This window comes from Phoenix dactylifera, unplaced genomic scaffold (assembly GCF_009389715.1).
Source record: "Phoenix dactylifera cultivar Barhee BC4 unplaced genomic scaffold, palm_55x_up_171113_PBpolish2nd_filt_p 000178F, whole genome shotgun sequence".
NCBI classification, from domain to species: domain Eukaryota; kingdom Viridiplantae; phylum Streptophyta; class Magnoliopsida; order Arecales; family Arecaceae; genus Phoenix; species Phoenix dactylifera.
Window position 1 is genome coordinate 2,010 of NW_024067711.1, and position 107,685 is coordinate 109,694.

General features: G+C 42.4%; 1 protein-coding gene across 3 annotated transcripts; it reads right to left on the reverse strand.

Annotated features, from left to right (window-relative positions):
* Positions 1–7,464: 7,464 nt before the first annotated feature.
* LOC103720749 (DNA-binding protein SMUBP-2) lies at positions 7,465–84,901 on the reverse strand. 3 transcript variants are annotated; one of them, XM_039117076.1, is made up of 15 exons: positions 84,524–84,901; positions 83,085–83,189; positions 82,936–83,004; positions 79,340–79,429; positions 79,140–79,223; positions 66,184–66,348; positions 56,724–56,911; positions 39,952–40,024; positions 39,161–39,214; positions 38,685–38,942; positions 25,989–26,195; positions 25,735–25,838; positions 8,442–8,586; positions 7,965–8,099; positions 7,465–7,832 (listed from the first exon to the last, which is right to left on the reverse strand). In XM_039117076.1, the coding sequence occupies exons 1-15, from the start codon at positions 84,617–84,619 to the stop codon at positions 7,656–7,658; spliced, it is 1,950 nt and encodes a 649-aa protein (XP_038973004.1). In that variant the 5' UTR covers positions 84,620–84,901; the 3' UTR covers positions 7,465–7,655. The 3 variants fall into 3 exon arrangements, with proteins under 3 accessions (XP_038973004.1, XP_038973005.1, XP_038973006.1); XM_039117077.1 differs by having other exon boundaries at positions 82,936–83,000; positions 84,524–84,897; XM_039117078.1 differs by lacking the exons at positions 39,952–40,024; positions 56,724–56,911 and having other exon boundaries at positions 84,524–84,900.
* Between the last annotated feature and the right edge of the window lie 22,784 nt (positions 84,902–107,685).

Sequence of the window (107,685 nt, forward strand, 5' to 3'; positions counted from 1 at the left end):
TATAACTTGTGTATTTTTGATTCACTAATATGACCTAGACGGCAATGCCAAAGGATGGTGTTATTTACCTATTCTCTCTTTCTTTTATTACTTTTATCAATATGATAAATATTGTCATTAAGGGATAGAACTAGAAGACCATTTTTCATAATGCCATTGCAAAGATGCTTATTAGAAAAAGAAATAGAGCAACCATTGCCCTTTCCATTAATCTCAAATTCTTTCTTTAACAACAAAGGAATGGAAATTACATTTCTAATAATCTTGAGCATGTAATAACAATCTTCTAACTCTAGGAGCTTGCCCGACGGCAACTCCAATAAGTAGGTTCCAACAGCTTCAGCCTGGATGGACTCTCCTCCAGCGCCATAAAGCTCGAAGTCACCTTTCTTCAAAATTCTAATTTTCTATAGTCCATGCAATGTCTTGCATATATGAAAACCACAGCCGGTATCCAATACCCATGAATTTGAATTTAAAGAACTTAATGACAAACTGGCATGTAACATAAACATACCTTCTGATGCAACTCTTGCATCAGGCTTTACAGTTGCAAAAAAACTCTTGCAATTCCTTTTTCAGTGGCCTTCCTTGCCGCAATAGAAACAGGTATTTGATCCGGAGATTTTCTTTCCTTTCTTTCTCTTTATCTTACTACTTTTAGTAGCATCATCCCCTATTGATCCAAGATCAGGGGTTTTAAGGATGTAAGAAAGCTTCTCCTGAGTGAGAACAATTTTAAGATTTCTCAACCAGTCCACATAGTTCGGACCGGTCAACTTGTTGGCATCTAAGATGCCTCTTAGTGAAAGTGAAGAAGCCATTTATGCAGAATTTTATTCTACATATATAAAGAACAAAACTAACATAAACAGACCAATCATGATGACATATATACAATTAGACTAGAACTTTATCTAATTATTACTCCCACTATTTTATCGAATATCATAGCCCTCTCCTATGATAAACGAGAAAACCTAATTTTTCTTAGTAGGGTTGAGATCCTAATTCTTCATAAAAGCCTTGTGGTTACACAACAAACCCTTATGAGTTCAAAGGTAGGAAACTCTTTCCAATTGCATCTCATGCAATTCTCAACTTTATCCTGTCCTCTTAAAACACTTATAGCCTTGTGGTTGCACAACAAACTATAATGTTTTAGTTAAGTCAAACCCTTCATTTTCATACAGTCATATTCAAATAATATTTTTGACCCCATATTGTTGTGGTTGCACAACAAAGCAACATATTAAAATATGCCATAAGCATCTCTATGCACCAAGACAGTATAACATCAGTCCCCATTGCAAGTCTTATGGTTGCACAACAAACTAGTATGGATCTTGACATAATAATGTCGAGGCATGAAGGAAGGCTATTAATAGTGTTATATCAACATTAAACTTATCCATAATAGGCAATCAAACAATTGGCCAGGTAAGCAGGTTGGAGGCTCCCCTTACTCAGAGAGTAAGGTCCTTATTAGAGAACCACCTTTAGTGTTTTCCTTAGACACCAATTAGATTAATTGTTCTAGAATGGGTCAGCTCAAAGTTTTTCAACACTATGACTTAATATAATTTTTATTGAGGGCTAACTGGTCTCTAGCACATTCTTTAATTGTAACATATTGAATATGTCTTTGTATATGCTACAACAAATTATATATCTATCTCATAGCATATATAAATCATAACCAACTATCATGCATCATGGCTATCTCATAGCATGTATAAATTATTATCAATTAATATGACATTTATAACATAATACTATCTCATAGCATATATACATCATGCATAATCATTTGATTGAACCAATTAAGGACGGCTCTGATACCACTGAAGGGTATTTCGATCATATCATAATATGCAGCGGAAGCTAGGGATTTTAAAAATTTCTTAATAAAGTCCATTGACATGAAACCCTTATAAAGCCTAGATCACCTTAATGGTAACAATCAAACAATATAAATATAAATACTGAAATAGAAGAATACATGTAACGCTAAATCCAAGTTTGTAGAATCTCCATGACGCGTCCAAGTGTCCACCCTCCAACGGTGATCCACACAGAAACTCGATCAAGACTTTAGCTCCAAAGATTTTTGATTCTTAATGCTGAATCCTTCCAAAGGATTTAAATTGGTTTGCTTTCTCTCCTCTCTTATTTTTCTTTCACCTTTCTAAATCATTTCTGATATTTTTTTGTCCTAAAGAAGACCTCCTTGTCTTGGCTTAGGATACTCTAGAAGCAATGCTAGAAAGAGACAAAGGGTTGTAAGAAAGAAGGGATAAGGGAGAGAGAATGCGGTGGAGTTGGAATTCAGAATACGGTGGAATGGCTCCCTATTTATAGATGTGAAGGGATGCATCCTAGCCATCCCTTCATGCATCAAAGGGTGTGATAAGAGGGTGCTAACAAGAGAGAGAGGGAGGCGTATCAAGCTTTAGAAAAAGCCGTCTCTAATGATACGCTTCTTTCTCACGTCTCCCTCTTAAATCCTGATGATCCAAGGGCCCAAATGCAAGGAACCAAAGCCAATGGTCCAGATCTAGGCGTCATCTAATGGTCCAGATCAAGGCATCATCATCCAGGGTGCCATCCAATGGTCTAGAAGCAAGATGCCATCACCAATGGTCCAGATTCAGGCGCTGAGCAATGGTCCAGATTCAGGCGCTGAGCAATGGTCCAGATCTTTCATCCAGGGAGCCATCCAGTGGTCCAGATTCAGGCGCTGACCAATGGTCCAGATTATTCATCCAGGAAGCCATCCAATGGTCCAGAATAAGGCGCCAACCAGTGGACCAAATCCTTCATCCAGGAAGCCATCTAATGGTCCAGATGAAGGTGCCAACCAGTGGTCCAGATCAAGGCATCATCATCCAGGGTGTCATCCAATAGTCTAGAAGCAAGATGCCATCACCAATGGTCCAGATTCAGGCGTTGAGCAATGGTCCAGATCTTTCATCCAGGGAGCCATCCAGTGGTCCAGATTCAGGCGCTGACCAATGATCCAGATTATTCATTCAGGGAGCCATCCAATGGTCCAGAATAAGGCGCCAACTAGTGGACCAAATTCTTCATCCAGGAAGCCATCCAATGGTCCAGATGAAGGCGCCAACCAGTGGACCAGATCCTTCATCCAGGGAGCGATCAATGGTCCAGAAGTGAAGGCCCTATCAAGCCCAATCCAATTGGATTTAACCAACTTAAAGGAAACATTAAACCTAATCAAATCAGGTCTAATTAAAGCCAAATGAGTTTCAACTCTTGGCTAACCCATATTAGGTCACGATCTAATCATATTAGATCAACCTAATCTAAGAATCAGATTCGAATTTAATTTGAATCAGGAGCTAGGGTTTACAACACCTGCTAGGATGTTTATCTTGCTAACATGATCTAATCCAATTAGACCCTTGATAAGTTTTCTTGTGTGTGACCCATTAGGTTCCATACTTAGCCAGCAATAGGTGTGAGTGCGAATTGACCCAACTTGATTAGAACTCTTCTAATCGATTTAAGTCCAAACTGCGCGAACCCGAACTTAACAATTAGAATCCTTTCTAATTGGTGATTGAATTAAACTCTTTAATTCGATCAAACCTATAAGACAAGATTGACATCTAGCAACGTGTCATGTCTATCCGAAAAATATGGAATTTGGTGGAATTACCAAAAATATCCTTCAGTGGCAAGTTACCGTGCAGTTCAATCTTTTAATCAAACTGCATCCCGAATATGTATATGAGTATGAATATATGTCAAACTCAATTTCATATTCATATATTTCTCAATCTTCTAATGATTATTCGAATAATGAAACATTAGAAATTCTTTCTAATTTTTATTATGCTTTGATCAAAGGCTCCGTAAATTATCATATGATTAGAATAAATAGGATGCGATCTTCTCTTACTAGAAGTAATTAATTCCTTGTTGACCTACTCACAACCTTCGTACACAATCCACCATATCCAGAAGACCTCGTATACAACTTATTATCATGAATGAGTGGAAACCAAAATATGGATTTATGTGCACGAGATACTATGGTGATCTTAGGTCAAAGGATCAGTTGCACAACTTCCACTAAGAGAATCATCTTTTGACATGTAAGTAAGACTTCATAAGATTTTTCTTTGTAGGTCAATTCAGTGAACTCATTTCTCTAATGAGCACCCACATCTTTGTATTAGTGTCTCCACACAAGTGATTGTGAGATCAATCACCCTCTACATCGAGCATACATAAGATGTGCCAGTCTTTCCGGTAAACATTGATCCCCGACTCAATGTACCAATGACTGAAAATATTTAAGATTAGAATTTTAGGATTTTAGGTTTCACTAGTATGATCTCATCATAGCCTCAAAACCATTGCCCTAATCTAAGGGGTTTATCACAAATATAATCAACAGCATATGATAAAACACAATGCCTTTATTTATATTTAAATGTCATGTACATGATTTGAAAAATCAAAAGAAAATCCTTCGCAATGCATATTGTGATTGGCTTGTAGGGCATCTATTCTTTCAGGCTAAACATTCTGTAATCCTTTATTGATCTCTATAGCTATAACTAGCATTGATGAGGCCCCACTGAAGTTTCGTCAAATAGGATTTGATAAATCTCGGTACTTAAAATTTGTTAATATTTATGGAAGAGATTAGGCATCAAACTTATAAGGTTGTTGTGGTAGATAGTGATGGCATGATATTCCTCTTTTACCAAGGTCAAATCTTGCATGGACACCTAGATGTGCCATCACACTATAACAGTTAACACTCTATCCAACTCACAAAAGCACCGTTAGAAATAGAAGTGTGAACCAAATACACAAATTTACAAGGACTCCCTTGACCTAAAGGACAAAATTTGTTGTATTCTCGAGGATAATAAATGTACGACCAAACAGTGTATCAACCATGATACCCTGGACTTTATCCTTGATATGTAGCATAATGGTTTACTGGATTTAGATACAAATATCGGACTATACAAAATAGAAACCATCATAATTGGTAGCGTTGATATTAGAACATAGACATGCTCAAACATATAAGTCCTAGCGCCTAAGTTATAACTTGAAAGGATTTTGAAAATAATTATTTTCATAAATTGTTATGAATAACATTAATTATTTACACAAGAAAATTTCATGTGAATAATTTTCACAAAAAATATGTCGAAGATGACTTACTGTTCTAATGGGCCATCATATTTTATAACTAACGATCGAACAGTGAAATACTCAATGACCATACAAGAACACTGGAATGGAGGATTGAGTTGCAAGACATAGCTTGTGCAGGAACATGGAGATCAATTGGTTTCATTTTACATACCAAGAGGTTCAATAATACAATATGGGCTCTATATTGCCATACTAGATCATGTAGCTAAGTATAAATAAGTGGACCTCAAGGGGTGTATGTATTTGGTGATCATGAATCCAAGTTGACTTATTCAAGTAACACATCTATCATGTGCCATATGTCTCCAGCTCATTTGGAATTATATTCCACTTAAGGATTCTCTCATCAATTGGATCATGAAAGATCCAAATTTCATTAGAAAAGAGATTGGGCTAGGGAATTAGCTTGGATACAATGATCGGGCTATGTTAGGTCAAGTAAGAGCTGGCCTAGTTTGACAAAAGGCACTTGAGTTAGATCCAAGTGGAAGTCGGCCAACTAGGGCTGATGCCCTTACTTGGGGCACCCCTAGGGGCGCCATCCACTAAGGAAGTGGAGCACTATCCCTTCCTTTCCCTCTCCAGAGTCCAAATTCAAGGACTTCAGAGAGCGGGTGGCTAGGATGAGAATGCTGCCCCCTTCTTTATCCCTCTCTTAACGCTCTCTTCATCCTAGTCTGAGGGTGGGCAGCCATGAGGGGACCCCCTCTTCCCTAGCCTCTGTGGTTTCCTATGTGTTCCTCTGTTGTTGCACTCTCTCTCCCTCTCTTTCACTTCCTCTTTTTCTTCATAATATTTTCATACAAGCTAGGCAGCTTGCAAGGTGATGCAAGTGCAATTTAGCAAGTGCACAAGGGATGGAAAGTTAGAAACCATACCCCGTCATATATGAATTCATATTCTATTGTGAGAAAAGGTTCCAATCAAGTAAACTTGGTTTATTTGATAAAGTAACTTCTAGATTCATTTGTTTATTATGAGAAAAAAATATTATACATAACCTAATTTCTGAGTGCATGATTTAACTGTCTTCCTTCGCATATTCTCCATGATCACACTTTCTATCCTAAAGGGACAAGGCTTGTTTGCTGATTGTTGTTGCTACCTAAATGTTTGACATTATAATGCTACATTTTTCATGCCGTTAATAATTTAAATCTATCATGCAAAATCTTCTCATCTTTCAATCCATGTTACCTTGAAAAAGAACTCTTAAAGTTTTTGATTGCATGCGTATCTGCATGTCCTGTCCTTGTATTAGGATTGATTGCTCTGTATCTGCATGTCCTGTCCTTGTATTAGGATTGATTACTTTGTTAAAATTCTTCTCTTCCCGCGTTCCGATGGTATATTTGTGAGGGTTACTTGGAGTAGTAGTTAGATCTAATGGGGAAAACATAGAAAATGAAAAGAAAAGAAAGGGGGCAAAAAAGAAAAAGAAAAAACAAGCAAACATGGTCGTAGAAGAACATTGAGGTACTTCACACTAGATTTGTCTTGAGTTGTACTTTTGGCTTTGAGTTATACCCTTCGCTTGCAAAAATGATTAATCCTTTTTCACAACGCTAACCATTAGATTAATCCCCGCACATATTCAAAGCATATCAAACTCCCTCATTAATTTAGCTGTACAGATCCCGAAATAGTTATTGCACAATCAAACAGTGGATTCATGCTAAGGTAGATGAATCCTTCTTTCACGCCAAAGATACAACCCTTGTCCCTTCACAACTGGATCCTTTTTGCTTCTACCGCATCTGAGAATGTAAGGCGATATCATGGAAGTCTTCTTCCGTAATTGATGAAGTACCAAGGCAACAAATCGGGAATAGTCCATTATATTGGTTTACTGTGATTTAGCCTTGTGGTCAGCCCCTTGCTGTGGGGCCCAAATACTTGCCAAGCAATACTGGAGATGCTAACCATAATTCTCCGTACATACATAGTTTATGCTGAGATGTAAGAACACAATGTGTAAAGATCCGTATTAAGTATCGTTGAATTATTATGCTTTTTGTCTATATAGAAGTTAATTATTTGAATGTTAACAAGAAAAATTGGATTTTGATACCTTGAATTATTAAGCTTCTTGTTCAGCATGGAAGTTAATTATTTGAATGTTTAACAAGAAAATTTGGATTTTGACACCTTGGAGATAAACCGCGCTCAGGGATGGATTTTGGTTCCTCAAGACGGACCAGTTCTTTCATCTTCTTTTAATCAATTACCATCCCGAGGGCTGTTTTCCCAACAAGCCGCTAGCTTATTAATATTTCTTAACCATTGATAGAATTAAACATTTCTAATAATACATCAAGGGAACGTGTCCCAGCATCATATTTCCATAGTTTCATCTGCTGTCCCAGCAAAGAATGTGCAAGGCCCGTTGCAGAGGCCATGATTTAACAGCTAGCTTGACAATTTAACACGTAGATTTAAATGGCAGATGCTTACTCATGTCCATACTCAGATGCACTCAAATACTCGCCATGCTCTCCAAAATATTCAACTAAACGTTTTAAAAAGCGGTCATTACTCACGGTTTCAGCATCACATACAAGACAGCATTGTCTTCGAGAGCGCGTCACAGCCACATTCATTCGCCTATGGTCACTCAAAAAACCCACCTGAAAGGCATGCAAACTTGTATCAGATAACCCTAGCGCAGCATCATTTCTATGCAAAAAGCACTACGCAAAATAAAGAGGCATTGGAGTATATGTATTTCAAGAAAATACTTGATTTCCTTCTAAGGTTACCTCCTTTTTTGAATTAGATCGAACCATTGAAATGATAATGGCTTCTTTTTCCCGACCTTGGAATCCATCAACTGTAGAAATTTCTACATCCTTTAGACCGTCTTCTTTGCTTCTCATCATCTTAAGATAGGTTACCTGTACCAGGCCAAGCCATCAAGACAATAGTCAGAAGGAAAACCATCCAGTTGGAGGGACAACAATGTGAACATGAAGTATGGCTTCAAGAAAAATTAAGCATATATATCAATAAAAGGGAAAAAGTATAGGAAAAAGAAAGGACCTTACACACACACACACACACAGAGAGAGAGAGAGAGAGAGAGAGGCAAAATCCATAAATACTCAACATAATCAAGGTGATGTAAGTCAAGGTGCACCTGATTTATATCTGAACATAATCATTCCATAAATACTAAACATTATAGAAGTCGATAATTTTTGTACAAAAATGGAAGTGGCAAAGGAAATGAATAAAACCTGTGCAGCATAAGGAGTGATAATTCCAATATCAGATGCATTTACTCCACTCTCAACAAGTCGCTTTGCATGAGCTATGGTAACTGCAGCCTCCCCCTCATTCATAGTGCTATCTTCTTCGTCTTTTTTTTCTTCCATGTCACAACTGAACCACAAAGGGATAATCGCAAGTAAAATAACAAACAGGTAAAGAAATAATCAACTCAAGACTATGCAAGGTAGATCAGACTATAAATTTCTAGCAAAACTAATAAATCATTTGTTATGCAGATGCAACTTCAGGCAATGTCAGAAGCAAAAAAAAAAAAAAAAAGAACTTAAGTATGGCAAAAGTTGGATATATTCAGCTCTATGCTCTATTCAGTTCTTGAAATATGCACTGACTATCATTTTTAAATTTGCTAACTTATCATTCTTACTTGTTATGTGCAACTTTACAAGGATTTTGCTATCTAGTTCTCAAAGAACCAAAAATTGTTTGGCCATATTTCCGGCTAAAATAGCTTTACTAAGAGTGATTATCTTCTGGTTTCATTTCCAAGGAGTTAGATGAGATAAAATTCTTAAGGGAAACATTTTAAAATCTTATGCAATTAAGCAGAATAAGATAAAATACACAATGCAGTATGAACAATGATGGTTATTGAATCCAGTGCATCAAATTTTAAAATAAAGGCCAAAACTAGAATGTGGCAATGGGTTAAATAAAGTTGTTAGGTCAGTATTTGCTACTATGGTTTAATTGGCCCTAACCATAACACAGCACAACCAGCCAGGAATTCAGACCGTTTCAACCTGAACTTTCTAGCACATCAGCAAGATTGCACAAGCCCCAATCTGGAGGAGGGGCTGAGGAGAACATGGTACAAAGTACAAAACAAGAGGGACAAAAGGTGGCAGCCATGCAGGGCAGCTGGCCAACAGTGCGGGACCAATAAGATGACAAGCAATAGTACAGCCAGCATAGTGGTGGGGACCAAGTGTCGGTCACTCACTTCCCACACTAAAGAGTCCCTTCCAGCTTCTTGGCGTTGGCCTAAACAAGGTGTACCGCCTTGACTGAATGTAGATAGCGCCAGCCAAAGGGAAATTCGGCACTATGCTCCTTCCAAGTCCAAGTTATACTTGGCTAAGAATGAAGTCTTGCACTCCTCTTCGGAATCTTAAGCTTTGGTAGCCAATGAAGACAACTCATATGAGAATGCTGAGGCATCAAAGGCAGCTTTGATTCGATGGTGAAAAGGAAATACAAATATTCTAAGGAGGGAAGATGGTCCCTTCCTTAGCCAAATCCAAAGAGGGTTGATGTACCCTGCCTTGGCCCAAGTCCCTAAGGACCGAATTAGGCAATATGCCTACCCAAGCCTCTTGGCCGAATACACTTTACAAGTGGCTAACTGATACAATGTCCAAAAGTCCCCCCCCACTCAATTCGGATCTATTTGTAGACCCTTACATTGGCATGCATTGGCTTCTCCTTTTGGCTGGCTGTTTGGATCCTTTGGCAACTCCTTTGGAACTTCCACTGCAGTGGCTGCTGTCTTAATCCGGTTGCCATTTGGTTGCTAACAGTTGGGCCGGCAGTTCAAGGGATTTCTGGTGGTTGGCCGGCTGTTGCTTGTCTTGGTGGCGGTTGCTTGCAGTTTCTTGCTGTTGATGGCATTTGACTGTATTTGTGGTTGCTGGCGGTTCCTCGCGGTTGGCCCAACTTTGGCTACTACAGAGGCCTTTGGTTGGTCGGTTTTGGCTGTTGGCACTCCTTTGGGTTTGCCTTTGCAGATGGTTGATCATGTGGCTAGGGCCTGGTGTGCTGGCCAAGCCCCTGTTGCGCGCAGTCTGGCGGACTGCGCGTGGACATGGGCAAGCCAGGGGCCGCCCTTGATTTCCCACGCCTGACCCTTTGGTTAGGCCAGACGTTTGCTGCTGCGGCTTGACCCTTTGGCCGCTTGGGCATTGTCGGTCTGGCCGCTGGGCGCCTGGGCGCTGGTCGGTCATGGCTGCTTGAAAAGTTGACGGTGCATTACATAAATCGAAGGGCATTACCAAATATTCATAATGGCCTGAGTGTGTTCTGAATGTTGTCTTATGAATGTCTTCATCCTTCATTCTAATTTGGTGGTAACCGGCTCTCAAGTCTAGTCGAGTAAAGATTGTTGCACCATGGAGTTCATCCAACATTTCATCCACTGTTGGAATTGGAAAACGATCCTTGATAGTGGCTTCATTTAGAGCTCTATAATCTGTGCAAAACCTCCAAGTACCATCCTTTTTTCTTACTAAGAGCACTGGTGAAGAAAAGGGACTAGAACTCCTCCTAATCAACCCTTGATTGAGCATTTCTTCAACTCGTTTTTCAATTTCTCCTTTCTGAAAGTGGGCATTTCTATAGGGTGGAACATTTATGGCCTTGGATTCGTCCTTAAGGCGGATGGGATGGTCATACAATCTTTGTGGTGGCATGGTTTTTGGTATTTCAAGTATCTTCTTGTGCCTCTCTAACAATTGTCTAACCGAACTAGGGATTCCTTCAAACTCGTCCTCCATGGAACTTGGCTCGGTTTGATCTTGAGTGGTTAACAAGATGGCTACATAGGGGGGCACCTCCTTTGCATAGTCTCTCCATAGTATAAGCCTCACAAGGTTTAACCTCATTACTTCCAATGGCAGTCCATTTCTTCTTTTGGCTCCCTATTTTGAATTCCATTGTCATAGAACCAAAGTCTGTGATCACATTTCCCACCCTCCGAAGCCAAGCATTACCAAGGACTATATCAAGACCTACTAACTGAATCACATGTAAATCAACCTTGATTCTTACCCCTTGGATGTTCATTTTCACCTCTTGTATGACTTCCTTGCATGTAAGTCTCTCACCACTTGCCACTTTAACTTCAAATGGCTGTATGTCAATAGGATGCAGTCCCAACTTGGCCACGATTGAAGCATTGATGAAGTTATGGGATGATCCACTGTCAACCAACAATGAAACCTCATGTCGTCCGACCCATGCAAGGAGCCTCATAGTGCTGGGTTTTGGCACCCCAGTTAGTGCATGAAGAGAAAGTTCTGCATCACTATCTTCCGCCCTTGTATGATCTTCATGGGTTGGAGTCGACTCCTCTTCATGTTCACTCGGATTGGTGGCTTCTTCATCACCCACTTCTGCCTCCAGCACATCAATGAGAAAAGATTGGCCTGATCTGCATTTGTGTTCACAGCCCCACTTCTCTCCACACTTGAAACACAAGCCCTTCTTGATGAAATCTTGGACTTCTTCCCTTGAAAGCTTCTTCACTTGCTGTGGCTGATTCCTTGGGTTGGTGCCGGCTGCATCCTTGCCTTTCCAAAGAATTTTGGGTGGAAGTGACTTGGTCTCCTGGCTGATTGTCTCCTTGATCATCCTCTTTTCGGACTGGAATCCTTCCTCCAGAATTTCAGCCATTCGCATGGCTTCTTGCATGGAAGAGGGTTGCTTTAACTTGATCTCCTTAGCAAGTCAAGGCTTCAAGCCATCAATGAATGTGCCCATCAGTGCTTCCTCCAACCAACCTGTCACCAAAGTTTGAAGATGGCGAAATTCCTCTACATAGGACCTCACTCTTCCCTCTTGTTTTATTTTTGCCAATTGCCCATGGTAATTCACAATAGGGGAAGGCCCCCATTGAATCATAAACTCCTTCACAAAGGCTGACCATCCTAATCTCCTCCCTTCTTTTTCATACATGGTTCTCAACCATCTCCACCATTTACTTGCTTTGTCTTCAAGATGAAAACTAGCAAGGGATACTTTCTCTCTATGTGGAACCTCATAGACATAAAAGAATTGTTCCACTTTATCCATCCATTCAAAGGGATCTCCACCACTATACTTAGGAAATTCAATTTGTGGCTTCCTAATCTCCCTTCTAGGCTCTTCCTCATCATCACCAAATTCACCATGTTGAGGCATTTTTCTCCTCTCATCTCTTCTTCTTCCTCTCGGTCTAGTGGTAATCCGGGGTTCCTCTTCGGACTCCCTTATACTAAGGACTTCTTCATATTCAACTCCTTTCCCAAATCGATCCACACACACCCCAAATCCTTCCACTCGACTTCCTCTTCTTACTCTTTCACTCTTTTTTTCTCTCACCCGAAATCCACTATGATTGCTTGCTAAATCTTCTTCACTATCCCTTCCTTGGTCCTGCTCACTAGCATGCGGCCAAGGCTCCTTGTTAGAATTTTTTTCTCCACTTGATACCCTCCTTTCCAATCTCTCCAAACTTCGATTTGTTTCTCTCCTCATTTCAGCCATTGAATTGGAAAGTTCTTCTAAGATTTTACTCACTCAGTTGGACTGACTTTCAAGGGCTTCTAATCTTTGGTTATCCCCGGAATCCATGGAAATTTTTATATGATTTCAGAACAATCCTTCAAAGGGGGAAAACTAGTAATGAATCCTCACTTCCCACAAGGTCACTCATGTGGCCCTTCCCTCTTTTACCACTCGGAAATGGTAAGCTGAATGAAGGTTGACTTGACTTACTTGTAGCAAAGTTCAAAAGTTGTTAAGTGGCGCTACCTTCAAGATGTTCTTCACCGGAGTAGGGTTGAACCTCGCAGTGTCTTCCTTGATGAAGTTCTCTCAATGAAAGCACCAAATTGGTGGGGACCAAGTGTCGGTCACTCACTTTCCACACCAAAGAGTCCCTTCCAGCTTCTTGGCGTTGGCCTAAACAAGGTGTGCCACCTTGAACGAATGTAGATAGCGCCAGCAAAAGGGAAATTCGGCACTATGCTCCTTCCAAGTCCAAATTATACTTGGCTAAGAATGGAGTCTTGCACTCCTCTTCGGAATCTTAAGCTTTGGTAGCCAATGAAGACAACTCATATGAGAATGCTGAGGCATCAAAGGCAGCTTTTGTTGCCCAAGGTGACAAGCCAAGAGGGGGGGGTGAATTGGTTTCTATTAAATTTAAACTATCTTACTCAAGTCAAATAGATGGTTAGTAAGCTAAGGCAATTCACAACACAAACAACACAAAGTATAGTGGTTCGGTGCTCTCCTTAGCACCTACGTCCACTCCCCAAGCGACCCCTTGGGAATTCACTATAATCTCGCGGATTACAGTTGGATTGTTTTCCGGGCTCACAATCCAAAAACCTTTGTTGGTTTTACGGGCTCACCAACGAACCTTTACAATTTGGTTTTCCGGGTTCACCAAAAACCTTTGTTGGTTTTATGGGCTCACCAACGAACCTTTACAATTGATTTTCCGGGTTCACCAATCAACCTACTTCGTTGGTTTTCCGGGCTCACCAACCAACCTTTACAAATAGTTTGACAAACAAAAAGAAAGATTCAAACTCCTAAATGAGCAAATGAAACAATATTAACTACAAAGAAGAGTTAGAAAGTATTTATCGCTTTGAAGTGGCTTTGCTCTTCTTTGTCAAGGATGCTTCACTCTTCAAGGAAGGATGGAGCTCTTGATGACTCTTTGAATCTGCTCAACCCCTTTCTTTGATTCTTGAATGAAGCACTTGAATGAAGAAAATTAGGACACTTTTGTTTTCTTGTGTACTCTTTGATACCTCTTTCAAAAGTTATTCTATCTGATGAATAGTGCCCCTTTAAATAGCTTCCCACATTCTTTGGACAAGTCCCAATGGTTAGATTTGAAAAACTAGCCGTTACTGACCTTGGGAAGGACAAAAAGTACATCTGCAGAACTAGCCGTTATGCTTCAGCCCGTGTTTGGGTCGGCTCAACCTGTCCTTGGGTCGACCCAACTTTCACTTGGGTCGACTCAAACATTCCTTGGGTCGACCCTCTCAGAAAACACAGAAACTTGAAATTCAACCTTCCTTCCCTTGGGTCGACCCAACCATTCTTTGGGTCGACTCAAAGTTCACTTGGGTCGACTCAACTTCTTCTTGGGTCGAGACTCTCTGTAATTCCAGAGAACCATTTCCTGACTTCTTTTTCTGTTTTGCCTTTGGGTCGACCCTCTCAGGGTTTGGGTCGACTCAAGCTTGGGTCGACTCAACCACTGTTTGGGTCGACCCTCTCAGTAAATCCAGAGAGCCATTTTTCTGTTTTGTTTCAAGAATCTTGGTGTTTGGGTCGACTCATGCTTTCCTTGGGTCGACCCAACTCACTGTTCATCTGTGCCAATTTTGCAGAAGTGTGCCAAATGACTTCTTGATGTGCCGGGGTCGACCCAATCAATCTTTGGGTCGACTTAATCCACTCTTTGCTGCATCTCAATGTTAGATTCATTCAAATGAACAATGAAACATATCTATGTCAATTCATACAAATATACTGAGAGTAATGGACTTATAAATGAAGTATTGATTTAACTTATAACATACTCTAGATAATTGCTTGTTAATCATCAAAATAACACTATCATCCTCAATCTCCCCCTTTTTGATGATTACAAAATAAAGAGTATGAACCTATTGTTATTTGTCTTTGAAATCAGTTTTTGAAAGGGCTTAACTTGCTGAATTTCAGCTTTTCATATATAAGAGTGAAATCTCCCCCTATATCATTTAAATGTTGCCAATTTGACTTTTTGAATTGCTCCCCCTTTCATTTATAATTCATTAGCGATGAAACTTCAAAAATTTGAGATAAAATATGAGTTTCAGGTTATGTATCGGGGTGCGAGATGTGCGTGCCAAATTCTGAAATTTGATATAAATTTTTGACTTGATCATTTTCATTGTTGCAAATTGCTCCCCCTTAGATGTATATGCTTTCTTATATGATTCCCAATTTGTTTTACAAGTTATTTCTCTTTCTTTCTTTACTTATCCTTTCTTTACTTTCTTTACTTCTCCTTTCTTTACTTCTCCTTTCTCTACTATTCCTCTTTCTTTACTTTTACTCTTATCAATCTTTCTTTACTTACTCTAAAGATATCTTTACTTCTCCCCTTTTTGTTACTTTATCTAATCTACAAAATCTTTACTTCTCTCCCCTAAGATCTTTACTTCTCCTAAAATAAATACTCTTACTTTACTTCTCCCCCCTTTTTGTTATCATCAAAAAGATACATGGGAAAGATGCAATAAATAGCAAACTTCAAACTTCATTGATCAAAATAGGAACATTTTTAATACAGTCATGCCCAAAATGAAAACAAATACAATGTTCCTCAATCAAAGTTTAAAGATACATGATAAAAGCAAAATACACATGAGAACTAGATATCTGGCCTAGGCTCTAAACATAAATGCTAAGATCAGCCTAGGGAGACTCTAACGGCTGGGATCTAGTCCTCATCCTCCTAGTGTATGTGGCGAGGGGAGGTCGTGCCTGGTGAGACTGTCTGGCGTGGAGCACGACGAGCTGGATGACTCTGTGCCGAAATCTCTGACTCAGCAGCCTGTGGCACAGATGGTCCATGGGTCTCTCTCTCTCCGGAGTGCTCCTATCTGCTGCCTCAGATCACTGATCTCAGCAGACATGACATCCAACCGGGCGTCCAATCGGCTCGTCAGCCCGTCAGTGATAGTCCTCGCCTGAGCTGACATGAGCTCAGTCATCCTGCTCCAGAACTCATCCGTATCTCTCGGAGGAACGGATGATAATGGTCCAGCCTCTGAAGGTGCAGGAGGATGATCCATATGCTCCTCATCCTCATCCTCTGGTGCATCTCCCTCTGGTGCCTCACCCTGAATGCCTGCTCCAGTGTGAATCCACTGCCCGTTCACTTTCTCATATCCCATGCGTATAAGTGTCCGTGCAGTGTATGTGTCAGTATGATGCAGACTCTTGGATGCCTCCTCCTCGAGAGCTAAACCGTGCTGTCGAAAAATCAAGGTGAGTATCATACCATAAGGTAGTGATACCCTGTTGCTGCACATCACCTTCCTCATCTGTCTCAGTATCATGGCCGGAAGATTTAGGAGAATCCCCTGAATCATACACTCCATCACTGCTAGATCTCGCTCTGTGATGAGATCGAATCTTCCGGTCTTTGGAAATAAAATCTTATTTATTATACTGAGCAGTAATCTCATTTCAGCGGAAAGAGAACTAGCTATTACCTTCGTGGAAAAGTCGAAGTTCTCATTTTCCATGATCAACTTTAGAGCTCTCATTTTGTTTTCTGGCTTTTCCGGAGTGGCTCCTATGCAGGGTAGATGAAGTAGCTCACTCAAGCTCTCCTCGGAAACTCGAACTCGAACCCCTCGAACTTCCGAAACAAGCCCTCCCATACCAGTTTTGAGGAAGGCATAGAACTCCTGAACCAATCCGGGGTAGATTACCACATCTAGGGAGCAAAGATACTCCCAACCTTGCCTTTGGATCCATTCCCTCAACCGAAACCCTTCTTGATCAAAGAACTCGAAATGGATCCTTCTCCCCGTTGTAACCGGCCTTCCCGCAAATCTTGCAAGTATCACTAAGGGGGAAGGAGGAGGGGCCTCCGCACGTGCCTCACGTCGTGGAGACACGGGAGATGGCTCCGTAGGTTGCCTTTCCTCCCGTTGAATCCGTGTGACTCTTCCGGATCTCTTGGCTACGGCTCTTTTGGGTCCCATTTCTCTAGGATCTCAAGGAAATCTACTGTTTGGAGATGATTGGAGAAGATTTGAGAGTGGGGAAAAGGATTTTCGGAAGAGGACAAAGGGTAAACAGTGCCCTAGATATGCTCTCGGGTCCCCTTTTAACAGTGGGGTCCCGACGTTGGGTTGACTCAAGATTTTTCTTGGGTCGACTCAACGTTGGGTCGACCCTATTCTGGGTTGGGTCGACCCAAGTGCAGAATTTTTCTTTTTCTCTTCCTTTTTGCTTCTAAAAATTTTCTTTGCTTCCAATCCTTATAACTTCTTTCTGGGACAATGATATATGAGTAAGAAATCTATAGATAACAAGTTTGACTCATGTTTCATGGAATTTTAGAAATTAGAGGAATGTATCATGAGACTACTAGCTCCCTTTTATATTTCTTCAATAAAAAGGATCACATATGCCTAATTCCCTCCTTAGCATGCAGAATCTATCTTCACTCAATGGTTTCGTAAATATGTCGGCTAATTGTTTTTCAGTGCATATATGCTCAATACATATATTTCCATTTTGCACATGATCCCTAATAAAATGGTACCTTATTTCTATGTGTTTGGCTTTAGAGTGCTGAACTGGATTTTTAGTAAGATTGATGGCACTAGTATTATCACACTTAATAGGAATATTATCTAGTTTAACTCCATAGTCCTCTAGTTGTTGCTTAAGCCATAATACTTGAGCACAACAACTACCAGCAGCTATGTATTCAGCTTCAGCTGTGGACAGTGCCACTGAATTCTGCTTTTTGCTGAACCATGATACTAAGTTGTTTCCTAAGAATTGACATGTGCCACTTGTGCTCTTTCTATCTAATTTGCATCCGGCAAAATCAGCATCTGAATATGCAAGCAAATCTAGACATGAGTCTCTTGAGTACCATAAACCTATATTGGTAGTTCCTCTTAAATATCTAAGGATTCTCTTAACAGCACTTAAATGTGACTCCTTAGGATCGGATTGGTATCTAGCACATATTCCTACACTAAATACGATGTCGGGTCTACTAGCAGTAAGGTAGAGCAAGGATCCAATTATTCCTCTATAGAGCTTAATATCAATACTCTTCCCTTTTTCATCTTTGTCTAGCTTACTAGTAGGGTTCATTGGAGTGCCAACTCCCTTATGATTTTCATTCCCAAACTTCTTTAGTATTTCCTTTGTATACTTAGTTTGAAGAACCGACTTTCACCTTGAAAGCCACTAGAGCATGAATGAAAATGCCTTCTTTAGTTTGTTTGATTTGTAATCCTAGAAAGAAGCTTAGTTCTCCCATCAAACTCATTTCAAATTCTCCATGCATTAAATCAGCAAATTCTTTGCAAAGAGTATCATTTGTGGCACCAAAGATTATGTCATCTACATATATTTGTACCACTAATAGATTTTTGTCCTTTCTTTTGAGAAATAGAGTTTTATCTACATTTCCTCTACTAAAGTCATTATTAAGCAGAAATTTACTTAATCGATCATACCAAGCCCTAGGTGCTTGCTTTAATCCATATAATGCCTTATGTAGTTTAAACACATGATTTGGAAATTCATGATTCTCAAAACCTGGAGGTTGTTCTACATATACTTCCTCCTCAATAAAACCATTTAAGAATGCACTCTTCACATCCATTTGATATAATTTGAAATCCATAAAACATGCAAATGCTAGAAGTAATCTAATAGCCTCTAATCTAGCTACAGGAGCAAATGTTTCATCAAAATCTATTCCTTCTTGATTGTATCCCTTAGCTACAAGTCTAGCCTTATTTCTTATAACTAATCCATTTTCATCTAATTTATTTCTAAATATCCATTTTGTTCCAATTACTGAATTATGCTTTGGTCTTTCAGTTAATGTCCATACATTACTTCTTTTGAATTGATTTAATTCTTCTTGCATGGCATTTATCCAGTTATTATCTTTTTCAGCTTCTTCATAATTCTTAGGTTCTAATTGTGAAACGAAAGCAAAATAATCATTTAAATTCCTAAGAGATGATCGAGTTCTTACCCCTTGAGATGGATCACCAATGATTAAGTCTTTAGGATGTCCATGTGCATACCTCCATTCTTTTGGCAAGTTTTGGGGTTGTGGTGGCACGCAATCATCTCCCTTATCTTGATTTGGCACGTCATCAATATTCAACTTTTCAAAGTCGATAATTCCTGTATCATCATCAACAATATTTTCTTTCCTAGCAGACTCACTATCAGACTCATCAAATATAATATTGACTGACTCTTCCACTACTAAGGTTCTTTTATTGAATACTCTGTATGCCCTGCTAGATGTGGAGTATCCTAAGAAGATACCTTCATCTGACTTGGCATCAAATTTACTTAGATCCTCCTTGCCATTGTTTAAGATAAAACATCTACATCCAAACACTTTAAGATATTTAGCAGTTGGTTTCTTATTCTTCCAGAGTTCATAAGGAGTTTTCTTGGTTATAAGTCGTATTAAAACTCGATTTAGAATATGGCAAGAAGTGTTTATAGCTTCAGCCCAAAAGTACTTTGGAAGATTTGACTCACACAACATTGTGCGTGCCATTTCTGCCAATGTCCTATTTTTCCTTTCAACAACCCCATTTTGTTGAGGCGTTCTAGGTGCTGAAAATTGATGTGATATTCCATTTTTAGTGCAAAATTCTTCAAAGTGTTGATTTTCAAATTCCGTACCATGATCACTTCGAATTGCTACTAAGGTGAGTTTCTTTTCATTTATGATATTATTATATAGTTTCAAAAATTCTGAAAATGCTTCATTCTTATGTGCCAAAAATGAAACCCATGTATACCTTGAGAAATCATCAACAATAACTAGTCCATATTTCTTCCCTCCTAGACTTGTAGTTCTAGTAGGTCCAAATAAGTCCATGTGTATGAGTTCAAATAGTCTAGTTGTTGATACTACATTCTTCGATTTGAAAGATGATTTAGTTTGTTTTCCCAATGAACATGGTCCACATATTTTGTCCTTTCCAAAGATTAGTTTTGGCACATCTTTTATTAATTCCTTCTTGACTAGTTTTGATATTAATTCCATACTAGCATGTCCTAATCTTCGATGCCAAAGCCAACTAGTTTCATTTTTCTTTTCTTCATTAGTAATTAAGCATAAACCATTTTTCTTGCCTAACTCATGAAGATCTACTAAGTAAATATTTCTTTGCCTTTGTCCTACAAGTACAATGCTATTATCTTTAGAATTAGTGATTATGCATAAAGATGCTTCAAATGTAACTTTAAACTCTTTATCACAAAATTGACTTATGCTAAGAAGGTTATGTTTCAAACCCTTAACTAATAAGACATTTTCTACAAAAATAGATGGAGCAATGAAAATTTTACCCTTTCCAATGATATGCCCTTTACCATTGTCTCCATAGGTTACTACTCCACCCTTCTTTGATTCCAAGGTGACAAATTGATCTTCGTCACCGGTCATGTGTCTTGAACAGCCGCTATCTAGATACCATCGTTTTTCCACTTTATCAGCTGCAAGACACACCTCATCGTCATTGGCCATATGACACATTTGGGCCATCTCTTGATGATCTTCCTCCTCTGAGCTTGATTCCTCACTTTCACTCCATTCAGCCATGAAATTTTTCTTTTTCAACTTTCTTGCCATCCACTTCAAATCTGGGCAATCTATCTTATAATGCCCGGGTTTGTTACACTCATAGCAAATGGGAGTTTCTTTTTCCTTTTCTTTGTCCTTACCCTTTTCTTTGCTTGAGTTACCTTTAAGGAAGGGTTTCTTTTTATGGAACCTATTCTTACCTCTCATAAATTTTCTGAATCTTCTCCCAAGCACAGCCATCCCTTCTTCATCGATTTCTTCATCATCATCCGAATCTTCCGATTCAGTTAGTTGTTTAGGGGTGGTAGTCTTTAGAGCAATGGGCTTTCTTCTCTTGACCTCATCTTCTGAATTTTGCCTCATTGTCAACTCATGGGTCATGAGTGATCCTAGAAGCTCCTCTAACTGTAGTGTGTTGAGGTCCTTTGCTTCTTGAATAGCGGTTACCTTGGCCTTCCAATTTCTTGGTAGAGACCTGAGAATTTTTCGCACCAAATCAGAGTTAGAGTAAGATTTTCCTAAACTCTTAAGCCCATTTATAATGTCAGTAAAACGAGTAAACATTTCAGTTATGGACTCAGTAGATTTCATTTTAAACAATTCATACTTGTGTACTAATATGTTTATCTTTGACTCCTTAACTTGATTGGTCCCTTCATGTGTGACCTCAAGTCTGTCCCAAATTTCTTTGGCAGTAGTGCAAGTAGATATTCTATTAAACTCATTTACATCTAATGAGCAGTAAAGTACATTTATAGCTTTTGCATTTAACTGTGCTAATCTTCTATCACTTTCATTCCAATCCATTTCTGGTTTGGGTATGACAGTGCCCTCTATGTTAAGTGTGGGTGTGTGAGGTCCTCTAGTGATGATTTGTCATAGTTCATAGTCTGAAGCTTGAATGAATATCCTCATTCTAGCTTTCCAATATGTGTAGTTTGTGCCATTAAATAGAGGTGGTCTATTTGTGGATTGTCCCTCACTCATAGAACATCCCACTTGGGTTGTCATGATCTTTAACTCTTGATTGTGAGATCAATGAGTACTATTAGAGCACCTTGCTCTGATACCACTTGTTGCCCAAGGTGACAAGCCAAGAGGGGGGGGTGAATTGGTTTCTTTTAAATTTAAACTATCTTACTCAAGTCAAATAGATGGTTAGTAAGCTAAGGCAATTCACAACACAAACAACACAAAGTATAGTGGTTCGGTGCTCTCCTTAGCACCTACGTCCACTCCCCAAGCGACCCCTTGGAAATTCACTATAATCTCGCGGATTACAGTTGGATTGTTTTCCGGGCTCACAATCCAAAAACCTTTGTTGGTTTTACGGGCTCACCAACGAACCTTTACAATTTGGTTTTCCGGGTTCACCAAAAATCTTTGTTGGTTTTACGGGCTCACCAACGAACCTTTACAATTGGTTTTCCGGGTTCACCAATCAACCTACTTCGTTGGTTTTCCGGGCTCACCAACCAACCTTTACAAATAGTTTGACAAACAAAAAGAAAGATTCAAACTCCTAAATGAGCAAATGAAACAATATTAACTACAAAGAAGAGTTAGAAAGTATTTATCGCTTTGAAGTGGCTTTGCTCTTCTTTGTCAAGGATGCTTCACTCTTCAAGGGAGGATGGAGCTCTTGATGACTCTTTGAATATGCTCAACCCCTTTCTTTGATTCTTGAATGAAGCACTTGAATGAAGAAGATTAGGGCACTTTTGTTTTCTTGTGTACTCTTTGATATCTCTTTCAAAAGTTATTCTATCTGATGAATAGTGCCCCTTTAAATAGCTTCCCACATTCTTTGGACAAGCCCCAATGGTTAGATTTGAAAAACTAGCCGTTACTGACCTTGGGAAGGACAAAAAGTACATCTGCAGAACTAGCCGTTATGCTTCAGCCCGTGTTTGGGTCGGCTCAACCTGTCCTTGGGTCGACCCAACTTTCACTTGGGTCGACTCAAACATTCCTTGGGTCGACCCTCTCAGAAAACACAGAAACTTGAAATTCAGCCTTCCTTCCCTTGGGTCGACCCAACCATTCTTTGGGTCGACTCAAAGTTCACTTGGGTCGACTCAACTTCTTCTTGGGTCGACTCTCTCAGTAATTCCAGAGAACCATTTCCTGACTTCTTTTTCTGTTTTGCCTTTGGGTCGACCCTCTCAGGGTTTGGGTCGACTCAAGCTTGGGTCGACTCAACCACTGTTTGGGTCGACCCTCTCAGTAAATCCAGAGAGCCATTTTTCTGTTTTGTTTCAAGAATCTTGGTGTTTGGGTCGACTCATGCTTTCCTTGGGTCGACCCAACTCACTGTTCATCTGTGCCAATTTTGCAGAAGTGTGCCAAATGACTTCTTGATGTGCCGGGGTCGACCCAATCAATCTTTGGGTCGACTTAATCCACTCTTTGCTGCATCTCAATGTTAGATTCATTCAAATGAACAATGAAATATATCTATGTCAATTCATACAAATATACTGAGAGTAATGGACTTATAAATGAAGTATTGATTTAACTTATAACATACTCTAGATAATTGCTTGTTAATCATCAAAATAACACTATCATCCTCAGCTTTGATTCGATGGTGAAAAGAAAATACAAATATTCTAAGGAGGGAAGATGGTCCCTTTTGATGTACCCTGCCTTGGCCCAAGTTCCTAAGGACCGAATTAGGCAATATGCCTACCCAAGCCTCTTGGCCGAATGCACTTTACAAGTGGCTAACTGATACAATGTCCAAAAGTTCCCCCCCCCCCCCAAACTCAATTCGGATCTATTTGTAGACCCTTACATTGGCATGCATTGGCTTCTCCTTTTGGCTGGCTGTTTGGATCCTTTGGCAACTCCTTTAAAACTTCCACTGCAGTGGCTGCTGTCTTAATCCGGTTGCCATTTGGTTGCTAACAGTTGGGCCGGCAGTTCAAGGGATTTCTGGTGGTTGGCCGGCTGTTGCTTGTCTTGGTGGCGGTTGCTTGCAGTTTCTTGCTGTTGATGGCATTTGATTGCATTTGTTGTTGCTAGCGGTTCCTCGCGGTTGGCCCAGCTTTGGCTAATGCGGAGGCCTTTGGTTGGTCGGTTTTAGCGGTTGGCACTCCTTTGGGTTTGCCTCTGCGGATGGTTGATCATGTGGCTAGGGCCTAGCGTCCTGGCCAAGCCCCTGTTGCGCGCGGTCTGGCGGACTGCGCGTGGATATGGGCAAGCCAGGGGCCGCCATAGATTTCCCACGCCTGACCCTTTGGTTAGGCTAGACGTTTGCTGCTGCGGCTTGACCCTTTGGCCGCTTGGGCATTGTCGGTCTGGCCACTGGTCGCCTGGCCGCTCGGTGGTCATCTCTTGCTCGCGCCCGCGTGCACACGGTCCTGGCTTGCCAACAGACCGCGCGCGCAGGCGGTTGCCTTATGTTGCACAAGCGCGCGCGCTGGTCTTTGGCACCAAGGGCCCGTGTCGGTTGCCCCTTGCTCGCATGCGTGCTGGTCTTTGGCGCGCGCCGGCCGTTGCCTCCCGTTGGTTGCCCCTTGCGCGTGTGGGCGCTGCTCTTTGGCGCGCGCCAGCAGTTGCCTCCCGTTGGTTGCCCCTTGCGCACGCGTGCGCTAGCCTGGGCCGAGGATGCCATGGCCGCGCACGCGCTGGTCCTCCTGTCGATTGCCTGTGGGTGCGTGCGCGCACTGGTCTGGACCAAAGGCATCCAGACTATGCGCGCGGCTGGATATTTGGTTTGGCCCTCCCGGCCACTCGGTTTGGCCTGCGTCTGGCTCTCCTGACAAAACGCCTGTCCCGATTGCGGAGGCGCCCCAGCCGATGGTCTGCGGTCTTGGGCGTGCCTTTGCTGTGCCTTGTCGATGCTGCTATTAGCCCAGCCTTTGCCTGCCAAGGCTGGCCGACCCTCGGTTGTGCCCCCAAGAATGAAAGATGGCCACTAGGCGGACATGAGCTTTGCTCTTGCTTCGCCTTGGCCCCCATGATTTGGATGTTTTGGTGAGGAGATATAGAGGGAACCTCACCACATAGGTGATGGTGGGCTGGGCGGCAGCATCCAGCTGTTGGCTGGGTTTAAGAACTCGCAATACAGATGAGAAAAGAGAGAGAAAAAATGGAAGGAACATGAGAAAGGAGAGGAGAGAGGAGATGGAAGTAGATGAGAAGGGAAAGAGGGGGGAGAGAGAATGCAATGGATAGAGATTCACATCATTGAGAGGTGAGGAGAGGGATTCTGGGGATATAAATACACATTTATTTATATATGCACATACAGATGTACATTCATGGATAGATAAATACATAAACATAACCTAGCACAAGGGCATGTACAACTTATTTGGTGACATCAAAAGAAAAAAAGGAAAAGATCATACTCACTTGGTTGGACATAGAAAAAGAACATAAGAGTGAGATAATCAATTGAAAAATGGATTAATAGAAATAACAAACAAATATGAAATAAAGAAAAATATAAATAGAAATGCAGTTAGTGTGTAAGAATTAGAAGAGAGATAAAACGAGAATATATGGCTTAAATTACAAAATATGAATAAAAACTAATTGACATAAAACAATGAATATAGTAATTTATTCCAAAGTAAAAAAGAAAAAACAGAAATTATGATAACTTAAAATATAAAAAATCACATTTCAAATTAAACATTTCCATGAGTAATGTAATGCATGGAGGTTTTCAGTGACTCAGATTTTTGTGAGCTTGGCAGGGGGCTATATCGATCAACTGAAACTGGACAAGATAACCTTTTGAACTGAGATACCGTTGCCCAATATTGTCACAATTGACATATCAAAATATGGGCCAAGATGGAAATTTGGTTTTAATAATCTTTCTTAATAATACGTATATATCTTATGAAATAGTAAATAGAGATCAATTTACTGAAAATTTGCAAAGGTAATTTTTGCCTTTCCTACGTATTAAATAATTAAAGTATTGTTAATTATTATTACTAAATAAGCAACAATAATACAAAGTAAACATTTTCATAAGAAGAAAAAGATAAGATAAAGTAAACTAACTAGGCTCCTAAAGTATAAAATTATATTATCAAATGAATTCAAGCATATAAATCAATCTATTAGTGACTTTACTCACCATTAGCGTGACAACATTGGTGATATACAAAAGGAACACTTACCCTGTTGTGTCTATGAGAATAAGGGTGGACTCTGTTGAAGATGACTTTTTCACAGTTTCAAGATCATAAAGCATATGTTGGGAGACACTTGAATGGGCTTCTATCTGTTCAAAACAAAATGAGAAAATGAGAATTGTACAGAGATAAAATGTAGGGAAAGTATTCGACCATCTCAATCAACAGTCCTACATACTGAATTTCTTGTCTCATATTTGATAACAGTATCTTCATAAGCCAAAAACAGATAAAATCACCTTGCTACCATAGAGTTCTTTCGATGACCAGTTCATTATCAGCTCATGCATCCGGTACTGGACAGTGAGCATAGACATAACTTCCTCACCGTACAAACTTGCCAGACGTTCAAAGAGAGTTTTACCAAATCCCTTCCTCTCTGCTTCAACACTTTGTATTGTTGGAGGAAGCTGGAGATGGTCTCCTGCAAGTACACACCTAGAACCCTGCAACAAAAAAAGGGAATTTTTGCAAGATTAAAATAATGAATCAAGTGTATTCCTAATGATACATATCAGTTGGAACAAATGCAAAAAGTGCCACACCTGACCACAAGAAACAAGTTAAATCATTCCTAAAGGTAGCTGGAAAGAAATTAGTAGAAAAATGAATAATCTTTTCTTTGCAAACCTAGCTGGCGCAAACGGGGATGGGTGCTTGCTGAAACTTAGATGATGGTGGCTGATCTCTCTATCTTTTTTTTTTCTTTCTTCTTCAATGGCGGCTAGGGCTCTTTGCGGATGGAAGGGAGGTAGAGGAAGGGGATGGCTAATGGGCACAATTGAGCTCAATGTGAGGTGGCCGAATTGGCGGTTTGGGCTTGAAATATTAAGGGCGGATGGACCTTGGTTGGAACCCAAGTTGATTTGGGTTTGGGCGTGAGACTTGGAGGCGTGAATGGAGGTTTAGGAGTTCTAATGAGACTAGAACACTAGGTGGGCGTGCGCAAGGTATGGCGTGAGATAAGTTGGATAACTATGAACTTGAATGAGAGAGTCTCACCCTCATTCAATCTAAGGGTTGGCGTGAAAGGGAGTTGGCGTCTCACCTATCCCTTCAGCCACTTTTTGGCATCGCACCAAGGGAAGAATCTCTCTTCTCATGTGAAAGGATCTCAAACTCAATGAATTAATCTCTAAATTTTATTCTTCAACTTCTCCTTTATATAGAGTAATAGGTTGGGACAAAATAGGACTCTTACAATCTGAAACTTAAAAAGAAATCAAACTCCTATCTTAACAAGGACTCCTACTAATCTTGGACTCTTCCAAACATTAACTAATTCAACCACAAGACTCCTACTCATGCTAGGACTCTTCATGCCGCATGGACTAGAGCCCAAGTCGGCTAGGACTCCTTCCCACATGCCATGAAACAAAATGAAATAGACTCCAACCAATCTAGGACTCCTCAACGCCATGGACTCAATGGAATTTTGGACATTGGACACTAGGACTCAAAGGGGACTTGACATGCCCCAACAAATGGACTCAATCCTCACACGCCCAATGGGATTGGGCTCAATGCTCCTACATCAATTCCCCCCTACTACGAAAGAACTTGGCTCCATCGAGTTACACGACTGATAGATCTCGTATAGGTCCGGATTCAGGCACTGGACCTCTTCCATCTTCAGCCATGAACAGTTTGAAAGGGGTCGGTTCTTCCACTTTACCAGAAACTTCTGATATCCTCCTCGACGCGTAGACACGATCTGGTCATCAAGGATGTCTTCGATTGCATCTTTCGGGGCTGATCGTCGAGGGAGTGCTGGTACTAGCGGAGTGTCTTCAATTTCAGCATGGTGACCTTTATATGGCTGCAAATCTTCAACATTGAAGATGAGATTGATTTGAAGATCCTCAATCAACTCTAGCACATAAGCATTCAAGCCCAATCGCTTCAGCACCTTGAATGGCCCGGCTCTTCTTGGATGAAGCTTCTAAAAATTTTTGCGAGGGAACCGTTCAGCGCGCAGCTGCATCAAAACTAGATCACCTACCTTGAATTCCAGGGGATGCCTCCTCTCATCAGCTTGTTGCTTGTAGAGCTCTGTGTTGGTGGCTAATCGGCATCTAACTTCAGCATGTAGGTCTTGGATGTGCCTTGAAAAGTCTTCTTCACTCTCCCTGATCCGTGAGTTGTTGGGTAGTGGAACTAAATCAATTACCTGTCGTGGCTTCATACCTAGAACAACTTCAAATGAAGAAAGACCAATGGTTCGGTTGATGGAGATGTTGTAGGCGAACTCGGCATGCGGTAAGATCAGATCCCATGTCATCGCATTATCACGAACCAAACAGCGAACAAGGTTGCCAAGGCTTCGATTCACCACTTTAGTTTGCCCATCGGTTTGAGAATGATAGGCATTGGAATAAGATAGTTGTGTGCCAAGCTTCGCCCATGGTGCCTTCCAAAAATAACTAACGAACTTGACATCACGATCTGAAACTATAGTCTTTGGTAGTCCATGTAAACGAACCACCTCTCTCAAGAAAATGGCAGCCACTCGAGAAGCATAAGTTTTGAAACAAGGCACGAAGTGTGCCATCTTTGAAAACCGGTCAACAATAACAAAAATCGAGTCATGACCACGTACCGTCTTTGATAGTCCTAGCACGAAGTCCATGCTAAGATTTTCCTATGGAGAACTCGGAAGAGGCAAGGGAGAGTAGAGCCCGGCATTGGTCTTGGTGCCCTTGGCGAGTTGGCATGTCCAGCGATGCTTGATGGCTTCAACTAACGCCCTTCCGCAGGGTCCGCCAGAAGAAGCGATCCTTTACTATGGCAATGGTCTTATCACGACCAAAGTGTCCAGCAAGTCCTCCACCGTAGATCTCCCTACTGATGTAGTCACAAAGAGAAGTTTCCGAAACATAAAGCCTTGTGCCTCAGAACAAGAACCCATCATAAAGAGAATACTTCATGTGCTACCGCTGGTTCCCTGTAGATAGATCTATGTAGATCAGCTGAAAATAAAAATCTGATGCATATAAATTTTTCACATCTTCAAATTCCGTTACTTCTGCATTTAAAAGAGCTAGAAGATAGGCTTTTCGGCTTAAGGCATCAGCAACTCGATTCTTCACGCCCAATCTATGCTTCAAAACAAAAGTAAATTGCTGCAACACATCTACCCATCTGGCATGTCGTGCATTAAGTTTCTTTTGAAAGTTGATGTACTTCTGCGAACCATTATCAGTATATAGGACACACTCTCGATGAAGAAGGTAATGCTTCCAATGCTTTAAGGTTCGAACAACAGCATAGAACTCAATGTCATAAGTAGAATACCTCTTCTTTGCATCGTTGAGTTTCTCACTGAAGAAAGCAATGGGTGTCCGTCTTGGCTCAGAACTCCTCCAATGCTGACATGGGAAGCATCACACGCAACCTCGAAGAGCTGATCAAAGTCTGAAAGTCGAAGAGTAGGAGCTTGAGTGAATCTTTCCTTGATCTCCTCAAATGCCTTGGTAGCTGCTGGTGACCAATGGAACAAGTCGGCCCTCATGCAATTGGTAATTAGCGCCATGATCGTGCTGAAATTTCTGATGAACTGGCGATAGAAAGTGGCTAAGCCGTGGAAGCTCCGTACTTCATGGATGTTGCTCGGAGTAGGCCAATCACGTATGGCTCGAATCTTCTTCAGATCCGCTGCAACGCCTTGATCTGAAATTATGAATCCTAGGAAGGAAACTCGAGATTCAGCAAAGGAACATTTTTTCAGATTTAAATAAAGCTTCTCCGATCGTAGAACTCGAAGCACTTCTCGAAGGTGCTGTTTGTGCTCCCTTGGCTTCGACTAAAAATCAGAATATCATCAAAATACAAGACCACGAATCTTCCAATGAACGGTTTCAGCACTTGGGTGATAACCCGCATAAAAGTGCTTGGTACATTGGATAGACCGAATGGCATTACCAACCACTCGTAGAGGCCATCCTTGGTCTTGAAGGTGGTCTTTCATTCGCCCCTAGGTTTGATCCAGATCTGATGGTAGCCGTTTCGCAAGTCCAACTTGGAGAAGATAGAAAAACCATGAAGCAAATCAAGCATATCATCCAATCATGGAATGGGGAAGTGATACTTCACCTTTATTTTGTTGATGGCCCGGCTGTCCATGCACATATGCCATGTACTATCCTTCTTCGGAGGGAGCAACACTAGGACGACGCAGCGGCTGAGGCTCTCCTTGATGAATCCCTTGTCCAAAAGCTCTTGGACTTGGCGACGTAACTCCTCATGCTCCTTAGGGTTCAGCGGGTATGCAGGGAGGTTTGGTAGACTAGATCCCAGGACGAGATCTATGGCATGCTGCATGTCGTGCATCGATGGAAATTCTTTGGGGAGATCCTCAGGTGTTACATCAGAAAAATCATCTAAAATAGTCTAAAAATCAGATGGTATTACTTCTGAAATTTCAGACCTAACTTCCCTCGAAACCAATGTGTATATGACTCCGAACTCATGCTTGATTTTCTCAAATCGCCTCATAGATTAAACCCTTTGGATTACTAGATTTTCAGGTGTAAAATCAGCAATCCGAAGTGGTTTTAGAACAATTTTCTTATTGGCATACATCAAGGAATAACATTTAGAATGTCCATAATACTTCACCCGTTGATCATACAACCAAGGCCTCTCATCCTCAGTCACATTACATCGCATCACGTATTCATCAAATTGGGCAATATAGTCAGTAGCTGATCGGGTGCCTTGTCTCAAGTTGTTCTATCGGTCAAGGAGATCATCTTGGTAGTTAATGGGCAAGTATTTTTCCTTATGTTTTTCTTTCATTTATATCCAGTCAGTTATGGCAGGTTGACGTCTGCTAGCCAGAAACTGTTCAGTATTTTGCCAGAAAAGCTTAGCTCGATCGATGAGCTTCATTCTGGCCAACTGGACCTTTTTTTCTTAAGATAAATTATACCACTCAAAGAAGTAGTCTATTTCGTGCAACCAGTCTGAGAAGACCTTTGGGTCAAGGCGACCATCAAAAGGTTGGGGCTTCAACCCAAATGCCTTTCATCACACCATCATGCTCACGAGGCTCTCTGGATTCTACATTATCGTGATAACCCCTATCGACATTAGGGACTGCACCCGGTCCTCTATGACGAGGGTAGGTTGGTGGATGGCCTGGAAAAGGATTAGTGTCAAAGTGTGCCTTTCGAACAGATCCTAGATGGTCTAGAGTTTCATTTTCAATCTCTAGGCCTTCCAAATAGGAGGCACTACCTTCTTTGGAACCCATAATCCTCTAAAGGAAAGCCTCAATTGAGTCTAATCGGGAATGGGCCTAGATGGACACTGTAGTCAAGTCTCGGACAGCCTTTAGCAAGGCTTCGATGTTGGGATCCATGGCAAGTTGGGGATTCTAGCTGCAACATAACCACTACGAAGCTGCATATAATGAGTTTACAAAGTTGTGTGTGGCCCTATAATGCTAAGACAGTGGTGGTTCCTAGGCAGACTAAATGCATGAAAATAATGCCTAGAGCTTAATGTAAATGCTTAAAATAAATGGAAAGCTAATCTGTAGCAAATGAAATCAAGCAGGGGATCACGTAATAAGTGCAAGCAAGTAATTGCAGTCAAATAGTGCTAGTATTCTGTGTTGTCGAGTATCACGGAGCCTCGAAGAACTCCCAAAGATTAGGCAGCCCTACAATTAATAGCAAAGATGGGCCACTACAAGGATTTTAGAATTGTTTGGGATGTATATGGTAAGTTCACAGCAAGATAACTCAATACAGCACACGAGTTTCTCGACCTAGGCTGAATGTAGACGAACAAAAACATTTTGCAGTAAGGGAAGAAACTTGACCTAGGCTGGAGAATGACCAGAAGCGCGGCGCAGCAAGTAGGCTCGTCGAATGGCGTGAATCGGGTCTAATCACAGCAACTCGACAGGTCTAATCTCAGGAACTCGTGGGGCCTGAGTGGCCTGCGAACTATAGGAGGGGCGGTGTTGTGTGGATCGGTGTGTAATTGGCCTGATGGACCTGCTGGGCCTCAAATTAGGAGGCTAGAAGGGGGGGTGTGGATCTGTATAAGACAAGGCCTGTTGGGCCCTTAAATTGAAGAAGGGGTAGTGGGGGTGGCTTGGGCCGGTGGACATGCTGGAGGTGGTGTGGATCGGGCCTATTGAGCTGTGGGAGGGGCGGGATGTGTTCTGTGGTTTTGGCCCGATGAAACGGGGGGAACAGGGTGTTAGTTTGGTGTGGAGGGTGTGGTGGAGGCAACTGTGACGAGGGAGGCAGGGCGGAGATAGAAGCGGCGCTGGCAGAGGCGAAAGCGGCAATGGAGGTGGCAAAGCAAAGAGGCACTACGAGTGGCCGCGGAGGTGGTGATTGGGTCGTCGGGACCCTTGAAGGGGTGGCAATGGGTTCGGGCGGTGATAGGTGCATGAAAATGTACATTTTAACACTACCACTTTAGGCTAAATTGTTAAGACTTAAGCATGATTTGGGCATTTTTATAATATCTTTCTAATCTGAACTTTACTTCACAAAATGTCCAAGTCTTAATTGATTTTGGTGATTTTATTGTAGGAATGGAGTTATGGAGATGAAATAGACATGTTGAGGTTTCATATGCATCAAGAATCAAGTCAATTGGAGCTCCGGAGAAAACGTTATGAGGTTGCAAAATTAGGTTTCCCTAAACCTCCAGCCTGGGCCCTGATAAATTGGACCTTTGTGTAGTATTTTGATGATTTCGGGAGCTACAAAAGTCTAATTGAGCTGATTCAAATTTTGTTGGAAACTAGACTTCTAGAGCTTTCCAATGACTGTAAGAATGTGAAATTTGGAGATCGGATGTGATCTGGAGAGCCTTCCAAACTTCATGCTGATGTTGGTGCTCGAGGATAAAGTCGGAAAAATGCATGCAAGTGTGTCTAAGCCGTGTTTCCTAGGGTTTTTAGTCCTTAAACCCTATATATACTTGGGGGGAGCTCGCCGTTCTGAGAAGAAAAAGGTCGCATTGCAAAGAAATCATGAAGAGGAGCCACAAATTCATGGAGAGCTAATTCTTTGGTGAAGATAAAAATGAACTTGCTTGGATGATGGTAGTTTTAGTTATATTTAATATATGTAGTAGATTCTCATATTGATAAAATTCTTGTTTATTATCTCTCATCAATAGATCTTTTCTTGTGTTGGGATAATCTTGAACTAATTCCTTCAATAGATTCAACCGTCTTTTTCTATAAAATTATTGAGGTGCTTGATTATGTCCAGATTTGATTGTTTATCTAGTTAGTATGATTCTCTGTTGAAATATTGCCATTGGGTATATTTTTGTCTTTGAATCCGAATCTAATAGGATAACAATCCTTGATTTTAAAAGAGAATGATTTCTTAAAATTACCACTAAATATTTTGATTGTGATGCTATATCTTCCGATTAGAGAATCTGATGCTATGATCTCTAATTGAGTTATCCAATGGATCAAATATGAATGAAATTACGTGATTCAAGTGAGGAATTTCCGATGCTTTGCTGCCATTAATTCTAGTCACATCTTTTTACTACTACAATCTGATTATCAATTTACTGTTAAACATTCACATTATGTTTTACTGCTTTGATATTTTTTCTTAGTTTTGTAGTTTCTTTTAGTGTTTCTACCTTCTAGTGGAATCAACACCCCAATCCATACTTCAATAGCCGCTTTATTCTTTGGGCATAATCAGGCGGTGAGCGAAGGGAAAGAGAAGGTAGAGGTGGTGCCGGCGAGGTGGAGGCGGCGGTGGTGCTGCGTGCAATCGGAGGAAGGTGGAGGTGGCGGTGATGTTGCAGGTGATCGGAGGAAGAAGATGAATAGGTAAGGATTTTTTTGTAACTCGGATCCGTTAGGATTCGGGTTATATGGCGCGTCCGCTCCGATAACCCGTTATTGGTCCATCACGTGCACTCTTTTTTTTTCTTTTGTTTTTTCTTTTTTTTTCTTTTTTTATTGAGTGGGTTTGAGTTAATGGGCACGACCCGCTCTGCTCAACCAATACGTACCCGCTAGGCCTTCTCCTTCGCGGGTTGCTGTTGTTGGCCATACCGGCTTCTGCGGCGATCGGCATGTGGGGCACGGCGGCGGTTGGAGGCGGTGGGGCGGCAACGGAGAGGGGCGGCAGTGCTCCTCTTCCGGATCCAGCCACGAACGGTGGCGATAGGGACGTGGCCAAGGGGTTCCCTCCTTCAGATCGAGGGCCACGTGGTTGAAGTGAGGGGCAGCGTGAGGGGCAGCGGACCTCGCGACGGCATTGGAGACGTCTGACAGGGGGAAGGGGAGGGAGAAACAGGGACTGTCCACGGGGAAAGGGATCTCTTTTTTTTTAAAACCCAACTGGATTCGAGTTAGCGGGCCTAGCCGCACCACTAACCCACTAAGGGCCCAGATCCTTTATGGGCTTTGAGGGGAAGGGTTACCTGCCCTGCGGTGGTGGTCGAGTGCGAAGGCGCAAGCGGCAACGAAGCGGTCGCGGACATGGGATGCTCCTTTTCTCGGACCTGGCCTCGGGTGGCGGCTGCGGCCAGAGATCAGGCCGTGGCGGCGGTCTTCTCCATTGGGTCGTGGGGAGAAGAAAGGAAATTGCGGCTGTCCACAGGAAGAAGAGTTGTTTTTTTGTTGCTGCTTCCGTATGAGGCTTGATCTCCACGGGACGGCCACGGAGGATTTGGCAGTACGGCTTCAAAAAGAGGGATCGGGACCCTTTCTCGGCTGAGGGGGTCGACGCCCAAATCATGTAAAGTCTGAGCCCTCACGTGAAGGCCAAAGCCACAGCAGCCTAGAAAGGTGTTTTGTTTTCTTTGCTCTGATACCAATGCTGATGCCGAACAGTAGGGAAGGAAAGAAAGAGAAGAAATTGAGAAGGAGAGGAGGAAGAAAAAACTAGGCTTCGCACCTAGCTCTGCTTAGGGATTCACGCCGGAGCTAAAAGAAAGGAATCACAATTTCATTCATAGCATACCCTAAACGATATACGGTCCAACATATTTATAAAACCTAAAAGGTGCAAAAAGATCCCTAAAAAAAACTAATCTCACAAAACCCTCAATGATAACAAAATATCAAAATAAGCCCGAAAGGCTATCAAATAACAAAATACCCTAATAAGCCCAAATAAAATAAAATCACTCCAACCATAATGAAACTGGCTGAACCATCCTCCTGCGGCAACTGTAGACCCGAGTGATGAGCAATCTGGCACTGGTATCCGCATCACCTCTTGTTTGCTAGCCATAAAGATCCTGCGAACAACGCAAACGGGCAAATCTAAACCTTCTAGCTCCAACGCAGGTGCCTCTTCTTTGTTGCATTCCTCCTCTTCACACACCAATGCAAAGCGCTGGTCTATAGTAGGGCAAACGACGGCGAAGTGCCCTCATCCACCACACTTGTAGCATTCGGATTGGCTCCCTCTTTGCGCCATAGGTCCCTTTTCTTTTTCGCTGGACCTTGCTACTCCTCGCTCCATATTTGGACCCCTATTTGCAAATGTATCAGATCTCATAAAAGTGAGGTTACCCGAGGGAAAGAAGTGCATTTGGTGCTGCATTCTAGAGGTTGTCGCCCAACTGATGAATTGGCAGGGCGGCGTTGTTGCAGCTATGCCTCCACGCAAAAAGCGAGTTGATACCAACTCTCTTTGGATGTCCTCCATCAGTCCGGATCGGTACCGAGCTAAAGCTTATCGCTCCATCTCCGTAACATTGCTGTGGATCGTCGATTCATAGAATTGGGTGATGTAGACCTGCACAAATGAACTTCCTTGGTGGTGCTTCAAAAGATCTTCGAAGAGTCTTTTCATAATCAAGGGGAAGAAACTTCTCTTTCAATCGAAGTTTCATGTCTTCCTAATCGGTGATAGGAGGCTGACGAAGGTGATGAAGCTTTTCCTCCATGCTGTACCATCAAACACGCGCTTGGCCCTTCCGCTTCATCTTCACAAATCGAACTTTTCATTCGCTGGTCATGTTGTACCATTGGAAGTAATCTTCGAGGAATATCAGCCAATTCTGAAAGGGGCTCGGATCCATGCTTCCGCTGTAATCAAAAACATTGATACGTACCCATTTTGATGCATCATCGAAGTCGTCATGCTCCCGCTGTTGTTGCTGCCAATATGGATTCCCAAAATTAATTCCCATGCGAGGATTGATTGCGGGAGGTATTCGAGGACCCCTTGGGTGGCGTTGGGGTGGAAGACCCCTAGGAGAATGGATCTCGGTGTTAGGATCTCCTCGTGGCGCTTCTAAATTTTCTGGGTGTTCATAGGCGCCAAGGTCATCTTCATAGTTGTTTGGCTCGAGGAAAACACGCTCCCAAATGGCCTCCATCTTTTGGTTCAAGGCGACCATCTGATGGAGAAGTTCAGCCATCTCCTCAGCACGTTTCCTCCCGTTGTTGTAGGGGCGGCCGCTGCGGGTACTCATGGTGATCAAGGATCTTTGCACTAATACCACTTGACGCAGATGGAGATGGGTGCTTGCTGAAACTCAGATGATGGTGGTTGATCTCTCTCTTTTTTTTCTTCTTCAGTGGTGGCTAGGGCTTTTTGCGAATGGAAGGGAGGTAGAGGAAGGGGATGGCTAATGGGTTCAATTGAGCTCAATGTGATGTGGCCAAATTGGGGGTTTGGGCTTGAAGTGTTAAGGGCAGATGGACTTTGGTTGGACCCCAAGTTGATTTGGGTTTGCGCATGAGACTTGGAGGCATGAAAGGAGGTTTAGGAGTTCTAATGAGACTAGAACTCTAGGTGGGCGCGAGCAAGGTATGGTGTGAGATAAGATTGGATAACTATGGACTTGAATGAGAGAGTCTCACCCTCATTCAATCCAAGGGTTGGCATAAAAGGGAGTTGGCATCTCACCTATCCCTTCAGCCACTTCTTGGCGTCGCACCAAGGAAAGAAGAATCTCTCTTCTCACATGAAAGGAACTCGAACTCAATGAATTAATCTCTGAATTTTATTCTTCAACCTCTCCTTTATATAGGGTTGGGACAAAATAGGACTCCTACAATCTAAAATTTAAAAAAAAATCAAACTCCTATCTTAACAAGGACTCCTACTAATCTTGGACTCTTCCAAACATTGACTAATTCAACCACAAGACTCCTACTCATGCTAGGATTCCTCAACGCCAAGGACTCAATGGGATTTTGGGCATTGGACACTAGGACTCAAAGGGGATTTGACACGCCACAACAAATGGACTTGATCCTCACGCCCAATGTGATTGGGCTCAATGCTCCTGCATCACTATTCATTCAATGTTTTGAACAGTCCTTATTAATGCAACCTTTCAAAATATGTCTTCCATAGCTAATTAAGTTTGGTGATGTCCTGATATAGTGAATGAAGACATCACATATCTGAATTTTTTCATTTTTATTTCAAGAACTCAGAGTTTAAAACAGGTGGAAGACTGCCCGAATACCGGAAAGAGTGTAGGGTCTAACCTAGACCTGTATTGATACAAAAGATTTTACCAACTCAGCCAGTTGACACCCTCGACTTTACTTTTGTATTCAAATTATTATTTCTGCAAGAAACAGAATCAGATAACTTCGATGATCCATATAAGAAAAATGAGTGATCAGCCACAAGTTCTATAACCCATCATAAAATAGTACAGCATGTAAGCAGAAGTACACGAAACATTTAGATGCAATGCAGCAGGTCTAAGTTGACGGAGACATATTGATGTAAACAAGACCTTACTAACCTATTTTGAGATGGTACTAACATTAAGCTAAACCATGACTGATCAGTTACAGGGAAGGTTAGATCTTGGAACCTCTAGTTTCTATGTCTCAATCAGCCTAGGTTCTGAAACATCTCAACAAAGAAGATATAGTCCAGACAATACTGAATGATACCAATCCATCACTCAAGTGGCTGATATTGAATGGATTTAGCCAGTTCTGACTTCAGGAAGAACTAGAGCTTTTGAGCAGAACATAGGAACAGGGCTTCACAACATGGTGCAAGTTATATCAGCATCCCAGGTCGGATAATTTTTTTGAAATCCTGAATCATTTGACTTAGATTGTGTACAACAGTTTGAAGGCTGTGATATCCCTACGTTAGACCAAATATCTGTATATCTTTTCCAAGATGGACACTCTTCCCATAGCACAATAGTTAATATTTTCATAGACAATTTCTACCGAGGATAACCATAATCACAACCATCAAATCTTATTTCAGCTATATGATGTCGGCTCTGTGAACCCTTCTTCACCAATCATCTACACTAACAGATTAAAGAATCAACCCATACTTTACCACATCTTCTAGATGTACTCTGTCAGCAAGTTTCAACAGAATACAAGAATTCATACCTTTATACAATGGGTCTCTTCCATCCATACTATGAATATCTATTCATAACAATATTTCTTTTCTTGACATGGATCAACAAGAGATGATACATAGCAGAGCAAGCTCGTGCCCACCATCCCTACAGTATAACACTGCCTCCAGAAATCAAAAATATTCTGAAATGTCCTTTGCTTTATTATGCTCTGAATATAACAGAAACTTGATGTTTCCAAAGAAAAACAGTCAGCTAACTTGACAGATGCATATTTCCAGCTTTGAAGGCCCATTCCCACTTTAACAAGTACACTAAGACCAGCTTCAATTATTTTCTTCAGTTCCTAAATCTCATACCGAATTGTCAGACCTTTTATCATATAATTCCATCAAACGCTAATCAGGAAAGAAAGCTTTCCCATAGGAGAACCATGAGAAACAATATACAAAGAAAGAAACAGGAATGCGTAGTAAGATTTCCTAAACAAAAAAAGAAAGTGAACATATTCATGTCGCTCAAATAGTAAAACAGACAGGAAAGAAACAGGAGTTTAATAAATCAACACTAAACATAGATGAATTGATACAAATGAACAAGAAGAGATAACAGACCTTTAGCAAAGCTATCCAGCATGCTACCTCAAGTGCCTGAGCAGCCTCATCAATTATAACCAAATCAAATGCACTGCTCTCTAGTTTGCGAGTAAATGCACCAGTCAAAGTTGTCAACACAACGTCTGCATTTTTTATAACATCTGTGACTGCAAGCTGTTGTCTCTTCCTCTCTTCTCTGGCAAGGGTCCTAAGTTCTTTCCTGATATCCCTTTTTGTGTTCTTATCTTTGGCTTTCAGCAGCTTCCCATTCAATACCTGGGAAAGGAAGCTAGAAGCCTATTAAAAGAGGAACAGGACAAGGAGCATATGAAGAACAATCTCTATATATAGAAAAGTAAATTTTAGCCCTGTTGGAAGTCCATGTCATCATTCTGACTTTGGTACATCTATGATTCAAAGACTAACACAATTTAGCAAAGAAGGGAGTAAATCATCTTACAAGATGTACGATAAAACGAAGTTGTGAAAGTTACCTTCATTTCCTTGCGAATGTCATTTGCCAAGGTACAATTATCACCTCGTAAAACCTATTCGTGGTTATATAGAAAGAAAGTAAGAATGTAAGTCACAAAAATATAATAAAATTGTATTTCATCCAAATAGATCAAGATACCAGCTGATAGTTGCAAACCAATTGTCATGCACATTGTTGAAATGTGTCATTCATATAAAACCATGATCTAAACAAGGTTAACAAGATTCCTTTAAGTAGAAGGATAATGTTATCTGCTTACAACTAAATAATTAGTTTTGTAAATGTTATTTGCTTGCAGCTAAATAATTAGTTTTGTATACACATCCATGGTCAGCGGAACTATCCCAAACCGAATGGTTCGGGAAGTACCAAGCCGTGCAGATAGCAGACCGGGATGATTCCAACAACCGAAACAAAAAGCCGTCGATGGAGGGGGAGAAGGAGAAGAAAAGAGAGGAAAAGAGAGAGAGCGAGGGAGGGAGGGAGGGAGAGGGAGAGGAAAGACGTGAGAGGTCCGCCAGCCTCTGCCACCCTCTTCTCTCTCTCCCTCTCTTCCCCTTCTCTCTCTCTCTCTTTTCGTCTCTCCTGTTCTCCTCTCCCCCAACGCCTCCTGTCCTGTGTTGGTAGGGCCCGACATGGAACGATACGGGGGCGTACCGACCTATGCCGCCAGGCCTAGTTCCGGCACATTAGACCTTGTACACATCCATGTAAATGGTTAAGAAGCACTCATATAAATTGCCTGCCATGAAAATACAAACTTTATGGAGGCAATATGGAATTCAGTACCTGTGCATCAAGCGCACTCTCCAACACCTGTGGTAGTAAGCGTGCAGGATGCCCCAATCTCACCAACTTCACTCTAGAGGACAAAATAATTACTACATCAAGCCATTTAACTCTGTACTCAATGTTTGAAACAAAACAAAATTGCAGAAAGAGAAAAAAAAATCAAAAATAGAAGATTCATAACTAGAGACAGAGAAAGAAGAAAAATCACACACCATATACTTGCATGATAAATACATTGTCAGCCTTGTGAATTAGAATCTAGTTATTCATCAAAGCATGATAAGGAGGAGCTGGAGAATTGGATTGACTCCTACAAGAGCAAGTGACCCATATATGGACTAACCATCATGTGCGATGGTTGGACCGGTCCGACCAGGCGGAGCATCAACTTCCTGACATACTGTGATGCTAAGACCTTCTTCCACAAGTCGATTGATGCTTCGGCTTATGTGCACAACACCTCGTACATGCTGAAACTTATGGAGGATGTGATTGATCTGGTAGGAGAGGAGAATGTCGTGCAGGTCGTCACTGATAATGGGCCGCAATATAAGGCTGCCGGGCAGGTCTTGATGGAGCGGCGGCCATATATTTTCTGGACCCCATGTGCTGCACATTGTATCGATCTTATGTTGATGGACATTGGAAAGATCCGTAGGGTGCAACAAACGGTGGAGACAGCCCAACGCATTACGAGGTATATTTATAACCATAACTGGGTTCTTTCATTGATGAGAAAGTATGCAGGGAGAGAGATTCTGAGACCAGGAGTCACACGGTTTGCTACCAACTTCATCGCACTTGATAGCATACTCGAGAAGAGAGGAGCCCTACGTCAGATTTTGCCAGTCCCGAGTGGTATGATAGTAGATATTCTTATGCCGGCACTGAAGGAAGCAAGATAGAAGACTTGGTGACGAGACAGCCATTCTGGCAGCGGGCTACTACAATAGTCAAGGCTATCAAACCATTATATGAAGTGCTGCGGGCCGTAGATAGCGAGATCTACCCCCAGATGGGGTTTTTGTATCACATGATGGTCAAGGCAAAGGATCAGATTATGGAGGCAGATCCAGCACATGGCCGGTCATACATCAACATCATTGAGCAACGGTGGGGAGCGCAAATGGGTACGGAATTACATCTAGCAGGTAAACTAAGATATAATTATAGTGACAATTATAGTGATGGATATAATTATATAATTATGCTAAGATAGTCTCGTATATGTGCAGCATACTACCTAAACCCCCGATTTCAGTACAGCATAGATGGAATTGGTATGGATGAAACACTTCTGGATGCTTTGCGTAATGTGATTTACAAGATGGAGGCAGATCTAGAAAAAGCGGCCCTATGTCTTGAAGAGGTAATTATGATTTAGTAATTACTAGCATGTGTAAGTATATCAGCATCTTCAATTATTAACATGGTTTTCTTATGCTTATTTTTCACAGAGCAAATTATTTAGAGAGGGCAGCTACAGTTTTGGCCAACGAGCGGCTGTCGTCAGCAAACACAATATGAATCCAGGTACGTGACACATCAGGAAAACATTCACCTGGTGTTACTTAGTTACTATTATGGAACTATCATATATGTAATTTTCATAAATATTTTTGCAGCTGAATGGTGGGTGCATTTTGGCGGATCCGCGAGAAATCTAAAGCGGATAGCTATCCGGATCCTCTCCCAAACAGTCTCCTCTAGTGGATGTGAGCGCAATTGGTCCACCTTCGCCCTTATCCACAGCAAACAAAGAAACCGTTTGACGCAAAAGCGCCTCAACGACCTTGTTTATGTGCATTACAATTTGCGGTTGAAGCTAAAGTGCATCCAGGAGGAAGTGGAGCTCAAGTATACAGATCCGATTTACGGGTCCTTCACCGCTGATGACGATGATCCACTACTCGGCTGGCTTGTAGGCCAGCAGCAGGAGCCCGAGCTTGACGAGCCAGGATCGCCTCCACGACCAGCTACCTTCATAGCCACCGAAGCTGGGGTCGATCCAAAGCAATGGGCTGAGCGCAATATTCCACGCACTCCCAGAGCTGATCAGCCGCAGGCACAGGGGAGCCAGACAGAGAGGGCCAGGAAAGGAAAACAAAGAATCCCAATGGAGAGTGTCGAGGAAGAGACTTGGACTAGCAGCGATGAAGGTTCTGGTGGTGATGGATCTTCTAGCCATGGAGGGAGCGGAGGACAGTATGGTACTCATGAGACACAGCCAGAGGGTGGTCTTTATTTCACCGGTGAGTCCCAATTTATGGGTGCTACACAGGATACGGACCACGGTCGACCACCTGATAGAGATCGTGAGGATATTATTGGATATAGAAGACGGGCTCCTCGAGGTCGTTCAGGAAGACAGGATACGACTGCAGATCCGACAACATACGGATACGGATTCTATTATCCACAGCCTCAGCCTGACGAATACGGATATGGTGCATTGGATTTTGCTTCCGCCATATTTGGATGGGCCCCTACACAATCAGAGGACACCTCTCAGAGCCAGAGCGTGAGCGAGAGATCCGACAGTTCTTATAACCTGGCGCGCGTTCCTTCTGATTGGGTTGATTTGCCTCCTCCTGATTATACTTATGATCCAGATATCTACGAGAGCCATCGGCACTCGTTCCGATTTTAGATATCCTAGAGTACTTTAAATGTATGTAAATGATTGTATCTTAATTTGAAGATATTTTATGTGTATGATTTTATCATTTGGAACGGGAGGAAAACATAACATGCAATCATGCATCATATATGTTTCAAATTTCAACCCTAAATTTAAATATGAAAATATCAAAAATCATGAAAAAAGTAATAAAAAAACATCAATTTTCACTTAATTTAAGATCCAACAGAGACAACATTAAAAAAAAAAAGTCTAGCTCGCGGAGCCCGGCCAGTACCGTACCGGTCCGGACCGGTACCGTACCGGTCCGGCCGGCCACCGGTACGCCGAGCCGGACCGGTACGCCGGACCTTGGGTCAATTCTTCTTTTTGTGAATTCGACAGATTCGTGGAGCTTTTCGACATGATGGAAGTCACCGAAAAAGAAAACATTGAGCCTTTTTCTTGTCATGCTGAACGAGGTGCAGGAGTCGGTCAATGTCCCTCGCTTGATGAGGACCCGAGGTTTTGCCAAGCTACTTCGTGAGGTGGCTTTAGTAAATGCCAAATTGACCTTTATAATTAGGCCTTTACATTGATCAATTGATCTAATCACTTGACCCAATAACTAACCAAATTGACTCAAGTAACTAATAATGCAATAAAATAAAAATGACGCAAACTCGATTGGACCCAATCCAGGGCCCGACCCAGGATAGTGGCTCAAGATTATCTTCCAGCCACAATGATGTCAATCCTCGGTGCGAACGCGAGTGAGTGGCTCTGATGGCTCGATCATCTGACTGAATGGCTCTGATGGCCCCATCAATTCCTTCCAAGTGGAAAAAACTCGACCTCGTCGAGTGCAGGTCTGGCCGGCTATCATACTACTCTAGAAGGCCAAGGTCAAGGCGCTGCAACTCTACGCACATGATATTTTGGGGGTGGCAGCTCAACAACAAGTAACGGGTCAGGGTGATCAACGAGGACAGGTGTGTCAACAAAGAAGTCAGAAGGAATAAATGTTGTCTTTTTGTAGGAGACTAAATCTTCAATATTAAATGTCGCACTAATCCCATAATCCTCAGAAAGATCCACAACATAAGCATTCGAACTGATTTTCTTTAGGACCTTGAACGGTCCCGCACTACGAGCATGCAACTTCTTGAACGTTTCCGAAGAAAGTCGTTCAGGCCTAATTCTTACCATGACAGTCTCCTACACTTAGCTCGCGAGAATGTCTGCGCAAATCAGCAAGAAATTTATATTTTAAGTTATTAAAGTAAATGCATTTGCTGATTTCTTGATGCAATGAATGCAGATGCGATGCAAATGACTGTGCAAACTCAAATATTCCATGCTGATGAGACATGAAAATCAGGTCTATGGGCTATCTAGGTTTGTAACCATGCACCACATTGAATGGACTCATGCTTATGGACTTATTGACCGAACTATTATATGCAAACTCAACTGTCGGTAACACTAAATTCCAGATCCTAGCATGTTTACCTACCAGATATCTCAACGGGTTTCCAAGACTACGATTGATAACTTCAGTCTAGCCATCAGTTTGAGGATAATAGGCAGAAAAAAATTTCAGTTTGGCGCCCATCATGTACCAAAGGATTTTCCAAAAATAGCTCATGAATTTAACATCCTTATCAGACACAATAGATTTGGATAGGCCATGGAGTCTAACGACTTCGTCAAAATAAAGTTTGGTAATTCTAGAAGCATCGGAAGTCTTAGAACATGTCATCATCCGTCCACTTATCATGTGTAGCATGCTGATCAGTGGTCGGACGTGCTGGTAACGTGGAAATATCATTGTCGAGTACATAGCCTATTTTCTCGCAACTCAAAACAATTTTCAAGTTTCTTAACCAGTCTTTATAATTGCTTTCGATCAGATGGTTGGTCTCGAGAATTCGGATCAAAGGGTTAGAAGCTGACATTGTGATCTGTAGAGAGTAAATATTCTAGTTAGATTTTGTACTTGATCTTAATTTATTTTAGGATCTTTTAAAACAAATACACCTCCAACTATTTTCTCGAATCTTTCACACTCCTCAGGTAGAGAAACGGAAACCCTTCGCGACTAGGATTTCAAGTGGGTACTGCGGTCTCATCGATTTACATGCCACCTCACCTAACAGTTATTGGCGACACATAAAAGGATGAATGTACAACTCTTGTACAATGCTTCTCAAGCAAGTTGCAGCGCTATCCGGTCTCTAAGTCATGAAGGCCTCACCTAACAGTTATTGGTTCCATTCCCTATTTAAGTCAAACCCACCGTATATCCGCAGAAACAAAGCTGTCATTGGGTCCTTCACCTAACAGTTATTGGGCCCAACCCCATCTTTACCCCGCAACATCTCATGCTAATAGAGAGGTCCTGCCCCCCGATGCAACTGACTACTGTAACCAGCCGAGACGAGTCATCATCGAAAAGACGTTAGCAGCTCTACTACGGTGGAAGACCGCTAGACTTAATATTTATTCAAGGAGATTTAATTTAGATCTCTTTCATCATTTTAATTATTTACATCTTATGCAAATAATAATCAACCCGCTAAAAATAAATATAAAACAACTGATGATGTTCATGAATCCAAGATGAGGGTCATAAAACAAGCACATGCACGTCAATTAGTTAGATCGTCTTCAACTCTTAATTCGATCTTGACCACCCTTAATCCAATCGCGATCAACTTCTTAATCCATCTCCAATCAACTCTTGATCTTAATCCACGCAATTCGCGCTTGTAGAGGTATGCATCGATCAACCATTGACGTGCAAATACATCACAAATTACATTCTAGAAAACTATGCTATTAAAACAATAGTTACATTCCCTTTTTTATTAGACTCGCATGTCTTTAATACATCAATATAAGATGCACGCAGGCATCTGAATTTCTGAATTACATGTCATCACATAACATCACAGAATATTTCAGCACATGTAAAGGGTCCATCCATGATTATCACCACATGCATCTCATGCATTAATTAAAATTACAGATCTGAATATTTAATAGATTATGTCATCATATGAGTTGCTGATCATGCAAGACATGATTCTAATTACTTGTAATCTCATTAATATAGCAATAGAATCATTAATCTATATGCATAAAAATCAGCAACCTGAAAATTCTGCATGCAGAAAAATACAGCAAGCATAATCTTTAAATTTTCAGAACTATCATGCCTTTAACCATTAATCCTAATCTTAATCTACGCAACCATGGCTCTGATACTACTGTTGGGATGCCGTGCATGACGCAGAAAATCAGATCCGCAACGGAAGAAGCATCCACGGATCCGTTCATCGCATGAACGTATTTTAAAACCGTTCGTAGATAGATTAGGATTAATTACTTTAAATAAGATCAGATCTTCACCTTGTACGGATAGATGTTCACCGCAATCTGATGATCGTTGTAATATTGAAAGGCTCGCTTGAAGCCGCACACGTGTCCAGCCTCTACGGGTATCCACACGAGGATGTAGATTGATCCAAGCGCGTAGATCTCACCGGGGTGCTAGCTCCCTTGCAGAGATCGCTTTTGATGGCTGAAATCCTCTTGAACAATCAACTCTTGATTGCTCCCAAGAGGAAAAGGAGAGAGGGAAGAAGAGGAGGCCACGCCCAAGAGAAGGGAAGGGAGGCCGCACGCCCCAAGAGAAAGAAAAAGAGAGCCGTCGGCCCTTTTTATTTTTTTTCTTTCCTTTTCTTACGATCCAGATTTGCCCCCAAAGCCCCTAGGGCTTCCTCTCATGCACACCCCAAAAAAAATCCAAAAATAAAATAAAATAGTGAGGGGCGCACGCCCCTCCTTTTATTTTGTGCGTGAATCCTCCTCTAAGGAGAATTAGGTGGCTCAATCCAATCATAACTCAATTTGGACTATAGGACTCTTGATCCTTATCTAATAAGATGTCCTATTGTAATTAGGATTCATCAATCCTAATCTAATTAGGAGTCCTTTTGCAATTAGGATGCTTTAACCTAATCTAATAAGGAGTCCTTATTTAATTAGGACTCTAGGAGTCCTAATCCAATTAGGACTCATATAATTTTAGTCCTAATCCAATTAGAACTTTAAGAATCCTACTCCAAGTAGGACTCTAATAATTTGCAGTCCTAATCTAATTAGGACTCTAGGAGTCCTACTCCAAGTAGGACTCTTGAATCTTATCTAATAAGATCAAGCCCAATTAATTAAGTCCAATTGATTCAATCAAATTACAATCCAATTGCAATTATTCCTTCTTCTACTCACTAACTCTTAGTGGGTTAAACCAATTATCAATCAAATTAATAATTATAAACTATTGTGATTCCAAATCACAATCCAACCATCGGATCGGTCAATACCTCTAATGTGTGTGACCCCATAGGTTCTATTCTATCTGGTAGTTAGATATATTGTGATCTCTATCACAATATCATTGAAAACTCCCTTCAATGAATTGGAACAATTCCAACTTATCTTATGAGGGATCATTAACCATCACGATAGTCCCTATGAGTCTCACCATCCACCAGTGACACCTAGCAGCATATAGTGGCAACTCAGCAGAATGGAATGAATGAACCTCTAGGTGCAGTTATCGTATGATACAGTCCTTCTATCATAGATCCCTACAAAATGGAGGTCATGGATAACTCGTCAAACTCCATCGTCTGTCATATGTCAAGATTTATTCGACTTAAGTTCAAGAGTGAAAAACTCTTTTTCCACTTTACATACTGCCTTGGCCAAGGTCTTACGAACTCAGCCTCATAAATCACATAAGACCACTCCTTATCTACCAAAATCGATAGATTCCATATTGGTACATACCCTACTCCTACAATGAACCTACTGCAGCCAATATGCACCACAAGAACCTATATGGCTAGAGACCATGTATATGTGCAGTCAAACTACAACAACCTCACTGTGAATAGTCGAAATATCGTAGGTCAAAGGACCAGTCATAATACTGCAAATCAAGTCACTGACGAGTCGATAGACACCCAAGTGACTTCTTACTTTGGTCACGCTCAGTACCCTTTTTCTCTAACAAGCACCTGCACTATCACTCCAGTGTCCCTATACTGTGGACTCGAGACTCGTCCAATCAAAAGAATAGTGATTTGTGCACTAATCTCATCGGATCAATCACCGTTCTCGTGATGATCCATCGATCAGGAGCATTTAGGAATTAATCATCAATGACACATGGCTCAAATTCTCAACTCTTGAGAATATGCATCTTATTAATTTCTTGGACGATTCATAGACACAATATGAATAAAAAAGATGCACATTTATTATTCAATAATAATAAAGTCAAGTACAAAATTATGTCCTAGAATAAATTATGTGTCAGCCAGATTGGCTTCTAGGGCATACATCTAACAGGCACTACATTCTTTGGATCTCATAATCCTCTGAAGGGAAGCCTTAGCTGAGTCTAGTCGGGCGTAGGCCTGGGTGGACACTGTGGTCAAGTCTTGGACAACCTTTAGCAAGGCTTCGATGTTGGGATCCATGGCACATTGGGATTCTAACTGGGAGACAATACGACCACTACGAAGGTGCATATAACGAGTGTGCAAAATTGTACATGGCCCTACAATGTTAAGACAGTGGTGGTTCTTAGAAAGACCTAATGCATGAAAATGATGCCTAAAGCGCAATGTATATGTTCAATATAAACGGAAAGCTAATCCGTAGCAACTGAAATCAAACTTAGAATTACGTAATAAATGTAGACAAGTGATTACAATCAAATAGTGTGAGTGTTCTGTGTGTTGCAGGATTGCACGGAGCCTCAAAGAACTCCCAAAGATTAAGTAGCCCTACAATTAATGACAAATATGGGCCACTACAAGGGTTTTAGGATTGTCTGGGATATATGTGTTGAATTCACAATAAACTAAGTCAATAAAGCACATAAGAGTTCAACGATGTTGAATTTTAGACAAACAAATAGATTTTCTACAAATAGAGGATCTGACCTGGGTTAGGCGACAACCAGAAGTGTGGTTGTGACAAGCAGTCTCTTCAATTGGCACAAATAGGGCTTGATCATAGCAGCTCGGCGAACCTGGTCTCAGTAGCTCTGAAAAGGATGTGGCGGGCTGGAAGAGCCTGATGACTAGAAAGGGAGGGGGTTGGGTGGTGTGGTTGGGCCTGATGGGCCCAAAGTCGGAGAAGGGTGGTGGTGTGGGCGGGAGGGGTGATGTGGCGCAGTTGGAGAGGCGTAGTGATCGGGCCTGTTAAGCCTGCAGAAGATAAAGGGCGGGCCCGGGTGTTGAGGGGGATCGGGTGTAGTGGTGTGACAAGGGTTTCGATGCCAAAACCCTTGAGGAGATGAAGAGAGGGCTTGAAGCGAAGGAACGAAGCCGTGAGGAGCGGTCGAGTGCTATCTCACGGGACAAGGGGCAGAGGGGCGGTGGAGCTCGGAGGGGAAAAGCGAAGGGTGGTGGGGCTCGGGTGGAAGCAAAGGAGAAGGAAGCGGCAAGCAGCGACGGGGAGGGATAGCGGCAGAAAGGGGCGAAGGTGGAGCTCGGGCGGCGACGGGGAGGGGTAGCAGAGGATGGCGACGGGGGAGGCGGGAGCAGCCGAGGATGGAGACGGTGAGGGCGAGGCGGCGATGTGGGCAATCGCGAAGGGGAGGCCACAAAAAGAGGAAGAGCAAGTACTCTCTCTTTTTTTTTCTCTTTTTTTTCTCTTTTTTTTCTTTTTTTTTCTTTTTTTTTAACCCGGATCCGTTAGGATTCAGGTTATCGAACGTGACCCGCTCCGATAACCTGTTACGAGTCCGACACGTGCGGGTCACGTGGACTCGAGTTAACGGACTCAACCGCTCCAATAACTCGTGCCTAGTTCGGCTCCTTCATGGAGGCTTTGAGGGGAAGGAGTTGCAGGTGGTTACCTACTTCCGCAGAACACGGTAAGGCCGAGCGAGGAGCCGCAGGTGGCAGTGGTTCGATAGCAGAGGCCCTGCGGTGAGGACGCACGGTGTTTCTCCATATCCGGCACGCGGCGGCGGCATGAGAACGTGCTTGGGGAGGGACACAGTGGAGCTTCTCGACAGAGGGTAAGATTTTTTTCTCTCGGATATGGTGTATGGCGGTCGCGACTGGTCACGAGCGGCGACGGGAGCCGCTCGATCCGGCCGAGCGGGAGTGAAGGTTCGGTTGATCTGGCTGAGGGATCTCAATCCGTGTGGAAAACGATGATTCGGTGAAGTTGGAAACGATGGGATCCAAAGGCAAATACTGCAGCCGTGAGGAAGCGTCGTTTGATTTAGGGCTTGGAGCGGAACTTTTGGAAAGAAGGAACCCACGGAACAGGGAGGGCACGGCAAGACGGTTTCTTTCCCGTAGCCTGCTCCGATACTAACAACTGCAGTGAGGAGAGGGAAGGAGAAAGAAGAGAAAAGAAGGGGAAAGAAGAAGAACCAGGCTTTTCACCTTACTCTGGCCATGGCTTCACACCAGAGTTTCAGAGAAAAGGAGGCTATTTTTCATTCAATCATTCAATAACCCTAAACAAGTGTATGGACCATATATATATAGGATTAAAAAATAACAAAAAGACCCCTACAAAAAAAAAATAATCCCATAAAGGCCCTAAAATGACAATATGCAAACATGCCCAATCAACATAAAATAAAACAAAATAAAATAACATCAAATCAATCCAGCGACAATGAAAGTGGCTGGATCATCCTCCTCGACGACTGTGGCCCCGCGTAACAAGCGGTCCGGTACTGGTGTCCACACTAGTAGGCCATCTGATAGATCTCGATCGGATACCATTGCACATCGAAGACGGGCTCCTCGAGGTCATTCAGGAGGACAGGATGTTGCTGCAGATAATCTCGCATGTGGAGTAGAATCCATAGATGTATCAAGTTCTGAGTCTTCCTATTATCCACGGCCTCAAGCAGCCTATGGATATGGTGCATCGAAGTCATCTTCCGATAGCTACTACCCTGCACAGCCCGGAGGGTCTTACAGGTTGGATTTTCGTGCCAGCATATTCGGATGGACCCCTCCACAGCTATATTATCAACAGGACACCTCTCAAAATCAGAGTTTCAGCTAGAGATCCGAGAATTTTTATAACCCGACGCGAATTCCTCGGAAATTGAGCATACAAGACTACAACGCCACTTGGTTAGAGGGATGGGTTGATCTACCTCTTTATTATGCTGATGATATGGATATCGACGAGAAGCATCGCCACTCGATCCAATTTTAAATATCCGAGAATGCTTTAAATGTATGTAATTAATTGTATCTTAATTTGAAGATATTTTATGTTCATCTCATGATTTGAATCATTTGGAAGTAATAAGATACATCATCTAGTTTAAACCTTAAACCTAAATATAAAAACATCCAAAAAAGATCCAAAAGTGAGAACTTTCCCAAAAAAAAAAGACGTCGGGGCCGAAACCAGCCCCACCGGTACGGTACCGGTTCAGCTCGATTCAGTACCATACCGGTACCGGTGCCCACTGGTATGTCGATATGGTCGGTATGACGGTACGGCGGTACAGTCGGTACGGCGGACCTTCACTCTTGAATCATAGATCTGGCGTGAAGAACCGAGTTGCTGATGCATTAAGCCAAAAATCTTATCTCCTAACTATTTTAAATGCAAAGGTTATAGGACTCGAGGAAATGAAACTTTTATATCCTTCAGATATTTATTTCCAACCAATCTACCAGGACTTGTCTACAGGGGATCGGCGACAACACTTGGAGTATTCCCTTCATGACAAATTCTTATTCCATGGCACAAGGCTGTCCTAGAAACCTCTCTACGTGGCCACATCATCAGGGAGATCCACGGTGGAGGGTTACCTAGACATTTTGGTCATGATAAGACCATTGCCACAAGTCACCAAGCAATGCCGCACATGCCAACTAGCCAAGGGAACAAGGACCAACGCCAGGCTCTACACAGCCTTGCCTCTCCCGAGTTCTCAATGGGAAGATCTTAGCATGGACTTTGTGCTAGGATTACCAAAGACAGTACGTGGCCATGACTCGATTTTTGTCATTGTCGACTGGTTTTCAAAGATGGCATACTTCGTGCCTTGCTCCAAAAATTATGATGCTTCTCGAGTGGCTGCTTATTTTTGAGAGAGGTGGTTCGTCTACATGGACTACCGAAGACCATAGTTTTAGATCAGTGTCAAGTTTGTCAGTTATTTTTGGAAGGCTGGCAAAACTTGGCACGCGATTGTCTTATTCAAGCGCCTATCATCCTCAAACTGATGGGCATATGGAGGTCATGAATCAAAGCCTCGGCAACCTACTTCGATGATTGGTTCGTGATCGTGTTTACTTCATGGGAACTGATTTTGATGAATGCTGAATCTGCTTACAACAGTTCCATCAACCGTACCATTGACTTGGTTCCCCTAACCAACAACTCACGGATCAGCAGTGGAGATGATTTTTCGAGGCACATCCCAGGATCTACATGCTGAAGTTAGACGCTAATTAGCCACAAGCATCGAGTTATAAATTCAAAAAAGGTGATCTAGTTTTGATGTGGCTAAGAGCTAAACAGTTCTCTCGCAAAAATTATTAGAAGCTTCATCCGCGAAGAGTTAGACCATTCAAAATTCTGAAGCAGATGGCACCAAATGCTTATGTGCTGGAGTTACCCGAGAACCTTCAAATCAGCCCCATCGTCAATGTAGAAGACTTGCAGCTGTATGAAGGTCACCATGCTGAAATTGAAAACACCTTGCCAGTGCCAGCACTCCCTCGACGATCTGCCCCAAAAAATGAAATTGAAGCCATCCTAGATGATCAAATCGTTTCGACACGTTGAGGTAGATACCAAAAATTTCTGGTGAAATGGAAGAACCAACCCCTATCTGATTGTTCGTGGCTGAAGACAGAAGAGGTCCAGCGTCTAAACCCAGATCTGTACGAGCTATACCACTCACGTAACTCGACGAAGTCAAGTTCTTTCTCAGCCCGGGGGAATTGATGCAGCATGCTTGAGCCCCAGTTATCATGAACGTATGTGAAGTTTGGGCCTTGCTTAAGCGTGCCCAAAATACATTGAGTCCAAGAGTTCCAACGCCAATTACATTGGATCCATGTGACATTGGAGAGTTCTAGTTTATTTGGAGTCTTATTTATGACAAGTGCATTGAGCCCGTGCGTCGTTTGAAAAGTCCTAGCTGATTTGGAGTCTAAGTCCATGTGTTTTTGAAGAGTCCTAGTCGAATGGGAGTCTTAGTTAATTTTGTTTAGTTAACTTCATCAAATGATTGAATTGTTTTGAAAGAATCCTTGTTAAATAGGAGTCCCAAAATTCTGGTTGTAATGTTTCCTATTTTCTCCAACCTCCTACTCTATATTAAGGGGGGGGGCGTGGGTTGATGAATAAATCGAGATGAATGAGTTTAGTAAAAAAAAATTGAGAGTTTTTTCTTCTTGAAGCGAGACCCTTCTCCTTCTTGGTGAGACACCAAGTCTCTTTGGAGGAAGTTGAGTGGAGATGGGACTCCTCTACCCTCTTCACGCCAAGCCTTTGGAAGTTGTATGAGAGTGGGACTCTCTCACCCAACCTCCTAGTTATCCTTTCCTTCCCGATGCCCCATCCTAGTCAATTCATCACACCACAAGCCCAATCCCAAATTGAGTCCAACCCAATCCCACGACGTCCTCAATCCCCTCAAGCACGACTCACACCTAATTGAGTCGTTTCCATGCCCAATTGACCATCTTCCCTCATCCCTAACCTAGCCATCCGCCAAGGAAGAAACCCTAGCCTAGCTAGCCGCCAAAGAAAAAGAAAAAAAAAGGAGCCGTCTGTTAGATGTATGCCCTAGAAGCCAATCTGGCTGACACATTATTAATTCTGGGACATAATTTTGTATTTGACTTTATTATTATTGAATAAATAAAAGACATTTTTTCATTCATATTGTTATTGTGTCTATGAATCGTCCAAGAAATTAATTAGATGATGATGCATATTCTCAAGAGTTGAGAATTTGAGCCATGTATCATTGGTGAATAATTTCTAAACGCTCCTGATCGATGGATCATCACGAGGACGGTGATCGATCCGATGAGATCAGTGCACACATTGCTTTTCCTGTGGATGGACGAGACTCGAGTCCACGGTGTGGGGACACTGAAGTAATAATGCAGGTGCTTGTGGATGGACGAGACTCGAGTCCACGGTGTGGGGACACTGAAGTAATAATGCAGGTGCTTGTTAGAGAACAAGGGTACTGAGCGTGACCAATACAAGAAGTCACTTGGATGTCTATTCACTCGTCAGTGACTTGCTTGATGTTGCAGTAGCGTGACTGGTCCTTTGACCTACGATGCTTCGGCTACTCACAGTGAGGTTATTGTAGTTTGACTGCACGTATACATGGTCTCTAGACATATGGATCCATGCAGTGTAGATTGGCTGCAGTAGGTTCACTGTAGTAGGGTATGCACCTGTATGGAATCTATCGACCTTGATAGATAAGGAGAGATCCTATGTGATTTATAAGACTGAGTTCGTAAGACCTCGGCCGGGGCAGTATGCACAGTGCAGAAAGAGTTTTCCACTCTCGAACTTAAGTCGAATAAATCTTCACATACGACAGATGATGGGGTTTGACAAGTTGTCCATGACCTCCGTCCTGTGGGGATCCACGATAGTAGGACTGTATCATACGATAACTGCACCTAGAGGTTCATCATTCCATTCTGCTGGGTGGCCACTACATGCTGCTAGGTGCCACTGGTGGATGGTGAGACTCACAGGAAATATCTCGATGATCGATAAACCCTAATGAGTTGAGTTGGAATCGTTCTAACCCATTGAAAGGAGTTTTCAATGATATTGTGATAGAGATCACAATATATCTCACTACCAGTCAAAATAGAACCTATGGGATCACACACACTAGAAGTATTGACCGATCCGATGGTTGAAAAGTGATTATGAATCACGAGTAATCAATTCGATTGATAATCAGTAGAAGGAACAATGAGAATTAATTAATTGGACTTAAATACAAATCCTACTTGGAGTAGGATTTCTGGAGTCCTAATTGGATTAGGACTGGGAGTCCTACATGGAGTAGGATTCCTACAATCCTAATTGAATTAGGATTTTGAATTCAATTTGGATTCCTACTTAGAATAGGATTCCTAGAAGTCCTAATTAAATTAGGACTTCGGATTCAAATTAGAGTCCTAATTGGATTAGGACTAAAATTAAATAAGTCCTAATTGGATTAGGATTTCTTAAGTTCCACTTAATTATTAATCTAATGAATCAAGATGACTCCTAATTAGATTAGGCTTGAAGGGTTCAATTGAGTCATGATTCATTGAGTTCTAATTGGATTAGGACATTGCATGGATCAAACCCAAAATTGGTTCGCCCTTGGACTAAGCCTAATTAGATTAGGGCTTAGCCACATTAGGGCATCCCAATCCTCCTTAGAGGAGGATTAGGGTTAACCATGAGGGATGAGGGAGGGGCGTTCGCCCCTTCCCCTTTTTTCTCCTTGGTGCGGCAACACAAGAGGGGCCGGCACCCCTCTTGAAAAAGGATCAAGGGCTCCTAACTTGTAGGAGCCCTACATGCCTTTAAAAGGAGAAGAGGGAGGCGGCACCTAGGGCATTGAAGCCCTCCTCCTTTCAGCCGTACGCCTCCCTCTCCCCTTTCCTTGGTTCAGCCGCTAGCAAGGAGAAGAAAAGAAGAAGGCCTTAGCGGCCTCCTCCTCCTCCCTTCCTCCTTCCAACGCAGGGAAAAGAAAGAAGGCTGCAGGGGTTTTGATCCATCTCTTATCTTCATCCTTCTTCTTCCTCCTCCCAAGCACAATCAAAGGTTGATTCAAAAGGAGGACATCAGCCATCAAAGTTGTCTCTGCAAGGGAGCTAGCACCTCGGGAAGACAAGAAAGCTTTGATCGGATCTCTACTTCGTATGGATACCCGTAGAGGCCGGACGCGTGAACGGTTTTCAAGCGAGCCTCCTTCCAAAACCACGATCATCAATTTGCGGTGATCATCTACCCGCACAAGGTAAAAATCTAATCTTCACATTTGTTTTAAAAGTTTTTAATTCTAATCTATCTACGAACGGTTTTTGAAACATGTTCATGAGATGAACGTCGATCCCGTGCATGCCTCTTCCGCTGCCATCTGAAATTTTTTGAATTTTCTGCGGTATGGGCGGGTTCCCAACACCGTCATCCTCCTCAAGGCCGGCCTCCTTCCCATCCGCCGCTGCATCACTCTCCAGCTTTAAGAGTATAAGAAAAATTATTGCATTTACAGGCACATTTGCTAGGTTTGATATACATTGTTGACTCATTCCCCATCAACTTAAGCCTTCAGGATGGGTCAACAACCAAGGTGGTTGATATCAATGAGTTCAAATCCCCTTTAAATCAGTTATTTATTTGATTATTCCCGATTATTTGATATCCTGGTTCTTTACAAGTCTTCTTGACTCATTCTGTCTTGACTCAGAGGGGTGTTAAACATGCTATACATTGTTGACTCATACACTAACAGCTTATGTGTTTGGTTTAATTGGATGGTTAATAACAATCAGCATTATGGTCAACAATCAATGAACTTAGTTCTCAAGTATTATGTCATGGAATTTCCTTTGCACCTTCAATTTTATGAGAAATTAGAGTTTCAATAATATAATCCTATTAATTATATGAGAAGAGAACTTTTCAACTGCAGACAATGCCAAAGGCAAATCCAAGATAAAGTTTAAATATTAGATAGCATGAGAAAATCATTATTTAATGCAAAAAGCAACATAGAACATTAGATTAGAGAAATGTTACCAAAAATATATAAATAAGAAAGATATAGGTATAAAGATCATGCTTGCCAATAACTATAAATAATATGTGTATCTGTTTAAAACATGTCCACCAAGAATGGTGCAGTGAGGTGCCTGAAATAAAGTACACAATCAATAAAAGGGTCCAAAATAACCTTCTAACTAATGTAAATAATCAGCATATATAAATGTTTCTTTGAGCACATTCGTGATACATAATTTGCTCAAGAAGACAAACCTATGAAATGTAAATTATAGTCCTATGACTCAACTCAAGGTACCTGTATGGAAAAAGTCGTTCAACGATGTTGTCAACTGCAATATTAGAAGCAGCACATGCAAGGATCTTTGATCCACATTTTACTTCTTGTAAGATTATTTCCACGATTGTTGTTGTTTTCCCAGTTCCCGGAGGCCCATGAAGTAAAAATACATTCTTAGACGAGAGGGCCTTTGAGATGGCATCTTTCTACAATAAAAGCAAAGGAAAAGGTTTAGTTGAAATATATGAAAAATCAAAAAGAAGTTATAAAAGAACTTGAAATTACTACTCAAGGTCGGCGGAACCGTCCCGAATCGGACAATTCCGATCATATCGAGCCGTCCCAGCGACGAACCGGGATGGTTCCGGCAATAGAAACGAAACCCGTTGCGGTGAGAGAGAAGGAAAGAGAGAAAAAGAGAGCGGGGGAGGGAGGGAGAGAAGGAAAGAGAGGAAAAGAGAGAGTAGGTGGGGGAGGGAAGGAAAGGCTAGCGGAGGCCGGCGCTTGGGCAGTAGGCAGAGGTCGTAGCCATTCCCCTACTTTGTTCGAAACAGGGGTCCGGCTGCTAAAAAATTTCATAATTTTTAAGTAAAGTCGGCAAGTGAACTTTACTTAAAAATTACGAAATTTTTTAGCGGCCCGACCCCTGTTTCAAACGAAACAGGAGAACGGTCGCAGCCTCCGCCTACTACTTGGAAGCCGGCCTCCATCAACCCTCCATCGGCCTCCCTCCCTCTCTCCCCCTTCTCTCTCTTTTCATCTCTCCTGTTCACCCACTCCCCCGCCTCCTCTACTGTGTCGGTACATGCCCGGCATAGCACGGCACGAGCCCGTACCGACCCATGTTGCCGAGCAACTAGTATTACTTGAATAATAAATCATTAGATGTAACTAAACAAGATGTTCAAGCTACACTTCTAAACTACAGGTGGAGATGCTCAGAACCTAGGCCAGGCTAAGCTTCACCTAAGCACCATGCCACCACCTACTTTCAAAAGCATCTTGTTGGGAAATATCACTTGACTAAAAGCAGTCAGCTTGCAACAGTTAAGGTCCATTTCTAACAGAACAGTTCATTAACAGTTTCTATGATCCTCATGATACTATTAGGTTAGAATGGTTACCAGGTGCTAAAATTTATGCAGCAACTGAGAATTTCAGCCAAGACTTGATTCTACTACTACTGAGGTAGTAGAACTAGTAGTCTAGGTTTCTCTTCAATAATAGAAATAGACAGTATTTTCTTCTCCAACAGCACACTTCTAAACTGCCGGTGGAGATTCTCAGAACAAGATGTTATGTTCTTCTCCAACAAAACACTTCTAAAAGACACTTCTACACTTCTAAACAAGATGTTCAATTTGGATTAAAATATAATGGCTACTTGGTTAAACTTCTAAACTACAGGTGAAGATGCTCAAAACTTTGCCCGGGCTAAGCTTTGCCTAAGCACCACCTACTTTCAAAAGCATCTTCTTGCGTCAATGCTGGGCGATGTCTCAATATCAGTTGACTAAAAGCAGTCAACTTGCAACATCTAAGGTCCATTTCTGACAGAACAGTTCACTAACCGTTGTTATGATCCTCATGACACTATAGGGTTAAGAACTTAAAATGGTTCCCAGGTGCTAAAATTTATGCGGCAACTGAAAATTTTAGCCAAGACTCTTGATACTCCTACTACAGAGATAGTAGGACGAGTAGTCAAGGCTCCTCTTCAATAGAAATAGACAGCATTTTCCTCTCCAACAGCGCACTAGCAATGCTTATAAAGGGAATTTTCATCCAACTAGCTCCTACATGTTCGAAGCATTGCCAATTATTTGCCTAATCAAAACAAACAAGTACACCTGAACAAATGCAAGATTTTTATTCTTCTATAAATGTTAAAAAGTATACTCCTAAAAAATATTGGAAAGATAAATCACAACAGATAGACAAATAACAGTAGATAGAGACTAACTCTGCTTGAGTAGTTGAAAACAGAGAATAAAACAGAAAAAGCTGCAAATCTATGCATGAATTTGTCATGAGGATTTTGGTGCCGGATGAGAATAAGTCCCATTTGATATAGACTAGGATGACTGCTCTGCTATGACAATCTAAAGCCAGACCAATAAATAATGGACCAGCACAAAACAAGCCTAAACCTCACCCATGTGTATAGACACTGGGCCCAATACTTTCCTAAAGCAGGTCGGGATTGGGGAAGTTAATCCAACCAAGCCATTCATATCCTTATTAAAACCTTACATGAATTAAAACATCAACATGGTCAATTAGGAGCATGTCATTCTCCATTGTCAAGCATGCTGTCAGCAAGGACCATAAGGCCCTTCATGTCAAAAGCATTTTTTCACTTTCACTGAATAAAAATGCAAAGGAATTTGCCTCCATTTGTGAAGATGTATATTTACCTACCTCAAAGTGACTCCTAAGACAAAATCATTATTAAGATATGCTTCCTCTCCCCTATCCCATTTCCTCTCTTTTTTTATGCCAAAAAATACCTTGAAATTTACAAAATCAAGGAAGATCATGCCAAAATTTTTGATTTTGGCTTGATTTTTATGATATGTTGTAGATCTATGGATGATCTACATGATTACATAAAAAATTTTAATTTCAAATGAAATATAATTTTTAAAAACTAAAAATATATTTTTGAATTAAAAAATAAAAAAATAAAAAAATCAATAAAAACTGTAAAATTAGAAGCATATTTAGAGGAATGCAAGCTACTCTCCAACTAAATTTGGAGTCCATTTATTTAATTTTTCATGGGATCATGCACACAGTGACCTAGGCCTAAATTTGAAAAAAATTGAGAAATAAGTAGCCTTTGATGCATGCCCGAGGGTCTAAAAAAATATATATAGCATCCATTATTGGAATCTACATGAATCTGAGCTAAAATTAATTTTTAAAATATTTATATTTAAAAATTATTTTTAAATTTAAAAAATAATTAAAAACATATAATTAATATCAAAAATTATGAAAAATTAGCAGTACATATTACATAATTCAAGAGTATTTTTTGAAGTAGAAAACATATTTTTTTAAATTTATGATATTTAAACATATTTTTAAATGTTTAAATTATTAAAAATATATAAATAAATAAAAATATATGAAAAATTAGTATTATGTATTAGATAAATCATCTATATTTTTTTGGTAAAAAAATTATCTTCATCGTAACAAAATTTTGCTATTTTTAAATAATTGATAAACTAATAAACCTGCAGGAATGGAACCATCAAAGAAAAAAGAGCCAGAGCGTGACATTAGTTGAAATCATGGGCAAATGCTTTCAGATCAGCACCATTGAAAGTGCAACTGGTGCAACACAGATTTCCAGGAAGGAGAAAAAATCAGGTTGAAACTGTACTTAGCTGGTGGTTACCTCGACGTATCTGTGTCGGAAATGCCCACAGGAGGTTCGGCAGCTAATGAAGAAGCACTTCAGCGATTTCAGAGCAGAGAAAGAAAGAGTTTCCAAAAAGAAGGCAGAGGTGCACAGCCAAGCGGTAGAGCCACCTTTCTATCACTCTAGGGAGTCAGAGAAGGCATCCGTTCCAGATGATGAGGCACAGATTCAGGCTGCCATGTAGGTGAGCCTGAATGATCAATGGCAGCAGTATGAGATGGTCAGGCATAGAGCTCGATTTGGGCCCTCATACTACGAGTCGAGGTCCGATTCTGCAAGCAGCAAGGCAGATCCAAAGTTCAAAAAAACCTCAATCAGGGAGGCTGTCAGTAGAGGCAGTGATCGTATTGCATCTATATCGGAGGCTTTTGGTAACAAAAAAAGTCATCAAGAAAGATTCCACCAGAAGCAGCCATCCATAATTTAGATTCACATGCCTTTCTCAGCAGGAATTTGAAACAATAGAGGGTTGACACAATGCTAAAGAAGGATAAGAAGGATATGCGGCGAGCTATTACATCCTGGTTCCACTTCAGCCATTCGCACGGTAGCTGAAATCCGGCCAAACCAGTGGTATCGAACCAGTCTGGTAGGCCACCAGTATGCCTACCGGTACCAGTTCGGCATACTATGCTATAAATATATATAATTGATTGTATATTTTGTATTTTTCACTTTACAAGTTGATTTTAGGATATTTCATGTTGCTTCTTGTAGCATGCAATATCTCACTAAATATCTACCGAACCGAGCCGAACCGTCTGGTTCAGGTAGTGCCGAGCCGACCCGATGCGAAATCGGGTCGGTTCGACGAATATTTTCGGTTCTGGCCCCGTACCGGTCGAAACTCCTACGAATCGGCTAGAACCGATCCCTTATCGACCGGAACCGGTAGAACCGATCCCTTATCGACCGGAACCGGCCAGTAAGTGTCCGAACCACCGGAACCAATCAGAACCGGCCGATTCGGTGCAAACTCGGTGCGAACCGTCGCACCGGCCAGTTCCCACCGAGTCAATCCGATTCTGAATCAGGTTCACACTATTTCTCCTTGAATGATTGATCAGGAGGATAACATACATCCTTCCAACCAAGGTTCGCCGTACCGGTACCGGACCCCGTACCGGTACCGGACCCCATAACGGTACCGGATCCCGTACCGGTGCCGCACTAGCATAGGCGTACCGAGTGTCGGTACGGTACGTGGTACGCCAGGCGTACCGATACCAGTACCCACCAATTCCAGTATGGTATGCCCTGTACCGACCGGTATCGATCGATACAGCATACCATGCTCCCAACATAGCCAGGCAGAGGGGCACGAAGAATAAGAAGGCAGCTGCCCAACATACTAATAAAGAAAAATAAAAAACACCTGCAGCGCCAATAGAGAGTATTGAGAAGTTAGTACACTTAGATTCAGAAATCAGGAGCAGCAGCAATCATAGTTCTGGTGCTCATAGATTCATTGGTCGGGAAGAGAGTGGAAGACAAAAGACCATTATTTATGAGACAGCCATAGGGTGGTCTTCGATTCACCAATGAATTTTAGTTTATGCATTCTATACAACATAGTGACCACAGTGCATGATCTAGTGGAGCCCGCCAGAATCTAATTGCATATAGGAGACAAACCCCTTGAAGTCATTCAGGAGCACACGATGCAACGACAGATGACCTCGCACATGGAGTAAGATCCATAAACGTACAGATTTTGCGTCATATATCCACAACCACAGGCAGCCAATGACCCATACGGATACAGATATAGATATAGTGCGTCTGAGGCATCTTCCGGTGGCAACTATCCTACACAGCCTGGAGCATCTTACGGATCGAATTTTGCTACCAGCATATTCAAATGGGCCTCACCACATTCGTATTATCAGCCAAAGGATACATTTCAAAGTCAAAGCTTCAGCAAGAGATCCAAGACTGCTTATAACTCGGTGTGCGTTCTTTATAGGATGAACGTATAAGACTACGTCTCTTGGTTAGAGGAGTGGGCTGATGTGCCTCTTGACTACGCTAATGATCTGAATATCTACAAGAGGCATCGCCACTCGACCCGATTTTAGATGTCGGTATATATGTTGGATTTTAAATGTATGTAATTGATTGTATTATTTTTTAATTTTTTACGTCACTACTTGATTTGAGGCTATTTTATGCTGTTCATTTTATGATTTATTATTTTAAAGTAATAAGATGCATCATCTAGGTTAAACCGGAATCATAGAAACTTCAAAAAACATCAAATTAGACTCAAAATTATTGAAAAAGTTCAAAAAGAGTGATTACCAATTAAATATTGGGTTTTTTGCATGGATACCCTTCTAAATATCGAATTTTGTATGAATATCCTTTCAAAATTGATATTTGCATGTATACCCTCGTAAAACTCTATTATTGTACAAATATCCCTAATATAACGGTTGTTCTAACGGTGTTAAAAAAAATCATATTTATATTAATTAAAAATAAAATAAAAACTTGAAATGACGTTATTACCCTTACTCTTCCCCACCTCCACCCCTACCGCCCCCTCCCCCCTCCCCCCCTCCTCCCCAACAGTGCCTTACTCTTCCCTCCCTTCCCCTCCGCAACCCCCCCCCCCCCCCGCGGTGCCCGGCTTCAGAAGACAGTTGTTCTTGTGCCAGAAGAAGAAGAAGACAGGAGCTCCACACAGCTGTGCTCTGCTTCAGAATCTCTTGGGCCCAGAAGAGAGAGAGAGAGAGAGAGAGAGGACTGCTGGTTTGAGTTGGAAAGAAGGTGGCTTGTCTAAGGACCAGAAATGATGCTAAGTAGGTGGCTTTAACAGCACTGATCGAGTTGGTGGTAATGGAAACAGAAAAAGAGAAACAAAATCAGGATAAAGGCTGCACAAAGCCACCTAAAATCCAGCAAAAGCTCAGAGAAATGAGTTTGCTTTGTGATAACAAGTAAGAGAGTCGCTTCTTTTTTTTGTGTGGGGGTGGTGGTACTATTGGTCGTTTTTAAGTGAATTTATGATGGGTTTTCAAGGCAGATATGGGTTTCTTAGGAGCTTGTTAGCTTGCTCCCATGGCCTTATTATTCTCTAAAGGGATGGGAAATGCCAGCCAATGAGGAAGGAGAACAGGGAGGAAGGAGGAAGGAGATCGCGAGCAAGCTGCATCGCGTTCTCGGGCCGACCTTGCTCCCCATGGCCTGCGGGATCTTGATCTCGCTCCCCATGGCCCTCGCCATCGCGATCCAGATACGCCGAGGGCGGGCAGGCGGGGGCGGAAGCCGCGGTGGTGCAGGGGCGGGGGGGAAGCTAGGCGTCGGGGGGGCCGTGGGGTTGGAGGGGAGGTTTGGGGGGGAGTCGGGCGCTGCGCAGGGCCGGGGGGGAGCGCAGGGGTGCGGGGTCGGGGGGAAGCCAGGTGCCCCAGGGGGGGTGGGAAGCCAGGCGCCGGGGGGGGCGGGGGGCGGTGGGGGGTGTGAGAAGGGTGAGGCTAATAACGCCATTTCAAATTTTAATTTTATTTTTAATTAATATAAATATGATTTTTTTAACACAGTTAGAACAACCGTTATATTAAGGGTATTTGTACAATAACAGAGTTTTACGAGGGTATACATGCAAATATCAATTTTGGAAGGGTATTCACGCAAAATCCTATATTTAGAAGGATATCCATACAAAAAACCCTTAAATATTCTTAAAAACTCTAAAAAAATGATTGTGCCGGTACGAGCCCAGTACCGATTCGGCGGACCTTGCTACATAGTATGAAATGATGCAAAACAAAACAACTCCAGCAAGTTTAAACCATCAGGTAAATGGTTGAAACTATTATCAAATAATTTAAAAAAAACGAAGGTAAAAAACAGCATATGTCATAATCAGCAATTACTAACGTATTAGATAAATCATATATGAAAAGTCAATCATTATGCACTCTCCTTAGTGCCACATTAAATCTTGAGGAGCATACACATCATCATCATGATCTATACTGATACATTGTACATTTGGTATCTAATTGTTGGTATCATAAGCCGTAGGGCAATAAATCTAAATGAGATGCAACTACTTAGTGATGGTATGAGTCTCGTGAACCTAAATGTGTTTGAGATACAGACAAACAAGAGAATGCTAATCTCTCATGGATGCAAATCCTTATAGATGAAGAATTTCAAAACTTAATTATGCTATGAGAATAGCAAAGAAATCTCAAATAAATTTGGAGGCTAAATTATACACAGAAATCAACTAGTTAACTACTCTGAATGCATGAATGACTCATAAGTAAAAACCTAAATACAGAAATCTCCTTCATTGTAAGAGCCATTGTAGCCCTTGCATTTAAACACTTCATAATTGTCCCTACAAATCAACCAAACAAGATAAACTTAATTAGCTAGCTAGACTATTGCTGGACTTACCACTACCTCCAACTATACAACCACTTTCAAATGGATGCCACCAAAAATAGCTGTATTAAGCTCAACTTTGATGGAGCCTTTGATCCTTCCATTTGCAATGATGGTGGTGGATCCATCATTCACAACTCTGCTAGCCAGATCTTTCAAGTAGAAAACCTTGGGTTACTGAAATCTTCCATGGTTAATGATAAGATTTGTGCCATCCGGCAGGGTTTTGATACCATCCTTGTGGACCCATGCCATTTCATTTTGAACTTATGGATTGAACCAGACTTTGTTGTGATCACCAATTGGCCCAGCAACTGTCCTTCCAACCATTCATATATCCTTGATGACTCTTCCACCCTTTTCCTATGCTTCTCCTCTGTGACAATACTACACATATATCATGAAGTAAGTGAATCCTCTGATTGGTTGTAAAAGTTAAGCCTTAACCATCGACAGTTCACTATTTGGAACAAAACATTCACATTATATCTTACCTTATTAACTACTATCTATTGATGTTGTTTCCTATTGTCCCTTTCAAAGTCTAGTTGCAAGTTGAAAGTTACCTTATTAACTATACTATCTATTGATGTTGTTTCCTATTGTATCTTTCAAAGTTTAGTTGCAAGTTGCAACTACTCAGATGATGCCCTCTTCAGAAAAAACACACCTTGGGTTAGTCAATATATCAAGCAAATTAATGTGGAGAAATAGGAAACAGATTTAAGCAAGAGTCCCTCCATGGTATTGCTGCCACCACCACCTCCTCTCTCTCTCCTCTCTCTCTCTCAATTTCACATTAATCAATGATAAGGTGATTGTTGGAAAGATAATCACAACACTCACTTAGATCCCTAGTGAGATTGCAAAAGCCATCTACACGAGCATTTGAGGATTGCATCATCAAACTTGACATAGCTAGTTGGACATGAGTAGTACTAACGGCACAAATTGAGGGGAATGTTTTAATCATATGTATGAAATGTAAGAAATTAATCAACTAAAAGAAGACCTCTTTTGTACTTTTGCCCTTTTATCAATTGGAGGAAAATAAGAAAAAATGATTGAGTAATACATTCACCTCAAATGCACTTCCACGGAAATAAATTGAAGGAAGAGGAGAATCAAAATAAATGGACCAAGTCAGATAGAGGATTCCTTCCAAGCTTTCCTATCTTGTGTGTTCTTATATTTTTTTCTTCCACAACATTACCAATACAATAGCAACACGCCAACACCATTAGTTCTTTCATCCAAAATAATTCCTTCCTTTGATTATCAAGAAGAAAAAAGTAACAACTTTCCATCATGATTCTTATCCACCTCATATTGTTAATAATTTTTCTTTTTTAATGAATTAGGTCAATAAAATCCTGATCAACTCAGCCAAATATAATCTTAGTATGCACTAAACCAATAGCTAACTTTGATTCATCGCTTTCATGCATGCTGATCCAGTGTTTCTGCTTTCAACAAGACTTAGAGTGACCAGCAAGCTTGCTTGAGAATAACTAATATATGGAGATACGCTATTAATCAAGTTTCAGTGGAAGAAAAGAAACCATAAGTGAAGAAAATGAAATGTATGCAGTGGAAACAACATGTGACAAAATACAGAGATACGAAACTAACAGGGACAAGAGGCACCTGTGAATGATCAAGATTCTTGTTAAATGGAGTAAATTGCACAACTTTCTTCGAATGTGTAGGTTGTTTCTCCCCAAATAATACAGGAATCAAGTCTGCAGTTGGTCCTTGTTGTGTGCCCTTGCTAAGTTGAATTAGAGCATCCTTCATCCTGCGATAAGTTACCTACATGAAGAGTTGAAATATGCATTCATCATATGACGTCGCTAAGAAGCATTGTAATCTGGATATCATATGCAAACTTGTTAGCTTCATTTTTACAATCTATGTTTCCACAAATTAGTACCAATTTCACAAAAATTTGTGTAGATCTTCATGAAAGAGAGACATTTTACTGGATCAGATTGAAAAGAATCTCAAATATTTTTTTTCCTTATTTACAATTGGATCTTATGAACCAACTTACGAAGACTACAGGAAGTTTCTGCTTCTTCAAATATAAACAGTAAGCTCTAAACTAACCTTAAAAGTTAGTTAAGTAGGATACTGAAGGTAGGAGGAATGACCATATTCAAGCTAAGCCATGTGAACCCATCTCAAATATAAGTAAAACAAAATGAGATAGAAGAACAAGCCAAAGTCCACAAAGGTACAACGAAGTTCCATTTTGGATGCAACTCAAAATGGCAAAAGACTAGTCCAATCAGGCCCTTGCATTTTCCCTAATCACTGCAGTCAAAGAAGGCTGAACCAGCCCCTTATTCATGATGCAATTCACTTTGTTTAGTTAAGATTTAGATATTTTATGAAATTTGTCGGTTAGGCATTTTTTTCCTACACCTGAAGGCTATATTTGGTTGCCAAGGATGTGAAGGAAAAAATAAACCAAATTGTCCACATTCGGTTGCAGTAAGAAAACCAAGGAGATAGTTGTTTGCTTGTTCCACCATATGGTAAACCTGCCACCTCATGCTAGACATTCAGCCATCCAGGACCTTGACCTAGCAACTAAATTATGGTGGCTAGATTACAACCTACCTATAAATAAAGGTTGCAGCCCTCCTACTACCATTTTTGCTACTCCAACAACATCAGCCATCTATAAGGTGGGGAACTAGATAAGTAAGGAGAGAAAAGTACAAAAGAAAAGAGCTGCACAGAAAACAATCAGCTAGGACAAAAGGAAACGAAGTTCTAGGACAAGAATCGGTGAATGGCCTTACATAGTTAACATATTATTGTCTAAATGATAGTTCTCATTATCTACCAATTTCTAAAATAGTTTCTTAACATCTTTACATTTGACATATCAAAAGAACTTTGTCTTCTTGTAATCAGGATCTTAGCTTACTGAAATGAAATGATTTGTTTACTTTACACATTCAATCACAGATTTCATGATTTTCAAATTTCTCCTAACTAAGAATTGCATGCCTAAGTTAATTTTGGAAACCTTGAGCTTTGCATGACCATTGACATTTGGAATTATCAAGGTTAAGATGAGCTATCTTAATTGAAAATCCATGTCACTGTATTGAAGAGATTTCTTTGATCTTCATTTGATTATGCAAAACATGAGTTAATTGCTGCATGGCCTAGAATGAAAAATATCATGTTTATCGATTGACAAGAAAACACTGGTCGGTCAGTGAAACCCCAGCCAGTAGGTATGATAGTTGGTTTCAATGAACCCCTAACAAGCAGCTGCATCGTTGTTAAGTGCACTCTAATGCATGATTCGTCGTACCAGCCCAAACCGGACGGTACAGATGCGTCGTACCGTACCAGTTCAGTACCAAGACATGGTACAGAAGGCGTACCAACATTCGGTAATCCGGAAAGATTCTGTATCGTACCATACCGATATAGTGCTAGTGTAGCACCAGTACAGGGTTCAGTACCAAGACGGCGAACCTTGCTTTAATGCTTAAAAAAATATTAAAAAAAGCTAGATTGGTAAATTGATGCCGGAAAAATAAACGAGGGAAAGAAAAACGACGAGGAAACCAAAACCACCTAGAAATCTGAGAATAATGGTAAACCTAAATTTTCAAGGATAAGAACAATGGATAGCTAAAATCTCATCACCCAAAAAAATCCACCCAAGGGATACAAAGTTTAATGGAAAAGAAAACTCACCACGCAAAGGCACCACCCTAGGGATACAGAATTCTAGTGATCACCACTCAAAGATAATCTCCTTGAGATACAGAGCAAGAACACGCTCACCACCCAAAGAAACACCTAAAGATACAGAACATCCAAAAAAAGAAACTCATCAAGCCAAAGGCTTAATCCTTAATTCACTCAAACTTGAAATTAGTTTCTGAAAACATAATATAGGGCATGCTATTATATAGGCATGTTTGGAGTGCTTTTCAAGCAATTACAATAAGTAATCCTAAACTTAAGGAGAAAAAAAAAGATCATAATTAGGCGTTCCATAAGAAAGAAAAAAACACCATATATTGGCATCCCAAAATTAGCCTTTGCTTAGACATTAACCAAAAAAATAAATTGCCATAGACAAAATTCTTTTTTGGCTCCTCCGGTTAAAAAGGACTCTCCTTAAGCACCCGTGTCATGCTCCCCCGGTTGAAAAAGACTCGTCCTCGAGTCTGGACCAGCTTTATCTTCATCTCCATGATAAGGGGACAAGACAGATACATTGAATGTAGCTAAAAAACCATAATCTCCTAGAAGTTCAACCTTGTAAGCATTCTCCCCAACAAGACGCAACACTTTGAATGGACCATCAGCTCGTTGCATCAGCTTCCCATACTTTCCAATTGGAAGACGCTCCTTCCAAAGATGAATCCACACCAAATCTCCTTCCTTGAAAGCCGGCGGCTTACAATGCTTATTGGCACTAGCATGATACTTCTCGTTTTGCTTGACAATCTTTTCTCTAATCTGCTCATGCATCTTCTTAATAGCCTTGGCTCGCTCATTGGCATCTCCATTGAATTGTTGTGTTGATGGAATAGGAGCCAAATCCAAGGGGCTAATTGGATTAAGGCCATACACTGCTTCAAAAGGACTGCAACCAGTAGTTTGACTTGTGGAACGATTGTAGGCAAACTCCGCCTGAGCTAACATAAGATCCTACTAACGAATGTTTTACCCACAAAACTCCTCAATAAATTCTTCAAGATTCGGTTAACAACTTCAATTTGACCATCGGTTTGAGGATGATGTGATGTGCTAAAAAATAACTCTGTTCCAAGCTTTCTCCACAAAGTACGCTAAAAATGACTCATGAACTTGGTATCTCAATCCAATAGAATCATTTTTGGCACACCATGAAGTCGCACAATCTTCCAAAAGTACCAGCCAGCTAGATACGAACATCCACGATCTTGCTATATGGAACAAAATGCGCCATCTTCAAAAAACGATCAACAACGACCATGATAGAATCCGTGTTCCTTTGTGTCCGCCGTAGCCCCATCACAAAGTCAATGCTAACTTCCTCCCATGATGAATTTGGAACCGGTAATGGGGTACACAAGCCTATGTTTTGACCATGACTCTTGGCTATATGACAAGTCTTGCATCGCTCCTAGTGCTTCATAATGTTTCGCTCCATTCTAGACTAATAGAAATGAGACACCACCAACAAAAGAGTTTTATCTCGCCCAAAATATCCAGCTAGGCCACCTCCATGAGCTTCTAGAATACTTGCCTCTCGCAGTGAGCATTGAGGAATGCATAACTAGTTATCCTTTAAAAGAAATCCATCCTGCAAGACAAAATGATTAAATGGCTTTTTCATGCATTCAGTTAGAATAGTACCGAAATATGGATCATCTTGATACAGCTCCTTGAGAACTTTAAAGCCTAAGACCTTCACTTGTATAGTAGATGGCAAGGAATATCTTCGACTTAATGCATTGGCCACCTTATTCTGAAATCCGGACTTATGCTTAATGGTTAATGAATAGGTCTGCAAAAATTTCACCCACTAAGCATGTCGTCAGTTCAACTTGTGTTGCTCATTGATGTACTTCAGTACTTCATAATCAAAAAAAAAACAAATTCCTTGGGCAAAAGATGACTCCAGTGATCCAAAGCTCGCACGATAGCATAGAATTTCTTGTTATAAGTAGAGTATTGCCTCCAAGACTCAATCAACTTCTCGTTGAAATAGGCAATAAGCTTACCTTCTTGACTAAGGACAGCACCAATCCCCACATTAGAAGCATCACAATCTACTTCAAATAAGCTTTCAAAATTGGCAATGCTAAGACAGGAGCTTCAATTACCTTCCTCTTCAAAACCTCAAAATTCTTCTGAACTTCTCCAGTCCACTTAAAGACTCCCCCTTTCAAGCAATCAATGATAGGAGAAATAATAGTACTGGAATTTTTCATTAATCGACGATAAAATGAAGCTAACCCATGAAAACTTTGAATATTATGAATAGACTTCAGAACAGACCAGCTTGTGATCGGCTCCACCTTGCTCGGATCCATCTTGATTCCATCACTTGAGACTACAAAGCCTAAAAAGATAAGGCTAGTGGTGCAAAAGTGACGTTTCTTCAAGATCGCATACAGCTTTTGCTTCCAAGGCTTCTCAAAAACTTGACGAAGATGAATCATGTGCTGATCAATGTGCTTGTTGTACACTAAAATATCGTCAAAGTAAACCACAACAAACAAACCAATAAAAGGTTTAAACATGGGTCTGCGGTACCGATAGTACCGATGTACCGGTGAAGACCGGTACCGATACGGTACAGGTTCGGTACCGGTTCTTCATCGGTACCGGTACGGTACAAGTTCGGTACCGGTCCGAACCAGTCGAGATAGAAAAAAAAATGCATCCGATACGCGGGCGCGCGCGTCCACGTTACCACAGAGTGGCATTAAATGCCACTTTGTGCGGCATTAAAAGCCCGCGCGGGGAATCATGGCCAACGCAGGGAACCGCATGCGGGCACGGTTCCTTGCGCGTGGAAGGCAAGCGGGCTCGCAGTTCTCCGCTCGTGCCCGCTTTCCCACTCGCCCCCGCACGCAGGATTTTTTTTTCTTTCTTTATTTTTTTCCACTTCTTCCCGAACCTTCCTTCCCCTCTCTCCTCTCTTCTCTCTTTCCCAGTTTCCACCCGCTCTCCCGCGAGCAAGGAAGAGAGGTCCTCCTTCTCCTGGTACTTGCCTTTTCTTCTTCTATTTCTCTTTCTTTTCTTTTTCCTCTTCTTCCTCGCTTCTACCAGTGTCGGTCGCACCGATTTCGGTTCGGTACCGGTTTTCACAGCCGAACCGTACCGATAGTTGTCGGCACCGGTTCGATACAGCCGGAACCGACCGGTTCCGATCGGTTCGGCGGACCATAGTTTAAACACTTGATTCATAAGGTGCATGAAAGTGCTCGGGGCATTTGACAATCCGAATGACATAACTATCCACTCATACAATCCATCCCTTGTCTTGAATGCAGTCTTCCACTCATCTTCCAGCCTCATTCGGATCTAATGATAACCGCTCCTAAGATCAATCTTCGAAAAATAAAAGCACCATGTAATTAATCAAGTAGGTCATCAAGACGTGGAATTGGAAACCGGTACTTGATTGTAATTTTATTCAATGTTCTACCATCAACGCACATACTCCAAGAACCATCCTTTTTAGGCACAAGAAGAGCTGGAATCTCATATGGACTCATGCTTTCCCTCACGAACCCCTTAGCAATCAACTCGTCTACTTGCCTTTGTAACTCTTCTGGCTCCTTAGGATTCATCCTATATACTGCCTTGTTTGGGAGACTAACACAGGGTATAAAGTCAATGCAATGTTGTATCTCTTATAGGCGGTAGTCTAGGTGGAATTTCATCGAGAACAATGTCAAAAAATTCATGAAGCAAAGTATTCATGATAAGGGGCAATTCACACTTTTCCTCATTCTCCTCTAAAACAATAGGGGCGTAGGTTCTACGAGATTTCACTATGGCCTTTTCAATTTCAATTTTGGACAAAGTTATTTTCCTCCCCTTTAGTAGGCTTAGGACTGCTTTCTATCTTAGCAGGCCCTAACACGATCTTCAGCCTATCCTTCATAAAGAAATACATATTTTTGAACCCATCATGTATCACTTTTGTATCAATTGCCATGGACGACCAAGTAATAGGTGACATGCATCCATGGGTACATCACAAAGCAACTCATCAAAATATTTCTTGCCAATAGAAAATTGAACAAGGCAACGCTTGTGAACCTTTAACTCATTACCCTTACGTAGCCAAGAAAGCTTGTATGGTTGAGGATGATCTTCCATTTTGAGCTTCAATTTCTCCACCATTGATGCTGCCACAACATTCTCACAGCCCTTCCATCAATAATCACATCACAGACTTTGCCATGAAAAGTACATGTATGGAAGATGTTGTGAAGCCACCGCGTCCCAGGCCTGTTCCAGTGCCCTTTTCTCTCGAGCCTCGACCTACTCGACCTTCAGGCGGAGAACCCTGCCCTCATATTTGTAGCCGACGGCCTCGGAGCGAGCCTCGACTAGACGCGCCTCGGAGGCGCGCAACTCCGACCTCGCCAAAGTGTGCGTGGCTCTCTCCTCTTCAAGCTGGTCGACTGCCGATCGCCGCTCAGCCTCGGCAGCCTCCATCCGCGCGACGGCCTCTAGCCGCATGGCCTCAGAGTCGACAAGCCTCTTCTCGGCCATCTCCAGCTACCTTTGGCCCCTCCGAGCCTCTTCTCGAAGCTATGAACACCAGCGTGTCGATCTCATGAAGATGCTACAGGAAAAGCAACGATAAGTGAAAGTGAATAAAATACCAATAACCAAAGCAAAAACGAGGAGACGACTTACCCGGGCAGCATTGCAGTAAGTCTGATTGACAAGATCGCCGAGATCGACGGTTTCGAACTCGGCCCGGTCAGCTGGGAGCAATGCGCGACGAAATACCTCGCGCGCGACATTGCTATCTCGGAGGGCCGAATCGCCCTCATGGATCGGAGACTCCGGGTCGCCAGACCCCCTCTCGGAGCAATCTCCGACCCCCGACGAGCTCGGCCTGCCCAGGCTCACAACGGCGGGGCGAGACGCGTTCAGGACCCTAGGGCCCCTGCTCGGCTCGGGGCCCGAGTGCCGCAGGCGGACGACTGGCCGACCTGGCCGTTGAGAAATGGGGACGGGGCATGCTGGGGGCGCCGAACCCGTCGCCCTCCTAGAACCCGAGCTCGCCTGCTCAGTAGCCGGAGTTTCTTCCCGGACGGATCCGGAAGTTCCGGCCCCAGTACCCCTCGCCTCGAAAGGAGCAGAAGTCGAAGCCGACCTGGCCTTCTTCCTGGGCTCGGGACGAGCCCCGCCGACCTCGGCCTGGAATGAGCCCCGCCGACCTCGGCCGCTCTCCTTTTCAATCGGGCGAAGAGAGCAGTGTTGCTGGTCACCATATTGGGAATATCTGAAAAGAAGAAAAATTTCTAAGTGTCAGATCAACACCAAAAAGAGAAGGAAAGAAACAAATAAGACAAAAGACAGCAAAATGAAGGAGCAGCGCGACTGCTCTTACCCTCAGGGCACGCCGAGCTCAAGCTGACGTTCACCAGGGCCTCCTCGCTCAGGAGGCCGGTCAGAAGGATATCCTCCCCGAGGCCATGCAGAGCGTCGAAAACCCTCTGCTCGTCCGCTGAAAGCTGGGGGAGCTTATTAAGGGCCTTCAGCCGGGGATGCCCCCACCTCGGGTCAAATCCCCACGTGAGCTCGGAGGAAAGGAAGAAAAATTTTCCCTTCCACTCATGAATGGAGGAAGGGGTACCTCGAAAAAGTGGCCTACCACCCCGAAAGGCGAGATAGAGCCACTCCCCGTCCGCCGGGTTTGACTTCAACATGAAGCACCGGCGAAAGACGTTCACCGAGGTCAGTATCCCGTGCGCAAGGCAAAAGGATAGAAACCTGATGATGGTCCTCCACGAGTTCGGAGCGAGTTGTGCTGGGACGAGCTGGTACGCCACCAGCAACTCGTTCACGAACTCGTGAAGAGGAAACCGCAGGCCGGCCCAGAGTGTCTCGATGTACACCCCGATCCGACCTGGAGGAGGTCTCGTCACCCAGTCCTCCGACCCGGCAGGTTCGAGATGAAACCCGGGAACGAACCAGCTCCAGTTCCTCCTCAGTCAGGCTAGACCCGACCTCACCTGGACCACGACCCATTCCAAAAGGAAAGACGAAGGAGACAAGGGATGAAGGAGGAAGAAAAGAGAAGAAAAAATAAAAGAAGAAGAAGAATCCCCCGAGCTAATGTGGAAAAACGACCTACTGTGGAGTCGCCGGAAATCGCCTCAGGGCACCGCCGGGAAGACTCGGCCGCGACTGGAAAAGGAAGAAAGGAGACAAAGGAAGGAGAGGGGAACAGCAACCGCAATGGCCAAACAAAACCTTTCTAAGGCTAACTCAGGGGGTTTATATAGACCCTCCTGACGGCCCAGATCGGCAGGACCGGATCCCGCCTTCTGTCCAGATCGCGCCACGTGTCGGTCCCAAAGACCGAAGCAACATATTTAATCTGGATCGACGCTTTGAATACAGAATCAAGGCGGCGTCCCATCGGATCCCGGAGCCCCATCATGAGCCAACGACGCGAGGCAACCTCGAAAGGGCGTCGCCCCGTTTCCTCTCATTAAGGATGCCCCAAAGCACGCGGAACGCCGGAGTAATTTAAGGCTTCCTGGCCCCCACTAATACAGTAAAGGCAACTACTTCCCACGTCCGAGCTCGCAAACGGCTCGAACTCAAAAATCGGAGGGTAGTGTTGGGAAAAAAATGAATCGTCCCGAAACACGTGAGCGCATCATCGCCAGCACGTGATTGGAGGCGCCCAACCTGGGGACGCCCGACCTGAAGGCGCCTGACCTGGAGGGGCCCGACCTGGAGCCCGACCTTAGGGTTCTCGACCTGGCGCCCGGCCAGGCGCTCGACTTCGAGACGCCCGACCTCAGCATCCTTGACCTCGGAAGCCCGACCTCACTATCCACCTGCTGTGGTCACATCCTTCTGCAACTCGACCGAGGACCATGCCCTGCTACCGCTGTCAACAATTAATGCGCATGGCCTCCGCTGATCTCCGGCTCACTCAACAATCAATGCGCATGCTATCTACGGATCTCAAACCCTCCACGGCAAACAGTTGACCCACTCAGCTACGTCCGATCAGTCACGACGACTTACTGGCTCCGGCCTGATCTCCCACGACAATGCATTAATTCACACGATCGTGCATTAATTCACACGATCATGCTCAATCATAACGGTAACCCGTTCGCCCCGTCACATCACAGGTAATCATGTACCCTTCTATAAAAGGGAAACTCCTCCCTCTTAGAGGGGGCTGGACTCTGAAACTCTAGGAGATATATTTTCTCTCCCTCCACACATTTGCCCCCTCTGACTTAAGCATCGGAGGGTCGGCGCCGAAAATCCCGGCCACCGGCTTTTTGCAAGTCCCCCCGAGGACGCCGCCCGCCGACGGACCGCCACCCACCAACTCTCGCCGGAGCTCCTCCCTCTCAGCCACTGGTCACCCCCGGGTCCAATTTCCAGCAACAGTACCCATGCAGAAGGATGTAAAATATGTTTTATAATGAGCAAGTTTTGTATTATAAAGATGATGGAATAAAGTGGACCTTGTTATGATATCACGTTGTGAGCTGCAAAAATTTAATTTGGATGAGATTTTAGTTTGCTTTATATAATCAAATGACCACTTACATTATGATTACATGATTTCAAGTTTAATTTGAAAATAGTGTGCTTCAGCAACAACAAATTGAAACAAAATCAGGTCATATGGTTTATCAAGTTTTACACAGACCGGGGACTTGGCAGAGCCAGGATCCAGGTCCTGACATGAAAAGTCCAAATTATCAATAGTCTTCACAGGCTGCTTTGGGATTTTATTTCTCCTTATTTCTAGAGTGCTGATCAAAAAAGAACGGGGACCAGTCAACTCTATTAAAGGGCATTAATGGCTTGCTATAAAAGCAGACTATTATGTTGTACTCAGGAAATAAACTTTAAGAGAATAGACTGCAGGCCTCATTCTTCTGTTCTTCTCTCCTTGTACTCTTTATTCTAATCTTCATACCTCCTCTCTTATTTTCTACTATTTCCCTCTTTCTTCTATTAGTTTTCTTCTCATTATAACAAATTTCTGCTGTTATGCAGCAGATCTCTTGCTGAAGTTCAAATCAAGTTAGGATGAAATCTTTTCTTCAATTACCAACAAAAGGACCAAAAAGGAACCATAGGGTTTTGATCAAATTCAATATTAATCCTAATCTGCAGGACATTCATATTATGGAAGCCAAATTTCAATTGCAGCTACATCAATTTCTGTTAACAAGATGTGTCATATCATCCGATTACAATTTTAAACAAGACAAAAAGAAAAATTAACTCCAAATGATAGAAATACCTTCATCATACAAAAGCTTTAGTTATTCATTCATTCCGAGGAGACTGAGCATGCTGAGAAAGTAGCAAAGAGTAATGGGGTGTGTGCGTTTAATTTTTTTGTTGTGGGGAGTTGGGGACATGCTCATTCAAAGCAAAACAAAACTAGGAATTTATCTCATTCCAGGTTTTCGTTTTAAGGCTCCAATAATATATCTACCAAGAAATGTTTAGACTTTAAAATGCTATGGCATCCTAAGGCTCCAATAAATATATCTACCAAGAAATGTTTAAACTTTAAAATGCTATGGCGTCAACTTGACTACAACATCTCCAAAGCCATTAATCTCTCTTATAAATGGATAATTAGAGAAAAGCAAGGTTCGCCATTTCGATACCAGACCCGCACCTATACTATCCTATTACAGTGTCAGTACGCCCGTATAGTACCCCATTCGGTGCACCAAGTATCGGTATGCCTCCTATGCCACGTATTAGTTCGGCCTTGGTACGGTATGATACGATCAGTATGCATCAGTATCGACCGATGCGATAAACCTTAGGAAAGAGCCTCCCCCACCCTATTTGATATAAGAGAGTCACTATTAAGCCCAACCTCAAGAATTCTTATATAGACTAGTGAACTAGCATGTGTGCTCCACATGTAGCTATAGAAAATATGACACTGTACATTAAAATATCTAAACAGATAATTGTATATAACTTTTATTAAGTCAACAAGTTTAATGACAATAGAGAGTCGAAATTTAAGAGTAATGTAGTATTGTAGTTTGTTAAAATAAAAACCAACAGGTTGATGGTCCTGCACCACCTCTGACTCCAAGAAAGTAAGAAAGAAAAACCTATTAGCAAGTTGACAAGTAAACAACTAATTTCAGGTTGAGTAGCAGATATTACAGCCATGGCTTGAAGATGCCATAAGATGTCATAAGATTTTATGCAAGATTGTGCAACTAAAATATTCACATACCCTACTTTTTTCTTGCTTTAGTGTATCTTTATGATGGCTGTATTTTACTGAATAACCATTTTGTCATGCTTAAAAATAAACATGTTATATAAAGCAATAATGTTAGTAGCAAGGAATACGTACATACATACATATGTACATATCACAACCTGCAAGTTGTATCTCCAAACCAATGATGCAACAATAGTCAAAGCCCTTCATAAAATAGAACCCCTTCCAAAACATATTTCCCTTTTGCAGACAAAAAGGAAAAGCTGTAACTATTTAAATTTAAAAATAATATTCTATCCAGGTGAGAAATGATACAGCCTAACAATTGCCATCACTTTAGCAGCTGATTGTACATATACAAGAAGTAATTGGAGACCTCTGGATCAAGGTTTGCCGTCTCGGTACCGGACCCCGTACCGGTGCCACACTAGCATAGTATCCGTACCAGTACCGATACTGAACCGGTACAATACGGTATATTCTGTACTGCCCGGTTCGGGCCAGTACGAAATACCATGCTCTAGATTCATTATGCTAGTTGTTGTAATATTGTAATAATAGCTCTTTTTTTTTAATGTTGTGCCAAACCACAAGCACTGGAGAGAAACATCTTCCATTCACCTAACATTCTTATTACCACGATTATCCTCTATTGTTTTCGAAACATCTCATTTGAATGATTTTTTGTCATTGCAAGTGGCTGCAATGCACAATTTGATGAAGCAGCAAGGAGAAGCAGGAGATGAGAAAAAAGGCATTCCAAATTCTTGAAACAGGCACAGAAAACTCCATGGTGAGGGAACTAGAAAATAAAAGAACACAAGAATGAATAGGAACCATAGGAAAGGGAAATATGCCATTCAGAATTTTCATCAGGGCAAACATGAAAACGAATGTTAGGATGAAAACTTGAGTTGGATAGTACATCCTTCCTTCTGCTTGTATTTATAGGCATGAATTTTATTTTCCTTCATAGTAGAATACTTGAATGCTTTTCTCGAGGATCGTGATGATCTTTATTGAAGAGCTTCTTATTACTGTTATAAACTGTGTAAAAACGAGCACATCAAATAAATTATACAGCACCTTTTAAGGGACTAAGAATCGTAAGACTATTGGGACCAAAAGAACCAGTAGTAGAGCAATATATAACTTTCCTATGACAACAGTTAATGTATTACTGAGTTGCGAGCTTTGTGTTTCCCACCATAGGTATTGGTCAACTGAACTCTAAAAGGATAAGTGCATTCTTGTACAAAATTAAAGACAAGTAGGGCTGGAAGCAAATATGCTGAATTATTTTTCAATGTCCAAGCCTAGAGTTACAGAGAAACAAAAATCACATTACACAAATGGTTAAATTTATATCAACAACTTTAATAAATACCAGGACAAGATATGATAATATTAATCTTACGCTTCTTACATCCTCTTTGTGATAAAATGAGGTTAAATTAGACTATGCAGCTGGTTAAGGTGTCTGAAACTACTTTGAACAGAGAAAAATTTAATCATAATAACAGTACGTACGATATGTCAGCATTTATTTTAATCAATAGACAGAAGTCGGTAAAAAGGAGGTTGAAAAGTTTCAGATATCACAATGCATTTCTAAATTCTAACCAAGTACCTCATTTGCAACTTTTTCAAGACGCAGAGGACTGTTTAATCCATCTTCAGGAATATCATCAAAAGCAACAGTAATGGAAGAGTCCTGTTTTTATTTTCCACAATCAAATCCAGATAAAGAAAATGAAAACATCTTTTGTTAATTTATCTTCACAAAATAGTGCATAAGGTCTCCAAGCATCATATGATTATACACAATACCTTGAGGCGATAAACCACACCTTGTCCAAGTGGAGCAGAACCTAGATCAGCCTTGTTTGGTTTTAGAACAACGACATCATGGGTCCCAAACTGCAAAAAAACACACACCCAGAAAAAACAAAAATCTAAATCTTTCAAGCAAAAGTAGTATAGATGGCAGAAATCCCTTCAAGATCATCTTCCCTACATATTACTGATTTTGATGTAGTGTTCGAAGATAAATAGGTAAGTATATAATGGAATAACTTCCCTTCAAGCAAATAAATGTGACAGGTAATAAAGTAGTTCAAGTTTAGATTTAATTATTCTTATTTTTTATTTATAGTTAATTTGCTGTTTTATTGAGCCTTATCAGCCATATTTAAGTTATTTAGAAAAAGATGAGGTTTGTGGATTTTCTATCTTCTAGGAACTTTTGTACATGATTGCAAGTCTTTGGTAGCTAACTTTTGTGGTAAGTTGTTGAGTCCTAGTTTGTGAGGAGGAATATCATCTTAAAATCATGCTCTGAGTATAGGTTGGGTCAAGAAATCTTTAAACTACTAGAATAGTAATTGAAAACATTTTGTGACCTATCTATGTAGGGTAATATAGGATTGTGAACAGCAATCGCTGAACTGAACCGAACAAAACCAAACCGACACGAAGTCAGGATGGTTCGGCTAGACAAGTCAGTTCGGATATATAACCTCCCAACCCCTCCCACACCCCACACCCCCCAATTTGCTAGTTCGAGAACCTTTGAGGACTCTCTCGATGCAATGTTGTCGACTGGTAAGCCTCCCCCTCTCTCTTTCTCCGTCGGACGCTCACATGCTCCCCCCTCTTTGACACCACGATGCTATTGGCTGGTAAGCTTCTCTCTCTCTCAGCCTCCGCTAGATGCTAGCTCACTCCCCCATCTACGACATCGCGACACCATCAGGCAATAAGCCTCCCCCCTCTCCTTCTCTCCCTCCCTCCCTCCCTCATTCTCTGTCTCTCTCTCTCTCTTCCTCACTCTCCTCCCTCTCCCTCTTCATAGTTCTATACACCCCGGTTCGGTACAATACGTACCAATATCATACAAACTCGATCGCCAGTCGATGTGAGCCTCGATACTTGTCTGACAAATCTTGATTATGAATTTTACTATTTAAGAGTTTCTAGTTGTCCTTTTTAATAGAACTACAAGAAAGAGATTAGAGGAGTAGTGTTGTGGAAATATCGTTGCAGTATAAAATTTGTTGTAACCTAGATCATGTTTTGCAGGAATTTATTAAAAAACAAACTCTGGTCCTTTCCTTCTCCCACTATGATCTTTGTCAGCCCAAGCTGATTCATATCCTCCGAAGCACAGTTGCACTTCTTGGTTCTATGTCCAATAAAATACATATTATTAGATCTAGGTCAAATATGGAAGGTCAAGTCAAGGACTACGACAATAGATAGGATGAAGACTGACTCAAATGACAATGCTAAACCAAGATCTGAAGATTCCTTATTAATAGAAACCTTTTATGATAATATAACACAATATAAAGTCAGAACTTAAAAGTGTAATTAAGCTTTGATGCAGTTTGGCTGTATCACAAAGCAACTTTATCAGAAGCATTATAGTCAAAAAAAGGCTGGCACCTGGTAAACATATAGCAAAAGGAGGTTAGGAACAATTTACTTAAAACAGAATGAAAATAGTTACATTAATTAGAATCATGTAGAGTAATTAATATATTCATGGAAAGGGTGTCAATTGGTTCAAGTGGTAAAGTTGCGGGACGTTGTTATCAATCACCCAGATTAAACTGTCAGACGCACCAATTAGAAATTTATTACCTTAATAAATTATTCTTGGCCTATAAATAAGAAAGATCAAATCTAACTAAAGGCTAAAGATTAAGATTGTGCATAAGGAGCAAGTGGTACTGAAAAAAGGTATCCTGGTACACGAGGTTCTTACCACTACGAGATCTAGGGATGGTCAAATCTACACTACCTTACCTCACCATGTGAAAAGGCTAATTCCATGTCTCAATCCCGTGATACCCAAGTCACAATGGATAAACCTTATTGTTATGCCAAAGCCTGCCCTTTAAATCAATTAAGTGATTTTATTTTATGTAATTTTAGGTGAATTTTGAGAAGTCCTAAAGTGTTTGATAGGATTCTGGTGTCTTAAGTTAGAAATTGAACATCAAGAGTCTCTATGATTAAGGAATCGGACACCTAGACACTATCAATCCCTCTAGAGTTTCCATCCATATGAATGAAAGGAATAAGTTTGAGGCTATAGTAGAGGAAAAGGTCTTCATAAAGTCTGAATAAAACTATTAAACAATTTTGGATTTATCTAGGTTACAAGGAAATAAGTGACGGAAAAGGTGTTTATCAGCTTGTCTAAAATCCCATAAGTACCCTCTTTAAACTTGTTTTGTTTTGGTACCAAAAAAGATTATTTGGTAGAATAAGGCTAGGAATACATGTTTTATTCAAGTTCGCTACTTCACTCCTAGTTATTCATAGGCCCCTATGAAACTTAAGGAAAAATGGACAAAGATATAAAGAGAGATGATAACAAGAAATGAAAATTGTTGCACATACCATTCACGTTAAAATTAAAAAAAAAAACACTTAAAGCCTCTTGGCCTAATTATTATAAGAGAAAAAATGACTTCACATCAACTAAGCATTATACCTATTCTTTTCAAACTAGGTCCTCCATATCAAGGTTTTAAATCTTGTGGGATGGAGGTGTCCTAGTTTCTCCATGGAATAGGATGCCCTGCTGACCCATCCCATCGCAACAACGGTCCCATTCATATGTGCCAGTAGATGTCCTCTATCTCGCTCTCCTTCTTTTCCTTCTTTCGTTTGTTCCTTTCTTTCCTTCTTTTCTTTCTTTTTCTTCTACCTTCCTTTCTTTCCTTTCCTTTTTCTTTCTTTTCTTATCCACTCCTTTCTTTCTTTTGTCAATTTTCTTCTTTCTCTTTCCTTTCTTCCTTCTTTCCTTCCTTTCTTTTCTTCTCCCTTCCTTTCATTCTTTCATTTTTTTCCTCTCCTCCTTTTCTTTCACTTTTTTCTTTTCTTCATCTTTCCTTCCTTTCTTTTTTTCCTCTTTCTTCTCTCCCCGCATGGATGGGTTTTGGAGTCTCAACCCCGTCCTAGTCCTGTTTTCTTACAAGAATGGAACAGGATGGCCAGGACACTCCCCATCCCGCCTGGACGTAAAACCTTGCTCCATATCACAAATAACAAATAAAGTAAGAAATATAAAACTCTATAGCAGCAGCCACACACTCTCTCTCTCTCTTAACCTTTTTTCGATTCAGGAATTTAGAATGCACCTCTTTGCATACTCTTTTTGACAAAAAAAAGGAATGGAAAGCATAAAACAATTAGGTGTCACATAAAAATTGGCATATTTCACTTGCACCTAGATGAATCTATACAGAGAGTGTGGTAATCTATTTACAAGCTGACTTTTTCAAGGGATAAAAGACCAGAAAATATAGAACACTTAAATGTCACACATAAAATTGCCAGAATTTGTTTTCACCTAGATGTGTATAAATATATAGAGTATGGAAACCACAAGTTGGCTTCTGCACGATCATCACCTTGTGAGCAAGAAGAACATCCCCCTTATTAGATTGGAACTCAAGAAGAACTTTTCCCATCAACCCTGTCTAGTAAATTATAAGCACAGTAAGAATTTGATTAATAAAAAGAGCTAATTAAACACTAAGAGGACAGAACAAATACACACCTGAGCATCTGTACATTTCAGATTAAGAATAGCAGAACCCTTCTTTTGAGCAATATCTAAACTCTTTGATGATGATGAACCAAGAGATGCTGATATCTCAGCCTCCTAGAACAGCCATGGACAAAAAATGCATCAGCAATATACCAGTATTAGCAATCACAAGAAAAGGCTGCAACTTACAGATCTCATGAGATGCTCAGGATATTCATGGTGCAAGATATAGCACCTCAAAGCATGTGTTTTTTTTTAAATGCATTTAGTTAGGTGATCGTGAGGATAATTCATTTGGATGAGAATGACCAAATTATGAAGCAGCTCGCAGCTTAAATTCCATGATTAACTGAAACGCATATTATCATGTGTCAAGTTAGATCAGCAATCTCAGGAATGAAACAAGCTATAATTTTAGGGGGGACATGGAAAATAACTAACAATAACAACGTCTATTTGTGGGAAGTATGCGCGATCAATGACGAGAAAGCAACCGATTTAATAGGATGAATCGAACAACCATTTCTTTACTCAGTAATCATTCATGAAGTGCCTTTTCTAAAAACAGTGGTCATGCATTATGCTTACAGAAAACTGCAACAAGTCATCCAATCATCGCCTGACAATTACAAGGCTGGATTGAATTGTTCACTCCATCAACCACGAAACATGTTCACACAACGATTGAAATACCATGGTACGAGGTGTAACAGTAACATCAGTATGGAAGGTACCATGCTACTCTTCCTATCTACTACTGGTTTATCCAAGGTTTGAAATGACACAGTACGGTAAATACACAGCATGCCCTCAGTATGCCTCGGTGCATGGATACCCTACCGCAGTACGGTCACTATCCAAAACTTTTGTTCCCATGTAGCTGAAGGAGGTTCATGCTTAACTTGCTCAGCCATTTTCTCCGCAAAAGAGTACAAAATCACATGAGGCAAAGCAATGGTAGACCTCAAGCTTCCCAAAACTACGCCTCCCTTCCAACTGGTAGCAGGAATTTTTTTTCCTCTGCACTTTGAACAGAGCAGAAAGCATTTTAGACGCCAAGAAAATTAGAAAGCAGAACTGGCCGCTAACGTGATTGAACATTCGAGACCATTTATTCCCCACACGGCGACATTTCTAATTCTTGATCCTATAATAACAGCAACCTTGAGTAAAGGTTTAGGTGAAGTTGAACGTTGATGAAGGCTCCGGTTGGGCGACCTAAGTATTGGAAGCCAAGCTGTACTCCAGAAGTCCAATCCCACAGCGGGAACAAAATTGCATTCCTTAGCAACCAAAAAGTTCTAGTAGTAACGCTCATTGGCTACATGTCTTCAAGATTTAAACTTCAAGACTCGCAAAACCCGTAAATCTCAAATTCCACATGAGAAGAACAAACCAAATTCCCACTTATCACGGAGAGAAAAAGCGGAGATAGGAGGAGAGAGAACCTTTTCCAGATCGATTAGAGGGGTCATGACGGAGACGAACTGATCCACAGACAAGGAGGAGGATTTGTTGTGCGATTTCTCCCGTCGTCCCTCCATCTCGACTTGAATTTCAACACGGCTCGTCTTGCGGCCTCAACCAGTCAAGAGCCGGAAACCCCTGCGGAGCAGCCAGCGCCGTTCCCGAGGCAAGTGGGGGAGATCTGCCGCTTCGGGTTCTAGAACAGGGTTTAGGGCTGAAAATGGGCTCTGGGAGGCGTCGCACGCCCGCACAAAATCCTTCACATTTGTCCGATCCGGAGTCCTGCCAGTAAAATCTTTCTTTCTGTGACTTCAGCCCATGGCCTTCGGCAACTCCTCGTGCCCCTCGCATCACATCTTGGGGGGCGTTTGGTAACCCCGATCACCACAGTGATCTAAATATTGGGATGATTTGATCCCAATGATCAAAGATCACTGTATTTGATTGGCCATGATCCAGTGATTAAAAATCCCTGGGTATCCATAAGTAACTTATTTGGTATGGTATAGGGATTCAAGATCACCGACCACATAATACCATAAATACCCCTGATATATCTTAGTCAGATTTTTTATGTATTTTTAATTCTAATAAATTAAAAATGTAAGTCAATATGCTAATTCCTATAATAGCTCCGTAATTTTGTCACATATTTTACTTTTAGTAGCCCTTAATAAGTTTCTTTTGCTTATTCCCCTATAAAAAATTTCTTTTTGATTCTTTGACGACCATTCATGCTAATAAAATTTTTTATAGAGACAATGACCAAGCGATCTAGCGAAATGCCACATATTTTCAGTGTGACCAATTATCCTTAATGCAAAATGCCGCCAATTTTGGTACTGCAAAATTCCAAGATGAGCTGTTGCAGCACATAATTTTCATTTGATCATGAGAAAATAGAGGGGAATGGTTTAATGTCCTGAATATAATTTAGATAGAAAAGGCAAAACAGCAGCATATATACTAATAACACTAAGAATGCAGAATCGGCAATGACCAAAAGAGATAAATTACTTATGGACAATCAGCAATATCCAAGCGATCTAGCGAAATGCCACATATTTCCAATGTGACCAATTATCCTTAATGCAATATGCCGCCAATTTTGGTACTGCAAAATTCCAAGATGAGCTGTTGCATCACATAATTTCCATTTGATCATGAGAAAAGAGAGGGGAATGGTTCAATGTCCTGGATAAATTTAGATAGAAAAGGCAAAACAACAGCATATATACTGATAACACTAAGAATTATAACACCCGAATCAATAAAAAGCCATAAACATCAAAACTCCACCAAATCCACAAACATCTAAAGTATAACTGTGAGGAGGTCTAGGTAGCATCACACTGGATCAAAGTCAAATGAGGGTCTATATGGACCGCCCTCTAACTGCTTTAGCACATATATTCTCTTGAGCTGTTGAGGCAGGGTAAAAAAGAAGTCAATTTTGGACTTATCTTTGCTAATGACCTTGAAAGAGTAGATGCCCTACAAGCCAATCGCAATATGTATTGCGAAGGGTTTTCTTTTAATTTTCTAAATCATGTACATGACATTTAATATAAATAAAGGCATTGTGTTTCATCATATACTGTTGATTATATTTGTGATGAACCCCTTAGAATAGGGCAATGGTTTTGAGGCTATGATGAGATCATACTAGTGAGACCTAAAATCCTAATCTTAAGAATTTCCAGTCGTTGGTACATTGAGTCGGGGATTAATGTTACCGGATAGACTGGCACGTCTTGTGTATGCTCGATGCAGAGGGTGATTGATCTCACAATCACTTGTGTGGAGACACTAATACAAAGATGTGGGCGCTCATTAGAGGAATGGGTTTACTGAATTGACCTGCCAAGAGAATATCTTATGAAGTCTTACTTACATGTCAAAAGATGATTTTCTTAGTGGGAGTTGTGCAACTGATCCTTTGACTTGAGATCACCACGGTATCTTATGCACATAAATCCATATTTTGGTTTACACTCATTCGTGACAATAAGTTATGTACGAGGTCTTCTGGATATGGTGGATTGTGTACGAAGATTATGAGTAGGTCAACAAGGAATCAATCACTTTTAGTAAGAGAAGATCGCATCCCTTTTATTGTAATCATATGATAATTCAGGGAGTCTTTGATCAAAGCAGAATAAAAATTAGAAAGAATTTATAATGTTTCATGATTCGAATTATCATTAGAAGATTAAGAGAAATATAAATATGAAATTGAGTTTGATATACATTCATACTCATATACATATTCAGGATGTAGTTTGATTGAAGGATTGAATTGCACGGTAACTTGCCACTGAAAGGTATTTTTGGTATTTCCACCAAATTTCATATTTTTCGAGTAGACATGACACGTTGCTAGACGTTAATCTTGTCTTATAGGTTTGATCGAATTAAAGAGTTTAATTCGATCACCAATTAGAAAGGATTCTAATTGTTAAGTTCAGGTTCGCGCAGTTTGGACCTAAATCGATTAGAAGAATTCTAATCAAGTTGGGTCAACTCGCACTCACACCTATTGCTGGCTAAGTATGGAACCCAATGGGTCACACACAAGAAAACTGATCCAGGGTCTAATTGGATTTGATCATATTTGCAAGATAAACATCCTAGCAGGTGTTGCAAACCTTAGCTCCTGATTCGAATTGGATTCGAATCTAATTCGAATTGGATTTGAATCTCATTCTTAATTGATCTAATTTGATTAGATCATATTCTAATATGGGTTAGCCAAGAGTTGGCACCTAATTGGCTTGGTTTGAGTCTAATTGGATTAGATTTGATAAATCATTCAATCTAGACCATTATATCTTGATCTACCATTGGATGAAGACATAATGGTGAGGTGGTTTGAACCCAATTGGATTGGGTTAGGTAGGACCTTTAATCATGAACATTTGATCTTCATCAGCCATTGGATGAAGACATAATGGAATCATGATGAGGCGCCTTGGATTGGAGCCCTTGGATCATCATCGAACCGTTGGATGATGACATAACTCCCTCTCCTTATGGTGCCTTGATTTATAGCCCTTGGATCATGTGATGATGGAATTCATGGCGTGATGGAGCCTCACATGGGCTAGTGGCATGATGATGATGGCATGAAGAGATGCTTCCTTGATTAGTAATGGATAAGGCATTCTTATCTCTTTATCAGATAAGGATTACATCTTATCTCTCCATAATTTTTCTATCATGATATGCCCTCTCATCAAGAGGCACATCCCTTGGATCTCACGCCTCCCTTCATGGATGAAAGGATGGGATGCATGCATCCCTACGCCATCTCTAAAAGGGAGTCATTCCACCATATTCCTTCATCCCATTCCACCGCATTCTCTCTCCCTTGTCCCTTCTTTCTTACAAGAGTTTGTCTCTTTCTAGGATTGCTTCGAGGGTGTCCTAATCCAAGACAAGGTGGTCTTCTTTAGGACAAAAGAATTAGAAGTGATTTTAGAAAGTGGAAGAAAGTTAGAAAGGAAGGAAAGCAAGCCATTAGAATTTTTTGGAAGAATTCTGCATTAAGGATCAAAGTCTTTGGAGCTAAAGTCTTAAATCAAGTTTTCGTGTGGATCATCATTGGAGGGTGGACGCTTGGACGCCTTGTAGAGATCATTCATATTGGATTAGCGTTAGAGGTATTCTTCTATTCCTACATTTATATTTATATATCATTTGATTGTTACCATTAAGGTGATCTAGGCTTATAAGGGTTTCATGTTAAGGAACTTTATTAAGAAATTTTTTAAAATCCCTAGCTTCCGCTGCCCATTATGACTGTGAAAACCTTTCAGTGGTATCAGTGCCATCCTTAATTGGTTCAATCAAGTAATTATGCATGATGTATGATTGTTAAATTACAATGAGATAGTAATGTCATATGTTTAGAAGAATGTTGAATTATATGATTCATATATGATATGATATATAATAAAATGTCATGATATGAGATAGTATTATGTTATAAATGTCATGATATGAATTTTCATATGAAGATATGTTAATTGATTTAGTCAATTGGTAATAATTTATACATACTATGAGATAGCCATGATGCATGATAGTTGGTTATGATTTATATATACTATGAGATAGATATATAATTTGTTGTAGAATATACAAAGACATGTTCAATATGTTACAATTATAGAATGTGCATGAGACCAGTAAGCCCTCAATAAAAATTATATTAAGTCATAGTATTGAAAAACTTTAAGCTGACCCATTCTAGAACAATTAATCTAATTGGTGTCTAAGGAAAGTACTAAAGGTGGTTCTCTAATTAGGACCTTACTCTCTGAGTAAGCGGAGTCTCCCACCTGCTTACCTGGCCAATTGTTTGATTGCCTATTATGGATAAGCTTAATATTGATAAAACACTACTGATATCCTTCCTTCATGCCTCGACATTATTATGTCAAGATCCATGCTAGTTTGTTGTGCAACCACAAGGCTTGCAATGGGGATTGATGTTATACTATCTTGGTGCATAAAGATGCTTACGGCATATTTTAATATGTTGCTTTGTTGTGCAACCACAAGGGCAATATTATTCGAATATGACTGTATGAAAATGAAGGGTCTAACTTAACTAAAATATTATAGTTTGCTGTGCAATCACAAGGCTATAAGTGTTTTAAGATGACAAGATAAAGTTGAGAATTGCATGAGATGCAATTGGAAAGAGTTTTCTACCTTTAAACTCATAAGAGTTTGTTGTGCAAACACAAGGCTTTTATGTGGAATTAGGAACTCAACCTCACTAAAGAAAAATTGGACTTTCTCGTTTATCATAGGAGAGGGCTATGATATTCGATAAAAATAGTGGGAGATGATTAGATAAAAGTTCTTATTTAATTGTATACATGTCATCATGATTGGTCTGTTTATGTTAGTTTTGTTCTTTGCATATGTAGAATAAATTCTGCATTAATGGCATCTTCACTATCACTAAGAGGCATCTTGGATGCCAACAAATTGACCGGTTCAAACTATGTGGACTAGTTGAGGAATTTAAAGATTGCACTCACTCAGGAGAAAATTTCCAACATCTTCGAAACCCCTGATCTTGGATCAATGGGGGATGATGCTACTAAAAGTAGTAAGATAAAGAGGAAGAAAGGAAAGAAAATCTTCGGATCAAGTACCTATTTCCATTGCGGCAAGAAAGGCCACTGGAAAAGGAATTGCAAGAGTTTTCTTGCAACTGTAAAGCCTTGTTGCCCAAGGTGACAAGCCAAGAGGGGGGGTGAATTGGTTTTTCTAAATTTTTCAATCCCTTAATTTAAATCAATTGATGAGTGAGTAGTTTAGTTAATATTAATTAAGTGCGTGTAGTGAAGTTGGAATAATACACAATGCAAACACACAAGAAGTATAGTGGTTTGGTGCTCTTCTAAGCACCTACGTCCACTTTCCAAACGTCTCCTTGGGAATTCACTATAATCCCGCGGATTACAGTTGGATTGTTTTTCGGGCTCACAATCCAAAAACCTTTACACTTTGGTTTTCCGGGATCACCAATAACCTATGTTGGTTTTGCGGGCTCACCAACAACCTACATCGTTGGTTTTACGGGCTCACCAACAAATCTTACAAGAGTAAGTAAGAAGAAAGGGTTTGAAACTCCTAGATGAGCAAATATAACAATTTTACACTAAGAGAAGAGATGAAAAATAGTTATCGCTTTGAGGATGCTCTTCTCTTCTTTGCCTAGGTTGCTTCACTTCACAATAGGTTGGTGGAGCTGTTGAATGCATACTCAGATTGCTCAACCACCTCCTTTTTGAGACTTGAATGAAGAACCTTGATGAAGAATGCTAGGGCTTGCTTAAACTTGAATGCTCTATTGATTTTTTGAAAAAGATAACTTTCCACTAATGAATAGTGTCTCTTAAATACTTTCAAATCTCTATTGGTCACTTTCCATTCGTTAGATTTGAAAAACTAGCCGTTACTAGCCGTTGGGAGGTCAAAAAGTACTTCTGTAGAACCAGCCGTTATGCCCTTCTCCGTGCTGGGGTCGACCCAAACTTTCCTGAGGTCGACTCAACTTACTGTTCATTAGACTTGGGGTCGACTCAACCTTCTCTGGGGTCGACCCAAACTTTTCTGGGGTCGACCCTTGCTACAGTGGGGTCAGCCTTCTCAGGAATTACAGAACCTTGTATTTTCGGCTGTTTTCACTGAGGTCGACTCAACCTTTTTTGGGGTCGACCCATGCTACAGTGGGGTCGACCCCCCTCTCAGGGATTCCAGAGACATGGTTTTTGAGCACATATCCTTGGGGTCGGCTCATGTTTAGTTGGGGTCGGCTCCATTGGGGTCGACTCAAGTGTTCCTGGGGTCGGCTCCATCTGGGGTCGACTTAAGGAAACTTGGGGTCGGCCCTCTTAGTAAATTCCAGAGAGTTGTTTTTTTAAGGCTTTAAGCTGGGGTCGTGTTGCCCAAGGTGACAAGCCAAGAGGGGGGGGTGAATTGGTTTTTCTAACTTTTTGATTTCTTAATCGAGTTAATTGATGAGTAAGTAATTGTAGTAAAGTTAGAACAATGGACAATGCAAACACACAAGAATTATAGTGGTTCGGTGCTCTCCAAAGCACCTACATCCACTCCCCAAGCGACCCCTTAGAAATTCACTATAATTCCACGGATTACAGTTGGATTATTTTTCGGGCTCACAATCCAAAAACCTTTACACTTTGGTTTTCCGGGATCACCAAAAACCTATGTTGGTTTTACGGGCTCACCAACGAACCTTCATAGTTGGTTTTACGGGCTCACCAACAAACCTACACAGTTGATTTTACGGGCTCACCAACAAACCTTTACAAGGTGATTAAGAAGAAGAAAATTGAAACTCCTAAATGAGCAAGTATAACAACTATGAACTACAAAGAAGAGTTTAGAATATATTTATCGCTTTGATGAGACTTCTCTCTTCTTTATCAAGATAGCTTCACTCTTCAAGAGTTGGTGGAGCTCTTAATGCTTCTTTTAATCTGCTCAACCACTTCCTCTTTTCTCTTGAATGAAGTACTTGATTGAAGAAGGCTAGGGCTTTTCTCTTTTTTGAATAAGCTTTGATTTGATTGCTAAAGGTACTTTGTTCTGATAAATAGTGTCACTATAAATACTTTTCCACACCTTTTGGTCACTTCCCATTGGTCAGATTTCAAAAATAATCCGTTACTAGCCGTTGGGAGGTCAAAAGGTACTTCTGCAGAACTAGCCGTTATGCCTCTGCCCGTGCTGGGGTCGACCCAACCTTTACTGGGGTCGACTCAACTTACTGTTCATCAGACTTGGGGTCGACTCAACTTCCAGTGGGGTCGACCCAACTTTCACTGGGGTCGACTCCTGCTACAATGGGGTCGGCCCTCTCAGGAAACACAGAACCTTGTATTTCGGCTGCTTGTCACTGGGGTCGACTCAACTCTTTTTGGGGTCGACTCAAGCCATACATGGGGTCGACTCTAGTTACTGTTCATCTGTGTCATTTTTGCAGGGGTGTGCCAGATGGTTCCATGATGTGCCAGGGTCGACTCCACTAATGTTGGGGGTCGACTCATTCCACACTTTCCTGCATCTTAAGGTTAGATTTATCCACATAGTCAAAGAGATATATTCCAAGTAATTTTTAGTGTATGTCATGGTAGTGCTACATACTCTTAATCAACAAAGATCACGGTTTTTCCCTTAAGAGTAAATTTCACTTGAAACCTTGCTAAAATAAAATTAAGAATTCTCGATCCCTCTTCTATCACACATCTCGTTGTTAATCATTGAAGGACATTAAGATCTCATTCTCTTAATGTATCTAGGGTGTCATATTCATTAGATATTTTCTCAATGGTTGTGTTAATCATCAAAATAACACTATTATCCTCAATCTCCCCCTTTTTGATGATTACAAAATATTGAGTATAAACAGATTGATACTTATATTGAAATTAGGAGTTTTGTTTTAGAAAGAGCTCGAATTGCTGAATTTCAGCTTTTCAAATTTGAAAGTGAATACTCCCTCTCTTTCATCTAAATATTGCCAATTACAACTTTTGATTTTCTCCCTCTTTCTTTTGTAATTGGTTAAGAATGAAACTTCAAAGATTTTAGATAATGCAAGAGTTTTAGGTTATGTATCGAGGCACTAGAAGTATGTGCCAAATTCAGAAATTTTGATTGATAATTCAGACTTTCTTGTTTTAAAAATTTTTATTGTTACATATTGCTCCCCCTTAAGTGAATATTAATTCTCCCTATAATTTTCAAACTTATTTCTCCCTTTATATCGCAACATCTTTCTTTTCTTACTTCTCCCCCTTTTTGTTATCATCAAACAAGTGTATAGCAATAAATAAGTAGAAACAGTAATTGATCAAAAATGCATATCAAAAGTTGAAATTTCATTAATCAAAATGGAACATTATTGTACATTAATATCAAAAGTACAATGTTCTAAAGTTAAGATGCAAAGTACATCAACCAAGTAGAATACATATGAAAACTAGATAAATCCTAGGCACTAGTCATGATGGACTCCTATAGTGCTACCATCGGGCCTAGAGAGAATCTAAGGGCTGTGATCTAGTCCTCATCCTTCTGGCATAAGTGGCGAGGGGAGGTCGAGCTTGATGGGACTGAGTCTGGCATGGAGCTCGGTGAGCTGGGTGACTCTGTGCCGAAACTTCTGACTCAGCTACTCGGGGCACAGATGGACCATGAGTCGCTCTCTCTCTCTCTGTAATGTGACCACCTGGTCTCGGAGGTCTCTAATCTCAGTAGTCATACTATCCATCCTGCTCATCATCCCATCAGAAAGAGTCCTCACCTGAGCTGACACAAGCTCAGTCATCCTACTCCAAAACTCCTCTGTGCACCCCGTAGGTACAGATGACGACTGTCTAGCCTCTGAAGGTGCCGTAGGATGATCCTCAGGTACCTCAGCCTCACGGATGGGGTCTCCAACTTCTGGTGCATCACCCTCCGGTGCATGTATCCCTGCTCCCCCACGTACCCACTGCCCGTTCACCTTCTCATAACCCATACGGACTAGTGACCACGGAAATACCTCGGATAGTACCACAATCCGTTCTACGTACCCCGGATTCTTTGCTCGCTGCTCAAGAAAATTTATTCCAAAGTCAAAAGAGCGATCGAGTTGCAAAAATAAAGGATTTTTTACCCTCGCAGTGTAAGTGTCAGTAAATAAAAAATGCCTGGAGATTTCTTCCTCCACAGATATGTCATGCTGTCGAAAGATCAGGGTGAGTATCATACCATAGGGCAGGAAAACTTCCGATTTGCATATAGCCTCCCTCATCTGCCTGATCATCAAAGCTGGGAGGTTCGGGGAATACCCTGAATGACATGCTCCATAATGACCAAATCTCGCTCAGAGATGTGATCAAATCTCCCACTTTTTGGAAACAAGATTCGACCTATGAAGTTGTGCAACAACCTCATCTCAGCTGATAGAGAGCTAGCTGTCACATTTTCGGAATAGTCAAAATCATCTCTCTTAAAGATCAACTGTAGAGCTCTCAACTTGCTTTCCGGCCTTTCTGGAGTTGCACCTTCGCAGGGAAGATGGAGCAACTCACTCAAACTTTCTTCTGAAATCCTAACCTTTATCCCTCGGACCTCAGACACAAGCCCTCCCATTCCAATTTTTAGGAAGGCATAAAACTCATGAACCAAGCCTGAGTAGGTTACCAAATTTAGGGAGCAAAGATACTCCCATCCTTGCCTTTGGACCCAATCACCTAAACGGAACCCTTCTTGATTCAAAAATTCGGAGTGGATCCTTCTCCTCGTGGTTACCGGTCTCTCCGCATATTTTGCAAGTTGTACGGAGGGGGAAGGAGGTGGTGGAGGTTGTTGGAAATTATGTCCTAAATCCAATCAATTGTTGATTGTAAATGTATTTGAATCAATTATAAATAACATGATATTTATTCATCACCAGAACATCTTCACAAACTCCGATGTGATGAAGTCCTTAGGACTGCTTTGTGTAATGAAATATGATTTTGTCACACAGGTCCTTAAATGTTCATGACCGTATGATATACTATTAATAGGACGATAGTATTATCGGGCGTAGGTCATTGTGTATCATAATTGTTGGTTGTCTTCCAAACCAAAGAGTATAGAGATACTAGTGTGGTATACAGGTGAATGGTAGTGTACGTTCACTGAACGTGACCAATTGACAGACTCTCTCTTGTCAAGAGTTGTTCCGAGTGGATATGGGTATATGTATCCTTTAGACCTGAGATTGCAACCAGTGGCTTGCAAGCAACTCACTGTACTTTGGTGCTGGACTACCTAGATTTCTAATCCAGCAACGAAAGGTTTCTGGGTCCAGTCAAATACTTGTGGTAGTCAGTTGCAAATCAAGATGGGATTGACCTCCCTTAGGAATAAGGGTGAATGCCTTGTGTTTTCAATTAAGTAGTACCCTGGCCAGAAAAAGTCAAATCCTATCACTTGACTTATTGAATTGAAACATATTTCCGGATGGATCGTTTCAAGGTAGACAGACTCTGAACCCACCCTGGGCATTTTCTGGTCAAGAGGATGAATTATGCGGTAACCATGGTCCATAGGTTCTAGAATGTTGCTTTGCATCTATTCGGCCTATCCGGTCGTCGGGTCCCATTGCTAGATGGTTACTTCGATTAGTGCAGGAAGTGTTCTTGTACTACCGGCTTAGGCTCGAACCTGTGAGGTCACACGCTTAGAAATTTCTGGATTGATCAAATGGTTGATTGACGATTGAGAATCGTCTAGAGGTAAAATAGTCAATGTGATTGACTGATTGCCCTAAGAAATTGTTGCTTGGAAAAGTTAATTGGTGATTGGATCACTGATTAGACTCAATTTGCCCCCAACCAAATTAGATTTGGCTTGAGTCAAATTGAACTTGGACTTCTTGCCCATGTGGGACCCACATACTGTATGTGGGACCCACGTCCTGCATATGTGGGACCCACATACTGTATGTGGGACCCACATACTGTATGTGGGACCCACGTCCTGCTTAGGTGGGACCCACATACTGTATGTGGGATCCACATCCCGATCGCTCTCCAGGCCACGTCATCCTTTTACATGAGTGACACGTGGCGGAGCAGGACACCTCTTTTGCTTGCATGCGTGACATGTGGCGGAGCAGGACACCTCTTTTGCTTGCATGTGTGACATATGGCGGGCCTGAATACCTCACACTCCTCCTGATGTCATCCATGACCTCATCTGCCTCATTAGGTCATCCATGATATCGCCCTCCAGGCCACCTCACCCCTTTGCATGCGTGACACGTGGCGAAGCAGGACACATCTTTTTCTTGCATGTGTGACATGTGTCCTGGCAAGACACCTCACAGGACACCTCATAGGGACACCTCACCTTCTTCTTAGCCTATAAATAGGCCACCCCTCTTCCTTCTTCTCTACACAAAAGATCAAGAGCACCAGAGAAAGAGAGTGAGAGGAGAGAGTAGCTCTGAAGGTGAAAGCCCAAGAAGGAGTTCTTGAGCTGTGAAGGTCCATCTTCTTCCTTCTCCATTTCAGCTAACCTTCTGCCTCCCTGCGAGCTAGCACTCCCCGGGAAGCTGATCATTCCGGAGCTTCGCGTGGACGAGTCATCGAGGCCGGACGCTTGTGCGGCTGCGAAGCATCCTTGAAAGAACCCCCTTTTAAAGGTAAGAGACCTGATCTCTTTTACGGTTGAGATATGATATCAATCTTCAAATCACAAGAAGTTGTGATTTATGCATATTTATTCGAATCACACAATCCTCGGAATCTGAGGGCTTTGTGATATTTGGTGTCAAAGCAAAGGATTAGTGGAGACTATCCGATTTCCGGAAACTCTCACGCGTGATCGTGTGACGAAGCGTGGCTCTCCACCCGGGGGCTCATATGATGAGTGCTTTAATAGGCACGCGCGGGTGTCACCCTATGTATTGGGAATGAGCCCGCGCCACATGTGATGTGCAGTGGAAGACTGTCTTCGACTGGTACCAGAGTTAAAATATCTAAAATATCAAGCATGTTATGGGTTAAAATATTTGGAGTTGAAGATCTTGATCTAACGGCTTGGGGAAGCTATCTTCTACTATTTGGAGATGATTGGAAGCAATTGAAAAGTGAAAAATAGGATTTTAGGAAGAGGATAATGCCCTAGAATAGCTCACGAGTCTCCCTTTTAAAAGTGGGGTCCCGTCGTTGGGTCGACCCCAGATTTTTCTTGGGTCGACTCAACGTGGGGTCGACCCCATTCTGGCTCGGGTCAGCCCCAGTTCAGACCAAATTTTTTTTTTTTTAAATTCTTCCTTTCTTCCAATCCTTACCAAATCTTCATGGGACAATGATACAAGAGTAAGGAGTCTATAAATGCCTAGTTTAACTAATGTTTCATGGATTTTTCAAATTAAGAGAAGAGTATCATGAAACAATTTGTTTCTCTTATATGTATTCAATCAAAAGGATCACATATGTCTAGTTTCCTCCTAAGCATGCAAAATCTATCTTCACTTAAAGGTTTTGTAAATATGTTAGCTAGTTGTTTTTCGGTACACACATGCTGAATACATACATTTCCATTTTGTACATGATCTCTAATGAAATGATACCTTATTTCAATATGTCTGGCTTTAGAGTGCTGAACCAGATTTTTGGTAAGGTTAATGGCACTAGTATTATCACACTTTATAGGAATGTTATCTAGTTTAATTCCATAGTCCTCCAGTTGTTGCTTAAGCCATAGTACTTGAGCACAGCAATTGCCGACAGCTATATATTCGACCTCAGCCGTTGACAATGCTACTGAATTCTGCTTTTTGCTAAACCATGATACTAAGTTATTTCCTAAGAATTGACATGTTCCACTAGTGCTCTTCCTATCTAATTTGCATCCAGCAAAATCTGCATCAGAATATGCAAGCAAATCTAGACAGGAGTCTCTAGAGTACCATAATCCTATGTTTGTGGTTCCTCTCAGATATCTAAGAATTTTTTTGACAGCGCTTAGATGTAACTCCTTAGGATCTGATTGGTATCTAGCACATATGCCCACACTAAACACTATATCTGGCCTACTAGCAGTGAGATAAAGCAAAGATCTAATTAAGCCTCTATAAAGCTTCATATCTACACTTTTTTCTTTTTCATCTTTGTCTAGCTTACTAGTGGGATTCATTGGGGTGCCTATTCTCTTGTGATTTTCATTTCCAAACTTCTTTAATATTTTCTTTGTGTACTTAGTTTGATGAATGAAAATACCTTCCTTAGTTTGCTTGATTTGCAATCGGAGAAAGAAATTTAGTTCTCCCATCATACTCATCTCGAATTCTCTTTGCATTAATTCAGCAAACTCTTTGCAAAGATTATCATTAGTGGCACCAAAAATTATGTCATCTACATATATTTGTACTACTAGCAAATCTTTGTCCTTTCTCTTGAGAAAGAGTGTTTTATCTAAATTTCCTCTACTGAAGTTATTACTTAACAGAAATTTGCTTAGTCGATCATACCATGTAATCTTTATAGTGCCTTATGTAATCTAAATACATGATCAGGGAATTCATGATTCTCAAAACCAGATGGTTGCTCTACATACACTTCTTCTTCTATATTACCATTTAAGAAAGCACTTTTCACATCCATTTGATATGATTTAAAGTCCATGAAGCATGCAAAAGCTATAAAGTAATCTAATAGCTTCCAATCTAGCTACGGAAGCAAATGTTTCTTCAAAATATATGCCTTCTTCTTGATTGTATCCCTTGGCTACAAGTCTAGCTTTATTTCTTAAAACTATCCCATTTTCATCTAGTTTATTTCTAAAGATCCATTTTGTTCCAATTACAGAATTATGCTTTGGTCTCTTAATTAATGTCCAAACATTGCTTCTTTTAAATTGATTTAATTCTTCTTGCATAGCATTAATCCAATTTATGTCATTTTTAGCTTCTTCATAAGTCTTAGGTTCTATTTGTGAAACAAAAGCAAGATAGTCATTTAAATTTCTAAGAGATAATCGAGTTCTTACCCCTTGAGATGGATCACCAATGATTAAATCTTTAGGGTGTCCATGTGCATACCTCCATTCTTTTGGCAAGTCTTGAGATTGTGGTGGCACACGATCATCTTCCTTTTCTTGATTTGCACGTCATCAAGCTTTAGTTTTTCAAACTCAATAATTCCTGCATCATCATCAGAAGTATTTCTCTCCTAGGAGACTCACTATCAGACTCATCAAAAATAACATTAATGGACTCTTCAACTACAAGAGTTCTTTTGTTGAACACTCTGTATGCCTTGCTAGATGTAGAGTATCCTAAGAAGATACCTTCATCTGACTTGGCATCAAATTTACTTAGATCCGCCTTGCCATTATTTAAAATGAAACATCTACATCCAAATATTCTAAGGTATTTAGCAGTTGGTTTCTTGTTCTTCCAAAGTTCATAGGAGGTTTTCTTGGTTATAGGTCGTATTAAAATACGGTTTAGAATATGGCAAGCAGTACTTATAGCTTCAGCCCAAAAGTACTTTGGAAGATTTGACTCACACAACATTGTGCGTGCCATTTCTGCCAAGGTCCTATTTTTCTTTTTAACAACCCCATTTTGTTGAGGCGTTCTAGGTGCTGAAAATTGATGTGAGATACCATTTTCATTATAAAATTCTTCAAAGTGTTGATTTTCAAATTCAGTTCCATGATCACTTCGAATTGCAATTAAGGTAAGCTTCTTTTTCAGTTATGATATTTTTATAATATTTCAAGAATGCTAAAAATGCTTCATTCTTATGTGCAAGGAATGAAACCCATGTATATCTTGAAAAATCATCAACTATAACTAGTCCATACTTTTTTCCTCCTAGACTCGCAGTTCTAGTAGGCCCAAATAAATCCATGTATATGAGTTCAAAAGGCCTAGTAGTTGATACTATGTTCTTTGATTTGAAGGTTGATTTTGTTTGCTTTCCTAATGAGCATGATCCACAGATTTTGTCTTTCTCAAAGATCAATTTTAGCACATCTTTTATCAAATCCTTCTTGACTAGTTTTGATATTAAGTCCATACTAGCATGTCCTAGTCTACGATGCCAAAGCCAACTTGTTTCACTTTTCTTTTCTTCATTAGTAATTAAGCATAGTCTATTTTTCTTGCCTAACTCATGAAGATCTACCATGTAAATATTTCCATGCCTTTGGCCTATAAGTACAATGCTATTATCTTTAGGATTTGTGATTATGCATACTGAAGCTTCAAATATAACTTTAAGACCTCTATCACAAAATTGACTTATACTAAGTTATGTTTCAGACTATTAACTAATAAGACATTTTCTATAAAGGTGGATGGAGTAATAAAAATTTTATCCTTTTCAATGATAAATCCTTTTTCATTGTCTCCATAGGTTACTACTCCACCCTTCTTAGATTCCAAGGTGACAAATTGTTCTACGTCACCTTTCTTGAACAGCAACTATCTAGATACCATCGTTTATCCACCTTATTTGCTGCAAGACACCCCTCATCGTCATTGGCCATGTAGCAGATTTGGGCTGTCTCTTGTTGATCTTCCTCTTCCGAACTTGACTCCTCACTTTCACTCCAATCAGCCATGAGGTTCCTCTTCTTAAGTTTTCTTGCCATCCATTTCAATTCCGGACAGTCTATCTTGAAATGCCCGGGCTTGTTACACTCATAGCAAATTGGGGTTTTCTTTTCCTTTTCTTTGTCCTTACCTTTTTCTTTGCTTGAGCTACCTTTGAGGAAGGGCTTTCTTTTTTGAAATTTCTTCTTACCTCTCATAAATTTTCTGAATTTTCTTGCAAGCATAGCCATTCCTTCTTTATCATATTCCTCCTCATCATCAGATTCTTCTGATTCAGTTTCCTATTTTGGAGTGGTAGACTTTAAGGCAATGGTCTTTCTTTTCTTAACCTCATCTTCTGAATTTTGCCTCATGGTCAACTCATGGGTCATGAGTGATCCTAGAAGCTCTTCCAATTGCAGTATATTGAGATCCTTTGCCTCTTGAATTGCAGTTACCTTGACCTCCTAAACTCTTGGTAGAGACTTGAGAATTTTTCGCACTAGTTCAGAGTTAGTATAAGACTTTCCTAGACTCTTCAGCCCATTTATGATTTCCATGAATCGAGTAAACATTTCAGTTATGGACTCAGTGGATTCCATTTTAAACAACTCATACTTATGTACTAATATATTTATTTTCGACTCTTTGACTTGATTAGTTCCTTCATATGTTACCTCTAGTTTATCCCAAATTTCTTTCGCGGAGATGCATGTAGATATTCTATTAAATTCACTTACATCTAGTGAACAGTAAAGTACATTAATTACTTTAGCATTTAATTGTGCTAATCTTCTATCACTCTTGTTGCTGGTGGTCCAAACCGAGAACGATTGGCACAGCGGTGTGAACGGGGTTCCCTTTGAGTTGCTTTGGTTGCGCTCCGCCCTCCGCCGTGAAACCTGCAAGCAAGCCTCACACCACCACCGGGGTAGTGGGGGCCCTCCGACGATCAAGTCAGAGGAGATTGAAGGAGAAGGAGAAGGAGAAGGTAGCAGGTGAGATGATACTCTGGAAGATATATCTTACCCTCCCCCTTCCCCTCCAGCCTCATATATATCAGGCTGGGGGGTTTTTCCGGGGATTCGTCATCGTGTGGCACGATGGGGCTGCCACTGACATGGCCGTTACAGGGCGTCGTGGGGCAGCGCTGGGTACAGCCATGGCAGGGCATAGTGGAGCTCCGCTTTGTACGGCTGTTACAGAGGATCGTGGGGCAGCGCCGGATACGGCCGTTGCAGGGAGTAGTGGAGCAGGGGGCCGCGGCGTGCCTCAGAGGAACAGTCTGTTGTTGTCGAGAGATTGCCGACTCGGGGTCGGATTGCTGGATCAAGGGGCAGCCGACTCGGGGTCGGGCTGCGGAGCCGAAGATATCCGACCCGAGGTCGGATTGCTGGATCAAGGGGCAGCCGACTCGGGGTCGGGCTGCGGAGCCGAAGATATCCGACCCGAGGTCGGATTGCTGGATCAAGGGGTAGCCGACTCGGGGTCGGGCTGCGGAGCCGAAGATATCCGACCCGAGGTCGGATTGCTGGATCAAGGGGCAGCCGTAGTCTTCCTGGGCGCGCGTGCCGGTCACGTGGGGCATGGTGGCTAAGTTCCCCCGTAACAGTAGCCCCCCACTCCCGAGCCTGGAACCAGGAGGGGAACGGGTGAAGAGAGTGATGCTTCGAGATTGCCGCCATCCCTCGGAAAGGCGCGTGCGCTCCGAGCTTCCTGCCTTCTTTATGGCGTATGGCAGTTGTCGGTGATCTGGCGGTCTGCGGATTTCGGCGGACATCCTTCCTCTTTTTAACTCTCGGTAGCGCCTCGCCGACTCCTGACTCTTGAAGTTCCTCCGGCGCTAGGCCAGGCATCCGAGGGTTAGGCCTCAGGAAATTCATCCGGCGCTAGGCCAGGCATCCGAGGATTAGGCCTTAGGAAATTCTTCCGGCGCTAGGCCAGGCATCCGAGGGTTAGGCCTCAGGAAATTCTTCCGGCACTAGGCCAGGCATCCGAGGATTAGGCCTCAGAAAATTCTTCCGGCGCTAGGCCAGGCATCCGAGGGTTAGGCCTCAGGAAATTCTTCCGGCGCTAGGCCAGGCATCCGAGGATTAGGCCTCAGGAAATTCTTCCGGCGCTAGGCCAGTCATCTGAGGGTTAGGCCTCAGGAAATTCTTCCGGCGCTAGGCCAGGCATCCGAGGGTTAGGCCTCAGGAAATTCATCCGGCGCTAGGCCAGGCATCCGAGGGTTAGGCCTCAGGAAATTCTTCCGGCGCTAGGCCAGGCATCCGAGGGTTAGGCCTCAGGAAATTCATCCGGCGCTAGGCCAGGCATCCGAGGGTTAGGCCTCAGGAAATTCTTCCGGCGCTAGGCCAGGCATCCGAGGGTTAGGCCTCAGGAAATTCTTCCGGCGCTAGGCCAGGCATCCGAGGGTTAGGCCTCAGGAAATTCATCCGGCGCTAGGCCAGGCATCCGAGGGTTAGGCCTCAGGAAATTCATCCGGCGCTAGGCCAGGCATCCGAGGGTTAGGCCTCAGGAAATTCATCCGGCGCTAGGCCAGGCATCCGAGGGTTAGGCCTCAGAAAATTCTTCCGGCGCTAGGCCAGGCATCCGAGGGTTAGGCCTCAGGAAATTCTTCCGGCGCTAGGCCAGGCATCCGAGGGTTAGGCCTCAGGAAATTCATCCGGCGCTAGGCCAGGCATCCGAGGGTTACTGAGCCGTCTGAATGGGCGGTGGGGTGGTGGAGTGTTGCTGAGAGTGTGTTGGAGATGCAGCGGCCTCCCGGCCGGAGGCGCGAGAGGCCCCGTGACCAGAAGCATTGGAAGCTCCACGACCACCTCGCCGTGCCATTACGATCGCTCTGAGATCCGTCCCTTCCTCTAGCGCCAACTGTTGCTGGTGGTCCAAACCGAGAACGATTGGCACAGCGGTGTGAACGGGGTTCCCTTTGAGTTGCTTTGGTTGCGCTCCGCCCTCCGCCGTGAAACCTGCAAGCAAGCCTCGCACCACCACCGGGGTAGTGGGGGCCCTCCGACGATCAAGTCAGAGGAGATTGAAGGAGAAGGAGAAGGAGAAGGTAGCAGGTGAGATGATACTCTGGAAGATATATCTTACCCTCCCCCTTCCCCCCCAGCCTCATATATATCAGGCTGGGGAGTTTTTCCGGGGATTCGTCATCGTGTGGCACGATGGGGCTGCCACTGACATGGCCGTTACAGGGCGTCGTGGGGCAGCGCTGGGTACAGCCATGGCAGGGCATAGTGGAGCTCCGCTTTGTACGGCTGTTACAGGGGATCGTGGGGCAGCGCCGGATACGGCCGTTGCAGGGAGTAGTGGAGCAGGGGGCCGCGGCGTGCCTCAGAGGAACAGTCTGTTGTTGTCGAGAGATTGCCGACTCGGGGTCGGATTGCTGGATCAAGGGGCAGCCGACTCGGGGTCGGGCTGCGGAGCCGAAGATATCCGACCCGAGGTCGGATTGCTGGATCAAGGAGAAGCCGACTCGGGGTCGGGCTGCGGAGTCGAAGATATCCGACCCGAGGTCGGATTGCTGGATCAAGGGGCAGCCGACTCGGGGTCGGGCTGCGGAGCCGAAGATATCCGACCCGAGGTCGGATTGCTGGATCAAGGGGCAGCCGACTCGGGGTCGGGCTGCGGAGCCGAAGATATCCGACCCGAGGTCGGATTGCTGGATCAAGGGGCAGCCGTAGTCTTCCTGGGCGCGCGTGCCGGTCACGTGGGGCATGGTGGCTAAGTTTCCCCGTAACAGTAGCCCCCCACTCCCGAGCCTGGAACCAGGAGGGGAACGGGTGAAGGGAGTGATGCTTCGAGATTGCCGCCATCCCTCGGAAAGGCGCGCGCGCTCCGAGCTTCCCGCCTTCTTTATGGCGTATGGCAGTTGTCGATGATCTGGCGGTCTGCGGATTTCGGCGGACATCCTTCCTCTTTTTAACTCTCGGTAGCGCCTCGCCGACTCCTGACTCTTGAAGTTCCTCCGGCGCTAGGCCAGGCATCCGATGGTTAGGCCTCAGGAAATTCATCCGGCGCTAGGCCAGGCATCCGAGGGTTAGGCCTGAGGAAATTCTTCCGGCGCTAGGCCAGGCATCCGAGGGTTAGGCCTCAGGAAATTCTTCCGGCGCTAGGCCAGGCATCCGAGGATTAGGCCTCAGGAAATTCTTCCGGCGCTAGGCCAGGCATCCGAGGGTTAGGCCTCAGGAAATTCTTCCGGCGCTAGGCCAGGCATCCGAGGGTTAGGCCTCAGAAAATTCTTCCGGCGCTAGGCCAGACATCCGAGGGTTAGGCCTCAGGAAATTCATCCGGCGCTAGGCCAGGCATCCGATGGTTAGGCCTCAGGAAATTCATCCGGCGCTAGGCCAGGCATCCGAGGGTTAGGCCTGAGGAAATTCTTCCGGCGCTAGGCCAGGCATCCGAGGGTTAGGCCTCAGGAAATTCTTCCGGCACTAGGCCAGGCATCCGAGGATTAGGCCTCAGGAAATTCTTCCGGCGCTAGGCCAGGCATCCGAGGGTTAGGCCTCAGAAAATTCTTCCGGCGCTAGGCCAGGCATCCGAGGGTTAGGCCTCAGAAAATTAATCCGGCGCTAGGCCAGGCATCCGAGGGTTAGGCCTCAGGAAATTCTTCCGGCGCTAGGCCAGGCATCCGAGGACTGAGCCTTGGGGAATTCCGCTCGTTGGTCGGCCAAGGCTGGCGCAAGCCGAGGCGACCGGTCGGGGCTTCAGGCTAGTCTGCTCCCGGGATGATCATCGGGTTAGCCTGGCATCCGAGGGCCGAGCCTCGGGGAATTCCGCTCGTTGGTCGGCCAAGGCTGGCGCAAGCCGAGGCGACCGGTCGGGGCTTCAGGCTAGTCTGCTCCCGGGATGATCATCGGGTTAGCCTGGCATCCGAGGGCCGAGCCTCGGAGAATTCCGCTCGTTGGTCGGCCAAGGCTGGCGCAAGCCGAGGCGACCGGTCGGGGCTTCAGGCTAGTCTGCTCCCGGGATGATCATCGGGTTAGCCTGGCATCCGAGGGCCGAGCCTCGGAGAATTCCGCTCGTTGGTCGGCCAAGGCTGGCGCAAGCCGAGGCGACCGGTCGGGGCTTCAGGCTAGTCTGCTCCCGGGATGATCATCAGGTTAGCCTGGCATCCGAGGGCCGAGCCTCGGGAAATTCCGCTCGTTGGTCGTCCAAGGCTGGCGCAAGCCGAGGCGACCGGTCGGGGCTTCAGGCTAGTCTGCTCCCGGGATGATCATCGGGTTAGCCTGGCATCCGAGGGCCGAGCCTCGGGGAATTCCGCTCGTTGGTCGGCCAAGGCTGGCGCAAGCCGAGGCGACCGGTCGGGGCTTCAGGCTAGTCTGCTCCCGGGATGATCATCGGGTTAGCCTGGCATCCGAGGGCCGAGCCTCGGAGAATTCCGCTCGTTGGTCGGCCAAGGCTGGCGCAAGCCGAGGCGACCGGTCGGGGCTTCAGGCTAGTCTGCTCCCGGGATGATCATCGGGTTAGCCTGGCATCCGAGGGCCGAGCCTCGGAAAATTCCGCTCGTTGGTCAGCCAAGGCTGGCGCAAGCCGAGGCGACCGGTCGGGGCTTCAGGCTAGTCTGCTCCCGGGATGATCATCGGGTTAGCCTGGCATCCGAGGGCCGAGCCTCGGGAAATTCCGCTCGTTGGTCGGCCAAGGCTGGCGCAAGCCGAGGCGACCGGTCGGGGCTTCAGGCTAGTCTGCTCCCGGGATGATCATCGGGTTAGCCTGGCATCCGAGGGCCGAGCCTCGGGGAATTCCGCTCGTTGGCCACGCGCCTGTCGCTTGCCGCTCGACGGGATTTCTCCGTGGCCAGCTACGATCGTGTTTCTCCTATTCTCCAAGCGTTGCCTGGGGAACACCAGAAGGGTATTAAATGCTAATTGAGGCGTTACCTGGGAAATCGGATCGCCAGTTGCTGCTTGCAAGGAGTGTCAGTTAAGCGGCCGCGATACGCGCGCTCTTCGAGGCGGATGCGGCCTGGGCGCGAGCGGAGATACGTGGGCCGTGGGATACACACCGCCCGGAGTGTCCTGCATGAAGAATGCAATTAAGGAGAACGACGCTTAGGAGATCGTGGGAGGATACGCCTCGAGAGCTGGAACGGCTCCGGATTCGGTGCGCCCGCCTTTATTGGAGCCACCCGCATCGGAACGACCGGGGGGCCACAGTTTGGCTATAAATATAAGTGCAGGTGCGGTGGAGCCTGCCAAGCCGGAGCTGTTCAGGTTGCCATGGATCGTGGACCACCTCTCCGGTGCGTGGCTGGGAAGCCCCTGCCGGAAGGACGGGAGGTGCGCCCCTCGCGACTTCCGCCAACTAGCCGTTTCATCTGGGATCAACGGGGAGATTCTCCCCGGTGGAACTCCGCCCTAGGCGTTTCATCCGGGATCACATCCCCCCTCTTTTACGTCCCACCTCCCGATTGAGCTTTGCGCCAGACGCTTCATCCGGGATCGCGCCTCCTCGCGCTCTTCTCCCTTGTATTCCTTCCCTCCCCTTCTCTTGGGGAGGGCCGGAATATCCTTTGGAGGTGGCGTTCCTCTAGGAGCAGTGTGAACTCCTTCTTCGTCCACTTCTTCTTCGTCCGTGCCGGCTCTTCGTCTTTTGCGTGAGGCGTCGATGGCGCCTCCGGGGAGAAGCACCCACGCCCGGTGGGATTGCAGCTGCTTCGGGTGGAGGGTTCGGGATCCCGGATCTTCAACTCTACGGAGTCTCCACCTCTTCCTTGTTTTCTTTACTCCCCAATTCCCCTCTGGGAATTCTTTGTAATCACACGAACACACCGTTGTAACCAGAAATTATTGAAATGAAAAGAATTGTACATTTTTTGAACTGTCTTCCTGGCTTTGTCGTTCTACTGGTAATACGCCCGCAGGTTAGCGGAATTCCAGCTCCTCGGAATTTCTCGACCATCTAGGGCCTCCAACTAGTAGGAGCCAGGTCGGTTTACCCAGCGAACCCTATACGGGCCTTCCCAATTTGGCGCCAGCTTCCCACCTTCCGCGGGTTGAGATGCTTTGGCTCGCCTTAGCACCAGATCTCCGATTCTGAAAAGTTTCGGTCGGACCTTGGAGTTATAATATCGGGCCACCCTCCGCTGATACATCGCCATCCGAACCTGCGCCATTTCTCTTGCTTCTTCCAAGAGGTCCAGGTTTCCTCGGAGTTGCTCCGAATTGGCCTCGGGTCGGTGCGCGGCCACCCGGGGCGAGGGGAGTCCGAGCTCCACGGGAACAACCGCTTCCGTGGCATAGGTTAGGCTGAAAGGTGTCTCCCCGGTAGGGGTCCGATGCGTGGTCCGATACGCCCAAAGGACATTCTCGAGTTCTTCGACCCAAGCTTGCCCCGTCCGACCGATTCGCGTCTTAATTCCTTGGAGGATTGTCCGATTTGTGACCTCGGCCTCACCGTTGGTTTGGGGATGCGACACAGATGTGAACCGATGCTCGATCCCGAACTCCTCGCAGAAATCACGGAAATGCTTGTTGTCGAACTGTCGACCATTATCCGAGA

Excerpts from the sequence above, each read along its gene's own strand:
- LOC103720749 (XM_039117076.1), bottom strand. The coding sequence starts at position 84,619 with ATGGAGGGACGACGGGAGAAATCGCACAACAAATCCTCCTCCTTGTCT. Across the intron at positions 83,005-83,084 it reads TGAAATGTACAGATGCTCAG|ACAGGGTTGATGGGAAAAGT; the intron begins GTGTGTATTTGT and ends ATAATTTACTAG. Across the intron at positions 38,943-39,160 it reads ACATTCGCAAGGAAATGAAG|GTATTGAATGGGAAGCTGCT; the intron begins GTAACTTTCACA and ends TTCCTTTCCCAG.